The sequence below is a fragment of the Ananas comosus genome, linkage group 18 (genome assembly GCF_001540865.1).
Source record: "Ananas comosus cultivar F153 linkage group 18, ASM154086v1, whole genome shotgun sequence".
Classification (NCBI taxonomy): Eukaryota; Viridiplantae; Streptophyta; class Magnoliopsida; order Poales; family Bromeliaceae; genus Ananas; species Ananas comosus.
In genome coordinates, this window is record NC_033638.1 from 6,780,965 (window position 1) to 6,894,814 (window position 113,850).

The 113,850-nt window shown below is 34.7% G+C and overlaps 12 protein-coding genes across 26 annotated transcripts in view; 5 read left to right on the top strand and 7 right to left on the bottom strand.

Moving 5' to 3' along the window:
- The window catches only part of LOC109724496 (probable serine/threonine-protein kinase At1g54610), a 7,833-nt gene extending 3,550 nt beyond the window's left edge, over positions 1 to 4,283 (bottom strand). Inside the window, exons 1-4 of the mRNA XM_020253341.1 lie at positions 3,891 to 4,283; positions 3,522 to 3,806; positions 3,109 to 3,426; positions 1,053 to 1,280 (exon numbers count right to left, since the gene is read on the bottom strand). Coding sequence (XP_020108930.1) covers positions 1,053 to 1,280; positions 3,109 to 3,426; positions 3,522 to 3,806; positions 3,891 to 4,283 — 1,224 coding nt within the window. The remainder of the gene's footprint in view (positions 1 to 1,052; positions 1,281 to 3,108; positions 3,427 to 3,521; positions 3,807 to 3,890) is intronic.
- On the bottom strand, positions 13,409 to 20,831 carry LOC109724495 (probable nucleolar protein 5-2). Its single transcript, XM_020253340.1, has 10 exons — positions 20,735 to 20,831; positions 20,277 to 20,379; positions 20,134 to 20,175; positions 19,089 to 19,268; positions 18,840 to 19,004; positions 18,134 to 18,334; positions 17,753 to 18,049; positions 15,160 to 15,381; positions 14,930 to 15,064; positions 13,409 to 14,202 (listed from the first exon to the last, which is right to left on the bottom strand). Exons 2-10 carry the CDS (start codon positions 20,352 to 20,354, stop codon positions 13,780 to 13,782), a joined length of 1,743 nt encoding a protein of 580 aa, XP_020108929.1. The 5' UTR covers positions 20,355 to 20,379; positions 20,735 to 20,831; the 3' UTR covers positions 13,409 to 13,779.
- On the top strand, positions 27,513 to 35,164 carry LOC109724098 (protein BUD31 homolog 2). 6 transcript variants are annotated; one of them, XM_020252773.1, is made up of 5 exons: positions 27,513 to 27,730; positions 30,841 to 30,905; positions 34,061 to 34,204; positions 34,295 to 34,482; positions 34,914 to 35,164. In XM_020252773.1, the coding sequence occupies exons 3-5, from the start codon at positions 34,111 to 34,113 to the stop codon at positions 35,067 to 35,069; spliced, it is 438 nt and encodes a 145-aa protein (XP_020108362.1). In that variant the 5' UTR covers positions 27,513 to 27,730; positions 30,841 to 30,905; positions 34,061 to 34,110; the 3' UTR covers positions 35,070 to 35,164. The 6 variants fall into 6 exon arrangements, with proteins under 6 accessions (XP_020108362.1, XP_020108364.1, XP_020108366.1 ...); XM_020252775.1 differs by having other exon boundaries at positions 30,879 to 30,905; XM_020252777.1 differs by having other exon boundaries at positions 30,890 to 30,905.
- On the bottom strand, positions 37,281 to 38,660 carry LOC109723777 (aspartic proteinase CDR1-like). Its single transcript, XM_020252261.1, has one exon. It carries the CDS (start codon positions 38,658 to 38,660, stop codon positions 37,281 to 37,283), a length of 1,380 nt encoding a protein of 459 aa, XP_020107850.1.
- On the top strand, positions 40,785 to 41,843 carry LOC109723778 (aspartic proteinase nepenthesin-2-like). Its single transcript, XM_020252262.1, has one exon. The coding sequence runs from the start codon at positions 40,785 to 40,787 to the stop codon at positions 41,841 to 41,843; it is 1,059 nt and encodes a 352-aa protein (XP_020107851.1).
- Positions 46,483 to 47,832, top strand: LOC109723779 (aspartic proteinase CDR1-like). Its single transcript, XM_020252263.1, has one exon. It carries the CDS (start codon positions 46,483 to 46,485, stop codon positions 47,830 to 47,832), a length of 1,350 nt encoding a protein of 449 aa, XP_020107852.1.
- LOC109723780 (aspartic proteinase CDR1-like) lies at positions 51,229 to 52,581 on the top strand. Its single transcript, XM_020252265.1, has one exon. It carries the CDS (start codon positions 51,229 to 51,231, stop codon positions 52,579 to 52,581), a length of 1,353 nt encoding a protein of 450 aa, XP_020107854.1.
- On the bottom strand, positions 53,855 to 56,436 carry LOC109723781 (aspartic proteinase nepenthesin-2-like). Its single transcript, XM_020252266.1, has 3 exons — positions 55,901 to 56,436; positions 54,614 to 55,170; positions 53,855 to 54,141 (listed from the first exon to the last, which is right to left on the bottom strand). The coding sequence occupies exons 1-3, from the start codon at positions 56,434 to 56,436 to the stop codon at positions 53,855 to 53,857; spliced, it is 1,380 nt and encodes a 459-aa protein (XP_020107855.1).
- On the top strand, positions 60,843 to 62,540 carry LOC109723782 (aspartic proteinase CDR1-like). Its single transcript, XM_020252267.1, has 3 exons — positions 60,843 to 61,001; positions 61,549 to 62,416; positions 62,470 to 62,540. Exons 1-3 carry the CDS (start codon positions 60,843 to 60,845, stop codon positions 62,538 to 62,540), a joined length of 1,098 nt encoding a protein of 365 aa, XP_020107856.1.
- On the bottom strand, positions 61,410 to 79,428 carry LOC109724459 (probable chromatin-remodeling complex ATPase chain). Of its 10 annotated transcripts, XR_002219941.1 has the most exons (28): positions 79,014 to 79,428; positions 77,749 to 77,880; positions 76,043 to 76,149; positions 73,105 to 73,217; positions 70,868 to 70,965; positions 70,522 to 70,701; positions 70,195 to 70,416; positions 69,663 to 69,797; positions 69,280 to 69,562; positions 69,139 to 69,212; positions 68,613 to 68,833; positions 68,454 to 68,541; positions 68,271 to 68,364; positions 67,988 to 68,176; positions 67,873 to 67,904; positions 67,634 to 67,710; positions 67,462 to 67,557; positions 67,305 to 67,374; positions 66,775 to 66,832; positions 66,643 to 66,701; positions 66,400 to 66,565; positions 66,103 to 66,281; positions 65,795 to 65,995; positions 65,472 to 65,582; positions 63,521 to 63,561; positions 62,124 to 62,730; positions 61,950 to 62,050; positions 61,410 to 61,861 (listed from the first exon to the last, which is right to left on the bottom strand). XR_002219941.1 is itself a non-coding variant. In XM_020253292.1 (26 exons), exons 1-26 carry the CDS (start codon positions 79,275 to 79,277, stop codon positions 62,685 to 62,687), a joined length of 3,315 nt encoding a protein of 1,104 aa, XP_020108881.1. In that variant the 5' UTR covers positions 79,278 to 79,428; the 3' UTR covers positions 61,410 to 62,684. The 10 variants fall into 10 exon arrangements, 4 of the variants coding, with proteins under 4 accessions (XP_020108881.1, XP_020108879.1, XP_020108882.1 ...); XR_002219938.1 differs by having other exon boundaries at positions 61,410 to 62,370; positions 62,458 to 62,730; XR_002219939.1 differs by having other exon boundaries at positions 61,410 to 62,050.
- LOC109724221 (serine/threonine-protein kinase PBL27) lies at positions 83,292 to 88,724 on the bottom strand. Its single transcript, XM_020252963.1, has 5 exons — positions 88,355 to 88,724; positions 87,511 to 87,707; positions 87,092 to 87,281; positions 85,129 to 85,520; positions 83,292 to 84,382 (listed from the first exon to the last, which is right to left on the bottom strand). Exons 1-5 carry the CDS (start codon positions 88,485 to 88,487, stop codon positions 83,813 to 83,815), a joined length of 1,482 nt encoding a protein of 493 aa, XP_020108552.1. The 5' UTR covers positions 88,488 to 88,724; the 3' UTR covers positions 83,292 to 83,812.
- LOC109724403 (glutaredoxin-C1-like) lies at positions 99,833 to 100,491 on the bottom strand. The gene has a single exon (XM_020253221.1). The coding sequence runs from the start codon at positions 100,325 to 100,327 to the stop codon at positions 100,016 to 100,018; it is 312 nt and encodes a 103-aa protein (XP_020108810.1). The 5' UTR covers positions 100,328 to 100,491; the 3' UTR covers positions 99,833 to 100,015.

The following is a 113,850-nucleotide window of genomic DNA, read 5'->3' on the forward strand; positions in this document are numbered from 1 at the left end:
TTCTTCTACTAGTTTTAATATTTGCATCAATATATATATACAAAAGACCTCAAGCATGAAAAGATGGTAGCAGAATACTCAATGGGGTCACTTTCAAGCCTGTAAAGTAGCATATAGGCGAAATGTCCTATCATAAGACTTCAATAGGGCATTTCACCTCTATGCTACCTTCACTAAGCCTGTAAAATCACTTCTGTTGATTTTTCATAAGACTTCAATAGGGCATTTCACCTCTATGCTACCTTCACTAGACACAGAGAGAGTCTTGAACAAGGATAAAACTTGATTATTCATGTCACAAGAATCTCATCGTCTAATTTTTCAGAACAAGTCTTTTTTGACAAACAAAATTCAATTGTTATATGATAAATTTAATGATAAAACAACTCGAATCAACTTCTTTGGGACAGGTAGTAGTGGATAAACTCTACAAAATAGTAAATTTGTATCCAGTGATAAAAAGCCCAGGAGCTAATATGCATTTGGAATGAAGAGGTTACTGTCATCATCGAAGCTCTAATCATAGAATAACTCCACTTATGAAGATTAAGCATAGAGTGGATAGCTTCAGAAGAATCACCAGCAAAATTTCAATCTCATCAATCCAATATGGAATTGCACTCAAAGACAGATTGGAAGAAACTTGTATCTTAATGTCTCTTCTTCCAAAGGTGTGTTAGCTCCTAGAATAGGAAAAGAAATGATTAATATTTTTTCTAGTAAATAAGTCCTATTCAAGAGACTTGTATTTATGATTCTCCATTCAACTTGATTTGTATTTATGATGAGATGTGATACTGCGTTAAAAGCATCTAAAGAACAAAATTCTTTAGCATTCGTGGTTGTTTGATGCCATGAGACGCAACATTTGAACCAAATTTCCTATTTGTATGGAAATGAAATAGACTGCAAGATGTCACCATACAGAATTTCTAAGAGGTTTGACATGTCTGATATACCTTAGACGTCAGCATCAAACAATACCATATGGAAGTCTTTTCATGCATTATAGTGGTAGAAGGACAAAACCAGAATTTCTAAGAGAAACTTACATCACTTTTTAATGCAGTAGAGGCTGTTTGACGGTCAACTGGGTCAATTGCAAGAAGAGTTTCAATTAATTGCAGTGATGAAGGTGGAAAATCTTTAAACGTCTCTGCTATGCAACGTTTGTATGGTTGCTGGGGCTTAAATATTGTAGCATGTGGCAACTTTGACTTTTTCCAGTATTCTTCAGAAGGGGAGCCACAAAGCTTAAAAATTTTATGCAGCTGCTCCACCTGAGAGAGAGAGAGAGTTATTATTTTCATAGGTAAGTGTTGTGTCTTAGAAGTTCCTAATATCAACTAGTAGTCAAAGGTTGAGTATCAGCACGAGAAAGTATTGTCAAACATATACCCAGAAAAGCATTGCAAAGATTATTCATTAACAAAGACTAGAAATTCATAACAAATACTAATAACCATTATCGAGGTAAAAAAAGGAAGACATTAAAACTTAATACATTAATTTAGACACCCTTCAAGATCATATACAAGCCCATAAAACAATAATTAAATACAACATTTATCAAAATTGGAACCTTGTCAGCTTAACGGAAAATAAAACTCAGCAGTTTTTTTTTTTTTTTCAATTCGATTATCTTCTTAGGAATCTCATCATTAATGAATTACATAACTGCAAACTTTCCTGTTATTATATAGTTTTTAAGTAACTGAATTATAAGTTTTGCATGATCTTCGGTTCAGCTGTTCAGCGACATTCATAGTTGTACTGAAAAAGCAAAGCAAGTTGCTAACAAACAATGCATGTTAGTGATAAATCCTTCATGATGATGACCTAGTTAGAGGGATGAGATACCTACAACATGACTAATTTTTATTTTAGAAAATTGGATGTTAAATGTCATGCCAACTAGTTCATAAGGGAAACAAAGGAAATATATAGAGAGAGAGAGAGAAATATGAAAATTAAACTGGTAAGGAATGAATGGTACTTAAATTTACATTTTTATGTTAAGAGGAGCAAGACCAGAAACTGATTGGCAACCAAAAAGTTTGTATAAGGCCATTGAAAGAAGATTACTGACAACATAAAATCAGGCGAAATGGAATGGGAGGTTGCAATTATGGCAAAGTTCAAAAGGACAAAAGATACTATAGCATAGAATATATTTAGAAAACTGGAATGGCCAGAAAACAGAAAAGAAGGGTGAGAGTGAGGTGTAGGGGGTAGTTCAACCTGTCAAATGATTGAATGGTAAAGTCGACGAGTATGCTAAGTGTAAATGAGATGTAAATAATGTAAAGGTAGCTTCTATGCAAAATATCACAAATTTCATGTCATCTTCAGCTCTTGAACAGTGATGCAAATTTTACCAAACAAGAAGCCTAACTGTTCCAAATTAAATGAACTTTTAAGCTTCTTACACGGGCAGAGCCTCAATGTAACTATAGCAGGGACTGGGGACACAATGGACAATGAAAAATTTTTAAAACTACTATTCTCCAGATGTAAGTATATGTAATTTTTCATTTTAAGTCTAATGTTTCTTATATAAAGCTTGGTTCACAAGGTTGACAAAAGACCCAAAGTTGTAAGCCTAGAAATATTAGTTAACTCTATCAACCTTCTTATTGTAAGAAATATTACTGTATTAAATCTTTCAAGGATAATAAGCTTAGAAACTTAATATTAGTTAATAAGGTTGTGTATACTAAGATTAGGAAAGGATACAGAAAATTTTAATAGTTGTAAGCTCTTAAATAATATGTTTACCAAACCATTTATCAAGCATCAAGAGGAAATTACGTATTAATTCATATGCTGGCCCCCCTCCCTTTCCTCGCCACTGTTCTTGCATCATAAAAAACATAGATTTCTTAATCTTACATATCAATTTTTGAAATACTGCCAAGCAATTCTTGAACACAGCAACAACACGCTAATGTTCTATCCTGTGCTAAAACAATTTTACATCCAAACTCTTTTTTCTCTCTTCACTTTTCCTTCTCTCACTAAGACCAGGTTATGCACAAGTGGACCAAGCAGCATGAACACAACCTGTATGTTATCAACAAAGGTATCAACAGAATTAGAGCACAATACCTCAGTCCGCCCTGGCATAATCGGCTTCCCAGCCAACAGTTCAGCCAGAATGCAGCCTGCACTCCAGAGATCGACACCAACTCCATAATCCGTCGCCCCCAAGAGCAGCTCGGGAGGCCGATACCATAAAGTGACCACCCGGCTCGTCATTGGCTGCTTATGATTCGGATCAAAAAATGAAGCCAACCCAAAATCAGCTATCTTTAGCAGGCCAGCATTATCAAGCAGAAGATTTGATCCCTTGATGTCTCGATGCAGCACGCCACGGTTGTGGCAGTGCTCGAGACCTGATAGCAATTGGTGCATGTAACACTTCACCTGCTCACATTAAACAAATCCAAGATCCAAACTTTACATAAGAAATAGTTCCTTTAGAACAAATGGCGTGCATATAAATGTGCGCAAGATCTAACCTGAGGTTCCGTGAACTTGATATCAGGGCTCGCCGCAAGACCTGCGAGATCATGCTCCATATACTCGAAAACTAAGTATAGACTACAAGACATTCTAGAAGTAACCAAGCCCTCCAATTTCACCACATTGGGGTGATCCAGCCGCCGCAGGATGAGGATCTCCCGGGCCATGAATTTTACGCTCTCCGGCTCCAAATTGTCGAACCGGACCTTCTTCAAGGCCACGATTTTGTCGGTTAACATGTCCCTAGCCTTGTAAACATTACTATACGTCCCTTGCCCGATCTAAGAAACGGATCAAAATCCCAACTTTAGGGTGATTCTTAAATGCCAAAAGCGGAAAAAAGAGGTGGAAATGGGGAGTAGAACCTTATCGATCTTCTCGAAGGTATCGGCGCGGCGAGGTGTCCAGCCGTTGATGGCCTCGCCGGCGACGGCGGAGAGCCACGCGGGCCACCCGGCGGCGACCTGCTCGCCGCGCGCGCGGCTGGAGAAGGAGCCGAGCCTCGGATCCGGCTTCGGCGCGCGCCGCCGCTCCCTCCGCGGAGGCGGAGCCTCCCCGTCGCCTCCTCCTCCGCCTCCGCCCTGTTCCTTCCTCGGCGGCGCCGCCTCCTTCTCCGGCGCCGGATCCCGCGCCTCCGCGGCCTCGACCGCCGCGCCCTCGCCGTGGCGCCGCCGCTCCTTCTGGCGGCGCCGCTCGGAGGCGGCGGAGGGGGAGGGGGAGGGGAGGGAGGAGGCCGGTCGCCCGTGGACGCAGCCCATGTCTCTCACCTCACCTCACCTCACCTCATCGGGGACGAGAGCGACGCCGACGAAGAGGAGAAACCCTAGGCGCGAGAGCGAGAGGCGGCAACGTTACCGGATCGGGGGATCTGGAGAAGTCGGGATTTGAGCTCGAGGGGGCCGCTCCAATGGCGATGCGTATATTTTTAATCGTTGGAGCGTCGGTTCCCGCGATTGGTGGAGAGAGAGAGAGAGAGAGAGAGAGAGAGAGGGAGGAGGTAAGTTGCTCCGCGGGTGAGCGTAAGAACCCGGCTCACTCGGGCAGTGTAACTGTGTTGACTCGTTGGAAGACGAGCGGGCCTGTGTAGACTATAGAGAGAGAGAGAGAGAGAGAGAGAGAGAGAGTAGAAAGTATTTAATGGACCTAATCCACCACATCGTCTGGGGACCTCCTCTCCTGCGCTCTTTTTTTTTTTTTTTTTTTTTTTTTTTTTTTTGGGAAACTTCAAATACACACGTTGGTTTTGCACTTTTTTCGTTTAAGAAACACTTCAATCATCGCCCATATAATTTCACATTTTCTCACTTTAATATTCTATAATTTTAAATGTATCAATTTAGTGCTATGTGATTTCGTTTTTATCTTTTTATTATCAATTTTATTTAATTTTTTTTTTAATTAAATTAGTGACAAAGTTAAAACTAAATGGTACTAAAGTAAATATTCGATAAACCATAGAAGTGGTATTTAAAGTTTACATTTTATTTTAGTACCATGTGATTTAAAGTGTATCAATTTAGTATCCCGTGATTTCATTGTTCTCCTTTTATTATCTCATCCACTAATTTTTGTTTTCGTTAAATCAGTAACAAAGTTAAAACTAAAAAAATACTAAAGTGAATATTCAATAAATATAGATGGGGTATCTAAAGTTTTTTCATATATAATTTAACGAAATATTAACGGAGGAGCTGACGAAAAGAAAAAAAAAAATTGAAACCACATGGTACTAATTTGATACACCTTAAACAACAAGATATTAAAGTGAGAAAATACGAAACCACAATGGTGGTGTTTGAAGTTTACCCTTTTGGTTTTACCATTTCTAATATTTTAAGAATCACTTTTAATTTTTATTTAAAATTATTGTGTTATCACCCATCGTATCTAAGAACTTGATAGTTAGCATTTGAAATTTTAAATTATTTATTTTTTTAAGAAATATTTGATGTACTCCAAAATTTGTATCTTATAATAGTATTTAATGTGTGGGAATACATGTGAGGACTAGAGCCTAGAATTTAGGATGTAACAACAGTACTTAGGATTTAGTGATGGGATTTGAGTCTTAATAATGATGTCTAGAGTATAATTATGATGAATATTATTGAGGACCCCAATGATGTACTAATAGCAATGCTCAATTTTTAGAAAGAAAAAAATAATAATAAGTATTTTATAATACACTAATCTTTTTTACGATTTATAATATTTTAAGAAATTTTCTTACATTTCATTCAGAATCATTATATTATCACCGACTAAAATTAACATAGTTGGATAAGAATTTGATGATTGGTGTCTGAGATTCTAAATTCAAAATCTAATTACTTTACATTTCTATACGAGTTTATTTCTAAAAAGTAAAGACGAAAAAATAATATTATCATCATAAAAGACTATTTGAAAACTTATAAGTAATGTTGACGAAACAGTAAAATATTTTTTATTAATAAAGTATTAGTTTACTTATCTTCGTTCTCCTCCAATATCTTTTTTCATATTATTTTGTTTTATTTTAAATCTTGAATTATATAATTGATATCAGAGCAAATCATGCTTCCAACGATTGGTATCAGAGTAAAATTACAATTTCAACACCAAATCTCACAATATAATTTAGCTGCTGAAATATTAATATATAGTAAATATAAAAATAATATTGCAGTGTTATATAATTGATAATATGATAATAATTAAGATGCAACATCACTTCCATATCAATGGTCAATGATTCGTAAATATTTAGTCACTTAAATTATTTGTGCAACTTAATTATAATAATTTATAAGATTTGAGTAAAAAAGTATGTCATTAATTGCTTGTTTTAAAACGTGGTGTTGATTGGATGGGGATGGAGTGATCGATGTGGTGGTGTACCTTTTGGTCCGCTGATGACGTGGCAAACCAGGTCTACATTCTAGGATTTAGGAAATGATTGGGATTTTTTTAAAAAAAGGAAATGATGGAATTAGATCCTTCGGATCATTTCATGAGCATCTTTTTATTTTTCCCTTTTTTCGTTTTTTTTGGTATTTTTTTAACTTTAGTATCATGTAATTTAAAGGTATCAATTCCATACTCTATAATTTTTTTTTTCTTTTCATCAGCTTTTCTGTTAATATTTCGTTAAATTGTATACAAAAAACTTCTTATATTTCACTTAGATTTATCGAATATTCAGTTTGGTATTTTTAGTTTTGGGATAACTGTCTATATACCTTTCAAAACTTTGGAAATATTTTATTTATCCCTATTTTGTTTTCTTTCTAATATACTTCTTATATATTTTTTCGTTATTCCAAAATATTTCTACAGTTATCACCCGTTAAGTTAACTTGGGTTAAACGTGAGTTAAATATCTATCACAATAAAAAAAATTAAAATGTCACTTTTGCTCTTAACTTAAAAATAAATAAGAAATATTGGTGATAGTAAAAGAATATATTTGAAAAGACCAAAAAATAATAAGGGCAAATAGAAAAAATCGATACTGATAGAAAGGTATATTTGAAAGAACAAAATAATAATTATCTAGAGATAATAGAGCTAATTAACAGATTTGTAATTCTTGAAATATATTTGAAATAGTTGAAACGTAAAAAGAGTATTTTCAATATAGCCTTTTAAGAAGGGTAAATTAAAAAAATCAGAAACTTTTCAGGAGTATATAAGTAATTGTCCCTTTAGTTTTAACCTGTCACTAATTTAACGAAAAAATATATATAAAAATAGAAAAAAATAAATTATAGAGTATTAATTAATACACTTTAAACTATAGAGTACTAAGGACTTTTTTAAAAATACCCTCTAAAATTTAAAAATTGCGATAACCCACTCAAATTTATTTGTAAAACTAACCCTCTTTCGCGCACGTCGCCGCCAGTATGAATTTTAAAGGCGGTAAATCTTCACCCGCGTTTCCATTTCTTTTAAAGACGGTGAAGGTTCACCGTCTTCTCTATTTTTTTAAAGACGGTGAATCATTCACCGCTTTCCTCCATAACTTATTTACTGTTATTTTTATATTCCATATATAATCCTAACAATCACATAAAAATTCTAACAAATTATATATATATCTTAACAACTTTTAATCCTAATAATTTATCTATATAATTTCATATAATCTTAACTGCTTTTATAAATTATAGTGATAAATTATTAGATTTAAAAGTTGTTAAGATTATATGAGATATAGAAAGAAACAATAAATAAGTGAAAGGCGGTGAATGATTTACCGTTTTTAAAAGAAATGGAAGAAAGCGGTGAACGATTCACCGCCTTTAAAAGAAATAAGAGAAAACGGCGAACGATTCACCGTCTATAAAAAATCCTGACGTGTGCGCGCTACGTGGCGAAGGAGGGTTAGTTTTATACAAATAAAATTTTCATATGGTTATTTTCAATTACAATTTTTTAGAGGGTTATTTTAATAAAAAAGTCCGAGAACTAACATAAGAAATGCGAAACTACAGGGATTTAAAGTTTTTTTTTTTTTTTTTTTTTTTAATAGTGAGGGAGATGGTCAAAGGGGACGAGGATTCCACACGCTGCAGAGATTGGGACACGTGGCCCCACGTGTCAGTGTTTATGATCAAACAACGGAGTTGGTTGATCAGGGGAAGGTGTATTTGACGCTCTCAGGTCCTCTTTGTGTTGAATGGGTAAATTTTTTAAGGGTTTGTTTGGTTTATCCATTTTGGGTATAGAATGAGAATTGGTTGATCAAATTCGGTTAATTTTGTTTGATTCGCATGAATCGGTTTGGGATTTCTATTCGGACTGGAATGGAATGGCGCATAGCCTTCAACTTGATTCCGGTCTTCTAGCCCGGATTGAGATTTCATTCCGAAAGCCTACTAAGCTCTCGAAGCCCGTGTGATGCACCTCTCCCCTCTCTCTCTACTCCTTTCTCATCAAAAAAAAAAAAAAAAAAAAAACCTATCCTCTCTCAAAACCCTATCCTAACCACATCAATAAAAATTTTTAAAAATAAATTTAATATTTTTTTGAAAAACTTATTAGAGAATAGTATTATATTTTTCATAAATTTTAAATAATATAAATTTATATTTGAGAATAAAATTAGTATTATAGTATCCTATAATTTTTTTAATTTATATGAACCAAACAATGAAATGTGAATAACTCATTCCAATTCCCAATCCACAAATAAACCAAACGTCTTGGGGGAGTGGGTCATTCCAATTACCATTCCAATTCATTCCCATTCCATTATCCATTCCAATTCTACCCTTGAACCAAACAAGCCCTAATAGTTAATTTCGTACCGTTCTCTCTAAATATAGTTAATTATAAATATATTTCTATAAAATTTAATTGTTATATATTACTTTTATAAAAATTTTAATATTTTCAAATATGTCCTTCTGATTTGTTACTGTTAAAGCATTGTCATTTCATGAGTGAAATGACCTTTTTACTATTATAAATATATCCGTTCAAAAATCCAAACGGTTAATTAAAGAATGAAGGGAGGTAGAAAGATTAATTTACCTTATGAACTAACCAGGGTTAGTTATTTAATTTATGATTAACTAAATTTTTTTAACGGATTCTAGCGATAGCGACATATTTGAAAATATCAGAACTTTTGCAGAGACAGCAAATGAAAATTGAACTTTGTAGGAATATATTTGCAATTCACTATGTTTGCAAGGATTTGTATGTAATTAACCAAATTTTTAAAGGGTAAACAAGTCAGATATGAAACGGATTTTTAAATATTCGAATCCGAATCCGACAGTTAAACCCTAAATCCAAACACAAACTCGAACCCAATGGATTATGAAAATTCATATTCAAAATCAAACCAAAATTCAAAATCCAAATCTGAATCCAAAATAATTATTTTTTATCCTATTTCAAAATATATTATATTTAAATCTAAAATTTTAAAATATAAATTCAAATATAACTTCAAACACACACACATACATATAGAGCTAGGCTCCTATACTTTCGAAAGTACGGAGGCCTCCGTGTTTATAAGTTGTTTTCGATGATGAGACATCCGATTTGGTGATCGGTTCCGTTAGATATGATCTACGCTATTGTAATTATTTAGAAACCAAATTTCATAAATTTTTTACTTCATTTGCCTAGTGAACGAGTAGCCGAAAAATGAACGGCTAAAAATAAAAATCTCATAAAAAATAGTGTCAAAAGACTCAAATTTAAATCAGAAGTATTGATCTTGTAAAATTTTCAATTAAAGTTTTGTGTAATTTGGACTGTTCTACATTGTTGAACTTAAAAACGTGCCACATCGACCATTAAAATAGTTATTTTCTATACCTTTAGATCACATGGTAAATAATGTCGAAAAATTATAAATTTGGTTTCTAGAAAGTTCCAATAACGTAGATTATGCGCGCCTAACGGAGTCGATCATTAAATTGAATGTCATATCATCAAAAACTACTTACAAGTGCGTAGGGTTCTGTACTTTCAAAAGTACAGTAGACGTACTATATATATATATATATATATATATATATATATATATATATATATATATATAATGTGATGTAAAATTAGTTCAGATTCGAATTGGATATAGACAAAATTCATAACCGAATCCAAATTCAAATCTGTCATATTTTCGTTTTCTATATTTATAATTAAAATCATATCTAAACTCATCCAATTCGGGTTCGGCTACGGATATAATTTCAGGTATATATATGCCTATTGACATCCCCATAGTTGGCCACTCAACTTTTGATAAAAATTTTATTTAGGTTATTAAATTTTAATTAATCCAATTAACTTTGTTAACTTTTACAATTTTTCAGACAAAATGACAAAACAGTAGTTAATTTAATTACCACATCATATTCTAAGGTGGTCGTTAGAGATGAGATAAATGCTAATTCAGTTATCAAATTATCTTTTTGAGATTAAGTAATAATTAAAAGATAATAATTTAAGATAATATAACAATTTAGTCGCAGATCTTATAAATGATTTAGTACATTAAAGGATTTTTTTTTTTTCTTGCATCCGCATTAGTACCTTATAATACCATTGATTTTATTCTATGGATGATGATCTGATTAGGTAGATCTATCTAAAGATTCTAAACAATTTTTCAATGCCATGTATTGCTAAGATATTATGTAGAGAGAGAAAGAGAAATAAGCTGTGAAATTTGAGAAGAATTATTAAATTATATATGATTGCATTAGGTTTAAATACATATGATACATCACACCCTAAAACTCCCCTAGTAACAGCCTCATCATCAAAATTTGATTCATTAGATGTGTTCTATGATATTTAAAAACACTGCGTATTAAATATCACAAATTTAGATCCTGAATCTTTATGAATTGGGCAAAGTTTTCAATGATATTCTGTGCATAGACTCTTTAGATGTTATATACTATATTTGAATAAAATTTATTATAGTTCTAAGACATTGATTATTAAATATTAAGTGCAGTACCTTAGACGTATGAATATAGAGAGAGAAAAGAGGCAGAGAGACGTATGAATATACGGTGCATGCAATAATTTAGAGAGAGAAAAGAGGGAGAGAGACTATTTAGATATTTATACCTATGTATGTATTATTTTTTCTAAAGTTGCCGCATGGTAACTTTTTCTTCTGGTTGAGTGTGGGCTCCACCTTTAACCACAGCTCAAACCCTCCCTCTTCCTCTTCCTCTTTCTCTTTCTTCGGTTGTTACTTTCGTTCATCGGTAAGATAAATTTCATCCCTCATCATCGCTTTTTTTATCGTTATTTTCTCCTTTTTTTTTGTCGATATTTTTTATATTCTTTTCTAATTATTTATCCATTGTATCGCACGGATTACTACGCTAGTTATGTATTAAGTGCAGTACATGAGACATGTATAGATATACTGGTGTGCGCAATAATTTAGAGAGAAAGAGAGAGAGAGATCTAGAGAGAGAGAGGGTTGTGAGGTTTGGATGCAAGTGATGTAGAGGTGTGTGATGCAACAACAAGTGGAGTTAATTAATGAGCTGTTGGGGGGTGTTTTGTTTAATAAGTTTGTTGGGGGATGGTTGAGGACTTGGGGAGGATGGTTTGTTGTTATTATCTTGGGCAAGTCCTGTCTGGCCTTGACTCCAAAGGAAAGTGTTAACCAGTGTTCTTGGTCAGCTGAACCTGCAGCAGTATTGGAAAACAGTGCTTTTCAGTCTCTGCCTGCAGCAACTGCCATCAGATAAGTTCACATTCTGCTGGTGGGTTTAGTGCTGCAGCTGTTAAGTGGTGGAGCAGATCACCAAATTACAGCAGGTTAAAAGGTTGGAATATTAAATATCTGGAGTCTTTTGCATGTTGGTCCCTAGAAGCATCAAATATTGCAACCACCTCCTCCATTTGCCATTAACTTTACAAATCACTCAAAATAATCCTCGATTATCCGTTTGCACGTATTCGTAAATCGTAACCGAAGCTAGTTTAAGAAATCTATAGAGATTAAAAAAAGAAAAAAATCCATTTTACCTCTATATCAAGGAAAGAAATTGCGGTAAATAATACGTGAACATTTACTTGTTTTAATCAACATGCGATTACCACGTGATTTAAAGAGTATAATAAAATCCTCTCAAGCTAAGAAAAATTTGGTGTAGCTGAACGTTAAAAGGACATATAAACACGACTGTCACATTTAAATAGATCAAAATAAAATTGAGATGGATGATTTATCAAGAAAATTGTTCATGTAATGACATGAAATTTGAAACTTGAGACAAGAATCTTGCAATTGGGTCAAATTTCAAACAGAAGGCTCTCTTTCTTGCAATTGGGTCAAATTTCAAACAGGAGGCTCTCTTTCTAGAGGTTCGTTTCAATAATCAATATAAGGGATTGTTTGATTACATATAATTGTAATTATACTATAGTTGAAACTACCTATAGATCTGAATTCAGGAATTGAATTAATATATTTAAATTCAACTGCTGCAGTTAAAATTATATAAAAAAAAAAAAGATAAATTTACCTTCCTAGTAAATTTTTAAATAGAAAATATTTTTTAAAGTTAGGCATAACTTACCACTGTATATATTAAGTGGTAAAATTTTGAAATGCACTTTCCACCTCTAAACAACCAAATAAATTATTTATAATTACAGTACTTTCCACTACATCCACTCAAATAATAAATAATATACATATAATTATAGAGCTAGACTAGTATACTATCGGTAGCACGGAGGCCTCCGTGCTACCAAGTTATTTTCAATGATGCCGCTTCCAAATCGACGATCGGCTCCATTAGACTTGATCTACACTATTAAAAGTATTTGGAAACTAAATTTCATGATTTTTCGACATCATTTAATTAGTGATCAAAAGGTTTCAAAATTAACAATTTTAATGATAGATGCGATGCATTTGTAAATTTAACGGTGTAAAATAATTTAAATCAAATAAAATTTTTATAGAAAATTCTTTTTATTATTTAGAATAAGATTAGTACATCTGACCTTAAATTCAAATCTTCTATCATCATTTTTTATGAAATTTTTATTTTCAGCTATTCATTTTTAATCTACTCGTTTAATAAGTAAATGATACCGAAAAATTATAAAATTTAGTTTCGAAATACTTTCAATAGTGTAGATCAAGTTAAATTGAGCCGATCGTCGATTTGGAAGCGGCATCATTATCGAAGAACTCCGTACTACCGATAGTATACCAGTCTAGCTCTATAATTATAACTGCTTTATTTTCCAAAGCATACATCTCCAACAAGACTATATTTCTAATTATAATATCCAACCAATCATTGAGCAAAGGACAAAGTAGCTGTCCTCAAGAGCAATACAAACCTGGCAACAAGATATCACACTGCCCGCTTACTTTAGTACCGAATCAAAACAAAATTCAAATGGTCAAATTCTAATCATTGAACAGATTCTGAAAATTAAATAACACAGGAATATAGATCATCAGGATACCAAAATTCATCATGGTCGCCAGTATCTGTTGTGCTCCCTACTAGCAGAGTTCTACCATTAGCCGATTTGACTACCGATCGAGACACCTCTCAAGTACATAGGATGAAAGACAAATTTAAACCAACATCAAAAAGGATATCAATCCAATGTTAACAAAACATGAGAGCGCGAGGGAGATTAATTTTACAGAACTATCTTGATTCCGAATTGTATGATTCATAAGCCGCCGAATCTTGGAGAAAATAATTGCCACGTTTGTAGTGTATTCCTCTCATTATAGTATTGCGCCTAGACTTTCTTTTCTTTCTTCTTCTTGTCCTTCTTCTTAGTTCCTGCTTCAACCGCTTCGTTCTCATTTATTTGGCTGCTAGGATCCTCCTCCGCTGCTTCGGAATCTTTTCTCTTCTTCTTCTTCTTCTTTTCTTTTGTGGTGGGTTCCTCTCCATCTTCCTGAACTTCAGCTTTTTTCTTCTTTTTCTTTTTCTGTTTCTCCTGTTGGCCTCCTTCGGTTGTGGGGATCTGGTTGTTCTCTTCTAAGTCCGCAGCCTCGGCCTCGGACTTCTTTTTCTTCTTCTTCTTCCTCTTTTCTTCTTCCTGATCTCCTTGAGAAGGAGCCTCTGCGGCCTCTTCATGCTTTCTCTTTTTAGAGAGTTTCTCATCGGTTGGTTCGGTGGGTTGCCCAAGAACTAAATCAGCTGATGGGTTGTAAGTCTGCGAATTCAGAGAGTAGACATTAGGGGAAAGAACTCGTATATGAAGCTTCTGATTCTCAGACTTAACTTATAACTACAATTGAGTTACATGTTGCACTTGTGCTATCTTTGGATTGAAGTGAAAGGAGAGCAGAACGAAGAGAAGAAAATAATAGAAACAGATTTTCTTCTATTGCTTGGATTTTGGAAGAGCTTTCAACAATGTTATTTTCCTTTCCCTTTCTCTCCACTTTTTGGAGAGGGAGGAAAGTGAGATTTAGAGGATTCGGCATTCTGCTCTCTCGTTAGCTTTCTATATGATGAGAAATGATTTTCCAAATTAAGAAAACAAATGGGAGCAATTATAAAACAGATTATTCCTCCAGCAAAAACATTAATAAGCCTCCAAGTAGTCCTCTTAACATTGAAAACATAGACAAGCTAGATAATAGCATACAACAAATAAATTGCATTACGAAACTCAATTCATTCAAACAGGTCATACGTGAAACTCCTAACTTTGATTAGTTGAAAAAAGAATAACTTGTAGTCAGAATGTTCTCTTTTTCTTTTTCTCCCAAGATTTGCTTGGTGTTCAGTTTTAAATGCCATATATACCTATTACATATCGTGGCTAGTAGTAGTTCAATACCTATTATGGTTATCAGTAGTAGCCCCACCTTAATATTTACTTCCAAGAAAAGAATGCCACATAGAGTCTAATAAAAGAAGAACAAACCATTCACCTTTGCAGGAGTAATCAATGCCCCAGTGCCTTTCTTTCGATCCTTGTCGTAAGCCTCTATCTTAGGCTTGCCTTTTGTGGAACCAGCAGAACGGCCCAGTTCTCTACCCTCGAGAACCCTAAGACGGGCCTCAAGCTGTCCAAGTATTGCATGCAAAAGGTATGAATAGATATTTTATACAATGAGGCATCTTAAGTGATATAATTTACTTCTTTTACATATTAAGCTACCTTGGCTCGGTTTTCAAGGCCCAGACTGTTGTCTGGATTTTCTTCACCTTGATCTTGACCATCATGGAGGGCATCATATCGAATGGCAAGCGCAGTCTTTGCAGCAAGAGACCGAGAAATCTTACCCTTATGCTTTGGTGCAGCCTGACCAATTAGGGATGCATGATAGATAAGGCCATATTTCGGTGTTGCGTGCTTTGTCTTTAAAGCTCTGAATAGCGCCTGCACATCAGATAATCACGACATTTAAAGGCTTAAGCATCAAAAATTTACCCGAGGATCACAGGAGTTAATTACCACTATTGATAGTCAACTCAAGCTAATGTAATGTGGTGTTAGTTTTCATAGGACCATAAAAAAAAAAAAAGAAAAAAGCAACAGTGCCTCTAACTACTATAAAGTCAAGAAAGGGCTCTCGATTCATGAAAAGACAAAAGAATTACGTCGCAGTGGCTGACCACTGCATCAAAACTTCTTATTATGTTAGGCCATTGCCAGTCAACAACAAATTAGTTAAGATCTCCTGCTTCCAACGATAGCTCTAATTTTCTAAGCATGCAAAGAAAAAAAAAAGTGAAATTATCCAATCTATTATAGGTGATCAGGATAATATTTAAGATGGATCTGAAGTAAATGTCTTAAATTCTTGTGATAGGAATAAGAGCAGAGACAAAATGCAAATCATTTCAACTGAAAGCTGGCCACTTCCATCCTGAGATTTACTGCAAAAGACTGGAGAAAACTGGACAAAAAGAGAAATGGAAACCACAATTGACCTTTTATATATTTTAAGTAAATTTCGAAAGAACCTATTCTCAGCCTCTTTCAGACTTGGACCTATCTAATTTGGAAAGGAAGTACAACATCAGTAACTCAATTTCAGATCAAACATGGCATTTGTCTAATAGAAGGAATGATTTGTTAGATCCAATCAATATTATAAACATTATAAAAAAAAAGGAACAAAAGCTAAGAGAAGGCAAGTAAAATGATCCACCTACACAAATAACGAATGAGGAGAGATCTCAAAATTACTCAAAAAAGGAAGCAGAGCATAATCACAGAGCTAGACCATTCTAGAGTGCTTATAAGAATGTAGAACCAAACAACCATTTCAGAACATACAGACGAGGTGAGGGACAAATTTTCATTAAGTCTAGAAATTTGACAGCCCCTTCATCTCAATTATCCTTATCAATTTCAAGTTGGTTCTGCTCAATCAAAAATTCTGCTATTTCAATGTGCCCTCTCAAAAAACAAGGTTAGATGGGCTAACATAATAGATACAATCATCAGATTCTCCTTCTAGCTGATATAGTCATCAACAATACTATGTCATTGCATTATAATGTTAGAATTTTCAATGAAATAACAAATAAGGGCAAGTGCAGGAATTCAACTTGGCCAAATTTAATCAACAAGGATATTAAGCCAACCTTGATCTGGTTTTGAACTTACCAAACAAACAAAGACCAACTTTACCTCACTGATCAAGATCTTAACTCCTAAATCAGGTTGGGCCTGATTTGATCACCACTAGGAATGAATTACAGCTGCAGAATACTGCAAGACTGAAAGAGGGACAAGCAGCATAGAGAGAGGAGATAGCCAGAAGAGAGAAAGAGACAATATCTCCAATGTCAGGGTAGACGGGTTATGTTGCAAGCATCTGAAATGTGTTGACTTGTTAAAGTATATTATCTAATAATCTATTTTCCATAAGCTCATGCTTATTTAGGTATAAGCCTGGGTAGAAGGAATAGTTAAATTCTCAAGGTATCACACTCAATTTGAATTCAATATAGTTATTCAAAGTCCAGGCATTCAACTCGTAAAAAATCTCAGGTCGAGAGAAGAGAGAGAATATTAGAATAGAATATGTAGGAAGAAAAGACGGGTTTTAGTAAGACAAGAGTAGCGAGGTTGAAGGCCAAAAGAGAACTTGTTTTCAGAGAGGATCATACCAGGTTGAATGTTCCCAAAAAATAAACTATCATCTCTTTAGAAGTTGCACGACAAAAGATCACAGAGATAAATCATATAAAATGCTCTTAAGGATTATTTCAACATAAGTAACTCAGGATGAAATCAATAGCCAGTTGCAACACTGGAAACAGTGAAATTGGTCAACTTTATGCCACATCCTTTTCTGCTCTCCCACCATTCCTGCTTTTCCAGGTGGTGCATGAAAATATTCAAATCTAGTATAATATATCAACAATAAAGGTACAGAATCAGGTATAAATGCCCTCCCCAAAAGAGGTCTGAGCAACTGAATAGTATGTACCTTGGGAATATATGCATGACGCATAACCTTCTGAACCAGAGATGTGTACACTAAAATTAAGCTTCTCATGAAGCTCAAAAGATATTTATGCCAATTGGAAATTAAACTATTTAACCAAGACTAGAACTATGTATAAGCATATTATTCAATTTACAATCATATATGATGAAACTTTAAGTAACCCAAAATAGCACATTATGCACGTAGTGCAACTAGAATGGTTGGTGAAAACAAGGCCAACAAGCATTCTGCAAAATCTTTTCAATGAAGAAAGGGAAATCAAGGTGTCAAATACAAATCATATACCTTTTCAGCACCAAGAATCTGAATTGTGCTCCCCGGTTGTTTTGCCAAATTTAGCAAACTACCACCATGTGCAATAAGTCGAGCTCCAACAAGTTCCCCAACAAGAGCAGTTAAATTGGGTGCAATGGTATTCATTCTGCTCTTAAGGTAATCATACAGCTGAGCTCTATATTCTGCGAGAGATAAGACTTGGTCGCACAATTGTTTAATATTTTCCAAGTCAATCTCACTAATTTCCGTCCCCATTGATAGCTGTGCTGCCGCCTTTAGCTCTTTTTCAACTTCTTCTGGCAATATCTGCAATAATGAATAAGGTGATCAATAAGAAGCATTTACCAAAATAACATTCTTTATGACTTAGTTCAGGTGTGAATTACTTGCCTCAGAAAAATCGAGATTATCTGCATTTACCCGATTACCCATCAGCTTAACTACTTTTGCATACTGTATATTGTCCTGTACAATTTTAGAAAGCTCGGGAAAATGCCAACCGTACCATTCACGAACCCTCATTGCATAAGTATTGAGCTCTTTGTCAAGGTCATCCAACAAACCAATGGCTTGAATAATCATTGTATCAACCTGCAAGGAATCATATTATGAAAGATTTTTAAGTTGTACAATATTACGTAAGATTTATAAGCTTTAAGCCCAAAAGCTTATAGCTTCTGGTTGGTGGTTTTAATAAAAGGCTGTGTGTGCTTCGAAAAACAGTACTCAGAATGCACTTGTGCAGAAGCCCTAACTAGGCCTACCTGACCTTCAGTAAAATATGACGGGAACAAAAACAAGTTATACACATACAAAGAATTTCTAGAGAGTAAAAAGCTGTACAAGGTACATCAGAACATCAAAACGAAAGACAGAAGTTTCTACAAGAGCCATAATCCTGTTTCCCATCACAAAGCAAACAAAATAACTAGCATGGCATAAATAAGATGAACTGTATACTAACGCCCAATAGCCCAAATGGAGATTCACCGGGCCCTTTCAAAAACAAGTTACAAGAACTTGAAACGATATAGTGGAAAACGGCTCGATGGAGGTGTCTATTTTGTCACAAGGAAAATGGAAAAAGAAAAATCACCTTCTCTGCACTAAATTTCAGCTTATATCTAGATAAACTGTGGGATAATCCCAAGCTCATCGGAGCTAAGTCCTGCACAGCCATCCCAGATATTAGTTCCGTTAGCTGACTCCTTAGTCCCCTCATCAGCTCCATGACAGTACTGTTATGGAGACAGTCGATTTTCTGCAAGAATCATTTACATATAAGCATTACAAATCTGTGGGATTTAGCATGAATACATGATGAAAGAAAGGTCACATAACTGACCAGTTTTTCTTTAATAGCATTTCCAAGCTTGGAATCAGCCACAGCTAATGTTTCGCCATCACAGTGAACACGTAAAAATTTGCGGAGCGCCTTGCTTGGCTTGCCATCTATCAACAAGGTTGCAGCTGATAGAGCATCAGAAGTGTTCTCAAATTTACAGAAGCCTTTCAACTTGACAACCTGAAACAAAAGCATAATTTATAATATGTAAAAAACAAAGAACACTATGCAAAGAGGGTAAAAGTAAAACACGTTTTGCAATGAAAGAGATACAAAATAAGATAAAATAGAACAATCAACAAAAAACTAGCTTTAACAAATTAGTAGTAGTAGTCCAAGAATTGATCACATCTCAAGTGATGTGACATTATAAACGCAGGAAAAAATAGATCACCGATATCTAACACCTTTTGTTGAACTAAATCTATATCATGATGTCATCTCAAAATAATTATGTTGCTGATATCTGATAGCTTTTATCGAACTTATTGAAGTAAAACTGCTCTAAAATCTCAAAAGTTCAAAAAATTAAAGATCATATAAAATAAAATTAAAAAACAAGGCAACAATAGAATTACTTGCACAACAGAACTTGACGAGACCATAATATTCGAATTTCAAAGGCAAAAGATCAGTGAAAATGCATGCGCCAGTAGCAACAGGAAACAGGGCCCTTTTTTGAACTGGTTTACGTTAGTTTTGTTTCTTTGATCCCTGAAATACTATGGTATGGAAGATCACTAGGAATTGCATCAAGTTTCAACTCGACAATTGTAAGTTTGGCCATAGAAAACAAAGATATGGTTTTAAAAAATAAACTAATACATTTGTTTGTTTCTGTCTTTTAGAATTAATGAGTTAGCAACTTCAATAACAGAAAAGCCCATCTATGGGTGCCTTTAACAAGATTGAAAGGTATACAAAAATAAAGAGAAAAAGCCAAAAATGCATTGAATTTGAAAGTTAATACTAATTTCTCTAACTAAAAAGAAGAAATGAAAAGGAAAAGCAACAAAGGCATCCTCGCAGCTAAACATGAGATCACCTTTTTAGCTGATTCTGATGTTGAGAATTCCTTCCACAAATCCTGAAACAGTTTACAGGGAAATCAGATGAACACCCAGTCATCAGATAAAATAGTATAATACAATCAATCCCACAATACATATAAAGGAACAAGTAACTCACCTCAACTTTATCAAGCTTCCCCTCATCTAACACTTTGAATAGGGCAAAGCCCGCGGGGGTTTCGAACAACACAAGCATCTCTTACTTGATTCAATCGAAACACCTGAATCACCCACCACAACGGAGTAAACAACATCAATATGATTCATTTCAATCAACCAATCACTGAATCCAAGTAAAAATAAAAGGAAAAAGAAAACCCTTGAAGGCATAACACGTAGGCAACAGATGTTACGAAACGAAAACGCCTCCAACAACAAAGGGTTTCGACATAGAAGGCGATTAAACCCCCCCATGAGCGAACTTTACGAGCTAAAACTAGTGAAGAATCGAGGGCTCCGGGTTTCACGATAGGAAAACGGGAAAAGGGCATCGGCGACGAAGGCGCAAGCGGATTTACGGTTAGGGTATGCGTTAGGGTTGTGACGGAGCTTTAGGAGGAGAAGAAAGAAACTTACCTTCTTCTACTTCTTCTTCTACTTCCTCTTCTTCAACAATGGCGATGAGAGGGACAGAGGAGGAGGCGCTCGAGGGAGGGAGAGAACAGCGGTAAGGGTTTTAAAGGTCGAGGGTTTAAGAGCTCGGGGAAGGGGAAGAGACGGATCCGACCGTCGGTTTTCGAACCGCTTATCTTAGCCGTTAGATGGAATTCCCCCGGGTTTTTTTAGCATCTAGCCCCCTCGGAACCTTTTATTTTACGAATGGCCAGCAAATTTATTTTTATATTGATTTATTCCTTATCATTATTTCTTTTAAGCTTTGCATGTGATAGCATAGCATGTCCTTTCTTGAATTTTTTTTATAACTAATCCTATCAATTTTTATAATTATAAAAATAATTTTTTTAAAAAAATAATTATAAAAATAAAATTTTAAATGCGGTGAATAATTCACCGCATTCATAACTTCTACTTAAAAATAGAAAAATAATAAAAGCGGTGAACCATTCACCGCTTTTACCATCGTAGAATTATAATAAAAATGAAGAAAAAGAAAGAAAGCGGTGAATGGTTCACCGCTTTTAAAAGCGGTAAACTATTCACCGTTTTTATAGGACCATATCTACAAATAAAAATTTAACAGATTTATTTTTAAAATAAAATTTTAGAAAAGGACTATTACACTAAAAACCCCTCCTTTCTTTGCTTGAACTGAAGTACCGAACCAACTGGATTTGTTGAGTGTGGGCGCCAACCTGAACCGGCTCAAGTCCTTCACATGTTTTTATCTTTTTTTTTCTTGAACCAAACCGGATTGTTTAGTGTGGGTGCTAACCCGAATAGACTCAAGTCATCTATGTATTTCTATCTTTCTTTCTTTCTTATTCTTATCATTATTTCTCTTAAACTTGTCACGTGGGAGCATATCCTTTTTTTGCTTGAACTGAACCGGATTTGTTGAGTGTGGGCACCAACCCGAACCGGCTCAAGTCCTTCACATGTTTCTATCTTTTTTTCCTTGAACCGAACTGGATTGTTTAGTGTGGGTGTCAATCTGAAACGGCTAAAATTCTCTATATATTTCTATCTTTTTTTGATTGAACTAGGTTAACGTGCCCGAACCAACTCAAGTTTTTTTCTTTTCTTGTTTGAACCAAACCAGGTTCCCTCTTTTTTGCTTGAATTGAACTAGGTTCCCTCTTTCTTATTTTTGAACCAAACTGGGTGAACCTGCTCAAACCGGCTCAATTTTTTTTCTTTGCTTGAACCTAACCTGGTTCACTCTTTCCTTGCATGAACCAAATCGGGTCAAACCTTTCCTTTTCCTTGTACTGTTACGTTCCGGTCGAACCATCCCTCTTCCTCTTCCTTGGGCACGATGGATCCTTTTTCTTGTAGCCGGTTCTTCTATCGCCGTTTCTTCTTTCGTTCTAACTGTTTGTGGTGCCGGAATCAAACGATGGATTTCTTCACTCACCGCCGCTTCTTCCATCGTCTTTTCATCTTCTTTCGTCACCATTTTCGATTTTGGATTAATCCACCATGAGTGGAGCGTTTCACAGCAGCGCTTCCTATACGCTAACGCCTGTACATTCAGCTATACAATAACACATCTAACATCCATTTTTCCCTGTATCTGATAAATAACCCAATCTTTTTTTTCTTGTAAACTATAAAATTTTTATACTTTTTTTTAAATTTTATCTACCCGTAATCCTAGCCGACATTAACTATTTTTTTAATTAACATAACTTTTTTTCCCTCAAGAAAGTGACAGTGATTTGCAATAGTCGTTTTACATTTGTTTGCTTCTGCATTGCTTCCTTGTTACTGTAAGTAATTTTCAGCAATTTGTGTTTTGTTTCAGATATATATTTACAATTTAAATAAATATTACATCTCTTCATGTGCTTTTTTTAATTATAAATTTATTGCCTATAAGTATATTTCCAAATATGTATAAATTGATTGTAATGTATTTATTAACTAAATTGAAAGACAAGTCTATGCTAAAATATACGGTCGTCATGTAATTTCGGCAACTTGCATTTGCTTGCAGAGATGGATTCTTGTATAAATGTTGACATCAGCTTTCGCCAGTTTCTTCGTAATATTTGTTTGCAAATTTCCTTTCCTTCCCCGAGATACCACATGACTATAGATGCTGATTGTCGATTCTGTTCTTATATTGATGTGAAAGTAGCCGATTTATGTTGATAATTATATGTTATGGTGCTTCAATTTCTGAGTCGAACCAAGCTAAAGAGGACGCCGCATGTGCAGCTGTTAAGAGGCTTTGTAAAGAATTGGAATTTGAAGTTAGAGATCTTAATTTTGAGGATAAGAAATATTATAAGAACTTACATGATCGTATTTATGATGAGCATTTGGAACACCAAGATGAGCACGAAATGTTTTATTTGGACTTTAATCTTCTCAAAAAGTCTTATAATTTTTTAGTTGAAGAAAAAAAAATAAATTGTCACTGTCTTAAAGGAAATTAATGAAAGTATTGGTAAATATTGCACTTTCATTAATCCCCCTAATGTTGATCCGATGGAAGAAGAACCCACTGGACATTCGGCAACATCAGGTACTGCAGAAACAACAACAATGACTAGTGATGATCCGAAAACACCTCCTAGTTATTACAAGGTCTAGCATTTCTCCCGTTTGACGAAGATTATTGAATACAATTTGTTCTCTCTTTTTTTTCCTAACCTACTAAGTATGTTATTAGGTTGGTTTTGCATCTTGAATTTCAGAAAGAGTCTTTGTCTACGTTTAGACTTGAATTCTGTCCAATGTTTAGGTGTCTTTCTTTATTGTTTTGCCCTTTTCTTTGTGTTGGTGATAGTCATTTTAATAAAATTATGAAGAAAAGAAAATTGTAATTAAGTTTATTGTTACTGGATTGTTGTTTATATTGTCTGCGCTATTCATACTATTGATATGTTCCATCTACTACACAATAAAATAATGTTGTTGTTCATGTTGCCGGTCACATTCATGTTGCTGCTACTTTCTTTTTTCTTTTTTCATCTTTAAATTGGGTGTTCTTTTGCTATCTATTACACTAGTGTAGAGACCCGCGCGATGCAGTGGGTAGATAATAGAAATAAATTTTTAATATTTTAATAAAATTTATATTTACAGCTTATAGGAAGCTATACCATGTTTAAGCACAGTCAATTTGCATGACTAAATTCAGTTGTTAAAAAAATAAAATAATAGTTAGAAGCATATGAAATACATAAATAATAACTTAACGTATCTGGCTTAAGAAAATTTTGGTTCGCGTCTCAGGCTCCAAATCTCCGCATCATACCTTTTAATCTACGAAAGAAATTTTGCCCACAACAGTGTCTACTCAAAAAAATGATCATAATATGAAAATAAAACAAAAAACATCAATTTTAAAAAAACTAATATTTTTTTGGAGCACTTCTCTTACTCATCCAAATCTCATACATCTTCTTAATTTTCAGCTGGTAGTTGCTCCCTGCGCCGAGTCATTTCTGGATTTCTATTGTAACCTATGAACAAATACCTCATCTGCATCACCAAACTGCGATATCTAAACAGACACAGTCTTGCCATCACATCAACCACAGAAACCCTAATTCTTAAACAATTTGATTTACCAAAAAGTTCCTGCAATTCTTGATAAGCAAGCTCCCGCGCAACGTCTCCGCAAAGAGGAGGCTAGGACGGCGCTCCTCTCGGCCTAGTTGCCGGCACGCGGGAGCCGTGCGAGGAGGCAGCCAAGGCGGTGGCGGTTCACGGCGAGCGACGACTCCAGTGCAGACTGGCACAGCGAGCACTTATATGAGGCGCGGCTGGACTTTACAGGACGATATTTTTTGAAGGAGAGAACGTTCTTCGCATGCTCTTCTTCTTCATCATCCTCATAATCTTTGTTAACACAATGAGATAGAGAGAAGGAGATAAGTGTGGGGTGAGAGATTAGATGATAATGTTCCTTTTTGCATGAAAAATAACATATCATACAAGAAAGAGGGGGTGAGGGGATTAATGGTGGAGGGGAGTGGATTGGAGTTACAAAACTCACTAATTGGTGAAATATAATGTATGTAATTAAATGTGGAGATGTGAAAGATTGAGCATTTAGAAGTGGAGATTAATAGTGGAGGGGAGTGGATTGGAGTTACAAAGCTTACTAATTGATAGAATATGATGCATGTAATTAAATGTGGAGAGGTGAAGGGTTTAGCATAGCATTTAGAAGTGCTGATTAATGGTGGAGAGGAGTGGATTGGAGTTACAAAGCTCACTAATTGGTGGAATATAATGCATGTAATTAAATATAGAGAGGTAAACGGTTAAGCATTTAGAAGTGGAGCAGAAACGTAAATTTTATATTGGGGATTCATATAAGAGATGGATATTATCTATTAACCTAAGAATGAAGGGTTTCTTGCCACGTGGCAAGAAATATTGTGGATTCATTATGTTTAATAGATTCTCTATTTGTTCTTATCTATTCAGTTTTTACACTTAATTAGTAGAAAAAAAAAGATATTTTTTAAAAGAAACCTTTTGTAGAAAAAAGAACCAGCAGATTAGATATTTTCATTTGGAAGGGTTCCCTTTGATTTGAGTTGGTTGTTTCTTTTTCTATTGGTGTATCTCATCACTTAGTTTTTTGTCTCTTCTCTAGATTGTAGCTAGTTCTTTTTCTAATTACATATTTTGTTGACTATATTTCATACTGACTAATTCCTCTATCAGTTCTACTTTTTTAGTTCTGCTACTTGCCTTTTTAATATGTAAAATATTGATGCTTTTTCTTCTTATATTCTCTCGTTCCTTTATTTGAATTACCTTTACAGATCGTGAGAACGGATGAAGAGGAGTATGATTTACACACAATTTTAGAGTGTGTCAGTAGGATTTCGCTTTCTTTTCTCTTAATTAATTATGAAGCCCCCTTGCACATTATCTTATGTTTCAATAACCTCTGCATAAAATATTTACAATATCAATTTTATACTTTAGTTCTATCTCAAATAGGTCATTGCGTTAGAATTGCTTTAATTTGAACGATGACATATTGAGATAGTACATTTTTAGGCCGATTTAAATTTCTTCAATCACATGTTCAAGTATCAAAATTCAAAAGAAATCAAAAAAAATATTCATGTACGAAAATTAAAGCATTTTTAATATGAAATAATCCTATCACATCATCATCGTTAATATTTTCGTCAAAATATTTAACTCTTATTAAGGGTATAATTGAAAAAAAGTTAGAACGTTAAAAGAGTATTTCAAAAATATATAAACAATTCTCCTCCCCTTATTTTATAATTAAGCTTTTTTTTCTTTTTTCTTTCTTTTATTAAGTATTTTACCCAAAGGGTTAAATGCATACTAGACTATGTAAATATAGTAAATTGCAAATATATCCCTATAAAGTTTAACTTTCATATAATATTCCTGTAAAAGTTCTAATATTTTTAAATATGTCCTTCTGGTTTGTTACTATTAGAGAACCGTTAGAAAACTATTTGTTTTTAATTTTGTTATCACAAATATGTCCCTCTAAAAGTCACAACAGTATAATATAAGAAGGGTTAAAATATCAAAAACTAATCAAAATTAAGTATTTAACTTATGGCTAATTAATTTTTCTAAAAGATTCTAATAGCAGGGACATATTCGAAAATATTAGAACTTTGTAGGAATAATATATAAAAGTCAAATAATATAGAAATATATTTATAATTTACTATATTTGCAGGGACCTGTATGCAATTAACCCTTACCCAAAAGAGGCCTCTGATCGGGTCGTTGACGAATTTTTTTAAAAAATTTCTTTTCTCCCTTTTTTTCCCCCTCTTTTTTTTTTCCGTGGAACCAGGGTTGGCAATCCAGCTCGTCGTTCGTGAACCAGCTCATGTTCGGCTCGAAATAAGTTTGAGATCGACTCGCTCGGTTAGTAAACAAGTCGAACACGAGCTGAATTTTCCAACTCGTTTAATAAACGAGCTAAGCACGAGCTAGGGTCAGCTCGCTCTTGTTCGGCTCGATAACAGCTTGATTACATTTATTTTATATTAATATAATTTATATATATATTATATTTATATATATATAAATATATATAATTATATTATATATAAATAAATAATACATATTTTTATTTTTTAATTTTTTAGCTCAATTTGAAAAATAAAGTCCAACTTATTTATAAAGCGGTCCACTTATATTTAAAATTTTAACAATTGAATCAAAATCTAATGAATAATATTGCATCAACTTTTAACCTTTTCTTTTCTACCCTAATTCCTCTTTTCCTTTTTTTTTTTTTTTGAGAAAACTTCAAAAACCCGGTTTCGTACTTTTTTATTTTAGTACCCTGTGGTTTAAAGTGTATGTAAGTACCCTGTGGTTTCGCACTTTCTCACTTTAGCACCCTGTGGTTTAAAGTGTATCAAGTTAGTACTCTATGATTTTATTTTTATATCAAGTTAGTACCATGTGGTTTTATTTTTGTATCAAGTTAGTATCCTGTGGTTTTATTTTTTTCTTAATAAAATATTAAACCACAACTCCACAAGGCACTAAAGTGAGAAAGTGCGAAACCACATGGTACTAACTTGATACATTTCTACAAGATACTAAAGTGAGAAAGTGCGAAACCATATGGTACTAACTTGATATACTTTAAACTACAGGATACTAAAGTGAGAAAGAGTGAAACCACAAGGGGGTATTTGAAGTTTTCCCTTTTTTTTTCACACATTACACACACGAAGCCGCCTCTCTCTCTCTCTCTCTCTCTGTCTCTCTACGCCCGAAGACCCGTTTCCCGAACCCTAATTCCTGTCTCTCTCTTTCTCTCTCTCTCTCTCTCTCTCTCTCTACGCCCGAAGACACCCCCGGCGAGGCGGCGACGCTTTTCCGTCTTCACCGTTCGCACACCCCCGGCAGCGCATTCTTTGCCGTTCGCATATCTCGATGGAACTCCGGCAGCGGTGCTTTCAGCAGGTTCGTTCTTCGTCTTCCATGATCTTCATCTTTTCTTTTTCTCTTTTTCTTATGTTTTTTTTTTTTTTTTTTTGAGCAGAATATAAGGGATTTTCTTTCTTGAGCTTCTAATTAGAGTTTGATGTGATTTTGTTCTAGGGTTAGGTACTCACACATGTTGTGCTCTTCGATCCGTGTTCTATTGGTGCTCGCTCGATCGTAGTTAATGCGATTTTTATGAATATTTTGCAATTTAGATCTTGGTCGGTGTGATTTTTTTGAACAAATTTCATGCCTATCGTAGGACTAAATTAATTTACTGTTTAGCTCCTGTTTTATACTGTTCGATCGATGTTCCAGGTCTATATCTGTGTTCGATCGGTGTTCGGTTGTAATTAATGCACTTTGACATATATTTTTCCTTGTTGCGGCACTTTATTGCTGAATTTGGATGCTAATTTGTGAGATTTGAGCAAATTTATGGCAATTTTGGACTGAGCTAGCCGAAGGACCTTTACATAAACTTTTGCTAAGAGTGACTAGTTGCAGAAACTTGTAAACTTTGTTGGAGATCCTTGTTGTAAGAAGCATGAAGAATTAGGCAACTTGATTCCTCTTCTAAGATTAGTGAAGAATCAAGCAAGCGAATTATCTGTAATTTTATGTACTTTATGCCCATTTATCCTTTTCGTTGTATCTACTACTGTGTTAGATTAGTTTCACTTTTAGTAGATAGTAGCATCTGATATCGGAAAATTATCTCAAGAAACTCCTCACAGTTTTTTCAGTTTTATACATTTCTTTTGTTGTTATGCAGTTTGCAGAATTNAACTTATGGCTAATTAAATTTTTCTAAAAGATTCTAATAGCAGTAACATATTTGAAAATATTAGAACTTTTGTAGAAATAATATATAAAAGTCAAATAATATAGAAATATATTTGTAATTTACTATATTTGCAGGAACCTGTATGCAATTAACCCTTACCCAAAAGAGGCCTCTGATCAGGTCGTTGACGAATTTTTTTAAAAAATTTCTTTTCTCCCTTTTTTTCTCCCTCTTTTTTTTTTCCGTGGAACCAGGGTTGGCAATCCAGCTCGTCGTTCGTGAACCAGCTCATGTTCGGCTCGAAATAAGTTTGAGATCGACTCACTCGTTTAGTAAACAAGTCGAACACGAGCTGAATTTTCCAACTCGTTTAATAAACAAGCTAAGCACGAGTTAGGGTCAGCTCGCTCTTGTTCGGCTCGATAACAGCTTGATTACATTTATTTTATATTAATATAATATATATATATATATATTATATATATATATATATAATTATATTTATATATAAATAAATAATACATATTTTTATTTTTTAATTTTTAGCTCAATTTGAAAAATAAAGTCCAACTTATTTATAAAGTGGTCTACTTATATTTAAAATTTTAACAATTGAATCAAAATCTAACGAATAATATTGCATCAACTTTTAACTTTTTCTTTCCTAACCCTAATTCCTCTTTTCCTTTTTTTTTTGGGAAAACTTCAAAAACCCGGTTTCGCACTTTTTTATTTTAGTACCCTATGGTTTAAAGTGTATCAAGTTAATACCCTGTGGTTTCGCACTTTCTCACTTTAGCACCCTGTGGTTTAAAGTGTATCAAGTTAGTACTCTATGATTTTATTTTTATATCAAGTTAGTACCATGTGGTTTTATTTTTGTATCAAGTTAGTACCCTGTGGTTTTATTTTTTTCTTAATAAAATATTAAACCACAAGGTACTAAAGTGAGAAAGTGCGAAATCATATGGTACTAACTTGATACATTTTAAACCACAAGGTACTAAAGTGAGAAAGTGCGAAACATATGGTATTAACTTGATACACTTTAAACCACAAGATACTAACGTGAGAAAAAGTGAAACCACAAGGGGGTATTTGAAGTTTTCCCTTTGCACACATTACACACACAAAGCCGCCTCTCTCTCTCTCTCTCTCTCTCTCTCTCTCTCTCTCTACGCCCGAAGACCCCTTTCCCGAACCCTAATTCCTGTCTCTCTCTTTCTCTCTCTCTCTCTCTCTCTCTCTCTACGCCCGAAGACACCCCCGGCGAGGCGGCGACGCTTTTCCGTCTTCACCGTTCGCACACCCCCGGCAGCGATGGAACTCCGGCAGCGGCGCTTTCAGCAGGTTCGTTCTTCGTCTTCCATGATCTTCATCTTTTCTTTTTCTCTTTCTCTTATGTTTGTTTTTTTTTTTTGAGCAGAATATAAGGGATTTTCTTTCTTGAGCTTCTAATTAGAGTTTGATGTGATTTTGTTCTAGGGTTAGGTACTCACACATGTTGTGCTCTTCGATCCGTGTTCTATTGGTGCTCGCTCGATCGTAGTTAATGCGATTTTTATGAATATTTTGCAATTTAGATCTTGGTCGGTGTGATTTTTTTGAACAAATTTCATGCCTATCGTAGGACTAAATTAATTTACTGTTTAGCTCCTGTTTTATACTGTTCGATCGATGTTCCAGGTCTATATCTGTGTTCGATCGGTGTTCGATTGTAATTAATGCACTTTGACATATATTTTTCCTTGTTGCGGCACTTTATTGCTGAATTTTGATGCTAATTTGTGTGATTTGAACAAATTTATGGCAATTTTGGACTGAGCTAGCCGAAGGACCTTTACATAAACTTTTGCTAAGAGTGACTAGTTGCAGAAACTTGTAAACTTTGTTGGAGATCCTTGTTGTAAGAAGCATGAAGAATTAGGCAACTTGATTCCTCTTCTAAGATTAGTGAAGAATCAAGCAAGCGAATTATCTGTAATTTTATGTACTTTATGCCCATTTATCCTTTTCGTTGTATCTACTACTGTGTTAGATTAGTTTCACTTTTAGTAGATAGTAGCATCTGATATCGGAAAATTATCTCAAGAAACTCCTCACAGTTTTTTCAGTTTTATACATTTCTTTTGTTGTTATGCAGTTTGCAGAATTTGTGGTGATTATAAATATTTAGCATACCTTTTGTTATGATTTTTAAAAAGCCCGTTTATAAAAGCTATATATTTCTAGTATTTTAGTGTAGTTGTACAAACCTGTAATCCTGATCAAGTATGATATTAACTTAACAAATTATTGCAAGGTGGATTGATCTAATAGTGTTACTTTCTGGTTGACAAGGAGATCTGAAGATTTGAGAGAAACAAGGTTAGTACCAATTCTACCTTCTCGGCTCTTATTGTGCATTACTTTACTATGAGTCTGACTACTATACTCTTATGAGTACGATCGCCCTCGTATTCATAAGCCGTTTTCGATGATAGAGCTTCCGAATCGACGATTCATACCGTTAAACATTATCTAGAGCATTTAAAACTTCTAGAAATCAAATTTCATAATTTTTCGACATCATTTACCTTATGATCAAAAGCTCACAAAATTGACAATTTTTAACGGCCGGTATGGGACACTTGCTAGTTTAACGGTGTAAAAGAATTGGAATAGTTTGAATTTTTGATAGAAAATTCTATTCACTACCTAGATAAAGATCAATAACACCAATCTTAAATTGAATGATCCAATCATCCATTTTTAGGATATCGTTCGATTTTGACTGTTCATTTTATGCCTGTTTGATGGACTTTATTATGATTTCAAAAAATTGAGAATTTTATTTTTTAGAAGTTTGAAATACTCTAGATCATATTTAACGGAGTGGATCGTCGATTTGGAAGCCCCCTTATCGAAAACAACTTATGAGTACGAAGGGCTCTATACTCATAAGAGTATAGTAGCCCTACTCCTTTACTATATCCTCAGCTTGAAGTTTTCCCTTTTCTTATTTTATTTTTTCTTTAGAACTCTATATTTTTATATAAGATCTGGTCCTATATAAATCCACCCTTTTCTCAAAATTAATTAGACAATTATTTTGGATGACCGTGGACAAAGCTTTGTGCCATCTAGTTAGTATTGGTTTCATTAATTACAGTTCAACGGAGGAACTCCTCATTGTAAAGATTATATGCTTGTTTATGATGCAACTTTTGATGCTTCTGATGGTTATGATACTACTTCATTGGCTTTATCAACATTTTAATTCTTCTGTTCAGTGTATTAACTAATGAGTTGTAAAGTATTCAATGAACACAGGGTGGACTGCCAGATTCTTGACCATAAACATTTGATTGTGTGCTACAGAATAGAAATATTGTTTTTTAAGATGAAGAACAACCCTGATAACTTGTTGAATGTTTCAGGGATCCACATGTAGACATAGATCATATCGAGTTTCCATGAGGACTCTGCTATGAAACCTTTAAGGAAAGTGGAGAAAAATGACATCGTTTACTCCATTAATATTGCCTGTATTTTTTCTTGCTCTGAAATGAAGTTTTTCGTTGATTGTTACCTAATGAATAGTTGTATATTCAAGTCTTCTCTAATGGTTCCTAAGTCTTGTTGTTGCCTCAGGCCTAAGAATGATTTTGGCTTTTGATTCCAGAAAACTTAGAAAGTGTTGACAAGCAGCTTCAGTACAGTGGATATGTTTATAATAATTGAGAATAAACTGTCTCTGTTTTATCATTTTACCTGAATATCTAGTCAAGTTTTTCACTCACATTGCACACACAATAGACATCATAATAATTGTAGAATAATGTAGGTTAAGCATCATTTTTCACCAGAAAGGAACCAAGAATGTTTACACATGCATGCTGTTCGAGATTCTTTTGGTATATATCTGAATAATCATAGTTGATATTTGTTTGAATTTCTTTTACGGAACAAACAATTATACTTGCAGTTGCAAAAGAATAAGTAGTTCATGAAGTATGTCAAAACAATTTGCCCTGTCATCTTCTTGCCGAGGGATAGCATTGATATCTATATCTTGTGTCTGACCCTATATGAATCAGATGTACATAATATAATTATGATCTGCGATTTACATAATTTTGCCAGGACTATAGCTAATTTTGTGGGCCTTAAGAAATCTATCACTTTAACTGGAATTAAATAAGGGCAGAATGTATGGAAGTACCTGAACAATCCCGATTTTATGGCTTTCTTCCTGAACTGTTCATTTAAAATTCGATCCTTGAACTTCGTCATATACTGGAACTCCATTCCTAGCCGCTAAAAAAAAGAAAAAAAGAAAAGAATCTGAGAACACTTGCCTTTTTCTTTATAATATGACCTTTTTATTTCTGTTTGAACTACTGAAACAAGGAACTCATTTTACAGGATCAAGGGTAAAATGGTCATTTTAAAAAAAACTCGGATTCTTTGATAGTGAAGGATGAACTTGCAATATATGAGAATAATTGGAGACTAAATTGCATAACTTGTTTGCTCAGAACTTGACCCTCTCACAGCAGATTCTTCCCCCTGAAACCCTAGCCCCTCTTATGTTCTTCGTGTATAAGTTTACCGTCGCAAATCTCGATTATTAAGGTTTTCTTAGCTTCAAATCACTCAACAAGTCTTATCCTTCAATTTTTATCTATCTTGCACTACTGATGCGGTTCTTCGATGCGGTGCATTTACTTGCTTCTTTCGCTTGGATTGCTGCTTGCGATTCTGCAAAATAAATTCTTTCCATGCCTTGAGTTATGCTTATTAGTCATTTAGACTTGTTTCGTTCAAATTTAAGCAACCAAGTTCGCGTCATGCTGGGATTGATTTTATGTGTTTTATTACCCGGCTTTTAGGAAAACATACTCCCTCCAAAATAGTTTGGCTCATCTATGCCACATTCATCTGTTTATTTGTCTCTGTTCCGCATTGCATTTAGTTCGTCGAAAGTGAGTCCTCTTAGGTTTAATGCTCTTCTTCGGAACCTATCTCCACTGTAAGTTCTATCATTGTTTGCTTGCTTATCTATATTAATATTCTTTTTTGGAAAGTGGAGGAGAAAAGAATGATTTATTATAAATAAATTGGATTTAAAACCTTCCCAAGTTCAAAGAATGATAGAGTTTTAGAAGTCCAGTTGGTAAGTGTAATAAAATTTTGGCATCCTAGAATTTTCACCAAATTTTCTCTTTTTATGTAATTTTCCTTTTTTATTTTCATGCAACATATTCCTTGCCTGTTAAACTGCCACTGCTTAGCTATCTATGTTTCAGCAAACATTTGAAAAATTGGAAAGAACGTAGAATGTATTTTAACCCATGTACTAACGTGCAACTAAGTTTGATGGAAAAAGAAAGGAAAAGCATTTACTCCATGACTTGAGATGTGCCGTCGTGGGCAATAACAGCAACAATTTGCATCAGAAGTGATCTGGAATAACACTTGTTCTCATACAATAAGCAAAACTCTTAATATAGCTTTTGTGTTGCTTGTCAATGTGGCAGCATTTGCTATCTGAAAATCTGAGGAGGGAAGCACTTGTCCTCTAAGCACCATGCCTAAGATAAAGACGAGCAGGGTGAAATATCCAGAAGGATGGGAGCTTATTGAGCCTACGCTTCGTGAATTAGAAGCAAAAATGAGAGAAGGTCAGTGATTTCATCTATTTACTTCCCTTATACAAAACTTATACAAAAAGACCATGTTTTCGATGCTTATCTGTATGTTATTCTGAGCAGCTGAAAATGATCCACATGATGGGAAGAGAAAATGCGAAGCACTTTGGCCTATATTTCGAATTGCACATCAGAAGAGCCGTTACATATATGACCTTTACCATAGGAGGAAGGAGATATCAAAGGAATTGTATGAATTCTGCCTCGATCAGGGCTATGCAGACCGTAATCTAATCGCAAAATGGAAAAAAGTAAGCATCTTAGTCTATTTCTAAATCATCCTTAAGATTTTTTTTTAACCCGTCTTTTTATATTTTCGAAGTTTTGTACTTCTCAGATGTCAACAATCAACCTGCGGTGAACTTCTTGAGAGAACGTGTTTCTTTACTTACATTATGCCCTTTTATTGCTTGATTAATGCATATATATAAATATGCAAATTATATTGAAAAGAAAAAAAAATCTTTGTTGTGCTTCTAGCAAGTAGTTTTATATTGCAATACTGCTACTCTTTGTTGATGTATAATATTGGTGTCACGCAATTCCTTCAGTTTTCTCTTCATTTTTCATCAAACTTAATTCTTTTTTTAGTTGTGCTTTATTGCTGTCATCTGAATTGCCTGTTTTGTTTTGTTGTTACTTTACATCATCTGATAATTCTTGTTCTCTTAACCATATACAGCCGGGCTACGAGCGCCTTTGCTGCCTTCGCTGCATGCAGACGCGAGATCACAACTTTGCGACCACGTGTGTCTGTAGGGTTCCTAAACATCTCAGGGAAGAAAAAGTTATTGAATGCGTTCATTGTGGATGTGGAGGATGTGCTAGTGGTGACTAAGTACTGTACTAAAATCACATTTATTATGTTTCTGCATCTCTTTGTTGTCTGGATAGCCATTATCTAATGCTTATTTTGTGATACTTTTATGTGTTGGTGATATTCGTTATGGATAGCCAATATTATTAATTTATTATTTATAATTAATTATTAATAATTATTATTATTTGTAATTAATTTATTATTTATTTTTAAGTAATATTTAGATGTTAATTAATTACATAATATAATTTTAATTTTAAATTACAACTTTTATTTCTCTTGTTCCAATCTAACCATCCAAACACTGTTTATTTTATTTTTAGGAACAATCCAATTTTCATCCAAACGTAAAATTGGTCTAGTTCTTGCTTATATCTGAACTTGTATCTATTCTTGAAACTAGCAGTTCTTTTTTATACCCGAACCAAACGCAACCTAAGTGACTTTGTAGACTGGATGCATTGTTAATTTTCTCTAAAATAGTGCAACGTTCTTCTGGAACAGTACAATATTATCCTAAAACAGTGCAAATTCATCATTTTTTTCTTTTCTCTCTGATTCTTCATTTTTTTTATAGAAAAAATTATTTTTTTATATTTTATTCTTTATTATTATTATTTTTTTACTTTCTACATATTTTTTTTATTGGCTCCACTCTCACCCGCACTCGCTCCAAATCTTCCATTTCCGGTGTCTGTGCCTACACCGGCGAAGGCAGAGGAAGAGGATGCAGCGCTTTTCTCGTTACCGTCGGTGGAGGATCGCAGAGGCGGTAGATGGGGGTCGAAGAGAAAAAAAAAATGAGAGAACTAAAGAAGAGGAAGAAGACGTGATGCTGCCCTCTTTACTATTGTAAAGAGCCGGGGAGGCAGTGGAGGAGGGTCGGAGAGAAAAAAAAAAAAGATGAGTGTCGAGGTGCGGCCTTGGCAGTGTCGGAGGCGAGGAAGGCTGAAGGATGGTGCACAGGCGAGGGCGAGAGTGCGCGGGACAGAGACAAGGCAGGCCGCCTTCGCCTCCGCCTCCGCCTCCGCCGCCCTCTTCGGAGATAAAGAAGAAAAAAACGCCGCCCTCTTCGGAGAGAGAAGAAAAAAACGAGAGAAAAAAAAAGGAGAATGTAAAAGGGAATAAGTGTATTTTGGTCGGTTTTTTAAAAATTCGATCAAAACCTGCAAAATTCAAAAAGACGCCTTACTTTTGCAAAATGTTAAAACTAACGTATTTTTTATGCAAATTGGCCTTTCTCTTTTTATATGAACCATAATGTTTATGAGCTTACCATTTATTAGTTAGGTGATTGGGTTTGGGACCAATTAATATATTTTTCACTTTTCTCTCTTTGTTATGGCTTAAGATGTTTTGGATTTTATTTTCTTTATTCGCTTAAAAGTTTTGTATGGGATCGTGCTTTGGACTTGCCCAAAACCTCATCGAATGTAATCAAGCTTATCTAAAATGAATGCTTACGATCTTTTTCTTAATATATATATATATAGAGAGAGAGAGAATTCAATTACTATACTCTTATAAATACGATTGTCTTCATACTTATAAATCGTTTTTGATGATAGAGATTCCGAATTGAGGATTCTTACTATTAAAATCATTCAGAGCATTTGAAACTTGTAGAAACTAAATTTTATAATTTTTCGACATTATATACATTGTGATCAAAAGATCTTAAAATTGACAATTTTTAACGGCTGGTATAAAATCCTTACCAGTTTAACGGTGTAGAAAAATCATAATCAGTTAAATTTTAGATAAAACATTCTATTCATTATCTAGATAAAATTCAATAACTCCAGTCATTCATTTTTAAGATGTCGTTTAATTTTGATAATTCATTTATTCCCGCTTGATTGACTTTATTATAATTTTAAAAAATTATGAAATTTATTTTTTATAAGCTCTAAGACTTCGTTTGGGATTACGAAAATATTGTGTTATTTGTGGTAAGAAAGAACGTTAAAAAAATATCCTGTTTGTTTCCGTACGTAATATTGTATTCCACATATCGCGATGAGTCAGTTACGATATATATATTTTCTACGGTTCTATCGAAAAATACAGAAGTATATTTCTATATGCTTTTATCCTAACTCTATTTTATTTAATAGCGTTAGATGAGCTCCAATACCAAACTAAACTAAATCATATTTAACGGTACGAATAATTGATTCAAAAGTCGAATCATTAACTCTCTCATATATATATAAAGCCAAACATCAATTAATTATTTGCATCATGAGAGCAATCATGCGGAGCAAATGATAAGACATTATGTACTGTATCATATCTCATCCAAGTGTTGAGCTGTTGTCGAGCCCCGAGAACGCTGTGTCTATTGCTCGAGAGCAGCGCAAGGCAAAAGATGTCTCTCTCTTGATTTGCAACGAACAAATATTGCCACCTTATGTTGTACTGCGCGCCGCCTTCGAGGTGAAGTGTCATCGACGGCATGTAGCGATCGACGCCCTCTACTGTTTTATAGCAAACACTGAAGGGCGAGCTCTCATTTTTCACCGGTTCGAGATTATGATGGCGGAAGTAGTCCTTCACGACGTTTATCACGTGGTCAAAGGCGGGGGCGATCAGATGCGTCGTGCGCGCTCCTGTATCCACGAAGCAACCGCCGGTCCTATCATGCCGACGCTCGAAAGTTCCGTTAGGGAATCCCAGGCGCCGACCGTTCAAGCTAATGTCGTCCAAACCGATGAAGTGATGGCCGTCGTCGTTGAGATATGTTAAGATTTTCGTAGTTTGGTATGCTTCTCGAGGAAGCTTAATGTCGCTCCCGAACCGCAAGAAAGTAGAGGTGTTGGCCGCGGTGGGAGGGACGAGGCAATAGGAGAAGCGACCGTTCGCGAGGTTTGCCAATTGCCTCACCATTGATGTGGGGTTGAGGTTCATCCCGAAGATGCCGGCCGGATTGCCGTTGAAATTGACGTGACTCGAGTGCGTGCAACCAAAGGCCAAATTTGGGACCGTCGTGGACCGGCCGACTTGCGCATTTTGGAAAACGAAGGTCTCCCTTGAAAGGACGCCGCTAGCAAAATACGTATTGTCGCCATAACGAATAGCGTACTCGCACCGATCGTTGACGCACCGATACATCGGTGGCTTGCATAACGGATCACTACAGCCGACTATACGGTAAGTCGGGGACAATGTTGGGTTGAAGATGGGTGCAGATTGTGGGAAACATGTATGGCAAGGCAAGCACTGAGTCCAAGTGAGTCCCGAGCCGGTGTCGAGCAGGAGGTAGTAGGAATGCATGCCGTCACCGGTGCCAATACTAACTGCAACCATGAATGTGGCCGGCGGTTTTAAGAGTAGAGGGGGGCGTATGGTGGTGAGATTGGCTCCAAACAATATCTGCGATTCAAGCCAGAGGACATAGGACTTGGAGAGGTCCACGGAACGTCGGATCCGTTGAGATTCGGTGAGTTTTGGGTCGTAGAATGGGGATCGCTTCGAGTCGACGTCGATGAGCTCGACGCTGAAGCCTCTCCCTTTGGGTAGAGCTGCAGAAGTTGTGAGAAGAGGAAAGATGCATAAGAGAGCAGCAGGCAGAAGAACAGGGTGTTGTAGATAGATTTTCTGGGCCATGGTGGCCTAGAATGATAAACTTTGCTGATGATTGGGAGGTTTGAAGTTGCTCTTAATGTAATGAAGAAGGTGGTTTCAGACAAACAAAAGCTTGGCACCAGGTGGACATTTTTGGATTTTGAAAGATACACTGCAATATGTGACCAATGTGAAGGAACACTTTATAGATAAAAGGAATATATCCACAAGCAACCTTTTTATTTACCTAAAAAAGGAAACTACTGATATTCCATAAAATTTGGTTTATGTTATTTTCAAATATTTTTTGAACATTGCTAACAGTTTCTACTGTCAAATCAAATAAATTAATATTATATTTTTTCACTGTACCTAACATAATTTTTTCATAATCATATCCTTACCAATATATCTTCAATTAATAAAGTGGTGACTATTTTGATGGTTTATATGGCAAAGAATTGCAGCAAGAAGAGAATATATATTTAGTGAATTATCTATATAAATATATGAATCCTCAGTTTGCTTTAACCCTTGAATGAAAAATTATAGGATTAGAATGATATTAGTGCTTTAGTATTGAGTGGTCCTTTTAGAGTTAAGTGGTTCATACTGGATTATAATATTTAATCCAATGTTTAGAAATAATGAAAGGAATTGATCCAAAAGTTAAAAATTTGATAGTAAAAAAGATCTTTTGCTATCAATAATATTCTAGCTCAAAACTCTCTCTCTCTCCCTTTCTCTCTCTCTCTATATATATATAAAATAATCTATCTATATTATATTATAGATATATTATTCCTCAATCCTGAGACACGTGGCAGAGGTAGCGCGAACAAGAGCGGGAGCGGGAGCGGGGGCAGGGGCGGGGGCGGGGCGCGGGCGCCTACGGACGCGCTCGAAGGGTGGGCCCCGTGCGGGTGGGGCCCAGCAAGGGGAGATCGAAGGGATTTTTTTTTCCCCTCTCTCTTAAAATTTTTTTCCTTTTCATATACAGAAAAAAAAAAATAATTTTTTGAAATTTCAATCTACTTTGTTATTTTTTATTATAAAATTTAAAATATATAAATAAATTGTTAAATAGTTTAGACTGTTGATATTAAATATAAATATTAATTTTATAATATTGAGAATTCAGATATGAATTGTACATTAAAAAATAAAAGAAAAGATTGATGGAGTTTACATTAATTTTATATTTTACGAAAGTTAGTTGCGAGAATCACATAAAATATACTAACTAAAATATTAGTACGCACTAGATGCAATCAAAAATTTTTCTTCTCATTTCACTGACTAATGGGGGACTATCATACCTACTAAAAATTTTGGATGTGCTCATTGCACTATTTATCTCTTAGACACGTGGCTATATTTGGAATAATTAGCATGAGGTAATTTCATTTGTACCCCTCAAAAGATTAGAAATATCATAGATAACCTTATAAAATTAGTAATATCAAAGCAAACAAAAGAGAATAAGATGAGAAAATATTTAATAAAGTTGAAGAATTATTTCAAAATAGCTTATTAATTGTTGATAGAGATTCTTATATTTTTTATGTTAGGGAAGATAGATGCATTTATTTAAAATTGTTCTGTAATTTGTCCATAACATTCTATAATTATTCTGAAATTGATTTTTATAATAAATTTTAAAGATTGAATTTTAAAATAACTACCCATATTATCGCGCGGATTTACTAGTATATATATAAGGAGAGAGTAGGGAGATTTGGAGGGGTCCCCTAAAACCCTCCTTTAATGTAGTTAAATTAAATTAAATAGACCCCCAAATCCTCCTTTAATGTAGTTAAATAGATTTGCATTGTATTCTATATCAAATCCAAAATGTCCAATGAGATGAACAGATCAGGTTTTACTTGTATACTCACTATATAGCCTCAAACCTCATCATACAACAAAATTTAACAAAACTTAGTATTCTATCTCACTATGTCCCCATTGAACCTACTCATCTACTTCTCTATTCTTCTCCACTCTTCATATGCACAACTGATCACTGGAGAGAAAGGTTTAAGCCTTGAGCTTATCCACGTCGACTCCAAGCGCTCGCCGTTCTACGATGCGAACCTCACCGATTTCCAACGTATCGTTCGCTCGATCGACTATTCTAAGCCTCGCGTTCTCTAGCTGGAGTCGATGATGATCTTCAGAGCCAATCCTACCGCCATACGCCCTCCTCTTCGTGCGATTGCACCTGCGATATTCATGGTCGCGATCGGTATCGGCTCTGGCCACGGCTTGCGCAACTACTACCTCCACATAGACACCGGCTCGAGCCTCACGTGGACGCAGTGCCTTCCGTGTAGCACGTGTTTCCCTCAATCTGCGCCCATGTTCGATCCCCAATTGTCCCCCACGTATCGTGTCGTCGGCTGCGACGACCCCTCATGCAAGCCCCCGCATTACAAATGCGTCAACAATCGTTGCGAGTACCATATCGAATACTACGATGCATCGATCGACGGTGTCCTCTCGAGAGAGACCTTTACTTTCCAAGATGCACATTCCAGCCATTCTGTGGATGTTCAAAGCCTCGTCTTTGGTTGCACCCACTCAAGCCGCATGAACTATCATGGAAACCCTGCAGGGATCTTCGGCATGTCTCAGAATCCTACTTCGACAGTGAAGCAGCTTGCTGCACTCACACATGGCCTGTTCTCTTACTGCCTTTTCCCGCTGAGTGCCACCCGTGCCAGCTTCCTGCGGTTCGGGCACGACATCAAACCGCCGCGAGGAGGCTTCCGTTCCACAAAGATCTTAGAGTACAATGACCGCGAAGGCTTTTATTACCTCGATGTGGAGGACCTCAGCGTTAACGGGCGGCGCATGCACTTCGCGAGAAGGACCTTCGCACGCCGGAGCGACGGGACCGGCGGTTTCATAGTAGATTCGGGGACCGCCGTGACGCAGTTAACTGCCCACGCATTGGATCGGGTGGAGCATGTGATGAAGGATTATTTTCGCCTCCGGCTCAACCTCCTACCTGTGAATGATTCTAGCTTGCGACTTAGACTCTGTTATAAAATGGTGCAGGGGATTCAGCACCAGTTGCCGACCATGACCCTGCACTTTCGAAATGGCGCAAATTACGACCTACGGCGGTCGGCGCTGTTTATGAACTACGCTGAAAAGCGGACCTTCTGCCTCGCGATGATGCCGAGCGAGAGAATAAGCATACTCAGAGCAAAGCAGTAGCTCAACACTTGGTTCAGATTCGACACAGTACGCAATAATCTAGCCTTTGCTCCGCATGATTGCCTTAGTGATGCAACTTAATTGAATAAGTCTTGTATTTGTTTTTTTTTCAAATTTTCTCAAGTAATAATAACCTGAGTAACAGTGAAAGTTAACTTGGATTTGGAATAGACAGATGCATTATCATGGGCAATTGGAGCCAAAAAAAATTAGCGGGCAATTGCTTATATGCCTATTTATCATCTCCAACTTTTTTTTTCTTTTTTTTTTTGCTCTTAAGTTAAGGATAAAAAAGATATTTTAATTTTTTTAAACTTTGATAGATATTTAACTCACGTTTAATTCAAGTTAACTTAACAGATGGTAACTGTAGGAATATTTTGGAATAGCTGAGGAATATATAAGAAGTATATTGGAAAGAAAAAAAAAGTAAAGATAAATAAAATATTTCTGAAGTTTTGAAGGGTATATAGGTGATTATCCCAAAAAATTATGGTCTATAACTAGTTTTGAACCATCGAATGTTGGTTTAAATGAGCCAGCATCCTACTCTGTGGCGAGAGGTTATGTTGAGCCGAGTCATGATCGAAATAGTATGAGACTGGGTAGGCCGAGTTATGTTTGAAGTGGCGTGAGACTGGTTGGGCTAAGTCACAATCGAGACCCATGAGCACTACATCTGTACGCTTTAAGTGAATTCGTTGCGTATTTCTAATGACTCAAGCTTTTGAAATTATTGGTTATTGCCAACGATCCTACATCGAACTCTCAAAATGTTTGGATTTTGTTATTTAACATTTTCAATTTAGTTTCTAACAAATTCAGTGACTTTTTCATTGCATGCATAACATGGGCGCAGCGGTTACTTTAGTTTACTTTTGGTTAAAGTTGAGTTAATTTCATACAGATCCCTTCAAATATAGTGAATAATAAATATATTTCTATAAAGATAAATTTTCATATGTTGTCTCTACAAAAGTACAAATATTTTCGAATGTGTCCCTATCGTTAGAATCCGTTAAAAAAATATAGTTAACTATAGATTAAATACTTAATCCTGATTAGTTTTTGATATTTTTATCCCTTTTATATTATACTGTTATGTCTTTTAAAAAAATATTTATAGTGATAAAATTAAAAATATAAGCAGTTTTCTAATGTTTCTCTCATGGTTAAAAATTCTATAAGAAAGCTGCATGAAATATAATTTGTGAGATACTCAAATATTGTGAACCAGTGTCATTCCGACTATTTTAAAATTTAATTTCCATTTTCTGTGTGTTACTTCCCTTTTAGGCTTTTTACACTATCATTGCTTCAAATATAAGTTCCATGACTCACACCATTAAGAGCGAAGAGGGATTTGCCTAAACAATCAAAGCATAGCAGCAACATATCCACAAGCAACACCGATTGTCCCTAACGTAAGTGGTAAAGAGTTTGATGGTTGGTACCCGAGGTTCCGAGTTCGAATCCTAGTTGATTCACATTTTCAGCTAAGTTTATTTCTAAATGAAATAAGCGAAGCGGGTTTACCCTTGATTAGATGTAATTAAAAATAGGAATAATTGCCTATATACTCCTCAAGATTTCGAAAATATCTAATTTACCTCTAGTCTTTTTTTTTTTTTTGTTTTGAATATACCTCTTATATATTTCTCCGTTATTCAAAAATACCACCCGTTAAGTTATCTTGAATTAAACGTAAGNTTTTTTGTTTTGAATATACCTCTTATATATTTCTCCGTTATTCAAAAATACCACCCGTTAAGTTATCTTGAATTAAACGTAAGTTAAATATTTACCAGAATTTTTTTTAAAAAATCAAAATACTTCTTTTGTCCTTAACTTAAAGGCAAATAAGAAAAATTGATTATGGTAAAAGAGTATATTTGAAAAAGCAAAAAATCAAAATATATTTTTTGCCTCTAACTTAATTAAGAGCAAATAAAAAAGTTGGTGACAGAAGAAGGGTATATTTGAAAAGGTAAAATAGTAATTTCACAGAAATAACAACTGTTCCTAACAGTGTACTAACAACATTTAACTCTAGAGAGTATATTTGAAATAATTTGGAACGTTAAAAGGGTATTTTTAAAATTAGCCTTCTAAGAGGAGTAAATCAGAAAGTCGTAAACTTTCTAGGAGTATATAAACAACTGTCCCATAAAAATACAATGTAATCGAAAATGCAGCAGTTACAACTATATATATCTCGTTTGCTTGAAAATAATAGAAAGTATTCGAATTATAGATAATTTGTCTGGTTGCTTGCAGTTGAGAAGTGCATTTTTTTAAAATTTTAGCAATTTATATTTGCAATGGTGAGATTATTTATAATATAAAAAGACATTTCTTTTGTTTGAAAAATGATTATAAAGATATACTTATCTTTTTTTAAAAGTTAGTCCCATCAACAAGAGGTTGGATAATGGATTGTTTAAGCCCTATTATAATTAATGGAATAGTTAATTTAGTGAGAATCGAGGGTAAGAGGTAAGAGATGATGATGCATCATCCAATGAAGATATATGTGTTAATTATGATGATATTTAAACACCGTTCTTTACTAGTTTAAACTTTTAAAGAATAATAGTTATTTTGTGTTATTTAATATGATATCAGCATAGAAAGTTTTGAGTTCGAGTCACGCCATTCTCCTAGCATCATTAATTTTCTCTCATTTAATTCAAGTCTAGATGTGAAAGGAAGTGTTAATTAAATATAAAAATATTTAAATATTGTTCTCTACTAACTTAAACTTTTAGAAAATAACGCTTGTTTCGTATTATTTAATAATATATACAACTTTTCTTAGGAGGAAGGATAAAAGTGGTAGTCCAAGCAACGAATAGTTGAAGAAAGCATTGATCATCCCTAGATATATATGGTAAAATCTCTAACTATCAGCATCAATATTATTGCTTAATTACAAGCCTAATAATGAACAAAAAAAGTGCAAAAATGCACAATTTGGATAGAATCTTTACCCTTTACTTGTGATGAACTCTATTTAGGATTTTGGCTTTAGGGTTTAGTAACATTACATCCTAATTCATGTGTGATCTTCTTTCTTCTTCTTCTTCTTTTTAAATTTTGTTTGCAATATCACTGCAAGCTCCTACTTTTTTTCTCTTTTTTTTGAGAGAGAGATAGATAGCACGCTACCCGCTTCGTTTATTTTATTTAGAAATAAACTTTGCAAGAAATGTAAATCAACTAGGATTTGAACTTGAGTCTCAGATACCAACCACCAAGCCCTTAATTTGCCACTTGCTCTAGGGACGGTCAGTCTGCAAGCTCCTACTTGTGCGCTTATTAGTGGGGCTCTAGCACTATGAGACACAATTCCTAGTAATTTTGTAGAGTGATAAAAACCAAGAATATGACAGGGTAAGTAACATTTTTCACATGGGATAATTTGACTTTGTCTTGCAAAGGAAAAAAAATTTATTCTGAATTTTAAATAAAATGTTACCTTTATTATAGATTTCCATATCTCTTTTTTTTTGCATAGATTTTCTTATCTGAACAAGATTGAACATTTAATAAGGTGAAATTTAATGAATACCCCCTCAACTATATGCTATTTTTTTTTTTATAAGTAGACAATTGAACTTTGTTTCTTTTGATTTAGGCTCCCTCAAATTTTATTATTTTGAGTTTTAATTTATTTTAGCCAAGTGAATCAGGAATAGTGTAGAATTACTTTAAATTAAGCGAAATTTAAATTTTCTTCTGATGAGAAGTAATAAGGTTCGGGGAAAACATTGTTAACTTAATGAAATGCCCAATGTATGGCTAAAATAATATTAATTCAAAACAAACAAAAGTTTAGAGAGGGATGATAAAGCGAAATGAAGAAAAAGAAAATAAATCTTTGGAATCCCTACAAAGAGATCCTTTTTGGCTGTTGATATATCCTCAAATTCATGCAGCTTCATAAAACACCAACCAATAAAATTTTATATATTATGTATGCTACACATTAATTGCCAACAAAAATAATATGTAGGCTAAATTACAAAATTTTTTTTTCATAAATATCGGTTTTTTTTTATTTTTTCTCCCTAACTTTAAAAAATTTATATTTTATCCGCTCAATATTTCAAGTTGTTACATTTAGCCCCCTCCGTAAGGGTTTCAATATTACTATTTCGTTCATTTCTTATAATTTGTACCAAATTTATTTTTTAAAATGATAAAAATATATTAAATAATTATTTTTTTATAGAAGAAGTAAGAATAATTTGATCATTTTGACCTCTCCATTAATACCGTACGCACTCTCCTGAAAACATTTCTAAAATTTTAAGGACACAAATTATAGGTTTTTAAAAGTCAAAAAGAAAAAAAAGAAAACGGATATTTATAGAATTTTTTTATAATTTAGCCTAATATTTATAAAATACTTAACAATATTCACCATTTCAAAATTACCTATACTTGAGGGTCTTTATACAGATTTTCACCTTTAAATAATGCAAATTTGGAGTGTATCCTATCTCAAATCCAAAATGTCCAATCAGATGAACCAACTCTAACTTTCAACTCCTCTTTATTTGTAAATATATATATTCACATGCAATAGCCTCAAACCTTGTCATATAACAATAATAACTTAGTATTCTATCTCACTATGTCCCCTCTGAACCTACTCATCTACTTCTCTCTTCTTCTCCACTCTTCATATGCACAACTGATCACTGGAGAGAAAGGTTTTAGCCTTGAGCTTATCCACGTCGACTCCAAGCGCTCGCCGTTCTACGATGCGAAGCTCACCGATTTCCAACGTATCGTTCGCTCGATCGACCGCTCTAAATCTTACGTTCTCTGGCTGGAGTCGACGATGATCGACAAAGCCAACCTCACCACCGTCATACGCCCTCCTCTCCACGCGAAGCCCGCCGCGACATTTATGGTCGCCGTCGGTATCGGCTCCGGTAACGGCTCGCACAACTATTACCTCCACATGGACACCGGCTCGGGCCTCACTTGGACGCAATGCCTCCCGTGCCACCGAGGTTTCCCTCAATCCGCCCCCATGTTCGATCCCCGATCGTCCCCCACGTACCGCGTCGTCGGCTGCGACGACCCCGTATGCAGGCCCCCGCGATACAAATGCGTCGACAATCGTTGCGAATACAACATGCGATACTACGACAATACCTTCATCAACGGCACCCTCTCGAGAGAGACCTTTAGCTTCCAAGACGCGCGCGCTAGCCATCGTGTGCCCGTCCGAGACCTCGTCTTCGGCTGCACCCACTCGAGCAAAATGAACTATCGCGGGAGCCCCGCGGGGATCTTCAGCATGTCTCGGAACCCTACTTCGACGGTGAAGCAGCTCGCGACGCTCACGAACGGTCTCTTCTCCTACTGCTTCTTCCCGCCCGAAACCCCCCACACCAGCTTCCTGCGATTCGGGCACGACATCAAAACGCCGCGAGGAGGCTTCCAAAGTACGAGGATCTTAGAATACCCCGACGACGAAGGCTACTACCTCGATGTCGAGGACATCAGCCTCAACGGGCGGCGCCTGCGGTTCCCGAGAGGGACCTTCGCGCGCCAAAGTGTTGGAAATGGCGGTTTCCAAGTAGATTCGGGAGCCGCCGCGACGCATCTAACCACCCACGCATTCGATCGGGTGGAAGATACGATGAAGGATTATTTCCGCCTCCGGCTCAATCTTCGTCCTGTGAATGATTCTGGCTTGCCATTTCGGCTATGCTATAAAATGGTGAGGGGAATCGAGCACGAGTTGCCGACTATGACCCTGCACTTCGGAGACGGCGCGAGTTACCACATACGGCAGTCGGGACTGTTCGTAAATTTTACCAGAGAGCACAGATTCTGCCTCGCCGTGATGCCGGGCGGCAGGGTGAGCGTGCTTGGAGCGAAGCAGCAGTTCAACACCTGGATGAGATTTGATACTGCACACAATTTGCTAGCCTTTGCTCCGCATGATTGTCTTAGAGACATAGCCTAATTCAACAAGTCTTTTTTCTCTACTAATAATTTAATTTGAACAAACTTCAGATATAAAATTAATGTTTGTCAAATTACTTTAATAATAAAATTCTCTTTATTAGAGACAAAACAACTCTCACATATAAATTATTCTAATCCACACACTCACCAATACATACATTCAAAAGACTACAGGCCTCACACACTCACTTCACTATTTCACTATACATCACAATACTTCCTCACACACACGTTTGGTGTGGAAGCTTCACACCTATTTATAGGCTCTCAACCTATGTACTTGAGCACTCTAGAGTATTTTAGAGTACTTGTTTTCAGAACTCTCTAAAGTACTCTATTAGCAAGTAGAGATCATTTGTTCCTTAAGTTTTCTAGAAAATTAGAAAGAAAGAGAGCATTCTAGAGTGTTCTATTAGAGAGAGAGAGAGTTGCATCTTTCAATTACATAAATAATTTAAATGAAAATAATTAAAAATTTATAAAGTGTTGACTTCAGAAAGTTAAAGAGCTAGGTCCAATATGGCCTAACTGCACGGGCCTCGGTTCATTTTTTACTAACTATTTTTTTGTCTCTCAGTTAATTTATTTTATTCCAATAATATTCTTAGACAAATAAAAAATTATTCTTAAAGGTTCATGATTTGGTTCGGTTCAGACCTTTAATTTGAACCGGTTGGCTTGATTCTCCAATATGGGCTCGGTTCACCTTGTTACGTTTGGTTCGCCAACTTTGGTTTTGTTTACCTTCGATCCATCGTCGGTGTGACTCATTGTCAATTTAGGTTTGGTTCAATTCGAGTTTGTGCCTAAGGCGATTTGATTTAGACTTACCTCCCAACTCTTTTTTAATTTTTTTAATTAAGTTCAAGTTTAGTTCATACTTATGTTGGGCTTGGTTCAAATTCAATCATTTATGCAATTAATCTGGTTTGATTAATTTGGGTAAGAACCCATATCAAGTCAATGAACGTCAAAACAGCATATGCGAGCCGGAATACTTTTAAGGCGATTTGATTGGGTCAAACTGTGCCTATCACAAAGATGGTTAATCGATCAAGTCGTGCCTCTCACAAGATTGCTATTTGATTTGGTCGAACTACGCCTATTACAAGACGAGCAAATGGGTTAAGGCATGTCTACCACGAATATGGCAATTTGATTAGGTCGAACTGTGCCTACCACAAAAATAACAATTGGATTGACTCAAACTGTACCTATCACAAAAATGGCCTATGAGTCGAACCGTACTCACCATGAAGATTGTGATTTGATCAAGTTGGATCGTTCCTGTAACAAAAATGGAGACCTAACCAAATTAGATCAAGCCTATCACGAAGATGGCAATCCGAGACAATATCCATTTTTATTTTTTTTTATTAATTTGTTTACTTTATGTTTATTCTTTTTGTGTCCGAATTCATTAGTTTGACTGTGTTAAGTCTATCACGAAGATGGTTACTCGATCAGCCCAAAGAAGAGAGTTCAGTTCAAATCACCAGGTTTGACCATGTCTAGCCTATATATCACGAAGACGACTGCTCAATGTAGAGATCGTGAATATGAGCTCTCGGCGGTAGTAGTGATTTCATATTGAATTTGATTGTATCGACCAATCGTGAAGATGGTCTCTCGGTTACAGATGAAGAGATTGCCACTACATCGTTTTCCTTAACCGTGTCAACCCTACTACAAAAATAGCAGCTAGATATAGGGATCAATGATGCACACACAGTGATAATAGCGATCCAATGTCGAGTTTAACCATGTCGAGTCTATCACGAAAATAACCGCTCAATCAGTCCGGCTAGAGGATCACGATTATGCTGTTTGTGCACATGCATCATCATTTAGTTGTCGTGAAAGCCGGGGTGGTTTAGAAGTAGTCGCCATTGAAGAAAAAGAAGAAGAGCCTACATGAGGCCTCCTCGCGCGCCACCATTGTCGTCGGAGAATAAGGAGCAGATCATGAATCATGTCGCCGTCGCCATTGTCAACGAAGAACGAAGAAGAGAATTTCGTCAATTTTTATTTAATTTGAAGAGGTGAGAGATGATGCATCGTTCTTTGAAGATATATATACACAACTTTTCCAGAGTGGAAAGGAATAAAAAGTAGTAGTGGATAAGTAACCAATGGTTGAATAATGAATTAATCATCCCTAGATATGATGTATATATATTTTCTGTTACATCCCGCTTTACATAAAATCAGTAAGATAAAAAATAGATAGGGTTAATATTAAAATAAAAGAAAGTAAAGATATACGCGATAAAGATAAAAAATTTATGTAGTAGTTTTGTTTTTTTTTTTTTTTTGAGAGAGAGAAAGAAGTAATTTGATGATGCGTTCTTTATCCGAGTTAAACTTTGCCTCTTTATCCATCCGATTTCTAGCTTTTACAGCGGATAATTGACTTTTACTTGGACTTACAAAATGGAAAAGTTTTATACTGAATATTGAACAAAATGCTCTCTTAATAGATTTTTATATCACTGGCCGTCCATAGAAAGTAGTAAAGGATTTGGTGGTTGATACCTGAGATCCAAGTTCGAATCCTAGTTGATTCATATTTCTAGCTAAGTTTATTTCTGAATGAAATAAACGAATCAGGTAACATGCTATCTATCTCTCAAAAAAAAAAAAAGATTTTTATATCTCTTCTTCTTATAGATTCTCTTATCTCAACAAGAGTGACCATTTAAGTAAGGTGAAATTTTATGAAGAACCCCTCGACTATTTTTTTATAACTAGTTGCCTGAACTTTGTTTATTTTACTTTAGGCTCCCTCAAGATTTTATTTTGAGTTCTAAGTTACTTTAACCAAATGATTAGGAATTGTCCAAAATTATTAGGTTTATTAGCTTTAGTTATTAGTCATTAATTTCAGGCTGAATTTAGACTTTTTTATGCTGAAAAGTAATAAAATTTGATAAAATCACTTATTAACTTAACAAAATGCTCAATTTATGGCTGAAATAATTTAACTCAAAACAAAAAAGGTTTATAGAGTACTTGACAAACAAAAAATATAGAATTTAAAGAAAAAAAGCTTTGGTATTCCTATAAATAGTATCTTTGGCCTGTTGATGTGTCAGCAAATTCATGTGTGGCTTCTGAAATTACAAACGCTATATATATGATGTATGTATACAAATCAATATCCTATAAAAATAATAATAATAGTCATTTAGAAATTACCTGTAGTTCAGGGTCTTCATATAGATTTTTACCTTTAAATACTGCAAAGTTTCAGTGTATCTTATATCAAATCCAAAACATCCAATCAAATGAACCAACTGTAACTTTCAACTCATCCCTTTTACTTATATATTCATTGTAGCCTCAAACCTTGTCATAAAACAAAATTTAACAAAACTTAGTATTCTATCTCACTATGTCCCCATTGAACCTACTCATCTACTTCTCTCTTCTTCTCCACTCTTCATATGCTCAACCCACCGGAGAGAAAGGTTTAAGCCTCGAGCTCATCCACATCGACTCCAAGCGCTCGCCGTTCTACGATGCGAACCTCACCGATTTCCAACGTATCGTTCGCTCGATCGACTATTCTAAGTCTCGCGTTCTCTGGCTGGAGTCGATGATGATCGCCAGAGCCAATCCTACCGCCATACGCCCTCCTCTCCATGCGATGCCACCTGCGATATTCATGGTCGCGATCGGTATCGGCTCCGGTCACGGCTTGCGCAACTACTACCTCCACATAGACACCGGCTCGAGCCTCACGTGGACGCAGTGCCTTCCGTGTAGCACGTGTTTCCATCAATCTGCACCCATGTTCGATCCCCGACTGTCCCCCACGTACCGTGTCGTCGACTGCGACGACCCCTTGTGCAAGCCCCCGCTTTACAAATGCGTCAACGATCGTTGCGAGTACCACATCGAATACTACGACAACACCTTCATCGACGGGGTCGTCTCGAGAGAGACCTTTACTTTCCAAGATGCACATTCTAGCCATTCCGAAGAAGTTCGAAACCTCGTCTTTGGTTGCACCCACTCAAGCCATATGAACTATCATGGAAACCCTGCAGGGATCTTCAGCATGTCTCTGAATCCTACTTCGACAGTGAGGCAGCTTGCTGCACTCACACATGGCCTGTTCTCTTACTGCCTTTTCCCGCCCGCGGAAGCTGCTCACGCCAGCTTCCTGCGGTTCGGGCACGACATCAAAACGCCGCGGGGAGGCATCCATTCCACGAGGATCTTCGAGTACGACGGCCGCGTAGGCTTTTATTACCTTGATTTGAAGGACATCAGCCTCAACGGGTGGCGCATGAACTTCCCGAGGAGTACCTTCGCACGCCACAGCGACGGGACCGGCGGCTTCGTAGTAGATTCGGGAACCGCCGCAACGCAGTTAACTACTCACGCATTCGATCGGGTGGAATATGTGATGAAGGATTATTTCCGCCGCCGGCTCAATCTTCATCCTGTGAATGATTCTAGCTTGCCGTTCAGATTGTGCTATAAGATAGTTGAGGGAATTGAGCGGCGGCTGCCGACGATGGCCCTGCACTTCCGGGACGGCGCAGATTACCACATACGGCAGTCGTCGCTGTTCACGAATCTTGCCGAAAGGCAGACCCTCTGCTTCTCTATGCTGCCGGGCAACGATATAAGCATACTTGGGGCAAAGCAGCAGTTCAACACCTGGATGAGGTTTGATACCATACACAATAAGCTTGCCTTTGCTCCGCATGATTGTGTTAGAGATGCAGCTAATTAATTTGAATTAGTCTTAATGTTATTATTTTCTCTAGTAAGAATTAGAGTAACAGCGAAAGTTAAATTGGATTTCAAATATGTTGAAACCAGTATTTGCGGTGATACTGATTATGTAATCTGCATCGAAAATAAAATAAAATAATATGGAGAAGAAATATTGGAGGAGGAACGTGAGTAAACTAATGCTTTATTAATGAAAAATATCTAATTACACTCTCGACGACACCCTCGGTCTGTGGCTAATTCATTTATTAATCCATGCTTAACTATATATAGCTATGAAGTGATAACATATGCACTACAATATAATTAGATTATAGCGATACATTTTTGGAACACTTTATTGTAAGTGTCCCATTTATGCCAAAATTTTTTTAAAAAATCTACTAATGTCTAAATATAAAACTCAATCGAATAAAAAATAAGAAATTTCTTTACTCAACCAATATCACCCAGTCCACTCGGCCTGATTACAAATAGAAAAGAAAAGAAAAGAAAGAAAAATTGATTACTATTTTTCCTTCTCCTCTTTCGCCGCTGCAGCCGACGAGGTAGGATTTCGATAGTTCGAGTCCGCCTGCAAAAATCTCATAAGGATGGTAGAGGGCTACGATCGCTACGTGTCCTTTCGACACAGGTCGCTAGAGGAGTGGGTACCAAACATCAAAACGGCCGGCCCTACATATAACGATCCTACATATAACAATATTTTTAAATAATATCGATAATTTAGCCAGCAACATTTTTTTTTACTTCTACCAACATTTAAAAGTGTCGTTATCCACTATTTTTGTTGTAGTGGTAACATATCCAAAACCAACATAATTAAGATCCTTAGAGGCTACACAATTGGATGTAATTAACAATACAGTGTAATTAAAAATACAGTAATTATAACTGTATACATCTAATTCGGTCGAAGGTTACACATAATGAAAAACGCTACAAACAACTACATTAAATTTGTTTGCCAGCATGCAATTGAGAAGTGTATTTATAAAATTTTCTTGCTTTAAATTAAATTTCAAAAATTTTAGAAATTTTCAATACAATAAAGTAAAACTTTCAAAGTCATTTTTCTAATTTTTAACCATTTATTTTATATCAAAAAGTACTAAAATTTTTTTTAAAATATATTACGCCCTGCTTTCTAAGAGGCCATTCATTCTATAACTAACTCATAGATCCAAATTAAATTTTGATTGCATCATCATGATATTATTATTTTTCAACAAACAAAATGCATGGAAATTCTACATGCATATACATAAATATTAAGTTGTGCCCTTTTGATCCTTTGCACAATTCTCCTCCGCAAATGTTATTTTATTTCTTCTTGTGTCATACACGACTCGGTAGTTTTGCTGCAGCGCAGAGCCGAGCACCGTCATTCTCTTCTTCTTCTTCATGTATAGACAAAAAAAAGACGATTTCTTGTTGATCAAGAACACGTTCGCAGATCTTGGCCGCAAATTTAAACCTTTGAGTTGAAACTCCACGGAAGGGTACAACGCGAAACCCCTCCTCATGCGGTAACACAAATCCAACCCCAGCCTCGTACCTGTATATGCCAGAGTAAAAACAGTCGAATTCGATCAGATTTCTGTATGAATATATACACGTCAGATACTAAATTTTCGTTATCGTATCTGATAAAAATGAATTTGAATTTAGATACGAGTCGAATTTGAATTCCGATGTTATTCATATAATTATATGCAGATGTCGTTATAAATTAAAATTAGAGCGAATAAGATACATAATATAATTAAAGGTTTACACTCGTATTCAAACTTTTTATGCCTATATTTATTTAATAAAAATTAATATTTTAATAAATATAAATGTAATTTTAATTTAATATGTAAATAAAGAACACACAGTAAATTAATTTACACTCTATTTTTCTACGATATATATTAACATTTACTTTTATTTTTAAAGGATGACAATGATCGAATACGGTCGAATTTTTAAAAAAAATCGTATTCGCATGCTAAATTTTGACATCCATATTTGTATTATGATCGTACCTCTAACTCTCGTAAAATTCCTTCCCGCGAAAAATGCGTCGACGGTATTACAGACTGCAGTGTAAGCGATGTCGGTGAGATACGTCGCGCTGGTTCCAGAATCCAGGAGGCAGCCGCCGGTTCCGTCGGGCCGGCGGGCGAAAGTGCCGGGCGGCAGGTGCAGCCGGCGGCCGTCGACGCTGATGTCCTGCAGCTCCACGAAGTAGTGCGTCCTGTCGAAGCTCCGCAGCATCGGCGTGGTCCGGCCGTTCTTTATGCGCTCGGTGTCGGCGCCGAAGCGGAGGTAGCTGACGGCGCCGGCGGAGGGGAGGTCCATGGGGACCAGACAGTAGGAGAAGCGGCCGCGGGCGAGGCTGCCGAGCTGACTGAGGAAGGATGCGGGGCCGGCGCCGACGCCGAGAATGCCGCTGACTGCCCGGGTGGACGGGAACATGTTGGGGCTGCTCTCCGACGAGCAGCCGAAGACGGCTCCGACGGACTCCGTCGCGCCGACGTTGGACGCGAATGTGAATTGCTCGGCGGCCATAATGCCTTTGGTGTAGGTGTTGTCTTCATACCTAGCATTGAAGCACAAGAACGAAAAAAAAAAGAGATACACGAATTGTAAAGACGAAAATATTATTAATCAACTCTAAATACTTCGTTACATTAGCTAAACATTATTTCCATATATAAGGAAGAGAAAATAAGAAATTATAATATATCTTTAAACTTAATCTAATAAAAAATAATTAAATAATCGAACTCAAAATTAAAAAAATAATAATAATAACATAAAAATGCAGAAAATGGAGACCAAAATAATTGACTTTAGGTCCCAGACTCGGCCAGAACGACTTCGCATTCGATGGTTGATATTCGAATTCTACTATAAAGAAAGATAATAAATTTTAATATATTTTTAAACTTAATCCAATAAAAAATAATCAAATAATCAGGCTCAAACTAAAAAATATATAAATTTTTTTGTAATAAACATAAAAATGTAAAAATAGAGGCCGAAATAATTGAATTTAGATTCCAAGCTCAGCCAGAACAACTTCGCATTTGACGTGATGGATCTCGCAAAGTATATTTCGAATTAGGGTTGCACGTTAAAATTGGATACTCGAGCAAAAAGTTATAACCGTTTAAAATATTTCATGCTGATAGTAAAATTTACCAAACTCAACGAAATTTTCGGCTCAGCTTTGTTGAGTCATGTTTTTTTCCCGAAATTCTATACGTCTATAGCTCAAGTAAGTTCTGCATACTTTTAAGCCTAGCTAAGAGTGATAAAATGCAGACCTCAACACGAAGCGGCACATGTTATTGATGCACGGGAGCCCGGCGCAGAAGGGGTGGGTACAAGGAAGAGGTCGATAGGTATCTGAAAAGGCGGGATTGTACACGGGCGGATCCTGCGGGAAGCAGTGAACACAAGGAGCGCATTGGGTCCAGACGAGGCTGCTACCGCTGTCGAGCAAGAGATGGACGTTCGCGGGAGGTTTCCCGATTCCGACCTTCGCCATGTATACCCCTCGATCGTGAGTCACTGTCGGGCGAATGCCCATCAACGACCCACTCTCCATCCCGTCGGCCCTCAACGAGGATTCAATCCATTCGACTCGGTTGTCAGAGATCTCGACAAGACGTTCGATCTTCTCGACGAAGGTGACGTTCGGAGAGTAGCTGGGGGAGTGGATGGGGAATCTGTGGATAAGCTCTAAGATGAATCCATTTTGAAGGGTTGTACTCAAGCTGGGAGCTATGAGGAGTGTTAGTGCTGTAAAAATAAGAATTGCAATGTGTGAATAGGTTGGAGTATGGATTATTTGAGCCATCTTATGATGCATCATGCTTTGAAGATATCTATATATATATACAACTTTTTTGGGTTAATTTCATACAGTTTTTCGCAAATATAATGAATTGTAAATATATTCCTACAAAGTTTAATTTTCATATGTTGTTCCTATAAAAATTCTAATATTTTCAAATATGTCCCTCCGATTTGTTACCATTAAAATACTGTTTATTTTATAAGTGAAATGATATTTTTACCATCACAAATATATAATCCAAAAGTCCTAACGATTAATTGAAGAGGGATAAAAAAATCAATTTACCTCAATAACTAACTAGAGTTAAGTATTTTATCTATAGTTAACTAATTTTTTCTAACGGATCTTAACGGCATGGGCATATATGAAAATATCATGATTTTTACATAAACAGCATATAAAAGTTAAACTTTGTAAAAATATATTTATAATTTACTATATTTGTATGAAACTGTATAAAATTAAATGGGCAGTAAAGTGGCAACCAATAGATGAACAAAGAATTGATCATCTAAATGCCATATGTGGTGTAGATATATATCCTGCTATGTCTCGCCTTACATAAAATCTCTAACTGGTCGCATTAACTTTATTGGTTAATTACGAGCCTAGTAATGAATTAAAAAAGTGAAAAAAATATTTAACGCAACCACCTTTGAGATACATTACATTACATCCTAATCATAGTTAGTTAATTCGGATTCGGCAAAAATTCGGTACGAATATAATACATATAAAATTCGTTTTCTAATTTTTAAATTATTTGAAAAATTCGGCTTAAAAAATAGATTCGGTATAAAATATAAAATATAAGATATAAAATATAAAATAATTTATATTTAAAATAAAATTATAAGTTTTTTTTTTATATTTTCAATAATTTGGCAATAATTCGCGAATAATTTCTTTTCTTTCGAAAAAATTCGTAATTTTAATTCGGATTTTTAATAATTCGTAAATAATTTGTGAATAATTCGCGAATTTACTAACTGGATCCTAATTCACATGTGACTTTTTTTTTTCTTTTTTCTTTTTTTTTTGCAATTACTCTAAGGTGGTGTTTGGTTGTATGTAAAAACACTCCGAAAATTTTTTTCACTTGAAAATTGGTTTTCCTTTGTTTGGTTGCTCGTAAAAGAAGGTGCCGGAAATTTTTTTTTACAAATTCTGTGTAAAAAGCCAAGTTTTTGTTTTCCGCCCACTGTGGGCGGAAAAAGAAAACTTGATGCCAAAAGGCGCGGCTCACAGCATTGAAAAAATTGCGGTCCACGAGACAGCCTGATTCTCGTGGACCGCATGAGTGGTCCAACTGTGGACCACTCACCCACTCTTTCTCTCTCATATATATATATATATATATATATATATATATATATATATATANGCCTCCCTCTACCCAGATCTGCACCGAGAGGAGCTTGATGGCCGCGGCGGCGCTCGACAGTGCTGGGGCCGTTGGGGAGGGTCGCCGGAGGTCCCTGCTATGTGGGGCAAGGCCCGAGGGGGTGTGTGGCCTCTTCCTAGAGCTTCGGTTCCAGAGAGTGAGAGAGGGGGTTCAGGGAGAGATTAAGGGAAAGAGAGAGAGTGAGGTGGCCGGCTGGATTTGGGTAGCTAGCGGCCGGGGAGGGGCGTGGTGCACTTTGAGAAGAGAGAGGGTGTCGGCTGAGTGTGAATGGGTCGAGAACAGAGTTAGGGTTAGGGTTAGGGTTAGGGTTAGGGTTGGGAGAAGAGAAACCCTAAGTGGGTGTTTAGGCCTCAAGTGGTAATTTTGCGAAAAAGCCCATGAATTCCAACAATTCTTCCAGCCCTTCACAGCACGCGTAAAACACAGAATGACACCCCCATGTGCGATTTCGTGCAATTTGGAACATAAACTATTGGGGGATTCTCCAAAATTCGATTTTCCCTATTTCGACCGTTCCTTGGTTTTCGCGCAATTGCGGTAAATCTATCCATCAGATTTATGAACGGACTGCTTTGGTGCGTTTAGCACTGCCGGACCTTGGAGATCACGTTTTTGTTTCGCGAGTCACGGATTTGTATCAAACCCCACACACACACACACACACACACACACACACACACATATATATATATATATATATATATATATATATATATAGTAGGGCTAGAATACTTTTACAAGTATTATCCAAGTGATACTTGTGTGTTTTTAGTCATTGGATCTACTTTTTGATTACTAATAGCCTTTGGATCAAACACTATTCCACCTACCACCACCTACCGCCACCTACCACCATCATCTCAACCTCATATCTCTCCATCCAATGGCTAAAAACACACAAGTATCACTTGGGTGATACTTTTACAAGTATTCTAGCTCTACTATATATATATATATATAGAGTCCAGCTACTATACTTTTATGAGTATTGGCTCCTTTATACTCATAAGTTTTCGACCCTTAGATTTATTCCATTAATCATTTTCATCCGTTAGATCATACTATTTAACCAATTACCCACTCAACCCTAAGGGACCACTATTATTCTAAGTGGGGATCGTCATCATCCTAACCACACATCCCATTAATCAACGGTTAAAAATTTATGAGTACAAGGGGATCTATACTCATAAGAGTACAGTAGCCCCAGCCTATATATATATATAGAGAGAGAGAGAGAGAGTCCAGCTATGGTGCTTGTAAAAGCACCAAGCATTTGGTGCTTGTAAATTTTTTACCGTTAGATCTACTTCTTGAATCATTTTCAACCATTAGATTATACTATTCAACCAACCACTCACTCAACCCTAGGGGGCCCACATCATCCTAACCGCATATCTCTTAATCCAATGACTAAAAATCTACAAGCACCAATAACTTGGTACTTTTAAAAGCACATGAGCTCAATTATATATATATATATATATATATATATATATATATATATATATATATAGAGAGAGAGAGAGAGAGAGAGAGAGAGAGAGAGAGAGAGAGAGATTTGGAGAGGGGTGGAAGTCGACAACACCGATACCATCACNAAAATTATAATAATATATAAAATATATTAATTATTATATATTAATAATATATAATAAAAAATATTAAATAGTTTTTCATCTATTTTTTTTTTCCTTCCAACCAAACAATCTTTATGGAAAATTATTTTTCTTTTCCTACAAACCAAACACCAGCGACGTAAAACTATTTTTCCACCGAAAATCTTTTTTTACCAAAAATTTTTTTTCCACAGTTTTACGTGGAACCAAACACACCCTAAGCTCCTGCTTGTGTGCCTATTAGGAGTTCAAACCTTGCTCTATGAGGAACAATTACTAGCTTTGAGATTTCAAAATTTGAAATAGTTTTATATATAAAATATAATAATAGAATTAAATTTTTTAATTCGGTTATAACATTTTGGGGCGGTGGTTAGTCCCAAAAGATTAAAAGGGTTAACTGTGTTAGGATTAGAGTAGTCATAAGATAGTGATCCCTTAGAAAGTGGGGCATTATATTTGGTATTAGAGTCAATCACTAATAGAAAGTGTGAGATAAGTCTCAACCGAGCAAGTATTATGCCGTTGTGGGTAGAGTACAGCTCCCAACAAAGTCGGCTAAAACTAGCAAAACGAGTATCATATTGTCCGATACTTGTGAATTTTTTAAAACCTGATTATAGCATTTTGAGCGATAGTTAGTTCCAAAAAATTAAGAAAGATAAGCGTGTTAAGATTTAAGTAGCCCTAAAATGAATGATCTTCTGAGAAGCAGTGTGTTACACTAGTACTATTTTAGAGTAATTAAGAACAAGAATGGATAGGATAACTAGCATTGTAAGCGTAGACGCAATAGTTTCTGGAGGTTCATGGGGGATAATTTTACTTGATTTTCCAAACTAGAAATTTTTTTATTCTGAATATTAAATAAATAGTTACCTTTATAGATTTCCACGTCTCTTTTCTGCATAGATTTCCTTATCTCAAGAAGAGTGAGCATTTAAAGCATTTAATTAAGGTGAAATTTTGTGAAGACCCCCTCAACTATAGGCTATTTTTTTATAGAATTAATTTCATACAGATTCCTATAAATATAGTGAATAATAGATATATCCCTGCAAAGTTCAACTTTCATAAATTATTTCTGTAAAAGTTCTAATGTATTCAGATATGTCCCTCCCGTTAATATTCGTTAAAGAAATCTAGTTAACTAGAATTAAAATACTTAATTATAGTCGGTTAATAAAATAAAATAATATATTTATTCTTCTTCCTCTTCCTCTCGTGCTTCTTCTTCGTCCTCTTCTTCTTCTTTCTCTTACTCTTCCTCTCCTGCTTTTTCTTCGTATCCTCATTTTTCTCCTCCTTTTCTCCTTCTTCTTCTTCTTCGTCGTCGTCGTCCGATCATCGTCGCCATTGTGGTGCCCGCGTGGGCCGTCGTCATGGGCCCCTTTGACGGCATCGGCTGTGCCTTCGCCTTCCACCTCTTTCTCGTCCTCGTTGGCCGCAACCCCGACAAGCTCCGCAAGGTCGCTGCCGCTGCCGCCGCCGCCGTCCGCTCCCACAACTTGAAGAGAAAGAGAAAGATGAAGAGGGCAAGGGTAAATTTGTCATTTCACAATTTTACTGTTAAAAAATTAACAGTTCTCTAACAGATCCTAACCAAAGGAACACATCTGAATACATTAGAACTTTTGTAGGAATAATTTATGAAAGTTGAACTTGGCAGGAATATATCTGTTATTCACCATATTTGCGGGGACCTGTATGAAATTAACCTTTTTTTATATAAAAATAGATAACTGAGCTTTGTTCCTTTTAATTTAGGCTCCCTCAAGTTTTATTGCTTTGAGTTTTAAGTTATTTTAGTCAAGTGAATCAGGAATTGTCTAAAATAAATAGCTTCACTAGCTACTGATCATTAATTATAGGCGAAATTTAAATTTTCTTCTGATGAGACGTAATAAAGCTCAGCGAAAACATTGATTAAGTTTATGAGATATCCAATGTATGACTAAAATAATATAATTCGAAACAAACAAAAGTTTAGGGAGTGTATCCTACATCAAATCCAAAATGTCCAATCAGATGAACCAATTCTAACTTTGAACTCCTCTTTATTTGTATATATATATTCACATGCAATAGCCTCAAACCTTGTCATATAACAATAATAACTTAGTATTCTATCTCACTATGTCCCCATTGAACCTACTCATCTACTTCTCTCTTCTTCTCCACTCTTCATATGCACAACTGATCACTGGAGAGAAAGGTTTTAGCCTTGAGCTTATCCACATCGACTCCAAGCGCTCGCCGCTCTACGATGCGAACCTCACCGATTTCCAACGTATCGTTCGCTCGATCGACTATTCTAAGTCTCGTGTTCTCTGGCTGGAGTCGATGATGATCGCCAGAGCCAATCCTACCGTCATACGCCCCCCTCTTCGTGCAATGCCACCTGCGATATTTATGGTCGCGGTCAGTATTGGTTCTGGTAATGGCTTGCGCAACTACTACCTCCATATGGACACCGGCTCGAGCCTCACGTGGACGCAATGCCTTCCGTGCCGCACAGGTTTCCCTCAATCTGCACCCAAGTTCGATCCCCGATTATCTGACACATACCATGTCGTCGGCTGCGATGACCCTGTATGCAAGCCCCCACGATATAAATGTGTCAACAATCGTTGTGAATACAACATCCGATACTTCGACAATACCTTCATCGACGGCGTCCTCTCGAAAGAGACCTTTAGCTTCCAAGATGCACATGCCAGCCATCGTGTAGCCATTCGAAATCTATTCTTCGGTTGCACCCACTCAAGCAACATGAACTATCACGAAAACCCTGCAGGGATCTTCGGTATGTCTCGAAACCCTACTTCGACAGTGAAGCAACTTGCTACGCGAACAGACGGTCTTTTCTCCTATTGCTTCTTCCCGCCCGAAACCGCCCACACCAGCTTCCTACGGTTTGGTCATGATATCAGAACGCCGCGAGGAGGCTTCCAAAGTACAAGGATCTTAGCATACCCCGACTGCGAACCCTATTACCTTGATGTGAAGGACATCAGTTTCAACGGGCGGCGCATGCGATTCCCGAGAGGGACCTTCACACGACAGAGCAATGGAACTAGTAGTTTCGTAATAGATTCAGGAGCCGCCGTGACGCATCTAACCACTTACGCATTTGATCGGGTGGAAGATGTGATGAAGGATTATTTCCGCCTCCGGCTCAATCTTCGTCCTGTAAATGATTCCAGTTTGCCATTTCGACTGTGCTATAAAATGATGCAGGGGATTGAGCAAGAGTTGCCAACTATGACCCTGCAGTTCAGAGATGGTGCGAATTACCACATACGGCAGTCAGGATTGTTCGCAAACTTTGCTGGAAAGCGGATCTTCTGCTTCGCTATGATGCCGAGCAATAATATGAGCATACTTGGAGCAAAGCAGCAGTTCAACACCTGGATAAGATTCGATACTATACACAATAAGCTAGCCTTTGCTCCGCATGATTGTCGCAGAGATGCAGCCTAATTGAATAAGTCCTATGTTGCCTTTTAAAATTTTCGAGTAACAGCAAAAGCTAGATTGGATTTCAAATAGACACATGCTGTATGAAGGTAAACTTGTTTGAAAATACTAGGGAAAAGCTTTTGTCATGGGTGATATGCAATTTGGAGTGAAAAAATAAGGGCGAAAATGTATGAAGCTAATCTAAACTATAACCATTTTGAAATGCCTAACTTTCAAAAATTTCAAACTTTCAAATAGGGTACAACCTCCTTTCATCAAAAATAAAATTTCTGAATTTTACTAAACAATTTCAATATATTTTTTGGAATGGCATACTTGGTGGCTCGTTCATTGCGCAACTCTAATCACGCGAACCACATAAGATTTTTGAATTAAATCGTTTCAAAGCACATGATGATCAGAAATAAATTGTCAGAAAGAAGCATAAAATTTTATTTCCTTGTTAAGCCAATACCATTCCAAATATTTTAAGCGTGGCTCCCCTTTTATACTACCACTGCGACCTAAAGCACTTGACAGCATAGACTCAAATACAAATCTGATTTAAGTTAATTCATTAATAGCAAAGAGATTTTACCCAAACAATCGAACCATAGCAGCAGCATATTTGCAATCAACCTGAGAAAGTTCAAGAAGGCAATCAAATCACAAGAAAAGGAGTGCATTACCAGGTAAATAGTGATAGAATGCAGGAGTATTTCCTGCAGATTGTCGATGGAAAAAAAAAACAAACGGAGAGAGAAAGAGAGAGCGCAAATATGGATTGCATATTGGTAGTAACATAAGAGCAAATATGGATTGCATATTAGTAGTAACATATAAACCCCATGCAACATTCACAAAAATGGGGCATTGTTACGGCGACAAAATTTGCTTCGGCTCGAGCAGATCAGTAACTTTCACCTGACAAACTTCCAAAGTCAGCAGTGAAGATTCAACAGAGTCACCTACTCACCTCCTCCTTCCCCGTAACAAGCACAAATATTATGTATCCTCCATCAGTATGTAAACGAAAAAGGGCAAACATAAAAGACTGAACAACTAAGACAACAGCATACAAGCCATCAATTCAGTGATTCATACTTAATTATTTATAACTTTTGGCACTTAAATATTTTTCCTATAAACTCAGGTCCGAAGAAAAAAGTTATGAGTGCTTCTATACTTTTTATTTTTTTACTGTCATTCATTCATTCTCACTCAACGGTGCAGATTTAATATTCTTTTAGTGATGACCTACAATAGCAGTTCATTTGGAGAGGGGGGGTACTGGCTACCAGGTATTCCAAAGAGGAGTATTTGTCTTTTGATACGGGGTTAATTCAATAAGTTTGCCCCCACTCTTATATGTTCTCTCTCTTCTCCCTCTGTTTCCCCTTTCTCTCTCTCTCTATCTTTCCTCTCCATTCAATACAGTAATCTCCGACTCTCCATGTCCCTTCTCGCATTTCCTCTCTTTTTTAGAGGGTGCTCTATGAGGACTCTGGCAGTGGCTCCAAGGCCTATGGCTGCACCAAGGGATATCAATCCAAACTATTCTCAAAATCTGCGATGTTTAATTCCCGAAATATTCTCGACATGAAGTTACCCGTAAACCTGCTATAAGTTCAAATAATAATTTTACCCTTTATTGATCAATGTTTAGGATCCTCTATTATGATTTATAAAATGAAGTACCGAATCAAATCTCAAAAATTATTATTGAAAACATCAAAAGAAACTAATAAAATCTAAAGAAATAATGTTGTACTTTGACGCATGTCATTTAAAATATGTATTTCATACTTGGTTGCAACTATTACGTCGATGAGAATGACCGTACATATATAATAAGTAATTAGGAATAAACTAAGAGGTGAATCATAATGCCCCGCTAAATGAAATAATCACTATTTACATTGATTAAATGTATATATTGAATAATCCTTCTAAGCCTGCATGACAAATTCTAGGAAAAATTAAAAAAAATCAACCATGAATTTTCACTTCTTTTCTAGAGGATATTCCTGTGCTAAATTAGCAGCCAGCCATGTGACACAAAATCAATAAATAAAACAGCAGTTTGTAGGCCAGGATTTGGTGAATGAGTACAGAAGGCGCATAAAGTGATTCTATGTGACTAGCAAAAAAGAAAACTCAGTACGCCAGATGAAAATCAAAGTCTATCACAATGAAATATAACAAGAGTAGAGAAACCAAATCCAGAAGGTATGGCTTATTTTGAGAAGCACAAATCAGGAAGAAAAAAATAATTCAACTATACACACTAAATGAAGTCAAGAAACTTAAAAATTAAACACAATGAAGGTCAATCTGTATCGATAAACTTGATTAGTGTTCAGAAAGAACAAATCTTAAACTGTAATAAGGTATGTTGCCTTCACCTATTAAATTCCCAAAAATAATACTAGGAGGACTCAGGATTTCAAAAATAAGCATTTTGGGCTTTGCTGGATACCTTAGACAGAAACAGAGTAGAAAAAACTAGGCAACTATTATATTCATAGTGATTAACAACTGAAGCTTACCGAGCTTGTGTAAGTATCCATGGTCAATTTCTTCATTCTCTTAAAAGAACCCAGTGTTGGGATCTCCATTGCTGGAATTCTAGCACTGGAAAGTCTTGATGGTGTCAAATTCTGCAAGAGAAATTAATAAAGGATGCACATTAAGCTTCAAGAGAAGATAGAATAACAATGTTCGAAAGGATAAAAATAACTAAATCAGTATATTCACAAAAATGATTAATTTTGCATGGCTTGCATGTAGAGGAAATGATTAGCAACTTCTAAAGTTCTTAACTCAATATTTGACTACTACAGGAAACCAACAAAAGGACATGGAACTCCACCTTTTTCCTCGCGTGTTTTTCCCGCTCATCATATTCTTGATTTTCTTTCTCCACGAGGCGAATAAGTGTGTCACAACGTCTAGCAAGCTCCTGAGTAGTACGAGACTTCACAAACCAGTCAAAGCGGAATAAAGGTGAGGACCGAAAAGCTGCTTTGAGCTCATCCCAGTTTCCGTAACCAAGTTTGTGGACCATGCATAGCTGAAAAGGTATCAGAAGGATCAAGAGAAGGAGCAGATTTGGTGAACAAGGTCAACAAATGAAGTGAAAGGAATAATTTAATAAAGAAGAATCATAGAGTAGCAAACCAAAAAGCGGTCACACTCCTCGTTGTACAACTTCCCTTTGTTTTGCCCATATTGTATCTTCAACTCTGACCATGGGTTCTTGTATCGATCCATTTTCTTCCTAATTGCTCTCATTATCTCATCTTTTCGCGAAATTTTTGCCTCTCCTCTCTCTATAATTTTAATTATTCGGTCATAATCTGAGCAAGCAGCAAGCAAAATTAGATACATTTTGAATTATTAAAAATAACATGTGAAGTAAAACTAAATTTTGTGATCAGATGGAAAACTAGTAACGAAAAATATAGCATCACATACCATTCAATTCTCTGTATCTTTCTTTAAAAACTTTAGCATATCTTTCTACCTCCTCTTGTGTTTTTCCCTCCATTTCAGAAGCTATACTCTTTATATCATTCCGTCCATATTTCTCACATGTTCGAATGAATGTATTAAAGTCTCTCCTTGTCCATGATGAGAAGCCCTGAAATTGGCAGAAAAGAACATAAAAAAGTCTTATCATAGTTTTTGTACAACTATTGGTGATTTGTCCTCCCTCACCTCTTCTAATAAGCGTTCCTTTTCTTGTTGTTCCTTAGCAGTCAATGGTTCTCCAAAGTCTATCAAAAGGAATATATCAGTTTGACTTATAACTCGACCAAGCAAGTATCTATATGGAAAAGAAGGCAACACCTTCAGAATCATCATCATCACCTATTGTGTCTTTTGATTGGTTCTTTTGATGCACGTGCTGGAAACACAGATGAAAAAAAAAAAAAAAAAAATCATAACATGCGTAAACTAGAATTAAATATCAAAATGTTTGAAAGGATTTAGCATCATTCCATGCTGATATTCACAATGAAGTAGAAACAGTAGTTGTTTGTTGAGAGAGAGGTTTAGGGATGATGGGGTATGGTAAGACACTAAGATGTATACCAGCAGGAACAGTAATATTTTCGGTGATGATAAGCATTTATTTCTTTCTCTTTTTTCTTCTCAAGGGTTTCAGATAAGGGAACATGCATAATAGGCTTCACTACTAAAACAACAAAGGTGGGGGTGACTCGTGTGGAAATATTTCTTGTTGTGGTCTATGCATGCGTATGTTGGGGTGGGGTTTGGCTGGGTAATTGATTGCTGTTCAGGACAATTGAAAAAAGATTAATTTAAGAGTTTATTAAATGGAACTTGAGAGAGAGAGAGAGAGAGAAAGAACAAACCATAAGGTACCGTACTTCTTTCTCATATAATTCGCTTAATCTCTTGGTGTTAAAAAATTGAAAATCGTGCCTGAATATTTTTTGCAGCAGAAACAAAGGTGAGTCGTTATAGGTAAATAGCTATGAGAAGAGAGTGGCCGAAAAGTATTAAGCTTACAGCTGAGGCATGCGAGGAATCCTAGGTTCTCTTGATTTAGCAGGAGCACCGGCACCTTGGCGCAATGCTTGCTTAAAATAATCAGTATCCGAGTAACTAAACACAAGGATAGAGATCAAGGTCCCAAAACGGATAAACAAGTAAGAAGAACCTAAAAGAATTGTTATCTTACTTGCGTTTCCTTTCCCTCTTTGGTGGTTCAATCCAATTATCAGCGACAAGTTTCTTGAAGTCAGTTCTATTCTCATCCTTCACATAAATGGATAAAATAAATATGAAGATAACATCATTTCTTAGTAAAAAATCCAATTACACCAGATCTGGCATTCAATTCACTAGAGGTTTGAACATGGGTATTGCAAAGTGCAAACCTCTAAACAGCATCGAGTCACATATATAAGAAAGGTTTACCTTCTCATCGTCAAAGTCATACAACTGTGCACCTGCATAGAAGACAAAAAAATGTACATAACTAATCAATTGGCTTTTCCAACGAAAGGGGTACCAGAAAACTGGATCTACATACCATCATCCATCTTAAACTTGATTGCATCCTCAGTAAATTTCTTCATTTTGGCATCAAGCTCTGCTGTTGCCTTCTCTCCCTTGGCGATAATTCGGTCAATATCCTCGTCTGTGATTGTGCTGTCCTTAGAACTGAAGACCATTTCAGCACCAAATCTCACCATTTGCAGTAATTCATCCTTATTAACAGCTGTAGAAAGATATTTATACAGAATCAAGTAAAACAAAAACCTGCATTTTAAGGGGGAAAAAATTGTATTGAAAATGTGGGACAATCTGCCTACTTTTCTGCTCTGCTAATCGACCTTGTTGAATCACCAAAGCATCAAGTGCAAGTTTCTTATACGCCCTCTCAATTATTTTCTCCTCAATAGTATACTGCAATTCTCCAAAAACCTACCGTTAAGTACTCTCATAGAAAGCAAGTAATTCGAACAGAAAAGTGAATGAGCACAACAGGAACAAACCTCTGCGCAGAAACGAAATACTTGAACTTCCTTTTTTTGTCCAATCCTATGAGCGCGGTCTTGTGCTTGTAAATCAACTTGCGGGTTCCTTAAAATAAAAGGCCTTGAGAAGCATGATGGATATTTTTCAAAGAAGAGCACACAAGAGAGAAACTTTACCAATCACTGTCATAGAGAATAACAACATCTGCTGTAGCAAGGTTAATCCCTAGGCCACCTGCTCGCGTAGAAAGCAAGAAAACAAACTTGTCACTTCCTGGTCGATTGAAGGCTTCGATTGAAGCATCACGATCTTCCCCAACAGTATTCCCATCAATCCGGCAATATCGATATCCACGGAACAGTAGATAATCTTCTAAGATATCCAGAAGTCTTGTCATCTATACCCATAAAATTGCATGTATATAAAATAAAAGACATGGCAAACAACAAGTTAATCCGAAAATCAGTAAAGTGCAGATAATAGCACAAAGTGAAAGGAAACCAAGAATCCCGAAGGACCCCCTGATTCTTTTTTTCTTCTGGAAAAAGAAGGGCCCCTTGAATTACATGTCTCCTAAAAGGACGCTTGCAAATATTTTCAAGATGCGATATATTGATAATATTCATTTAATATCAAAAACTTTGTTAAGCTTCAGTTCTGCAGAATTAAGTGCTGGATAGGTGCAAGAATATAAAATCGAGCCTGTGAAAATATTAGAACTCTTGAATCTCGTTCTTTTAACTTGCGAAGTAACTTATCTAGAAGAACCATTTTTCCTGCAAAAAGAACATGCAGTCAGAAAGTATTAATCACTTTTGAGCTTGAAACTCAGATACATCATACCTGCATTTGTTATTAGATGCTCCCCAGTTGTGTAAGGTGGACCAGGTTCTGCACCTTGGAACAAATATGGATGATTACAACATTTGCGCAGCTGCATAGCAATGTTAAGAAGACGCTTCCGTTCACCCCCTGCATTTATAATTTCCAAATCTTTCTGAAGCAAAGCCCGATAATAGTTCTTTTGCATCTGGGACATTCCAACTTTGAGTATAGTTTCCTTTTTTGGAGGCAAACCCTTTTCAACATCAGATTTAAGCCTACGGAGCAGAAATGGACGAAGAACCTTGAAAAAGGAAATGAAAGAAATGAGCATGCACAGACATCATTTATCAAATGAAAGCAAGAAGATTTGCCAATATATATACAAGATATTAAAAACTTACCTTGTGAAGCTGTTGAATGACCTCCTGCTGATCATTTTCTCCTGATATTTTGAACCATTCATCAAAGGTTTCAGCTGAACTAAATATCTCAGGGAGGAGAAAATTAAGAAGAGACCATAATTCATGAAGATTGTTCTGAACATAATTAAAATAAGAGAATTAATTTTGGCCAGTCACATAATTTCAGCTATACATAATGCAACTACAGGCTGCTAGAGGGAAAAAAAAAAAAAACAATAAATAATAAATAAATTTGTAAAACTTGACTAAGCAAGAGAGAGTGGATGGGCTATAGGACATAATTTTATATTACATCATACTTGATATGTAATAAAATCTTCCCTGTTGGATCAAGAATCAATGAGAAGAATAATGCATTCATTACCTAGTCACTGATTTTTGTAAGAAATAAGATAAACTGTTCTTCAGGTAGAACTGTAGTACAAGTCGATGATAGAATATCATATCAAAAGAAGAAAATGCGATGCCATTTAAGAATTTGGCCCCAAAAAAAGAAAAAGGAAGGGCATACCTGTAGAGGTGTTCCTGTAATAAGAAGGCGATAATTTGTATTGTAGAGCCTCATTGTTTTCGAAAGAAGAGAGTTCTCATTTTTTATCCGATGTGCTTCATCAATAATCACATATCGCCAACTAAAACGTCTCAAGGCATTTTTCTCTTTAATGGCCATCTCAAAACTGGTAACACAAACATCAAACTTCCCAGCAACTAACAAATTCTCACAAATATGTTTCTGCAGAAAAGGAAAATTGCATGTTAAGCATTGATGGAGGAACCCAAGCAAGAGAAAAGAAGATGTATAGAAGGAACAAGGTGAGGATAAAGGTTACTGGCTGACCCTTTCATCTCGGTTCCCCAGCAACTTTACTGCACGCAAAACAGGACAAAATCGACGGATCTCTTTCATCCAGTTGCCGAGAGTAGATTTAGGGGCAACCACTAAGTGAGGGCCTGTAATTCCTCTAAATTCGTGCAAATAGCCAAGTAAGGAGATGGTTTGCAATGTTTTCCCAAGGCCCTAGAAAACAAATATTTCAAGTTGGGCAAATATAGTTCAAAATTCTGGAGTGACAGAAACTAAAAAGATGTTGTCATCTACATTTACACTGACACAGACTATGAGATGAGATCAAAGAGAAAAAGAAATAAGAAAACAAAGAATGCAGACAAATATTGAACCACACCATCTCATCAGCTAGAATCCCATTGATTCCATTTTCATACAGACGTATCAGCCAGTTTAGCCCTGCTAGCTGGTAATCCCTCATTTTCCCCTGAATACCTACAAAAGAGACACAAGGTTTGTAGACACAAGATCACCCAAGTATTGTGGAGGCGAATCTTGAAGAGGAAAACAACAATAAACTATTGAATGTGCATACAATCAGAAAAAGATAATATCATGACAATAAATATTTGACTCAACTGGCAAGAAAAAAAAATTTTTAAAAAGTCAAACTATAGAAATTACACAAGAAAATAGACCATCAGAACCTGACATTATGGTAAAGAAAGTTCGAATGTAAATCTTCCAATATACTTTCTCAAGGAAGAGTCAAAAAACTTTTTTTGAAACACTTGCTTTCTAACAAATTTTTTAACCAGCACCATTTTCATGATGATCACAATCCCCGAGCCTATGCAAGCCTGAATTAGCAATGAAGTGCTGAACAGGACAAAAATATAATATCTGTGGTCTATAGCAAGGTTATAAGTGTGTAATCTAAACACTAAATTGGCCACTAATTTCAAATGAATTTCTTAAAAACAGCAGAGAATTTCATTAGATTGAATATAAAATTTTGGAAAAAATCAATTTGCCATAAAATTTACCCTTAATTCAGTTGAAATCTCAAATGCAAATGAATAGATGATGCTTCAATTGGATAGATCCATTGTTTGTTACTATTTTCAGCAACTTTTCACAAAATGTTTTGATCAATTGAAAACAAGGTTTCAAGTTGGTAAAATAAATAACTTACCAAACTAATCGTCCATTTCATTAAATTTTGATCATCCAAATGCATGAACAGCAAAATAAAAGAAACAAATTGGTAAAATCAGTATTTTCGCAAATTAACTGCCCATTTCATCAAATTTTGATTAGCTAAATGCATGAACAGCAAAATGAAAGAACTCAAAAAGGCAATTTCAAAATCTTTTATTGAAAAAAAATTGAAAGAAAAATTTAGAGCCATGTCGTCAACATAGGATTGTGTGTTAAAATCGGAACGACGAAAAATAGATCCAAAAAATAATTTAATGCAGGAAACGAAAAGATAAGGAAAGAGCACACCGATATTTACGTGGATTGGCCAACAGCCTACATCCACGGGCGAAGACGGAGCAAATACTTATTAATGTCGAAAGGCGGAGTACAAGAAAATCTCTCAAAAGACCAAAACCTAATTAGATCCGAAACGCCGCAACAAACAACTCCAAAAGCGGCTTCTTTCTCAAACCCGTACAGACCAATAATGCCAACTCACCACCAATGTGCATGGCTTAATTAGAGCTCTGCATAATTAAAGGCTACGGCTCCTTGCTTTGCAATCCGCACCATGATGCCGTTGCTACGTAGCCTCCCTCACAATCTCTTAGGCCCTTTAATTTGAGCTCCTTGTTAATTAGAGCATGGCCTAATTTCAGTGCACCGGCTTCATTAATTTTGGCCGCGGCTCCTTGACTGTACGGAACCAACATGCATTGCTTGGCTTAATTAGAACACGGCATCTTAATTTGGTCACGGCGTCATTAACTTGGCCGTAGCATGTATATATAATACATGTCTCCTAACTAGAGTCTAATTCTAATTCAATTAAAATTACACTCCTAATTATAATCCATATATGCCAAATTACATCTAAATTATATATAATCCCAATTAGATTAGGATTTAATTCTAATTTAGATAACTACAAATCTAAACCAAATATAACATTGTGCAATGCACAATACCATGTTTTAATGCTACTGTGCACAGCACATTTTCCAATGCCGAGACAGCCACACATTAACTACTCTAGAACTTCAGTGGAACAGTATTTTGCTAGGGTAAAGCGCTTGATGGTTGGTACCCGAGGTCCCAAGTCAGAATCCTAGTTGATTCAAATTTCCAGCTAAGTTTATTTCTAAAAAAATAAACGAAGCGGGTAGCATACTACCTTTCTCCCAAAAAAAAAAAAAAGAAGTATTTTGCTAGGGTTCCAAGCTGCAATGATACTTTCTTCAAAGGCCTAGAGGTTCTGGAAGGGCATGAATCATGGTAAGGATTTACAACAGAAGTCCTAAAGGAGAGAAAGGAAACTGGAAATAGTGCAAGGAAAAACAAGTAAATAGATATTATTGCTTTTAGAATCCATAAAAATAGATTGATTCCGCAGCAATTGATGAGAATTTGTCATGCTAAGGGAAAGCATACAAGATGGCTGTGTAACCAAGCGTGTCCCTGCTGCACCAGAGAAACCACCTTCTTCCTCTCTAAGGCATTCCTCGTCTTCTTCCTCCTCGGTAACCTTAGGTGCGTGGCGACCCCTGAAAAATTTATCGAAGAATATAGTATAGTTTAGGACTGGAAAGAAGTTTGTCCTCAACAGATAAGTTCTTAGAAACATGTCTAGGAAATATTGAGGCAATTATTTCAAGAACTAAACAAAAATTCAAATTTATCTCCAATACTCAAACATGGAATGTTTCGGAAGAAGAATTATAGAATGAATTGCCACTGTCAAAACATCACAAGCTACTCAAACAATACAATGGCAAACCTTTCTTAAATTTATCATCCGGTTTTGGTTTGCTAGTACTAAATGTGAGATGTTATAGAGCCCAATATAACAAAATAAAATAGTTAATAATTATTGACATTATGTTTATGTGGCTGACGAATCTTAAAAGTGTCTGACAAACTAGAAGCCAGTTCCGAGGATATTTAAAATATGAATATATATATATATATATATATATATATATATATATAGAGAGAGAGAGAGAGAGAGAGAGAGAGAGTAGGGCTACTACACTCTTATGAGTATAGAGCCCTTCGTACTCATAAGTTGTTTTCGATGATGGAGTTTCCGAATCAACGATCCAGAACGATCCACTCCGTTAAATATGATCTAAAGTATTTGAAAATTCTAAAAAATAAATTTCGTAATTTTTCGAAATTATAAAAAAGCCCATCAAGCGGGCATAAAATGAACAGTCAAAATCGAACGACGTCCTAAAAATAGATGATCGAATCCTTCAATTTAAGATCGGAGTTATTGATCTTTATCTAGATAGTGAATAGAATTTTCTATCAAAAATTCAACCAATTCTGATTCTTTTACACCGTTAAACTAGCAAGTATCCCGTACCGGCCGTTAAAAATTGTCAATTTTGAGATTTTTGATCGTAAGGTAAATGATGTCAAAAAATTATAAAAAATTAATTTATAGAAGCTTTACATATTCTAGATAATGTTTAACGGTATGGATCGTCGATCCGAAAGCTCTATCATCGAAAACAACTTATCAGTAAGAACAATACTTCCGATTTGAAATTTGAGTCTTTTATTACTATTTTTTATGAGATTTTTATTTTCGGCCATTCATTTTGAGGCTACTCGTTTACTAGGCAAACGAAGTCAAAAAATTATGAAATTTAATTTCTAGATAGTTCTAACAGTATAGATCATGTCTAACGGAACCGATCGTCAAATCAGATGTCCTATCATTGAAAACAACTTACAAGCACGGAGGCCTCCGTACTTTTGAAAGCATAGGAACCTAGCTCTCTCTCTCTCTCTCTCTCTCTCTCTATATATATATATATATATAGAAAGCAGAAACTCTGCTCGAGAATAACTAAGTGCAAATGCAAAACTGTTTTTATACTCAGCGCACAGCCAATAATGAACCTACAGAACAAATGGGTGTAAATTAAATTTTTTACTTGCTTTTTTTTAGCTAATGAATTTTTAACTAGTTGCTTTGCTTTAGTCTCTCTAAAACCTTTTTTTTTGGAGAATTGAGAGCTTGGTCCCCTACGACTCCCAAAGTCCCTAGACCAGGATTCCAACCCATTACCCCCCAAGCCCCAAGCAGGTGCCTTACCATTGGAATACCAATTGGTTGTTCTTCTAAACAATTATTAGATGGCAAGATAATTCATTTTTTTATTTGGGGAACTTCATTCATTGTCATCATATTTAACAATCTCTGAAGAAAACAGCAGAAAATCCTGCCATCTATAAAAGGGACAAAAAAGTAAACAAAAAGCAACACAAACTTGTCTTTAGTAAAATACCATTTCAGTACACAAATGAGAAAAGTTCTTAGTAGATTACAAGCCAAAGCCAACCAACCCAGCAAAATAAATATAGATAGGAAAAACTATCATGTTCAAAGTAACATTTTGTCGCCACCCTATTATCAATCATGAGACAAATCCCAAACTTGTCTTTAGTAAAATACCATTTCAGCACACAAATGAGAAAAGCTCTTAGTAGATTACAAGCCAAAGCAAATCAACCCAGCAAAATAAATATAGATAGGAAAAACTATCGTGTTCAAAGTTACATTTTGTTGCCACCCTATTATCAATCATGAGACAAATCCCAAACTTGTCTTTAGTAAAATACCATTTCAGCACACAAATGAGAAAGCTCTTAGTAGATTACAAGCCAAAGCCAACCAATCCAGCAAAATAAATATAGATAGCAAAAACTATCGTGTTCAAAGTTACATTGTTACATTTTGTCGCCACCCTACTATCAATCATGAGACAAATCCCAATTTGTGTAAAGAATGCAAGTCAAAAAGATCTCCAAAGAACCAAGCGTCAAACAAAATAAGAGTTATGCTACTGATTAACTGGTATAAGGACAACCAGCCACTCTCTCAAATCACCTTACTATCAATGTTTGCATTTTCTTCTTTCCCAAAATGGCAGGTAATAGAGTAGAGAGTACAACTAAAATAGCTTAGTAAAACAGTTACACCTTATTAGATCTAGGCTTGAATTTTAGTTGCTAAGATCTACTATACTTACAACAAATTTCAGTATAAACTTGAAATATAGTTATCACTAAAATATGAAAGACGTATGATGAAGGTAATAGAGTAGAAAGCACCAATAGAGTAGCTTGCTAAAACATTTACACCTCATTAGATCGCGTATAGGCTTGAAATCTAGCTGCTAAGATCTGCTACACTTATGACAAAGTTAAGCATACACTTGAAATCTAGTTAGTACTAAAATCTGAATGACATATGATGAAGTTAAGTCCTAAAGTGCCAAACATTATCACAACAAAAAGAAGACAGCAATAACTTTCCTGATGGAAGAAAACATGCATCACAAAGAATGTGGTATACCTCCCTCTAGATTTCCTTTCTGAAGCAAATTGGGATCCCTTTGCAAAGTGAGCAAATATCTCTGTCTGTTGCAGCAAATACTTAAGCGGACCTTTCCCTTTATTGTTCTGACAATGTATCACTGGTTAGTTATGGCAGAGTTAATACAAGACTAAACGGCATATATGCAAAGCAACAAACAAGCATAAATGCACTTGGAATGTAATAAAAAACATAACATTCAAACTTATCGCAAGAGATAGAATACAAACACCTACCCTTGTCCTTTGTTTATGGGGTATTTAGAAAAACCCCCTTTAAAATTTAGAAACTACCATTGCTTCTATTTATGGTGTGCTTTTATCCACGGAGCATTTACATACATACATACATATTTATATATATATATATAGAGAGAGAGAGAGAGAGAGAGTAGGGCTACTTTACTCTTATGAGTATAGAGTCCTTCGTACTCATAAGTTGTTTTCGATGATGGAGCTTCCGAATCGACGATCCACTTCATTAAATAAGATCTAGAGTATTTGAAACTTCTAAAAAATAAATTTCGTAATTTTTCGAAATCATAATAAAGTCTATCAAGCGGGCATAAAATAAACGATCAAAATCAAACGATGTCCTAAAAATGGATGATCAGATCCTTCAATTTAAGATCGGAGTTATTGATCTTTATCTAGATAGTGAATAGAATTTTCTATCAAAAATTCAACCTATTTCAATTCTTTTACACTGTTAAACTAGCAAGTATTCCATACTAGCCGTTAAAAATTATCAATTTTGTGACCTTTTGATCGTAAGATACATGATGTCGAAAAAGTATAAAATTTAATTTCTAGAAATTTTAAATGCTCTAGATAATGTTTAACGGTATGGATCGTCGATTCGGAAGCTCTATCATCGAAAACGACTTATGAGTACAAAGGCGATCGTCAAACTGAATGTTTATTCTTTCGTTCAAGTGGTATCTGTTCAATGTAAAATTTGTACATTATCTGTCTTCCAAATTCTACAAATTAGAATGTTTATTCTTTCGTTCAAGTGGTATCTGTTCAGTATAAAATTTCTACATCTGTCAAAATAGCTGTTATACCCCTTCAAGTATGTACACTAATATAAGGGGCTGAATTTCCCAAAAAAAAATAATAATAACACAAGGAGTTGAGGTACCAAATTCTACTAATTGTGTCTGTTTCAGTAATTTGCACATTATCTGTCAAAATAGCTGTTATACCATTTCAAGTACGTACACTAATATAAGGGGTTGAGTTTCCCAAAAAAAATAACAATAATACAAGGGGTTGAGGTACCTATTAAGTATGGATGAAAGGCCTAAGGTTCAGCATCCAGATGACAGCATAGGAGATTAAGTCGTATCCAAATTGTTTTAGATAGGCATATTTAAAAGGTTAAAAGTGGTTATTTAAGTAGGTAATAGGAAACTTCAAAATGCTAAATTGACGCTAGGCATGAAAGGGATTAGGACTTTAGATCTTAAACTCAGCAAGAAGATAAGCATGCTGAGCTTGATTGCTAGGAAACTTTGTATGAAAAGAGCATCCCAATACAGTAAGGTTGTTCACGGCAATATTGATTGACATTGTGCAGAAAATGAAGAATAGATAGAGAACATCTAGATGACTATTTTAAAGCTTGCACTTAAGAGTATAGAATAGGTCACTAGAATTTCGTTTTAGTAAAATAATATCAACCATGGCTTCATCAATTGCTGCATTTTGGGCAGCCAGTATTTCGTCAATCTTTTGCTTCTTCTGCCTCTGCAACTCTCTTAGCCTAGCTCGTTCACGCTTTCCCACATCCGCATTTGAAGATGGGTCCTCAACCTGCATAAATATTACGACAATCACTCCAATATATCCTGAACACTTAATCAAGCTCAAATCGTTAAAGAAAAAAAAAATCAGAATACTTTTTTGTGAGTTCTTAATTAGAAAAGATTCAATTTAAATAGAAAAGGAAAGACCATCTATGGCAAAGAAGAGGGATATGTGATGATACGAAACTGGAAGATTTGAATGCTGCAGTATAAACTAGTGATAGAAAAGTGACATGCATGCACCTCCATCCATAATTAGAAAAAGTAATCAAGAGTAAACAAATATAATACTACCAAAAATCAATAAAAAAAAAGGGCTTTTTTTGCAAATAGCCCCCTTACAATTTTTTTTTTAAAAATTGGCTCTGTCAAAAATTTATTTACAAAAATGGCCCTGGCCCCGCCACGCAAGCGCCACGTCAGCGCCACGCGGGCGGGGCTGGGACAGATGGTTAAGTGAACACGGTGAATCATTCACCGTGTTCAATACAAAGTTTTTGTATTGGACACGGTGAATGATTCACCGTGTCCAATACAAAATAGCTAAGATCGAAATATTTGTATTGGACACGGTGAACCATTCACCGTGTCCAATACAAATAATTGGACACGGTGAATGGTTCACCGTGTCTAATACAAATACCTCCAACTTAATCATTGTTGGGGTATTTGTATTGGACAAGGTGAACCATTCACCGTGTCCAACTTAAACACCTGGGCCCGCCCTGCCCGCGTGGCAGGGGCAGGGGCAGGGGCAGGGCCATTTTTGAAAATAATTTTTGGACGGGGCTATTTTTGCAAATAAAATTTGTCAGGAGGCTATTTGCAAAAAAAGCCAAAAAAAAAAAAGGAGAAACATTAAAAGCTTTCATGTACATAGAGATAGATTATCAAAAACCATACTTACCCAGAAAAAAAAAAAGAGGTTTTGGAACCGATTCTCAACATTAAAGAAGCAGCATTTGGCAACTTCAGCAGAGAAGCACAACCAAACGAGCCAAACAAAAACCCTAAAGCAACGAAAACACCCACAATCCACGAACCTACATAGACATGGATTCTTCTTCTAGCTCGCTAAAGAGCAAATACCAATTTAAGCAAACGCCATTACCGATTAAACCAACGATCGCCATCATTTACCTCATCACCATCACCGTCATCATCGTTCATCGGTTCATCGTCCTCGGTGGAGGATCCACCATCATCTCCGCCGCCCTCGCCATGGCCGGGGCTCGCCATTCTCGCCACCAACTCCGGCTCCCGATCGTCGTCGCCATCGCCACCCTCTTCCTCCCCCGCCGCCGCCCCGCTCCTCCCCTCATCATCGTCGTCGTCCTCGTCGGAGGGTACGGAGCCGTAGGGCTTCTCCTCGGCGAGATCGCCGGGATCGGAGGGCTTGGCCATGGCCGAGAGTGGTCGGAGAGGGCGAGGGTTTTGGCGTCGCACGAAGAAAAGGTGTGTAGAGAGAGAGAGAGAGAGAGAGAGGTGTTTGGAGCGAACAACGAGGAAGTGCGTGAGAACGCGAAGGGGCTCGCACGTGTGGGGAGTTGTTTGTACGCGTGTGAGCGGAGAATGGGAAAGGGTTCCCGCCAAGCGCTTTATATATATTTATTATTATTTACTATTCTATACAATTTCAAATATGCCCCTAAAAATTCATATAATGTTACAGGTGCCCTCCATAATTATTAATATCATTTTTGTCCCCGTAAAGGCCTAAATTAATAAACTATATATGAAAAATATCCTTCATCACATTGACTACAAATTTTCTCCTAGTTATACCTAATTATAAAGGAAAATGCTATAAAGATACACCCCACCAATCTAATTAGTGGGATGATTTAACTAGTTACCTGACTAGCGATTCAAGCCAGAAACGAACCCAGGATTCAATCACGAGTGGGCCAAAATATGTTCAAATAAAAATTTAGCAGATAAATAAAATTTTAACTACTCAAATTTTTAATTAAAAAATTTAGTGATTAGATAATTAATGTTAAAAAATATTAAATTTATTTTTTTAATTTACACTTGCTTAACTTCTAATTATTTTATTCGCATTATTCTATTTAAATAACTTAAGAATTTTACTGAATCTAATAGTAATTTAGTTAGAATTTAATTTTTTAAATTTTTGTTAATAAAATAATAACAACCAATGACTAATATCTAACAAAGCTATTAAATTTAGCATACTATTTCATTTAGTTAAATAAATTAGCTCATCAAAAATAATTAGAAAATTAATAATGTATAAATAAAATATTTAAAGTTGAAAGGACTTATTTCAAAATGCACTATAATTAAGAGATTCCTAATATATTTTCACCTATAAAACACATAAGAAAATAAAGAGTTCTATGCTAGCACTAAAAACTTTTACAAGATCGGTTCATATATTTTAAAAATTAACTAAAAATTTATAAGTCATCAAAGAATTATAAAGTAAATATTGAAAAGTTAAGAGGGGCCATGGCCCCTTTGGATCTATGCATGGCTCAGTCCCCAATTCAAGCCCACCTATCAGATAGATCGGTAGGATATAGAATATACACCCCTGTCGGGATGGGGCTTTTTTATAAAATGACCCTCCAGAAATTCGATTTTGGTAAAATAATCTTATCAAAATTTTATTTATAAAACTAACCTTCCTTTCGCCACAGGAGCGCCATGTCAGGGATTCCTCAAAAAAACGGTGAATCGTTCACTGTCTTTGTAATTTTTATTGTAAAAGCGATGAATGGTTCACCGTCTTTAATACAAAATTTTTCTTTCCGTCTTTTCCCCTTTCCGCCCTCTCAAGTCCGCCGTTTCTGTGCCCTCGAGAAGACGGGAAACGATTCACCGTCTTATCAAGGACACCATATTATGGATTTGGAAAGATTTGCGCAGAGTAAGGATTTGTACTAAAGATCGTGAATGATTCACCGTCTTATGAAGACGGTGAACCATTCACCGCCTTCACAACAAATATCAAAGACTGTGAACGATTCACCGTCTTTTTGAGGAATTCCTGACGTGGCGCCCACGTGGCGAGAGGAGGGTTAGTTTCACAAATAAAAATTTTACAGGGGTAGCTTGGCAAATACGAAATTTCACAAGGTTATTTTCGAAAAAAGTCCGTTAGGATGTATATGTAGCATTGCTTAGGGATAATATCTAATATATACGTTTCAAAACTTTTGAAATATCTTAAATATTTGTATTTTTTTGTTTCAAATATAACTCTCGTATATTTCTCTGTTATTCAAAGATAATTTCACTGTTAATATATGTTAAGTCATCTCGGGTTTAAACTCGAGTTAAATTTCTACCGGAGTTAAAAAGAAATCAAAATACCTCCTTTACTCATAACTCAAGAAAAAATAAGAAAAATGGGTGACAATTATTACTTAGCCGTTCACTAACATAATTCAACTTTAGAGGTATATTTGAAATGACTTGAAATGTTAAAAGAAATTTTTTAAAATATTAACCTTTTAAGAGAGAAATAAAAAAATTATAATTTTTTTAGGGATAAATAAGCTATTTCTCCTTACAAATAATTGTGTTGTATCCTATAGGGCTAATAAATTTATTTTTCATTGAAAAAGAACTCTGTTTTATTTATGATTCAATTTGCAAATTTTTTTATCATATAGTTCTCATGTTAAGCATAATAAATAATTAATTGAGGCTAAAAATATATTGTAATTTTGGTGTGAATCAATTTTCTTCTTTGTCCAAATTAATATGATTTTTTTATTTACTATTTATATGGTGTAATTTGTTGCAATTAATTAGTTTTAATTTGATATACTTTAGTTTAGGCAATTTTGAAAGGGACCCTTTACTTTGTTTTTAAACTTTTTTGAAAACAATAACTCGGCAAAAGAGGGGTTAAATCTCTATAACACCTCATTCAGGGGGTTGTAGAATTTTTAAAAATTTTTAGTAAAAACAAAGTAATGAAATAAGGGTAAAAAATAGGTGTTTTTCCATGAAAAGTGTCGTAAAATTACAGCCAAAAATGGACTTAGGTGTAGCACACATCACTTTTCTTTTGATTTAGACCCTTTCTAATTTTTTTAAGGCAAAAGTATATTTCTATTTTTTCTAAGACCCACTCAAATTCAAATTATTTTGAATTAAGTAAAGTTAGTCAAAAACAAAATCCCAAATTTAATGACTACAATCACTTTTTTAACAAATAAAACTAGATCAAATAACAATTAATAACTCATTGAGTTATTAAATTTGATTAAATTATAACTTAACTAAGTATAAAAACTCAAATAAAAAAAATTAAAAGGCGAGTGGTCCCAATGAAAAAAATTAAGGAGGCTATTCAAAAAATTAAGGAGGCTATTCAGAGACTGAAGTACAATATATATACAAAAATTTAAAAAACATTCAAATTCAAAGCAAGATAAATGAACCATTATATGAATCACCTTCTGCTCTTTGGGACGAAATAAAAAAGAATTTATTTTTATTCTATTTTGTGCCCTCTCTTATTGCTCTATTCGGAACTTCGGAACTGGACGAGAAAGAATTTTCTAAGAATCGGTGTGAATCAAAGAAAGAAAGAGATCTTCAGCCTCTCACTCTATTTTCTTAGTCAATCGGAATGGACCGGGGATGATTTTTTTTTTTTCTTTTTATTTTTAACCCCAACGTACTGCCTCATTTGGGAAAGATCGAAGCAGGATGTCACAGACTTAAGCTAAATCACTCCTCTAGTCCGTGTGGCATTCGCCTTCCTTTGCGAAGTGAGCAAGCCTATTTCTCTACTTGCTGAGTCAGAATCTACTAGTTCTAAGACTAAATACAAGAGAGAGTGTTTGAGGAAACTAAGTACTCCGCTACTTAAAAAAATAGGACTATAATATGCCTCTTGTGTCTCACCTCTTACTCTCTCCTTTTTGCATATTTAATCGTGGGGCGCGGAGGTCCAGACTAATAACAAGGAATTAGGCTCGCCCATCTTCGAGCAGGAAAACTATATAACACTATTAACGGTATGTCTCGTTAAACCTCCTTTACTAGTACTATACAAATTGTACGAATTTTGAAGTGATCCAACGGCTAAAAATCACAAGCACAGATGTTTCCATGCTTTCAAAAGCACCGGAGCTCAACTCCATAATGTACACTGTATTGAACTTACAGAGATAATTTTAGTTCCTGCTCCCAAATGGTTCCATTAATAATGCAGACCCTGGAAAAATTAGAGAAGTTTTCGGACATCAACAGCAGTCCCAAAGCAGAAACGGCAGACTGCAGAAGATGGTTCTGGGCAATGTACAGACTGTAATACATAGCAATTGAATCACAAGCAGCAATTTGCAGAGCTAGTTATCTCAATCTGAAAATTTCAGAGAAGAATGAACAAAAGACAGATTCATAGAAGATTGAGCAAACATAACTTCAGTATGATCAGAAAACATGCCGAAAAATGATCACATAATGATAATATCGGTAATATGTAAAGAACGCTGTGGACTGTATGGACAAAAATAGCAATTGTTCAAACGCCACTCGGCCTTCAGAAAACCCTAAATACAAAAGCATAGATCTAAAACTGTCTAATGTAGTTCTCCATTTTTTAAAAAAAATGCCCCTTTTTCCCCCCTTCTCTTACAATAACCATTCCCTCTATAGCCAAATGATCTACAAGGAGGCTTCGCAATCCAATGCAGTTACAAAATTCAAATATCTATCCAGGGATAAGATATATCCTTAAAGAGCATTCAACCCGAATCTCATGGAAGAGAACTGTGAAGCAGCATCGACGGCCGAAACAGAACTTCCGCCTTATTCACGGACACTAACCAGGAAAAGTAGAGATTTATATATATTTTGACTTTGGCTCACGAATTTCCAACCCATAACTCAATTCTCCGATGCGACCCACTCAATTCTCGAGAAGCTTCTCCATCTTTAAATACCTTTGACTACTCGTTCGTACTGTCAAAGCTACCTCGCGTGTTAGCCTGCTTCCTCTCTCTCCAATTCTCGCCCCATAGTTTGGCCTCCGCAATAGCCCGCTGCCTGTCAGAATTTCTTTGTGTCTCTCTGTTCTTTCGTGCGTGAACTGGACTTCCATACTGAAATTCCTGCATTTCTGATTCATCTAAGCCGCTTTTCCTTCCAGAATCCGCTCCAGAGTTTGCTCCTTTAAGGGACTCCTTCCGCCTCAAATCAGGTGAATTAGGGTTCGGAGATTGGACGGAGTTTTGGGCGTCAGGCAAACGGATGCTTCTCCTGTCCTCCCGGACCCTCGGAATAGACGGGCCTGATCGAGTGCTTTGTACGGAAGCTGCATTTGGGTTATGGGTTTGAGAAGCAAGATAAGAAAGAGCTGTTACGACGTCCCCTATGAGAGGTCGAGTTGCCGCTTGCTCTTGCAAACACATTGCTGCAATAGCTAAAGCTTGATATAGTCCCCTCGAAGGAAAGCGGTTTTGGAGCAATGGATCAGCCATCTTGGGGAACTTCCTTCGGTCCTTGAATAATGGACGGGCCTGCAGATCAGATCAAAGGAAAGGCATGGTAACTATCAATGGTTGGAATATGGAAACAGAAAAGCCAGGAATATCTATCTTTTTATGTCAACAGAGTCTCAAGAATTATCCTTCAATGTTTATGGAACCATGTTGTTGAGTTTTTTGTGACTTGCCAGGTACCTACTTTAAAAAAACTATTTGACCAATCAAAATTTGCAAAATCTTTCACTATATGTGAAAGTATTTCCATTTATACCTGCAACATACCCTTGGATGTATATCTGCTTTAGTGTCAAAATTTGCATCTATATTCTTAATAGTAATCCATATTTGCATCGATGTCCATCAAAGCAATTTTAACTATACAATGCATGATAATTAAGGTACAAAGCATAATAACCAGCATAACCTTCAAACAATTTTTTTTGCAAATTGCTCTCTATATATTGATGGTTAACTCAGCATCTATCACGGCACCTTTGGGGCATTCAAGTCAATTTACAAACTCCAGCTAAAATTAACTAAAATTGCCTCTCTATAATTCTGTTTTTATGCGAGGGAATAGGAGCAAATTTATGCAGTTTATGGGACAACACTGCAACAAGACACTTTTAGGGGTTTTACAAGCAAATACATGCATTTTTAGGGTATATGCGCAAAAATCCTTATGATATAATGTATGTCATGGTCTTGCAGAAACAGCATAGTGGTAAACCACTTTGTCGAATTTTTAAACAAGTAAGAGAAATACAGAGCAAACTTACCCATGCAACAAGATTTTGCTCTCCAGCAGGCCGAGTGTTATCAATTGCTTTCCGCCCCGTGATGAGTTCAAGGAAAACCACACCGAAACTATAAACATCAGATTTAACCGTTAGCTGCCCAGTCATAGCGTATTCAGGAGCACAGTAGCCATATGTTCCCATAACCCGGGTAGAGACGTGAGTCTTGTCGCCAACTGGGCCGAGTTTTGCAAGCCCAAAGTCTGATAATTTTGGATGAAAACCCTCACCAAGAAGGATATTTGATGATTTGAAATCTCTGTAAATAACAGGGGGATTCGCCTTGTCGTGAAGATGTTCTAAGCCCTTAGCTGCACCTGCAGCTATCTTCATACGTGTATTCCAGTCGAGAGGTTCCTTGTCGGGTGGAAGATCTATGGGAAAATGCAGTTCATCGGTCAAATATTTCATAGCGGTGTATGATTATGGAGTTAAATGTACACGGCAACAGATCCTTGAAAATCAAAAATCAAATGAATGTAGTTCTTCTCTGATTTGATAAGGAGAACAAAAAAATTGTGCTTTATTGCAGAGGGATCTGGGTAAATTCAGGACATAAGCAATTGACAGACAACAAACATGTATTGCAGAGAAGGGGGGGAAAAAGGGAATAAGAAGAAGAAAGAACCTTACATAGGCCTAACTTAGTCATGGACCAGATTTCTCCAAGTTTCTAACCCTTCCTTTTTAAAGAGAGAACTATAAGAGTTTGATCAAGGCACATCAAGTTATAAAACATCTGAACAGGCACTTCAATTGCCAAATTATCATTGTGTCACATACGAAATAAAACCAAAATGAGCAAAATTCAATATGATTAAAGGTGAAAAGGAACCTACAAATTATCATTGGGTCACACACGAAAAATGAGCAATTTTCCTTGGTTAAAGGTTTAAAAAGAAGACCTCTAATCACATATAAAACCGAAATTGATTTCTTGGCAGCAGAAAGTTCAACAAAGCAACACATCATCTACAGTTTGTCTTCGTAACATATAAGTCTACTAACACCACTCAAGTATGGGGTGTGAGAAGAGAATGTTAAGGTGGACCTTAAGGCTCTGTTTGGATGTTAGAATAAGCCGTACAAAAATTTTCTAGTATGACAGCAAGGAGTTTGATTTTTTGCATCTTCATAGGTCTTGTTATCCATGATTTGGGAGGTGAGGTGATTTATCTTATCTAAAAAATGATTTAAAGGTCGAATATAGTATCCAATTTAAATATTTGATCACACTCCTTATCAATCAAACATACAAATTTCTTACATAAATTAAGGGGCACCGAACAAGATATTCATGCATCCAAACATGGCGTAAGGTGAATGAGATAGGAGGCCAGAAACTTGAAAAATGGTCAAAAGTGATTAGGAAAGAGTTAGCATCAATTTATTCAATGGAAGAGTGAGGATATAACTAAAAATCAAATACTTTGACAAAAGAAAATTCATGTGACTGATACAACAAAGTTTCTTTACTTTCATAATTTCCTATGGCTGACTCTCTACCCACCAGTAGGTGGCATGTTTTATGATTGGTAGTTCTAGCAAATTGACACTGTAAAAAATTGGTGAACTTCTCCATCAACAAGCAACCAGTTAAAATAACAACACAGCATTCGCAGTTATCATTGTCAGACCTAGTTTTATAACATATTAAAGTATAATATATCCAAACTACAACACTCAAAAAAACATGGTTATCTTAAAGTATTGGCCTTGTTTGTTCAGGTTATAAGCCAATTCCAATTACTCATAAATTAATTTCCATTGCACATATCTTGAGGTCAAAGCATTGATCAATTTAAGTGCATTTCTCATATAGCATAATTGCCCATCGTAATGACATGATTTCTAAGAGCTATCTTTTACGTTTAAGGAGTTATAATAAAAAGCAACTGCAAAAGTAGAAGAAACTTTCAAGCAGAGGGAAAATATAGGATCTAACCATGCAGGTGATCTTCTAGCGATCCCAACGGCATAAACTCATAAACAAGAAGGCGTTGATCACCGTCCGCACAATAACCTATAAGGTTGACTAGATTCGCATGATGCAAGAGACTCAGCATAAGGACTTCCACAAGAAACTCTCTATTTCCTTGAAGGCCGTTTCTATCAAGCTGTTTTACAGCAACAACCTGCTAAATGAAATATAGAACCCATTAGTCAACACCTACAATTTAGAACTGGCGTGTCACCAAAAACATGTATAGATTTATATAAACCTAGTTTTGAAATATATCTTATATTTGCTAAATAACAAGTTCGCTATAGCGTTCACATATAGAATGTGAAAAGTTAGGCTTCACCATAAATTAAAACCGAGACAAAAACCATGCAGAAAACCAATGTTAGAAAGGTTTCAACCTGTCCGCCCTCCAAACGCCCTTTATAGACACGGCCGAAACCGCCCTCGCCCAAGAGGCAATCTTGCCGGAAGTTCTTCGTGGCGGCGGCAAGCTCCCGAAAAGTGAAAGTTTGTGCGGCAATATGCGCCGTACTTTCCTCTTTTTGGACCGATCCTTCCTTCTTGGAGTCCGAACCGTTCCGCGACTTCAATTTATCTAACGCCGACAAGCAATTTTACATTAAGAAGTAATCTTAATAGAACAGTGCAAAGAACTTATAAAGTAATTGCTCTTCGACCTTCCGAACACCGACACTTGATCAATGCAACAGTAAAAACAATCTGAATCATGGACACTGCTATACACCGTAGAGATTTAGAACTTCTTTTTCATCCTATTTAATCCAATGTATGAAGAGTTAAATTAGTTTGGGTGATGTAATTTGATCATTACTCCCCTACTATACACTATTTCTATATCAAACCATCAATATAGCAGCATTAAAAGCTATAATGACTAGAGCTACATATTTCTATTCTTAGTAAACAAGATCCACTTATATATGAATACTCTGATCTCGATCAACACAGAAAATTAAAGTAAAATTTTGCACAAAATATTTACGCAAAGAGAAAAGAGATCAGTTTGATTCACTCAAAACTAAGATCTCAATTCCACAGATCAAACTCAAAAAAAAAAAAAAAAAAAAAAAAAGTCAGCTGATCAGAACTAAGAAAAGCAAGCGTTCCAAGCTCACATTAGCCAAAGGGGCAACCAAAAATTCCCCCAAAAATCCAATTTTTAACTGAAGAACCCTCACAAATCCAATTTTTAATCGGAAAAAAGGGAGCAAAATCCAATACCCGAGCTGATCCTCGACATGTGGCGAGACGATGGCGCCGCCGACGCATCCTTCTTCACATCGCCGCTCCCTTTCGCCCCACCCTTCCCCTCCTCCCCCTCGTGCGACGATCCAAAGCATGGGAAACAACCCATCCCAAAATTCGGAGCAAAACCCACCAAAAATCCACCAATTTGAGCCAAATTTGGGCCAAATTTGAGCCAAATTTCACCACCACTCCTCGATTCCTCCCAATCACATCAACGATTCGGAAATCAGGGATCGAATCAAAGAAGAAAAAGGGAAAAATTTGGGTGTAAAGGTCACAAATTGGCGTGTGTGCGTGAGAGAGAGAGAGACAGAGAGAGAGAGAGAGAGCAAAATAGGGAGATGGTAACAATAATGAAAAAGGGATGAGTAAATAAATAAGAGAGAGAGAGCGTAAAAAATAAAATAATGTACGGAAACACCCTTAACTATAACATATTTGGAAATGTGCCCCTCAACGTTAATTTTAGTTTTTGGTATTTAAGTAACTATTATAGCCAAAAAAATTATAAATTTTATAAAATTTATTGGTAATTCAACTAAAATAATGTACGGAAACACCCTTAACTATAACATATTTGGAAGAGAAACTCTCAACGTTAATTTTAGTTTTTGGTATTTAAGTAACTATTATAGCCAAAAAAATTATAAATTTTATAAAATTTATTGGTAATTCAACTAAATTTGATAAATCTATTTTTTTTAATAAAATTTATAATAACTAAGTATGAAAACTCAAATAAAAAACGTTAAAGTTGAGAGTTTCTCTATTAGATTTGATAAAATAAAAAATTCCAACAAAAAGGTCTTTCAACAAAAAGCTGAGTGTCCATTTCAAAATTGTCTATAGTTAAGGGGCTATCCATACATTTTTACCAAAAAAAAGGAAAGTGAAAAACGTAAGCGGTGGAAAACAATATTGGAATCCTAAAAGGAATCGGTTTGTAATTGTTTTCATTTCCTTTTTAAATTCAAAAATATTCAAGGGGGTTATTGAGTTTTCTTTTTCTTTTTAAATTATTTTCATTTATTTTAGGCACCTTCTAATTATAAATATTTAAATTAAGTAATTTAGTCAATTAAACTAAATTTCATCTGTTACCAATAAAACTGAAATAATTAATAAATAACAATAGATAATAAAAATATTAATTTTAATAAAAATTTTTGCTTAATAGCGAATAAAATAGAATAATTGATACCGAAAAATATACAAATTGTGAAATATCAATTAAATTAAAAAGTTATTTGAGAGGGCCTAAATTTAAGAGATTCTTAATACATTTTTACATGAAAATATATTCCATAAAAACTATTTTGGAAAGATATTTTTCCTTGTAATAATGTGGTATCGCGACTTCGCCACTATACTTTTTACTAATTATATAAAAAAAAAAAAGTACTCTTAACTTTTTCTGCAAAAAATTCTCAATAGACTATTGGTACATTGACAAATTAATATAGAAAATTAATATTGAGTATGCGGATTAGTCGCGAACACCATACAAAAAATAATATTTTGGAGAATCTACAGTAATATTTTTTGCTTATCTTACACTTCAAACTCAATATTTTTTGAATTTTTAGTCATTTTATCAGAGAATTTGATAGTTTAATACTCAGGATAAAAAATGTTATCATTATGTGCATAGAGTTTCGAGATTAAAATATTTTAACGACAAGTGCGGGGACTGAGTTGCAAACGTAGGAAAAATATAGGGACCACCCTCAACATTAATTTTTTTTGATTATAATTGGAAATTAAGTAATTCTAGTAAAAAAGTAATGACTTATTATTGGTGATTTTACTCAATTTAACGATTTTAACCACTTTTTAGTAAAATAAGTATATTAGTTAACACTTAATAACTAATCGAATCAATTAAATTTGATACAATGTTTAATGTAACTCAGCACAAAAACTCAAAAAAAAAATTTAAAAAAAAGGAACCAAAAAAAGTAAAAGTTGAGTGTATAAACCAAAACATGGAATAAATAGGTAAAATAAATTATAAAAATTTAAAAATTTAATCTATTAAGTGTAATGCAAAAAATTAACCCACGACCTTATAAAACGGAGGAATTTATATTTAACTCCGATAATAATTAGTCAAAAGATCACTTTTGTACAAAATAGGCTTATAATTGTATATTAATATTAATGGAGGGTCTTTTTCAAAAGGTTTATTATATTGAGGGTTTCTCCATACACTTTTACCTAAAAAAATTTTCCTTTTTTTAAAAAAAAATAAAACCTGTAGGAGGATGTGCAAGGTAGGTATTACCTGGGAAGTGAACATCCCTAAGTCAGCGATTTGGTTTGAATTTGGTTTCAAATTTATTTTAAGATAAAAAATATACAAAATTTATCTGAATTATAAACTATTTTGAGTCAGCTGCTCAGCCATTCAAAATTTTAATTTTACTATCCGAACTTTCAATTTGTTTGATTTGAATCAGATAATGACATTTTAACTTCAAATTTTTGAATGTGTCATTTATTTTCACAGGTTCTTGCAACTATAAAGTTAATTAAATTAAGTAATTAATTTAATATTTAAAGTCAAAATATTATTGACAAACTCAAATAAAATCAAAATTTTGAAATGTTGAGTAGCTGATTCAAAATAATTTATAGTTCAAATAAGTTTTGTACGTTTACTTGCTCTTACAAAAATTATTCTAAATTATGGCAAATTAAGTTAGATAACACCCCACTAATATTTCCAAATAGAGAATCAAATTTGGAGAATTCCAAAATTAAAAATGTATATGGAAATTTTTGTTTTACAAACTTTGATAATTGACTCAAACCAAAATATATCTAAAATGATTCAACATTAATAAAGTTAGGTTTACTCAATTTGTTAGCTTAGTGATATGTAAGTTTGATTAAAAAAAAAAAAAAAAAAAAAAAAAAAAAAAAAATCTTACCCCAATGCCACGTACTCCTATTATTCAGTTTAGGAATGCAAACGTGTCAAATCTGTCGGTAGGAGACTGGCCCTGCCTTCTGACAGGGTGAAATATATATCCCATATCTGGTCACGCCGATTTTTTAATTTTTTTCTTCAAATTTAAATAATTAAATTTAAAAATAATATCATTAAAGCAAATATTATTTTTAAAATTGCATTTATTTTAGGGAAAACTTCAAAAACCCCCCTTGTGGTTTCAATTTTTTTCACTTTAGTACCATGTGGTTTAAAATGTATCAAGTTAGTACCTTGTAGTTTCTCACTTTATCACTTTAGTACCCTGTGGTTTAAAGTGTGTCAAGTTAGTACCCTGTGGTTTTGCATTTTATCACTTTAGTGCCCTGTGGTTTTGATTTTGTATCAAATTAGTACCCTGTGATTTTTTAAACTATAGGGTACTAAAGTGATAAAGTGTGAAACCACAGGGTACTAAAGTGATAAAGTGCAAAACCACAGGGTACTAACTTGATACACTTTAAACCACAGGGTACTAAAATGAAAAAGTGTGAAACCAAAGAGGGGGTTTTTGAAGTTTTTCCTTTATTTTATAAAGAACTAAAGGCTTAAAACTCAAATAATATTCTATTGTTTGAAATTAAATTTACAAACTTTTCTTTATTAACTGATAGGTGGTATCTGAGACACTAACTCCTCAGGGAGGTAGAGATAAATCAACAGTAATAACCATTGGAAAATTTTTGATATTTTTTTTATAAATGTTGCATTTAACTTTGGCACGCAATGTAACCTCAATGTTTTAAAAAATCTAAGTCAAAAAGCGATCCGAAGATATTATTAAGTCAAAAGTTATTGATTTGACCCGTGGTTGAACCAGTAATGTTAACGTAACGTCATAAAATATTTAATTATTTTTTAATTTTATTATAATATATATTTTTTATTGTTATTATTCTAGTGTCATAGATAATTATAAAAAATTTATTTTTATATTAAATTAACTAAACTAGATATAACCAATCATCTCTAGAGCAAGTGGTAAAGGGCTTGGTGGTTGGTATCTAAGACCTAAGTTCGAATCCTAGTTGATTCACATTTTCAGTTAAGTTTATTTCTAAATAAAATAAACGAAGCGGGTAGCGTGCTGCCTATTTCTCAAAAAAAAAAAATTTATTTCTTTGTAATAAAAAATAAAATTAGCAAAAATTAATCATAAATAAAATTAAAAAATACGCTAATGAACAAAAAATAAAAAAAAATAAAAAAAATAGCTGGTTTGTTTAGAATCAAACCGATTCACTAATTCGCCAGTTGAACCGCTAGTTCAAATAATCCACAGCAAGATTTTCGCTTATTTAGTGCAAAGAATTGAATTGAACTATTTTATTAATTAGGTCACGGTCGAACCTGTCAAACTGACCGATTCCATCCAAATTTTAAAATAGTGTAATATTATTTGCATGGGGGGCTTTTTTGCGAATGAGTATTAATTATATGGGTTTATTAGTCAATGAAATTGATTTTAATATTCAATGCTCAAACATTTGAAAGGCAAATAATCAAAACAAAACAATAGGGAGCTTGTCAACTCAAAAGACTAGTTGAAAATTACCTCCAAAAAAAAGTAAAAAGAAAAACTAATGCTTGTTAAATTAAACAAAATAAATTTTTTTGCAAAAACCTAAATTATTAGATAACGATGTTATTAATTTTTTATATTCAACATCACTTTCATAGGGCCTTCCGTTTCTATACTATATTAAATTATATGAAATAACTTTTCTTTTTTAACAAAAACTTAATATATATTAATATTTATATTCAATAATTCTTGATAATTAATTAATCTTTCCTTTTTTTTTGGCCAATTTGCATAAAAAATTCACTAGTTTTGCGTTTTTGTAAAACTGGGCCATCTTTTTCAATTTTACAGATTCAGATCGGATTTTTAGAAAACTAACTAAAATATCCTTTTATTTTTTTTTTCTCTCTCCTCTTTTTTTGCTTGCGTTCTTTTTTTTTTTCTTGGCCGAAGAAGTCGGCGGAGGCGGAGGCGGAGGCGGAGGCGGAAACGGCCCCTCTGCCTCTGCCCCTCACGCACTGTTTCAAAATTCGTGTAATGCATGAGATAAATGGTCGATTAAATTGTCTCTAAATTGTCTCTAGAGAGAGAGGCTTTCCATGTTACTTTTGTTTGCAAAAGATTAATTTTATTTTACTATTATCCTATTAGAATTTTCTAATTTTATTTTTTAGAGTTCACTATATATATGGCAACTTTGGTAATAATTGATGGAAAATTATAGTGTTTCATGGATGAAATGGGACAAATTTATAAAAAAGACAAGAATAATGAATTCTAAACTATATATATGCGTTGATCTCCCACACTGGTGCCGTTTCGCCTAGAGTCTCCCCCTGCCACCTAGGGATGCAAATGGATCCGAGTTGGTGAAGCTCCCGCCCGATCCGTCTCGAATGGAGATGTAAATGGAAATAAAAAAATGTAGAAAAATATAATCCGTTCCGAATCCGTCCCGATCCGCCAAGTAAATAGAACAGAAGGCGGGAAATCCTTTTCTTCTTTCATTCCGCTTCGATCCATCAAAAATCCGCTCTCGCCCCGATATGCCCCGAATGGGACGGTAAGAGAGAGCCAACAATAAAATAAAAAATAATCCGTCCCAAATCCGTCCCGCCCCGACAAGAAATGGAGCGGGAGATGGGGGAACCCTCCAGCCCCCGAATCCCCCTATGTTTGCATCCCTAATCCGACCCCCTTTGTCAAACCTACCCTCTTTTAATAGTTGGGCTGACAATCAAATTTACTATTCGCAAGGCAGCTAGTTCTAGGTCGTTCATGTTCGGGTTATTGACAGCCCAACGCTACAGAAAAAAGGGATATATTTGAAGAAATTTTTTAAAATCAACAAATATATTTTGGTCACTCAGGGTAAATTTTTGAAGCTTTGAAAAGTATATTATATATTATTATCTTTTTTAATTTAATTCTTGTTTAGACGTAAGAACAAATTCTCTTGTTGACGATAACACATAAGGTTCAAAAATATTTTTCTATAAAAAGAGTTTGTTTTTTATTCATTGAAAATACTCCACATCCTGAATTTAGTAAAATAGTATATTTTATTTACAAAATAATTTATTTTATTCGAAAAATGAGTTAAAACTCAAATATGCTATACCATTCTAAATATTTAATCAAACTCTTAGCTTCTAATCACATTAGAAAATCGGAATAGAATATCACTCTATTAGAAAAAATGTAGGTATAGAAAAATCTTAGTCCATTAAGTTCTATGAACTGGGTCAGCCCGGGTCGGGCCGGGCTAGGTCGGGCCGGGTTGGGTGTGTTGGGTGGAGAACAAATCGACTTTGATTTGCTTAGTTAATTCCGTTATAAAAAATTTAGAAAAAATAAGTAAAACTACACAGAATTTATCTGAACTATAGACCATTTTGAATTGGCTATCCAATCTTTCGAAATTTTGGTTTTACTATCCAATCTTGCAATTTGTTTGATTTGAGTCAGTCGACAACGATATTTTGACTTTAAAATTTGAATGCATCATTTATTTTTACAGATTTAGTTAATATCCTTCGTGTAACTCTTCACAACCATAAATTTATTGAAGAAATTAGTTTAAATTTAAAAATCCAAGTATCGTTGATTGATACAAATCAAACAAATTAAAAAATTGGATAGAAAAATCAAAATTTTGAAAGGTTGAGTAGTTGATTCAAAAATAGGTCAGATAAGTTATATACATTTTTTTCATCCAAAAATAAAGTATTAGAATTTCATGTTCTTAACTATAACTTTATTGGTAAACTGTTAGGATAAGTGCTTTTAATTAAATAGAATCATAATCAAACTTTGATGGAAAGTCGATCTAAACTTTATATAAAAAGGTATTGATTCTGCCATCTTTTCATACGCATTCTGGTGAAGCAATATCATCAGTTCCACGGAAAAATGTCTGAGATAGGAGAAGAAACTAAGTTATCCGAGTTCGGTTGGTGACATTCATATCGGCACCAGATTTTTTCGCTTCTGCTTATTAATTAAGAATTTATTCTCTATGATGCTCTGTGAGTTATTTATTTTATATATGATTCTGAATTTTGATATATGTTTAATTTATTATTATTATGTTACATAGCTATAAAGATCTAAGAAATGCCGAGATTTACTCTTTAATTTAGCCTAAGTTATAAAATTATCACTATAAGAATAATAACTCCATAGGCCTATATTCCAAAAGAGCTAGAACCGTTTGGTTTGGGTATAAGTAAGAACTAGCTATTACAGGGATAGGTACAAGTATGGGGATAAAAAAAATAGTGTTTGGATGAAAATTGGGTTGTTCCCGAGGATAAGAACAATTTTAGGTAGTTTTGTATAGAAAATGGAGGTGTTGGTGGGGATAACCGAGAACTACTATTCCCGGGTAAAAATTTAGCGTTTGGATATAAAGGGGGGATAAGGGCCTATTCCTATCCCTATCTCCTAACCAAACGCTGCCTAAGGGTCTTGCTATATATATATTGAAATTTCTATACAGGACGTAATTAAGGTGGTATAGGTCTTAATACAGGGAAAATAGTAAGAGAGATGTGTACATCATGCACCTAAGGAACAAGGAAGGAATAGGTTAAAAAATTCTTTTAATTATATATATATATAGTATAAATTGCCTCGGCTAGCAGTTAAACCTTCGAGATAGTAGCTTTTGTTGAGCTATCATTTTGCGAGGCAAATGATAGCTCTCATAAGATCGAGTTGAGAGAGAGAGAGAGAGAGAGAGAGAGAGATATATATATATATATATATATATATATATATATATATATATATATATATATATATATATATATATAGAGAGAGAGAGAGAGAGAGAGAGAGTTGAGCTAGAATACTCTCGATAGTAAACGGAGCGTTTTACTATCGAGTTGTTTTCGATGATAGAGCTTCCAAATTGACGATCGGCTCCGTTAAATATGATATATATATATATTAATTTTCTTAAAAAATTGGATAAGGAAGGAACAAGGAATCCACGTACTACATGTGTAGAGAGAATGATAAAAGGGACATAATTCTGGATATGGTGGAATTAATGCAGGACATATCTTTAAAGTAGCAAAAAAAAAAAAAAAGAAAAAAAAAAAAGAAAAAAAAAGGTCCAGTTATTATTATTAAATTTTATGATTTATTAGATTTTCAATCATAATTTTTTTGCATTTGGGATTTAATGACTTCCCCGATTTATCTCTTGACGCCCTTGTCGGCGTGTTTGGTTCGAAGTCGAAATCAGAATCAGAATCGAAATCAAACTAAGCTGGAATCGGAATCGAAATAACTCATTATTTAATTCTATTTGATTCATCACCTGAATTAGAATCGGAATAAATCATTCCCATTGTCTGGTGTTTGGTTCAAGTAAATATAAAAAACGTAATCAGATTAATATATTAACTTTATCTTTATAGTATATTAATTTAAATTTAAATAAAAAATTAAATATTAAAAATTTACATCAAAATTCTGAAATAATGTCAAATTTTAAATCTATTTTTTAAAAAAAATTAAACTTTGAAGTTGAATGGATAATTCGAAATATAAAACTAAATTTCGATTTATTCAAATTCAAAGTTAAAATTACAATTTAAATTTTAATTTGAATCCATAAATTTAATTTAAATTCAAATTCATAAGTTAGATTCAAAATACTTGATTAAATTTTAATTTTTAATTCAAGTTCAAATTCAAATTTAAAATTTAAAATTTAATTTCTAAATTTAAACTCATATTTTAATTTAAAAAATTTTAAAAAATAAATTTAATCTGAATAAATATCCATTACGTCCGGATTCAACTTCCAATCCGGTCTCCTAGGCCGGATTAGAAAAAGAGGTGATAAGGGGATTCTCATTCCACTCGGGAATCGAAATTGGAATAAACCTACAAACGAATTCGCCCATTCCAATTTCGATTTCGGAGTGAAAAAGAAGCGAACCAAACACGCCCACAGAGTCCAAAATCATCAGATGACGACGTGTCGGGTTATTATACTTTTATTTAAAGGTTGTTTATCTCTCTCTAACTAATTTGCACGCTAAAATTATTTTTTCGGACAAAAAAATGTTAGGTAATTCTTTTTTTTTCAACTGATGTTTGTTTTATAGGAAGTCAATGACTTAGTTATTTCCCTCTCTTGGTTTGTTTAATTTTCTAAAAATTTTCACACTAATATACAAGAGGGTGAAACAAGTTATAGTAGTCAATTTTTTATCAATTTTCTATCTTGTTTTCTTATTTAATTGACTTCGTCGTTATCCATAGAAAAGTCAGTTACAGTATTTTGAAAAAAAGAAGAAGTTACAAACGAATTTTATTTACAACAAATCAAACAATATAAGTGAGCATTTACGTCTGAAAATAGCTTGAAATAAATATGTCTTTGGTGTTTTTAAAATTGTCAACAGAAAAGATATATTTATATATTGGCTAAATTACAGAAAACTCTTATGTCAATACTTATTTTTTCACTTTCCCACCTTTCATTCAAAAACCTACACTTTGATTTCTTGAAAAATGAAAAATGTTCACTTCGGTCCCAACCGTCAGTATTCCGTTAGGGTTTCGTTTATATTTTATTTTTTATACCCAAAATATTCCTAAAATCCTCATTCATGCCTGCACACATGCCCTCAGCCACCGCCTCACCCTTCGCCGCCGCTTCGCCCTCCGCCGCCTCGCCCTCGCCCACCCCTCTGTCCATACTTAGATACAGGCCCTCGCCCTCCTTTGCCGCCGGAATAAGTAAGAATGGGAAGCGGGAGATGAAAAAGATAAGAACAATTTAGTCATTCTGTCTCACTGTATCCATCTGTGTTTTACTTTTCAAGAGAGTAAAGTGTAGGTTTTTGAATGATAGAAAAAAGGTAAAAAAGAGAGTATTGATAAGAGGCTTTTATGTAATTTAGCCTTATATATTAGGCAATTTTGAAGAGATATATTTGATTACTAAATCTTCATAGAGATGTATAAAATTTCTTAACGTTATAGGGATGCATATGCAATTAATCTAATTATTTAATATTTAGTACTTAATTGTACATGTGTGTGCCATTATTAAATTAACTTAGCATATATACCTTGTCTTGTACTTTAATTTTGAGATAAACTTAGCTGATGAGTAATGCTGTGCCGACATATCTTAGGTGTTGGTAAAACAAGGAGAGAAACAAATTCACAATAAGATGAGATAGTTGAAATATTGGCCGAAAGGGATCAAGATTCTTTAACTCTACGATAAGAGGTCAGGTCGAGCCGAGTCACGTTCAAATGACAAGAGGTCGGGTTTGGCCGAGGCATCTTCAAAGTGGGGGGAGGCCAGGTAAACCAAGTCGCAATCGAGGCTGATGGATACTGTGTCTGTACACTTTAAATAAATTTATTGTATCTTTTTAACAGCTCAAACTTATATAATTAATGGTTAGTGCCACTAATCATACATGAAAGTTATGGTAGAGTGCGTGTTGTGGATCGAAGGCACTAATTGTCAATTCCAAAAGTTCAAGCTAAAAAAAAGAGCATAATCAATTTACTTAAAGTGTATAGACATACTCCACTATAAAACAGAATACTGATCCATTTAAGTCAATATATGTCACACGTAAAATTCACAATGGTGAGAATTGAAATGCATACATATAAAATGTTGTGAGTATATTATTTTTTAAACAACAAAATCCTATGTGGAGACTCCTCCATTATGGGCCATTTTGAATTGGCCGCCGCCTCAACTTAAATTTCGATTCTTTAGAGTTAATTTAGAAATTTTAGTAAATTCATGAGGAGCCGTTGTATCGCTGGAAGTAATCATCGGAAAGTCTCGCATATGGAGAGACAATTTCGCTTATAGAACAGTGCTCTGCGTACACCTCGATCTACAAACCTTTTATAATCCTTTTCTTTACATTATTTATTATTTAATTTCTTTTCGAATTTTTCTAAAACTAAAATTAAACTTTCGAATTATTTTTAAAAACTATTTTAATAAAAGATTAGAAAGATTTTCCAACAAAAACATTAATCTCATCTAAGACCCACCAAATTAAAGAAAAACTTATTCTATTTGGAGTGAACTCTACATCTAGATGGATTTTCTCTTTAGGAGATGATTTAGAATTAGTTCAAATTTTAATTTTATCGGTAAATTATTTTAGTCGTGTCAAATGGTTCGTAGATATCAGGAGGATCAACAAGAAAAAGAACTAAGTAGAGCGAGAGAATCAACTCATTTTTATTTTTTATTTAACATAAAAGGCTCATAGGCAACTTCATTGAAGTATTAAAAAAATGCGCAACAAAGTTAATTACGATAGTTAATTACTTTAATATGAAAGTTTTCTACTAATCTCAAACTCATTTTAAGATTAGTTCATGTTCTACCAAATAAGAAAAAAGAAGAGTGAAAAGAGAGAGAGGGAGATCACATATTATGAACATAGTTCAAATTCATCCAAAATTTTCGAGCAATGCTGATAGGTAACATGTTATCCGTTTCGTTTATTTCTTTTAGAAATAAACTTAGCTGGAAATATGAATCTACTATGATTCGAATACCGTAGCATTTTGATACGTAACTTTTCTCCTTCTTTTTAATATTGTATTAGAGCCAGATAGCTCCTGCGTCGCGGAGCAGGGGAACGAGCTTGCCGCCGAGATGGAGGGACATGACCTTCTCGGTAGGCCCGACTAGGGTGCCGCCAATGAAGACAGCGGGCACGGGCGGTGTCCGCCCTAGCATCTTCACAAGGGCTCGCTCCATCTCGGCCCCCCTGGGGTTCTCGTCGAGCTCGTGGATCGCCGGGCTCACGCCGAGCTCGCGGAAGAGCCTCTTCACGGTGTGGCACATGCAGCAGGAGCTTTTGCTGAAGATCACAACTGCGTTTTGCGAAGCCAATTTTGTAACCCTGTCCATGATGAGCTCTTGAAAAACTGCTTTTTGGAGAAGTGAGAATTGTGATGCAAGTGTTTGTGCAGGGGCTCAGATTCAAGAAGAGTGGAACAATATTTTGAAGTGGCTTGAGAGAGTGTAGATAATGTGGGAGTTGGTATGTGAGAGATTGAACTAAGGTAGTGAATTTTGGGATGTGTTGGAGTTTAAGCTAATTAACTAGAGTGGGGTTATTTATAGAGCAACAAAAAGGTAGTGCAAGAGAATTTTAATTCTATTGGGGAAAATTTTTCAATGGGTTATATTCTCTAATAAGAAAGATATTTTGATTTTCCCAAAATGCCCCTCTGATCATTGGTTTGATGGAGACCCAAGTTCAATTATCACTCATTACTATCCTAATTATTTTGAGTTGGACTAATCTCAATTTTCAAGTTCAAGCAGTGTCCAACCCTAAAAAACCCAAAAGTAAAATATTTACGAAATTGCTTTTTATGTACAAGTTTAGATTATTAGCATAAATTGTTGGCTTAAATGGATTAGTATTTTGACCTGTGGCGGAAGGCCATGTTGGACCGAGTCATATTCGAAATGGCGTGATGCTGGGTGGGTCGAGTCATGTTCGAAGTGGCGTGAGGCTGGTTGGGTCGAGTCACAATCGAGACCCATGGACGCTGCATCTGTACTCTTTAAGTGAATTGGTTGGGTTATTTCTAACAGCTCGAACTTCTGGAATTAATAGTTAGCGCCAACGATCCGACACAAATAATTTGCTTAGCGCTTGTTTGGACTAGTTCTGGTCAACTCCTTTGCTCCAAATGCAGCAACTAAGTTTTTGATACCTAAAAAGTTTAAAACTTGGGCTTTTTTTGCAAATAGCCCCGTGACAACTTTTATTTGCAAAAATAGTCCCATCCAAAAATTATTTGCAAAAATGGCCCTGCCCCTGCCACGCCAGCGCCACGTCAGCGCCACGCGGGCAGGGGGGGCCCAGGTGTTTAAGTTGAACACGGTGAACCATTCACTGTGTCCAATACAAAATTCACCGTGTCAATACAAAATTTTTGTATTGGACACGGTGAATGGTTCACCGTGTCTAATACAAATACCCCAACAATGACTAAGTTGGAGGTATTTGTATTAGACACGGTGAACCATTCACCGTGTCCAATACAAATACCGCGTCCAATTATTTGTATTGGACACGGTGAATGGTTCACCGTATCCAATACAAATATTTCGATCTTAGCTATTTTGTATTGGACACGGTGAATCAAAAATTTTGTATTAAACACGGTGAATGGTTCACCGTGTTCAACTTAACCATCTGGCCCAGCCCCGCCCGCGTGGCGCTGACGTGGCGCTTGCGTGGCGGGGCGAGGGCCATTTTTGCAAATAAATTTTTGACAGGGCCAATTTAAAAAAAAAAAATTTGTAAGGGGGCTATTTGCAAAAAAAGCCCTTAAAACTTTTGTTGTATCAGAAGATAAAAGTTAAATTTTACATAGTTTAATACTTCTTCCATCCCCCCCTCCCAACAAAAAAAAAAAAAACTTTTACTTAAACAGTGTTTTCCATAAAAACTTTAGTCCGTTCGAACCGACAATTAGCCATTTTGCATTATTTATATTTCATTCATGATAATAACTAATAAAAGTTCGCATTTAAAGAATAGTTGATCATATAAAATAATAATCCGAATTGTAAAGAATTTAAGATATTGAACCCAAATCTACATACTAAAGCTTCTGAATTAAAGGTTTCACTAAGTATCATATCCACAGATTAAAAATTTAGAATATCTTAATACACTAAATTAGGAGGTCGGTGTTAGAATCTAGAAGTAGAGTTGGGAGGGGAAAAGGCCACCCCACCACCACTCACAGTTTTTGATGCAAGAAATTAATGTCCTTACCCTTTTGTGTAGTTGATAAGATTTGGATCCTTTGCTAAAATGGAAGGGAGAAGGATTTGTAAAATAGGGGGCCATGAAATTACATGAAAGTGTTTCTTAATCTCCCAATATATGCTTTCTAAGTTTATGTTTCTCACCTAAATTGACAAGGCATTAAACTTGGTTAACAAGCATGCCATTTGGAAGGAGATGATTGGATGAGTTTGATGATGTGGTGGGCCATGACAAGGAGGAAGTTTATAGTGTCGTATTTGCACCACATCATCAGTAACAAGCTAATTATATTTATCATATTTGTTACGACATAGGCACAAACGGAAACGAAAATGACGAATACGAAATAATCAAACCACGTAGCAGAAATAAAAGAGAACACACAGATTTACGTGAAAAACCTTTTTGTAAGAAAAAATCACGAACAAGAAAGAAGAGAACTTCACTATCGAAAAAGAGAAAATACAATGTTCGAGTACAACCAACTACGATCTGTCGCCTCTAGGGCAAAAACGAAAAGGAAACTCTTAACAGGTTTCGGATCTGTCGGCCCGAGCCCTCCGCTACCCACCACAGACATTCGTTTTTCCTTCACAATTTTATTTTCTAATTTGGTCGCACCGCGAAACTGTCGGCGAGTCCAAATTTCGAACTGAAGTCGATTATCAATTTCGAGTCACATCTAACGATATTTCTCTTTTTCTTAAAAAAAGTACAATAAAAATATTTTGTTTATTTACAATGATGAGACGGGTGAACTTAAGGGCGATAATTCTATTGGTTGGAGACGCCACGTCAGCAATATAACTAATACATTCTAGAATTTTTCCATGACAAGGACATAAGAAAGAGAAATTATTGCATGCGCCGCAGTCTATACACCAGAGTCTACAAAACACAAACCTCAAAGCTCTAAAATCTAATTATAGATCATTAGTGATGATCTTTATCCTCTTAAATAGTTAACGTAAGAAAAGTCATAACTTTTGAAAATTTACTATCCAGACTACGCAGAATCGATAATGTTAACAAATTTATTATCTATTAGATTAAAATAAGATTATAAAAGAATCATGATTTTTAAGACATAGACTTATAAATGTCATAAATTATTTATTCTATTCTTTGGCTATTTTATATCAAATTGATCTTTTAAATATAACATGATTTCAAAGTATACTCCTCCCCTATTCTCTCTCTCTCTCTCTCTCTCTCTCTCTCTCTCTCTCTCTCTCTCTCTCTCTCTCTCTCCACCATGTAGGTAAGTGAAGATGTTAAGATTTTCTACATTGTTTCTTTTCATATTGATCTTTTATATAATATATAACACATCTAACGACTCATATTAAGATCTTACGTGATCCCTAAATATGAATTTTGCAGACGTCGATCAGTGTATAGACCGCAGTGCATGCAATAAATAATTTAAAAAAAAACATGGAGAAGAACATTAAGGATGCATGGGACATAGCTATAGGCAAGGGGGAACCAATTAGCACATAGTTTGTCCCTCAAAACTAATTGGATTAAGTTGAGCTAATGGTTTAATACAAAACAAGATAAAAAGAAACTTAAAAAAAAAATCTCACACCTAGCTATAGCTAGACCATTGCATTACACATGATTCTCTAGCATTGAGACATCAGAGAATTGGTGTCCCCTAAGTGCCCAAATTCTCTTCCTTTTTAGAAGTAAATGGCTCGCAAAAAATAGAAAAGAGAGATACGATTCGAAAACGCAAAGTTTAGGCCTTATTTGGTATCGTGTTTTATAAGGATAAATCTAGAGAGGCAGCCTTCGAACTGTATCCAAGGGCTTTTTTTGCAAATAGCCCCTTACAAAAAATTTTTTAAAATTTGGCCCTGTCAAAAATTTATTTACAAAAATGGCCCTGGCCCCGCCACGCAAGCGCCACGCGGGCGGGGCTGGGCCAGATGGTTAAGTTGAACACGGTGAATCATTCACCGTGTTCAATACAAAGTTTTTGTATTGAACACGGTGAATGATTCACCGTGTCCAATACAAAATAGCTATTTGTATTGGACACGGTGAACCATTCACCGTGTCCAATACAAATAATTGGACACGGTGAATGGTTCACCGTATCTAATACAAATACCTCCAACTTAGCCATTGTTGGGGTATTTGTATTGGACACGGTGAACCATTCACCGTGTCCAATACAAAAATCTTGTATTGAACACGGTGAATGGTTCACCGTGTTCAACTTAAACATTTGGGCCCGCCCTGCCCGCGTGGCGCTGACGTGGCGCTGGCGTGACAGGGGCAGGGCCATTTTTGCAAATAATTTTTGGACGGGGCTATTTTTACAAATAAAATTTGTCAGGGGGCTATTTGTAAAAAAAGCCCTGTATCCAATTATTCCAAAATTAAAATAACAACTACTGTGTAACAAAGGGCTATATTTTGAACCATATGAAAAGAATCTGAACCCTTTAGACACACGAGACTAAACGGATTTAATTAGAATTGACTCTGATAATATATTAATTAAGTTCGGAACTTTGACTAGTTATGTTTAAACAAATCAAAAGGGTTAGAAAGAGAAATACTTTGCATCCTCCTTCACAAGATATAGGCATAGAGGTATATATTCTTTAATTTCAAAAAGAGTCCAACAAATTAACAAAGATATTGATCACACTTGCATAACAAAAACTACATCTGAACCATGTCATGTAATGTGTCAAGTTGTCAATTCCCTAATAATTAATATTCTAATTCTAAATAATCTAACTGCTATGTATTCTTACCTATGGAATATATTATTCCATCAATCCCAGGTCATCACACAAGAAGGATTGCAAAGAATATGTTTATTGGATTTACTTTAGTCATTAACTTATACACAATTACAAATAGTAAATTTGTTGAAAACAGAAAGATAAATGCTTCTGGATCCTACAGAAACCGTCCCCTGTGTGTTGTTGATGTACTGGCAATCCTACGTAGGATGTTGAATTACGTATATATACCAATCAAAACCCCTCAATATTATATATATATATACCAACACATAGGTATTTTTGAGAGAAGTAGGGTTTTAGGTTGCACATACTACGTAAAGTACTCACATATAATAGGGTGAATTGCACGTTTGATTCTCATATATAGTTTAATTTATTATAATTTTTTACTTGAATTCTTAGAATTGTTATAATCAAATCCTGCAACATAATTTATTTGACTAAATATTAATGTCTCACTAATGTATAAGTGATGTAATAGTGTTATGATGATGCGCTAATAGTTAAGATGATATATTGCTTTTACATCAACTATCAATGTTTGCCAATTAAATTTAGTTGTGAAATTTGATTGCAACAATTTTGAAAATTTGAACTAAAAATTCCAACAAATTAATGTATGAGAACTTAAAGTGACACTTGCCTCTTAGTTTGAAAGGGTTTTTATTTATTTACCTCTTACTGAAATTTGAAACTTTTAAATTTACCTTAAATTATCAAAATACCCTACTAAAGTCCAATCGCATTAGTAAATCTTAGGAGAAATGAGGATATTTGAAGGAACTTTATAAAATAAATAAGAGTATTTTGATCATTTAGAGATAAATATGATATTTTTAAAGTTTTGAAAGGTATATTAGATATTATCCCTAGTTTGAAAACCACACTTGCAAATTACCCAATATATAATAATAATATATATGGTATTACATCAGTGATTTCATATGGGTTTTGATTGGGGATGTCAATGGGTTGCAATCTGCACGGATTTTCAAAAATCTGAACACGAATCCGACTATCAAACCTAAAATTCGAACTTGAACTCAAATCCGACATATTTTAAAAATTCATATCCAAATCTGAACCCGACAAAAAAACTGAAACCCGAAGTCTAACCCGAATACACGCACGCATGCGCACACATGTATATTAATGTAAAATCAATTTGGGTTTAGGTCGGATTCGGGCTCGGATCAGATACAATCAAAATTCATATCCAAATCTAAATCCGCTAAGTTTTAATTTTTGATATCCATATCTGAAACAGTATCCATTTCGATAGAATAAATTCTCTCTGTTTGAATTTGAATTCGGGTAAAATTTCGGATATCCGTACCCTTGACATTCCTAGTTTTGATTCGGAATTTGTTCCACCATTCATGCTACCATTTACCATTCCCTTTTATTTTGTCAATGCACCTTTACTTAAGCCAGAACAATGGCTTTTTACAGAATCAATGCTTTGCACAAAAAAGAATTTTCTAGTGACTCTCCTAAGAAAAGAATAATCAAGGACCTGGTTAAAAAACCAGTGATCAATATCAACTTATATCATATTCATATTAAAATTATATCTTCTGTCATGATTTTTTATTTTTAAAAACAATTTACTGATGGAGGTTTTTTCTTGTGATTCATCCTCGTTTACGATTTGAGAGAACGGAATGTTTTCACTCTATTCTTTTATCTCCGAGGATGGAGCCATCACAAGAACAAAATTGGATCAGGGTTAGATGGAGACGCTCATTCCATTTATATATATGAGTAGTGCTACCGTGCTATCGAAAGTATAGAGAATTTGGTGCTTTCGACTTTTTAGTCCTTAAATCAACCCTTTTGATTATTTCTAATATTTGGATTAATACTATTATCCTGTGGGGACCACTCAACTCTGGGGGACCGCAATCATCCCAAACATACAATTTTTGATCAAAGGGTCAAAAAATCGGAAGCATCAAATTCTCTATACTTCCGATAGTATAATAACTCTATACTATATCTATAAAACTATATGAAGCCAGAATAATTCTTACCACGTGGCAAGTTATCTTTCATCCCTCTTTGAAAGAACAAAATGAGAAATTTAATAATTAATAACTGATATAAATATATAATCATAATAATAACTATAGTTTAATAGATATAGTATACATATAATTAACCTAATATTGTCAATAATCTTTTTGGCTTCCATGATTAGTAACCGGTAGTAATCGAAAGTAATTAACTTCATTCTCTACTTTAAACAAATAAAAATTTCTAAATTAATGCACATTTAATTTGACCGTTTTTTTTTCTAAGGGTGGAATCTTTAAATAAAGTTATCAATAATATTTTTTTTAGTTTGGCAGTTCATCTAATAGAAATTAAATAAGAAAATTAAATTCATCATTTACTCTTTTCTATATTGTCTTTTCATAGATAACGTTATAAAAATTTACAATTATAAGCACACTATAAATATTGGTTAGAGTAGAGTGAAAATTTGTTAGGTTTTTGTCAATAATATTATTTCTTTTCTTGCTTTCCCAATTAGATTACCTTATTCTCCTTTTCTTTTTTTTGTCATGCATTCATAGCGTCCCAGTTTTTTATTTTTTTAGCCAATTCACATCATTATCCTTCATGAAAAAAATAGATTTATCTGATCAAATTAATATATTCATTTGATTAGAGAATAAGATAATTAATTAAAAACTTAGTGTAAGTTAACAATTGGTTTTTTTTTCTTTGTATTTTTCTATTAATTTTTAATACACAATGCCACCAAGATTGATATGTTCATCCATAGATAATTTATTATTACACATATATGATATAGTACATATTTTATATAGGCAGAAAATAATTCCCTGTATAATTTGATACACTTAGGGCCCGTTTGGATTGGTATAAATTAAAATTTTTAAATTTGCGAAAATACTACAAATTATTTATTAAAATTTGTATAAATTAAAATATTTAAATTTGATAAAATATTATTTACCCCCGCAAAGCGCGGGCCCTACACTAGTATATATATATTATATATATATTATATAACTCATATAAATATTTAATCACGTCGCGCCCCTCAAAACATGTCAAATAACCCCCAAACGTTGAATCAATTGTATCCTTAGCCTCCGTTTGGTTGGGGGTTAAGGGGTGAATAACCCTTACCCCCATTTTATCCCCAAATATTTCTAAAAATGAGTCGAGTTAGCTAACCCCATCTCAAATGGGTTATCCCGGATTAGTTAACCCCACCAAACTCCAACCAAATATTATTTTCTATTCATAATAACTCACTATCCTTCTTATCCCACCTACTTTAACCAAACAATATTTTTCACTATCCTAGACTAACTCCAACCCTCAACCAAACACAAAAATATTCTAACCCCATCTTAACCCTAAACTTAATCCTATCTTTGGAATAACTAGTTTTTCCTTAACCCCGAACCAAACGGTAGCTTATAGATCACTTTAAATAAATCACGTAGGCCATATCTAACACAACATCATCAAAAACGCCAGCGGAGAACGCGCACTGGGCCTCACTTCTACAAGGCCTTGCCGGCTGGGCCGGGCCCTTCGCCCGCCAGCGGCACGTGGCGGCCCCCTCCGCGGACTCTCTTTTTTTTTTTTTTTTTTTTTTTTTTTTTAAAAAAAATTTTTTTTTTTTTTTTTTTTTTTTTTTTTTTTTTTTTTTTTTCTGATGCACAGAGCAAAAAATTAAAAAGTACAACATATATAAAATAAAAAATTAATACAAGAAGGAAAAAAACACAGTAAATGTAAAAAAAAAAAAAAAACTTTTCACACGGCTTATGATCAACTTAAAAGAAAACTAAAACTAATTAAATTTTTTTTTAATCAATTCCATATAGAAAATGAATAAAAAAAAAATCAAACAAATCTATATAAAAAGGAGATCACTGAAGCATGCATACAAAACAAGCATCACAGGCATAAGACAAAAATAAAAAAAAAACGACTTTAATACCAATTGTTGAAATTTAAAGGATAGCAAAAAAACTTACAAACTGGATAGACAATGTATTCAGAAATAAAAATGATTGCTTGTTTTACTAGCTTTTTTGAATCATCCTTATCTTGATAGTTTTGAATTTTCCACGAATCTCGTCTTCTCCCACGCATTACGAATATCTTCTCCCACGCATTGTGCATTGTCGGATGCAAGGAGGACTACCAGAATACTCTTCTATATCCACAATCTAAAATTTCGGGATCCTTCTTTTATGTCCACACTCCAAAATTCTAGAATCCTAGAGAGAAATAAGATTAGGAGGACGAAAGAACCAATTCCAGAGAAAGGGGACTGATAGATAAAAAAAACTTGACATCCCAAATATGCTGAATGGAAAGTGCTACCAGTATACCTATATGAAGATATCATGTCCAAAAAAAAAACATAAGGGAAGCAGATATCTTACCACCTTTCTCTCTCCAAAAAATAAAAAAATAAAAATTGTAGGTTGGATGTGAGATCAATATTTAGAATGGATATTATTGTTGATTTTCAATTTTTTTAAAAAGTAAAACACCATATAAGTAAAACTAATCTATTCTACTAAGGCTTCGTTTGGGATTGGGATTGCGAAGAGATCGCCGATGATAGAAAAATACCCTGTTTGTTTCCGTACGTAATATTGCGTTCCGCATATTGCGGTTAGTCGGTTACAATATATTTTCTACGATCCCATCGGAGAACGCAGAAGCATATATCTATATGTTTTTTCTCAACTCCATTCTATATAATAGCGTTAGATCCGCCTCAATACCAAACTAAGCCTAAATCCCTAACGTTCAGACCTTTCAAGAAGTAAAAAAATAAATTTTTAGCTTTTAATCACAAAAAAATAAAATTCATACTTAATAACTTATTCTGATGATATCGGAATAGAACTGTAGCACATAAATTATTAGTAAATAATTTATTAATAAAATATATGAAATTTACCTGAATTATGAACTATTTTTTATTAGATTATTCATTTTTTACAAAAAAACCATTAGGCATAAAGTGTACATAGAAATCCAAACCGCAACTCTATCCCCAATTCTCTACATGGAGAGATTTTTATATACACCAGTCACACCACATCATCTATTAACAGCCAATTATATTTCTTAGTTTGATTAAAAGTATAATAAAAATATTTTTTTACAGCTGTGATGAAACTAGTGAATCCAAAGTGATTAATCTGATTAGTTGATGATGCCACATCAGCAATATGACTGATACATTCTAGATTTTTTGTCCTTTACATAGAGCAAATGCCAAAAGTGATGGATGCTACACGTGCCTATGATGATTTAGGTTAATCCAAATCCCATCAGTTAAATGTCCTTGGATCAATCAAGCCGGCCAGCGTCTTTTAAGATAACAAACCACAGTGACAAATATGAATATTACTGAACTTTTGAAAGAATTAATATAAAAAGTTAAACTTTATATGAATATATCTGCTATTCATATATTTACAGAGAACTGTATGCAATTAACTCTTATTTGTATTATTGTATATTTTGGTCCATCAATAACATCGCAGACCTACTGACCGTTCCTAGAGCAAGTGGCAAAGGGTTTGGTGGTTGGTATCCGAGACCCAAGTTCGAATCCTAGTTGATTCAAATTTCCAGCTAAGTTTATTTATAAATAAAATAAACCAAGCGGGTAGCGTGCTACCTATCTCTTAAAAAAAAAAAAAAAGACATCGCAGACCTGGCCCATTTCATTTGGACCAAACACCGTAAATGGGTATTGCAACTTGCAAATTCATCAAGCATTAGCACTCAATTTCTCACCAAATCTATTACTATATATAAAAGTAGAACCCTTAATGAACCCTACGTGAGAAGCTGACACGTGACTTTCTATATGCTTGCCACGTGTCAATCTCAAATATGGATATTTAAATTATTACTTAATTAATTGCGAATTATTATTTAAAATCTAAATTTCTTTACCCTACGTGAGAAGCTGACACGTGGCTTTCTATATGCTTGCCACGTGTCAATCTCAAATATGGATATTTAAATTATTACTTAATTAATTGCTAATCTATTACTATATATAAAAGTAGAACCCTTAATGAACCCTACGTGAGAAGCTGACACGTGGCTTTCTATATGCTATTATTACTTAATTAATTGCGAATTATTATTTAAAATCTAAATTTCGTTACCCTACGGACATAAAAATATTAGTGAAAAATGATAGAGACATTTTTGGAAAGAGAAAAAATTCAAAACTCACGTTTTTATAAAAAAATAATATTTTTTACTATATTATTAAAAATCACATATAATGAAGGAAATTTTATTTCAAAGTCACCTATAATTATGTTGAGATATTTGAGAAATTTATGGATATTATGTTGCCAAAGAATTGGCGGTGCCGATATTACGCGTGAGAAGGAAAATATTTATCTTTATTTGGGAATAAATTATTACTTAGTTAATTATTTAAAATGATTGGTTAAAAATTTCTGAACATAAAAATATTAGTAGAAAAGGATAGGCATTTTTGGAAAGAGGAAAAAATTTAAAACTCACATCACTCCTGTAATTTTCTTCGCTCTTAAATATTGATGCTTTAAAATAGAACATATTATTCCCTACTGTCACTTCTGTAATTTTCATTTCGTAATTTTTTTCCCTTCTGTCACTCATGTAATTTTTTATTTTCATGCAACAAAAGTTTTTTTCTTTATATTTTCTTGAAAATCAACATCTATATATTTTTGAATCTTAAAAGCGACAGTAGGAACATAATATATGTGTGATAACTCTAATTTGTGTCAAATATGAAAGTTTAGTTGATCTCATTATATGCTTAAATAATAATGTCATTTGTAATTTTTCAAATCAATTTTAGTTATCATTTTATTTCGCACATCAATATGTAAATGTAAATTATTTTGCATACCAATTCATAGATAATAGAGCAGGATTGAATTTTGCATTTTAGTTGAATATTTACTTTGGTCCAATTTTTTTTTTCTCTAGCTTGTGTACTTTAATATGTACTATAATTAAGATTGATAGCATATTTTTTTATTTGTTAAAAAATATAAAATTAATTAAAAAATCTTTTTGTTATCATCACATAATAATTTTTATTATTCTATATTATTATATTAGCCGTGCATCGCACGGGTGAAAATCTAGTTCCTTTCTATTACTCATGCAAATTCCATTGATTGTGGAGGTGCTCAATATTTGCACAACACTACTACTTACACTAATAATAATCATGCATGCAAATGTTGTGTTTATGGTTGAAGTGTTTAGAGTTAGCACAACATTGCTTTTCAAATGACCTTCGATTAATTAAATTGGCTTTTCATCCAAGCTCAACTATGGTGCCTTAAAGTACAACATAGCCCGAGATTACTATTGCTGAATCACTATTTCAATATCTCTAGCGGAGAACATGAAACGATTGAAACATACCGTCAGCGCTCACGGGTCTCGATTACGATACGATAGAATCCTAAATTTCTCACCAACCATGTATAAGTTGCATGATACTTTGATTTTTAAACTTTAATTTATTATAATTTCTAATTCAAAATTTTTAAATTATTGCAGTAAAGTTCTCACGACTCAATTTAGTTAGCAAAATATTAATCAAGTATTTCGAATATTTTTAATTCTTGTATATGATATATTGGTTGAATAATATTTGATTGTTATATATTTTCCATAACTTGATGTGTTAGGCTTAATGGTTGATAATAACAAAAAATAAATTAACTTAATAATTAGATAAAAAGTTAAACTTATTTGAATTAAAAATTAAATTATGCTTAATTAAATTTTAAATAAAAATTAATTTAGGTCTTGTTTGGTATTGTTGCCATTTAATTATTTTCTTAAACACTAATCTACATAATTTGATGTGTTGGTAGAAAAACTTTTTCTTATTGGTATAGTTAGCTAGTTTACAATATATCCTGCTAGATATTAGATAACAATTTGTTTAAATAATTCTAGATGCAAAAAACACTTCTGATTAATTTTTATTTTTTATTATCAAATATAGACCTTAAATGAAAAGATTGTAATTAATTTACTGTTTATTTCTGTACCTTTTGGTATACAAAATTTTATTTTGAAAAAATAAAAAAAAATTATATCAAAGAGACCTTAATATATAATTTATGAAAATACACTCCAAAAAGAGGTGTTCATCTTACACCAACAATGCGATCTACGGTTGAAAAAAATCAAATTAATTTTTAGTAAAATCTAAAAAAATTAATATGATAAAAATAATTTTAGAATAGAATGTGCGTAAAGTATACATTCCATTTTAGAGTGCATAACTTCCTCAATTGGCGGGAACAAGGCGAGCACAAGGATTTGAAAAAGCCCCGTTCCTGTCCCGCCCTAACGCCCTACTGTCATTCTCTATCCAGGGTCTTATATGCTTTTCCTATTTCTATTTGAATCGTAAAAAAAAATAAAAAATAAAAAATTAGGGTGCGTTTGGTTCGAAGTCGGAATCGGAATCGAAATAAGCTGGAATCGAAATCGGAATGACTCATTACCTAATTCTATTTGGTTCGTTATCTGAATCGGAATCGCAATAAATCATTTCCATCATCGGTGTTTGGTTCAAATAGATATAAAAAACGTAATCAAATTAATATACTAATTTTATCTTTATAATATATTAATTTAAATTCAAATTGAAAATTGAATTTATGAATTTAAGTTTTAAATAAAATTTGAATAAAACTTTATATAAATTAAAATTTAATTTAAATTCAAATTCATAAGTTAGATTCGAAATATTTGATTAAATTTAAATTTTTATTTTAAATTCAAATTAAAATTTAAAATTATAAATTTAA

Coding starts and splice junctions, on each gene's coding strand:
- LOC109724495 (XM_020253340.1), bottom strand. CDS start 20,354: ATGCTTGTGTTGTTCGAAACCCCCGCGGGCTTTGCCCTATTCAAAGTG. Junction 18,050..18,133: donor ATAATCTCGATTTTTCTGAG/GCAAGTAATTCA, acceptor TCATTATTGCAG/ATATTGCCAGAAGAAGTTGA. Junction 15,065..15,159: donor GCCTTGAAAACCGAGCCAAG/GTAGCTTAATAT, acceptor ATACTTGGACAG/CTTGAGGCCCGTCTTAGGGT.
- LOC109724098 (XM_020252773.1), top strand. CDS start 34,111: ATGCCTAAGATAAAGACGAGCAGGGTGAAATATCCAGAAGGATGGGAG. Junction 34,205..34,294: donor AGAAGCAAAAATGAGAGAAG/GTCAGTGATTTC, acceptor TATTCTGAGCAG/CTGAAAATGATCCACATGAT. Junction 34,483..34,913: donor TAATCGCAAAATGGAAAAAA/GTAAGCATCTTA, acceptor AACCATATACAG/CCGGGCTACGAGCGCCTTTG.
- LOC109723777 (XM_020252261.1), bottom strand. CDS start 38,660: ATGGCCCAGAAAATCTATCTACAACACCCTGTTCTTCTGCCTGCTGCT.
- LOC109723778 (XM_020252262.1), top strand. CDS start 40,785: ATGATGATCTTCAGAGCCAATCCTACCGCCATACGCCCTCCTCTTCGT.
- LOC109723779 (XM_020252263.1), top strand. CDS start 46,483: ATGTCCCCTCTGAACCTACTCATCTACTTCTCTCTTCTTCTCCACTCT.
- LOC109723780 (XM_020252265.1), top strand. CDS start 51,229: ATGTCCCCATTGAACCTACTCATCTACTTCTCTCTTCTTCTCCACTCT.
- LOC109723781 (XM_020252266.1), bottom strand. CDS start 56,436: ATGGCTCAAATAATCCATACTCCAACCTATTCACACATTGCAATTCTT. Junction 55,171..55,900: donor ATGTGCCGCTTCGTGTTGAG/GTCTGCATTTTA, acceptor CTTCAATGCTAG/GTATGAAGACAACACCTACA. Junction 54,142..54,613: donor GAATTTTACGAGAGTTAGAG/GTACGATCATAA, acceptor TGGCATATACAG/GTACGAGGCTGGGGTTGGAT.
- LOC109723782 (XM_020252267.1), top strand. CDS start 60,843: ATGGGCCCCTTTGACGGCATCGGCTGTGCCTTCGCCTTCCACCTCTTT. Junction 61,002..61,548: donor GAAAGATGAAGAGGGCAAGG/GTAAATTTGTCA, acceptor CACATGCAATAG/CCTCAAACCTTGTCATATAA. Junction 62,417..62,469: donor GCCGCGAGGAGGCTTCCAAA/GTACAAGGATCT, acceptor CTTGATGTGAAG/GACATCAGTTTCAACGGGCG.
- LOC109724459 (XM_020253290.1), bottom strand. CDS start 79,277: ATGGCCAAGCCCTCCGATCCCGGCGATCTCGCCGAGGAGAAGCCCTAC. Junction 69,563..69,662: donor TCATTCAACAGCTTCACAAG/GTAAGTTTTTAA, acceptor TCCTTTTTCAAG/GTTCTTCGTCCATTTCTGCT. Junction 68,834..69,138: donor GAGTTCTAATATTTTCACAG/GCTCGATTTTAT, acceptor TTATGGGTATAG/ATGACAAGACTTCTGGATAT.
- LOC109724221 (XM_020252963.1), bottom strand. CDS start 88,487: ATGGGTTGTTTCCCATGCTTTGGATCGTCGCACGAGGGGGAGGAGGGG. Junction 87,708..88,354: donor CATGTCGAGGATCAGCTCGG/GTATTGGATTTT, acceptor TGTCGGCGTTAG/ATAAATTGAAGTCGCGGAAC. Junction 84,383..85,128: donor AGCAAAATCTTGTTGCATGG/GTAAGTTTGCTC, acceptor TCTGATCTGCAG/GCCCGTCCATTATTCAAGGA.
- LOC109724403 (XM_020253221.1), bottom strand. CDS start 100,327: ATGGACAGGGTTACAAAATTGGCTTCGCAAAACGCAGTTGTGATCTTC.